This window comes from Callithrix jacchus, chromosome 6, assembly GCF_049354715.1.
Source record: "Callithrix jacchus isolate 240 chromosome 6, calJac240_pri, whole genome shotgun sequence".
NCBI classification, from domain to species: domain Eukaryota; kingdom Metazoa; phylum Chordata; class Mammalia; order Primates; family Cebidae; genus Callithrix; species Callithrix jacchus.
The window spans coordinates 29989594-30133772 of record NC_133507.1 but is presented as its reverse complement, the minus strand read 5'-3'; the positions used below and the strand labels follow the sequence as shown (position 1 = coordinate 30133772).

Sequence of the window (144179 nt, the reverse complement as noted above, 5' to 3'; positions counted from 1 at the left end):
GGCTGGTCTTGAAATCCTGACCTCCCAACGTGCTGGGATTACAGGTGTGAGTAACTGTGTCCAGCCCTATTTACCTATTTGTCTTAATTGAGACAGTGTCTCACTCTGTCACCCAGACTGGAGTGTAATAGTGTAATCTTGGCTCACGGCAGCCTCAACCTCCCAGGCTCAAGTGATCCTCTAACCTCAGCTCCCCAAGTACCTGGAACTGCAGGTGTGCATCACCATGCCTGACTCATTTTTGTAGTTTTTGTAGAGATAGGGCCTCACTATGTTGCCAAGGATGGTCCCAAACTCCTGGGCTCAAGCAATCCTCCAGCCTCAGCCTCTCAAAATGTTGGGATGACAGACATGAGCCACCACACACCCCCACCAAGACACATATGTTTACCGCTGGCGATATTTAATACAGTCACAATGTTGTACACTCAAACCATGTTTACTCCAGAACATTCCATTACCCCAAAAGGAAACCCTGTCCCCCTCAGCCATCATGCCCCATCCCCTCCCCAGCCCCCAGCACCCATGCATCCCCTTCCTGTCTCTGTGAATGGGCCTGTCCTGGGCACTTCATAGAAATGGGATCACTGGCAGGTCTCTGTGGCTCATCTTGTAATCTCAGCACTTTGGGAGGCTGAGGCAGGAGGATCACCTGAGTTCAGGAGTTCAAGACCAGCCTGACCAATGTGGAGAAACCCCACTCTACTAAAAAAATACAAAAATTAGCCAGGTAGTTGTGGCACATGCCTGTAATTCTACCTACTTGGGAGGCTAAGGCAGGAGAATCACTTGAACCTGAGAGTTGGAGGTTGTGGTGGGTTGAGATCACACCACTGCACTCCAGCCTGGATGACAGTGAGACTTTTCTCAAAAAAAAAAAGAAAGAAAGAAATGGGATCACACATTGCAGGACCTTCTATGTCTAGCATCTGCTCACTGAGTGTGAGGTCCTTAAGATGCATCCACATTGTGGCCTATGTCAGAGCTGGGCTCCTTTTCATGACTGAGTAATATACCAGGGTGTGCCTGGGCCACACTGTTTGCCCACGCCCCTGTCCACGGGCTCCTGGGCTGTTTCTGCCTGCAGCTGTTGGGGATGGTGCTGCTGGGAGCCCCGGTGTGCCAGCCTCTTCTTTTTACCTCTCTCTCCTCCTTGTGCCCAAACACAGGTCTCTAAAGTGGCATCTGACCTCCTGAGCTACTGTGAGCAACACACCAGGAATGTCCTCTTGCTGGTCAGAGTCCTTGAAGGCATGGTGGCTTTCACCTGTAATCCCAGCTACTCAGGAGGCTGAGGCAGGAGGACCACTTGAACTCAGGAGGAAAGGCTGTAGTAAGTCAAGATCATGCCACTGCACCCCAGCCTGGGCAACAGATTGAGACTCCATCTCAAACAAAAAAAAAAAAGAAAGAAAGAAAGAAAAGGAAATCTAGGAGGAAGGCTGGGCACAGTGGCTCATGCCTGTAATCCCAGTACTTTGGGAGGTCAAGGCAGGAGGATCACTTGAGCCCAGGAGTTGGAGACCAGCCTGGGCAACACATTGAGGGCTTACTTCTACAAAACACACACACACACATACACACACACACACACGCACACACAAATTAGCCGGGCATGGTGGCACCTACTATAGTCCTAACTACCAGGGGGCTGAGGCAAAAGGATTGTGTGAGCCTGGGAGGTGCTTGAGCTTGGGAGGCTGAAGCTTCAATGAGCTATGATCCCACCACTGCACTCTCTCCTGGGCAATAGAGCAAGACCCTGTCTCAAAAAAAGGCTGGGCACAGTGGTTCACACCTGTATTCCCAGCACTTTGGGAGGCTGAGGCAGGTTGATTTCTTGAGGCCAGGAGTTGGAGACCAGCCTGGGTAACATGACAAAACCCCATCTCTACAAAAAATGCTGCACCTGGGATATGCACAGGGAATATAGGAAAAAGTGTTTACTGATCATTTATTTTGATGGCAAAATTTTTCTTTTGTCTCATTAAGATTAAGAAAAGAGAATAGAAGTTGAAGATGGTGCTGTGAGAACAACCCAGGATTGGAGCCCACGTTGAATTCGCAAACGGTGAGTCAGTGCTGCATTTCCAGACTGATCTTTGTTGCCCACAGAACGGGGAAACTCCCAAGTATAAAAAGACACGGGACGCCAGGCAGTAGGTCTGCCTGGCGAAGCCGGCAGCCGGGGCGGCGGCGGCCGGCCCTACCCAGCAATCCCCACAGGGCGCGCTTGTCCGGGTGCCTTGTTGAACCGGCAATCTGAGACTTGAGAGGGCTGGACTTGAGACTGAACGAGACTTGCACAGTAGCCCAGCCCAGGGGATTGCAGGGACAGATCGGTTGGGATACCCAGTGGGACGAACAAAACCGCGATTTCAAACTATCCTGGGCAGACGGTCCGAGACACTCTGTGGGGGAGGGGCATCCACCACTACGGAGGCAACCTGCCCCAACTGATATACACGCCCACTGCTGAGGCAGCCAGCCGTTGCCGAGGCAACCCGCCCCAACTGAGATACACGCCCACTGCTGACGCAGCCAGCCGTTGCCGAGGCAACCCGTCCCTACTGAGATACACGCCCACTGCTGACACAGCCTGCCGTTGCTGAGGCAACATGCTACAACGAAGAGACTCCGCCGCAGGGCGTGGCGGAGACCACAGCAGAGCCGGCAGGAACAGCGCGAATCACACAACAGCAGGGCGGAGCCTCGGCAGCCGAACAGTGGCTAGTCTGCCTTTGAGCTGGGCAGGACACCTGATCGGACATCCAAAAATAAAGCCCAAACCCCTCAACACAGAGCATTTGAGAAAAAAAAAAGGGGTTGTTTAATGAGCTGTGTTGCAGCAGAATCAAACATAGCAGCCTAACAGCCCTGAATGAACAACAGAGTGCACAGCTCAGCAATTAAACCCCTATAAAGTACAAACTGTCTCCTCAAGCAGCTCCCTGACCCCTCTATATCCAAAAGACTGTCATTAGGCAGGCATCATCCTGGGACAAAGAGAGCAGAAAAAGAAACTGGTAGCATCCCTCGCTGTGCCACGGCTACTAGAGGTGCACCCCAGACAAGCAGGGTCTGGAGCGGACCTCAACAGTCTACAGCGAAGGGGCTAGACTGGTAGAAGGAAAACCAAGCAACAGAAATACTTCATCATCAACATTCTGGGTGTCCACTCAGAGACCCAAACGAAAAGTCAGCAACTACGCAGACGACCAGCGGACAAATCCACAAAGATGGGAAGAAACCAGCGCAAAAAGGAGGAAAACACCCGAAACCAGAACACATCGCCTCCTAGAAAGGACCAAAACTCCTCAGCAGCAAGGGAACAAAGCTGGACGGAGAATGACTGTGACGAAATGACGGAACTAGACTTCAGAAGATGGATAATGAGAAACTTTTGTGAGCTAAAAGATCATGTATTAAATCAATGCAAAGAAACTAAGAACCTTGAAAAAAGATTTGAAAAAAGATTCGAGGAAATGATAACAAGAATGGATACCTTAGAGAGGAATATGAATGAATTAAAGGAGCTGAAAAACACAATACGAGAACTTCGCGAAGCAAACGCAAGTTTCAATAGCCGAATTGACCAAGCAGAAGAAAGAATATCTGAAGTCGAAGACCAACTCAATGAAATAAAACGAGAAACCAAGATCAGAGAAAAAAGCGCAAAAAGGAATGAACAAAGTCTCCAAGAAATGTGGGACTATGTGAAAAGACCTAACCTACGTTTGATAGGTGTACCAGAAGGGGACGAAGAGAATGAATCCCAGCTGGAAAATACTCTTCAGGACATCATCCAGGAAAATTTCCCCCACCTAGCAAGACAAGCCAACACTCAATTGCAGGAAATACAGAGAACACCACAAAGATATTCCGCAAGAAGAGCAACCCCAAGGCACATAATCGTCAGAGTCAACAGGGTTGAAATAAAGGAGAGAATACTAAGGGCAGCCAGAGAGAAAGGTCGGGTCACCCACAAAGGGAAGCCCATCAGACTCACAGCAGCTCTCTCGGCAGAAACACTACAAGCCAGAAGAGAGTGGGGGCCAATATTCAACATTCTTAAAGAAAAGAACTTTCAACCCAGAATTTCATATCCAGCCAAACTGAGCTTCAGAAGTGAAGGAAGAATAAAATCCTTTGCGAACAAGCAAGTACTCAGAGATTTTGTCACCATCAGGCCTGCTTTACAAGAGCTCCTAAAAGAGGCACTACACATAGAAAGGATCAATCAGTACCAGCCATTCCAAAATCACACTGAATGCTAAAGAGCTTCAACATAATGAAGAATCTACAACAACTAACAGGCAAAACAGCCACTTAGCATCAAAATGGCAGTATCAAATTCACACATAACAATATTAACCCTAAATGGAAATGGACTAAATGCACCAATCAAAAGACACAGACTGGCAAATTGGATAAAAATCCAAAACCCATCAGTGTGCTGTATCCAGGAAACCCATCTCACATGCAAGGATACACAAAGGCTCAAAATAAAGGGATGGAGGAAGATTTACCAAGCTAATGGAAAGCAAAAAAAAGCAGGAGTTGCAATTCTCATCTCTGATAAAATAGACTTTAAAGCAACAAAGATCAAAAGAGACAAAGAAGGCCATTACATAATGGTAAAAGGATCGATACAACAAGAAGAGCTAACGATCCTAAACATATATGGACCCAACACAGGAGCACCCAGATACATAAGGCAAGTTCTTAATGACTTACAGAAGGACTTAGACTCCCACACAGTAATAGTGGGAGACTTTAACCCTCCACTGTCAATACTAGACAGATCAACCAGACAGAAAATCAACAAGGATACCCAGGGCTTGAACTCAGACCTGGAGCAAGCAAACCTGGTGGACATTTACAGAACTCTCCACCCCAAATCCACAGAATACACATTCTTCTCAGCACCACATCACACCTACTCTAAAATTGACCACATAATTGGAAGTAAAGCACTGCTCAACAAATGCAAAACAACTGAAATCATAACAAACAGCCTCTCAGACCATAGTGCAATCAAGTTCGAACTCAGAATTCAGAAACCGACCCAGAACCGCACAGCTTCATGGAAACTGAACAACTGGCTCTTGAATGTTGACTGGGTAAACAACAAAATGAAGGCAGAAATAAAGAAGTTCTTCGAAACCAATGAGAACGAAGACACAACGTGCCAGAACCTCTGGGACACATTTAAAGCAGTCTCTAGAGGAAAGTATATAGCAATAAGTGCCCATATGAGGAGAATGGAGAGATCCAAAATTGACACCCTATCGTCAAAATTGAAAGAGCTAGAGGAGCAAGATCAAAATAACTCAAAACCCAGCGGAAGACAAGAAATTACTAAGATCAGAGCTGAGCTGAAGGAGATTGAGACACGAAAAACCCTTCAAAAAATCAATAAATCCAAGAGCTGGTTTTTTGAAAAGATCAACAAAATAGACAGACCACTAGCCAGATTGATTAAAAAGAAAAGAGAGAACAACCAAATAGATGCAATAAAAAATGATAAAGGGGAAATCACCACAGATTCCACAGAAATTCAAGCCATCATAAGAGAATATTACAAACAACTCTATGCACATAAACTAGTAAACCTGGAAGAAATGGATAAATTCCTGGACTCCTGTGTCCTCCCAAGCCTAAACCAGGAGGAAGCTGAAACTATGAATAGACCAATAACAAGGTCTGAAGTTGAGGCAGCAATTAAGAGCCTACCTCACAAAAAAAGCCCAGGTCCAGATGGGTTCACAGCCGAATTCTACCAGACACACAAGGAGGAGCTGGTACCATTCCTTCTAAAACTATTTCAAACAATCCAAAAAGAGGGAATCCTTCCCAAATCATTTTATGAGACCAACATCATCCTGATACCAAAACCCGGCAGAGACCCAACGAGAAAAGAAAACTTCAGGCCAATATCCATGATGAACATAGATGCAAAAATCTTCAATAAAATATTGGCAAGCCGATTGCAACAGCAAATCAAAAAACTTATTCATCATGATCAAGTAGGATTCATCCCGGGGATGCAAGGCTGGTTCAACATACGCAAGTCTATCAACGTAATTCACCACATAAACAGAACCAAAAACAAAAACCACATGATTATCTCAATTGACGCAGAGAAGGCGTTGAATTTGACAAAATTCAACAGCCCTTTATGCTAAAAACCCTCAATAATCTCGGTATCGATGGAACGTATCTCAAAGTAATAAAAGCTATTTATGACAAACCAACAGCCAATATCATACTGAATGGGCAAAAACTGGAAGCATTCCCTTTGAAATCTGGTACTAGACAAGGATGCCCTCTTTCACCACTCCTATTCAATATAGTTCTGGAAGTCCTAGCCAGAGCAATCAGGCAAGAAAAAGAAATAAAGGGTATTCAAATAGGAAAGGTGGAAGCCAAATTGTCTCTATTTGCAGACGACATGATAGTATACCTAGAAGACCCCATCGCCTCAGCCCAAAAACTCCTGAAACTGATAAACAACTTCAGCAAAGTCTCAGGATATAAAATCAATGTGCAAAAATCACAAGCATTCGTCTACACCAATAACAGACTTAAAGAAAGCCAAATCAAGAGCGAACTGCCATTCACAATCGCTACAAAAAGAATAAAATACCTTGGAATACAACTCACAAGGAACGTAAGGGACCTCTTCAAGGAGAACTACAAACCACTGCTCAACGAAATCAGAGAGGACACAAACAAATGGAGAAACATCCCATGTTCATGGTTAGGAAGAATTAATATTGTGAAAATGGCTATACTGCCCAAAGTAATTTACAGAATCAACGCTATCCCCATCAAGCTACCATTGACTTTCTTCACAGAACTGGAAAAAACCACCATGAACTTCATATGGAACCAAAAGAGAGCCCGCATAGCCAAGTCAATTCTAAGCAAAAAGAACACAGCGGGGGGCATCACACTACCAGATTTCAAACTATACTACAAGGCTACAGTAATCAAAACAGCATGGTAGTGGTACCAAAACAGAGATATAGACCAATGGAACAAAACAGAGGCACCGGAGGCAACACAACATACATACAACTATACAATCTTTGATAAACCTGACAAAAACAAGCAATGGGGCAAGGATTCCATGTTTAACAAATGGTGTTGGGAAAACTGGCTAGCCATGTGCAGAAAGCAGAAACTGGACCCCTTCCTGACACCTTACACTAAAATTAACTCCAGATGGATTAAAGACTTAAACATAAGACCTGGCACCATAAAAACCCTAGAAGGAAATCTAGGCAAAACTATCCAGGACATAGGAGTAGGCAAGGACTTCATGAACAAAACACCAAGAGCATTGGCAACAAAAGCCAAAATAGACAAATGGGACCTAATGAAACTCCACAGCTTCTGCACGGCAAAAGAAACAGTCACTAGAGTGGATCGGCAACCAACAGAATGGGAAAAAATTTTCGCAGTCTACCCATCTGACAAAGGGCTGATATCCAGAATTTACAAACAACTCAAGCAGATTTACAGGAAAAAAACAAACAAGCCCATTCAAAAGTGGGCAAAGGATATGAACAGATACTTTACGAAAGAAGACATATATGAGGCCAACAATCATATGAAAAAATGCTCATCGTCACTGGTCATCAGAGAGATGCAAATCAAAACCACATTGAGATACCATCTCACGCCAGTTAGAATGGCGATCATTAAAAAATCTGGAGACAACAGATGCTGGAGAGGATGTGGAGAAAAAGGAACACTTTTACACTGTTGGTGGGAGTGTAAATTAGTTCAACCATTGTGGAAGACAGTGTGGCGATTCCTCAAGTCCTTAGAAATAGAAATTCCATTTGACCCAGCAATCCCATTACTGGGTATATATCCAAAAGACTATAAATCGTTCTACTATAAGGACACATGTACACGAATGTTCATTGCAGCACTGTTTACAATAGCAAAGACCTGGAATCAACCCAAATGCCCATTGATAATAGACTGGATTGGAAAAATGTGGCACATATACACCATGGAATATTATGCAGCAATCAGAAATGATGAGTTCGTGTCGTTTGTAGGGACATGGATGAACCTGGAAAACATCATCCTCAGCAAACTGACACAAGAACAGAAAATGAAACACCGCATATTCTCACTCATAGGTGGGTGATGAAAAATGAGAACACATGGACACAGAAAGGGGAGTACTAAACACTGGGGTCTATTGGGGGGAAAAGGGGAGGGCCAGTGGGAGGGGGAGGTGGGGAGGGATAGCCTGGGGAGAAATGCCAAATGTGGGTGAAGGGGAGAAGCAAAGCAAAGCACACTGCCATGTGTGTACCTACGCAACTGTCTTGCATGCTCTGCTCATGTACCCCAAAACCTATAATCCAATAAAAAATTAAAAAAAAAAAAAAAAGATTAAGAAAAGCTGGTTAGGTGTGGTGGATCATGCCTGTAATCCCAGCACTTTGGGAGGCCAATGAGGATGGATCACCTGAGGTCAACAGCTAGAGACAAGCCTGACCAACATGGAAAACCCCCATCTCTATTAAAAATGCAAAAATTAGTCAGGTGTGGTCATGGCCTTCCAGCTACTTGGGAGGCTGAGGCAGAAGAATTGCTTGAACCCTGGAGGTGGAAATTGCAGTGAGCTGAGATTGCACCGCTGCACTCCAGCCTGGGTGACAAGAGTGAAACTCTATCTCAAAAACAAAATGAAACAAAAAGAACGATTAAGAAAAGCTTTTGGGCTCTATGCTGGCCAAAACACAGAGGATACAAGCTGTCACATGCTGCCAGAGGACCTCTAAGTGGTACAACCTTCCTAGAAAGTGCTTTGGTAGCTGGGTGTGGTGGCTCATGCCAGCTATCCCAGCACATTGGAAGGCCAAGACAAGAGGATTGCTTGGACCCAGGAGTTTGAGATAAGCCTGGGAACACAGCGAGACCCTGTCTCTACAAAAATTTTAAAATTAGCCAGGCATATTAGTGAGCACCCGTAGTCCCATCTACTGGCAAGACTGAGGTGAGATGATTGCTTGGGCCCAGGTGTTGAAGGCTGCAGTTAGCTGTGATCACACCATTGCTCTCCAGTGTGGCCAAGAGAGCAAGACTCTGTCTCTATTTAAAAAACAACAACAAAAAAGAAAGGCCAGGCAAGGTGGCTCACACCTGTAATCCCAGCACTTTGAGAGGATGAGGCAGGTGGATCACAAGGTCAGGAGTTTGAGACCAGCCTGGACAGCATGGTGAAACCCCAACTCTACTAAAAACACAAAAATTTGCCAGGCATGGTGATGCACACCTGTAATCCCAGCTACTTGGGAGGCTGAGGCAGGAGAATTGCTTGAACCCGGGAGGCGGAGTTTGCAGTGAGCCAAGATTGCGCCACTGCACTCCAGCCTGGGTGACAGAGTGAGACTGTCGAAAGAAAGAAAGAAGGAAGGAAGGAAGGAAGGAAGGAAGGAAGGAAGGAAGGAAGGAAGGAAGGAAGGAAGGGAGGGAGGGAGGGAGGGAGGGAGGGAGGGAGGGAGGGAGGGAGGGAGGGAGGGAGGGAGGGAGGGAGGGAGGGAGGGAAAAAGAGAGAGAGAAAAAGAAAGAAAGAAAGAAAGAAAGAAAGAAAGAAAGAAAGAAAGAAAGAAAGAAAGAAAGAAAGAGAAAGAAAGAAAAAAAAAGAAAAGAAAATGCTTTGGCAATGTTTCCCAAGGGTACATTCATTTTGGAGAATCTACACGAGTAATCTGAAATGCAGGTAATATCTAACCACAGTGGTTAATTCCTTGTTATGATACAGTCACACACATATATTTGTAGGCTTCACAACATTTACAATTTTTAAAGGTGAGGAGAAATTCACCTACCATAAAAATTGCCCTTTAGAATGTAAAATTTAGGTCAGGTGCAGTGGCTCACACCTGAAGTCCCAGCACTGGGAGGTTGAGGCGGCAGATCACAAGGTCAGGAGTTTGATACCAGCTTGGCCGACATGGTGAAACCCCATCTCTACTAAAAATACAAAAATTAGCCAGGCATGGTTGTGAACACCTGTAATTCTAGCTACTCAGGAGGCTGAGGCAGGAGAATTGCTTGAAACTGGGAGGTGAAGTTGCAGTAAGCTGCGATCACACCTCTGCACTCCAGCCTGGGCAACAGAGACTCTGTCTCTAAATGAATGAAATGTAAAATTTAGGTCGGGAACAGTGGCTCATGCTTGTAATCCCAGCACTTTGGGAGGCTGAGGCAGGCAGATCACTTGAGGTCAGGAATTCAAGACCAGCCTAGCCAACATGGTGAAACCCTGTCTCTACAAAAAATATAAAAATTAGCTTGGCATGGTGTCATGTTCCTGTAATCCCAGCTACTCAGGAGGTTGAGGCAGAAGAATCACTTGAACCTGGGAGGCAGAGTGAGCCAAGATCATGCCACTGTACTCCAGCCTGGGTGACAGAGCGAGACTCCATCTCAGAATAAAATAAAATAACATGTAAATTTTAGGAGTTGTGCAACCATCCCCTCTATGTAATTCCAGAACAATCATCACCACAAAGAAGTCCCATCCCCATCAGCAGTCACTCCGCACCCCTCCCTGGTCACAAGCCACCATCAATCCCTTTCCTGTCTCTGTGGACTAGCTTGTCCTTTGCAGTTCACATAAATGGGATCATGCACAGTGTGGTCTTTTATATCTGGTGTCTCTCCCTGGCCGTGAGGTCCTCAGGGTTCATGCAGGTTGTTGCCTATGTCAGACCCTCATTCCTTTTCATGGCTGAGCAATATTCCTTTTCCTGGACAGACCACCTTGTATTTATCCATCATGACTGGTTTTTAAGGACATGGAAAATGTTGAAATATGAGGTTGGTGCAAAAGTAACTGTGGTTTTCACTTTTTAATAGCAAAACCACAACTGCTTTTGCACCAGCCTAATCATGTAGTCATTGAAAAACCTACATGCAAAATCATATACATTACTAGCACTTGGTTGGTTTTCATTTTTACACTTTTTTGTTTTTTTGAGATGGAGTCTTGCTGTGTTGCCCAAGCTGGAGTGCAGTGGTGCAATCTTGACTTACTGCAACCTCTGCCTCCTGGGTTCAAGCAATTCCTGCCTCAGCCTCCTGAGTAGCTGAGATTACAGGCATGTGCCACCACACTAGGCTAATTGTTTTGTATTTTGTATTTTAGTAGAGACAGAGTTTCACCATATTGGCCAGGCTGGTCTTGAACTCCTGACCTTGTGATCCACCCACCTCAGCCTCCCAAAGTGCTGAGATTACAGGCATGAACCACCGTGCCTGGCCTACACTTTTTTTTTGTCTTTTTTTCCCCTTTATGTGGGGAATGGGGTCTTGCTGTATTGCCCAGGGAGGTCTTGAACTCCTGGGGTCAAGCTATCTTCCTGTCTCTGCCTCCCTATGAGCTGGGATTACAGGCATGAGCCACCATGCCTGGCTGATTTTTTGTTTTTGTTTTTAATGCACAGAACAAAAAGACATGGGAAATAAGCCAAAAGGGTTTACCACTCCTTTTCCTGGTCCCCAAAACAAAATATAATAACTACAGAAGTTACATAAAATAATGCAGTATTTAAAAGTCATCCTAAGGCCAGGTGCAGTGGCTCACGTCTGTAATCCCAGCACTTCGGGAGGCTGAGGCGGGTGGATTACATGGTCAGGAGTTTGAGACCAGCCTGGCCAATATGATAAAACCCCACCTCTGCTAAAAATATAAAAATTATCCAGGCATGGTGGCACAGGCCTGTAATCCCAGCTACTCGGGAGGCTGAGGCAGGAGAATTGCTTGAACCAGGGAGGCTGAGATCGTGCCACTACACTCCAGCCTGGGTGACAAGCCAGCAAGTTTGTCTCAAAAAAAAAAAAAAAGTCATCCTTATTTTCACCTCTTTTTACTTTGCAAGTAAAAAACAAAAATGAATATCTCTAACCATGCCTCATGGATCATGCCTATAATCCCAGCACTTTGGAAGGCCAACGCAGGTGGATCACTTGAGGTCAGGAGTTCAAGACCAGCCTGGCCAACATGGGGAAACCTTCTCTCTACTAAAAATACAAAAATCAGCTGGGCGTGGTGGTGCACACCTGTAATCCCAGCTACTCGGGAGGCTGACGCAGGAGAATTGCTTGAACCCGGGAGATGGAGGTTGCACTGAGCTGAGATCACACCATAGCACTCCAGCCTGGGTGACAAGAGTGAAACTCCATCTCAAAAAAAGAAAAGAAAACATCCCTCCATGCTCCTTCCTCAGACCCATTCTTGGCACCTGTAGCCGCCATTCATTCACAGCTGAGGCAAATCCTTCAAACTTCTAGGCATATGCAAATGTGATGGCATCAGAAGAAAGCAGTGACAGTAAGTAGTATTAATAGTTCATTTCCTTGGATTGTGTCATCTGAGCCCCCTGGAAACGCTGTGAGGTAAGTGCTATGGTCATACGCACTGAGTGTGCAGATGGATAATCACGGGTTGAGAGAAGGTGATTCCTTCAAGCCCACAGCTAGAGAGTGGTGCAGCCAGAACTGGCCAGAATTTTCAGCCAGACCTTAGGAGATCCCTAATGGAGATCAGCACTACTTTGTATTCACACCTGCAATTTGTTTTCCAAAACAGGACTCACTCCACACAGACTGTGCTGATACTGGCTTAGCTTTTTTTTTTTTTTTTTTTTTTCACTTAAGCTCCTATGACCCACAGCTTGCTAAATCAATGCATTTTTATGAAGAAAAACAAAAAAGATATAAAAACAGTATACTTCTTTTTAAAATCAGTGCATTTTAACAACTCCAGAGTAATTTTTTTTTAAGACAGAAGAAGCTCACTCAACTTAAACATATGCTGCCTCCCAAATCCAAAGAGATGCATTCAGTGCTGTGCCTCCTCTTAGGTGATGGGAAGGAAAGGGCCGGAGGCAACAATGTATCCTTCTCTTGAGTCAAGCCAGAGGATAATGAGCACCAACAACCCGCCTTCAGGGCTCACACATTTCATTCATAACAATTAGAAAGTGTCTTTCCATGCTAAAGAAAGGGTAAAAGAGACGTTTATAAGCAGTAGACACAGTGCTTATCTAAGCAGAGACTTATTTATTTATTTATTTTTGAGACAGTATCACTCTGTCACCCTGGCTGTAGGGTAGTGGTGGGATCTCAGCTCACTAACCTCCACCTCCCCGGGTTCAAGCAGTTGTCCTGCCTCAGCCTCCCGAGTAGCTGGGATTACAGGCATGCGCCACCACACCCAGGCTAAATTTTTTTTTTTGAGATGGCATTTCTCTCTTGTTGACCAGGCTGGAGTGCAATGGCACAATCTCCGCTCACCTCAACCTCCACCTTCCAGGTTCAAGCAATTCTCCTGCCTCAGCCTCCCAAGTAGCTGGGATTACAGGCATGTGCCACCACACCCAGCTAATTTTATATTTTTAGTAGAGGCAGGGTTTCTGCTTGTTGGTCAAGCTGGTCTTGAACTTCCGGCCTCAGGTAATCCACCTGCCTCGACTTCCCAAAGTGCTGGGATTACAGGTGTGAGCCACCGTGCCCCACTGAGTAATTTAATTTATATAGTTACTGGGGCACGGTGGCTCACACTTGTAATCTCAGCACTTCGGGTGGCAGAGGCAGGAGAATCACCTGAAATCAGGAGTACTAGACCAGCCTGGCCAACATAGTGAAACCCTGTATCTATTAAAAATACAAAAATTAGCCATGCTTGGTGGCATGCAACTATAATCCCAGCTAATGGAGGGACTGAGGCATGAGAATTGCTTGAGCATGGGAGGCAGAGATTGCAGTGAGCCAAGATAGCACCACTGCACTCCAGCCTGGGCAACAGAGTGAGACTTGTTCTCCAAGAAAAAAAAAATTAGCCAGGTATGGTGGCCGGCACCTGTAATCTCAGCTACTCAGGATACTGAGGCAGGAGAATGGCTTGAACCTGGGAGGCTGAGGTTGCTGTGAGCCAAGATCGTGCCAATGCACTCCAGCCTGGATGACAGTGTGAGACTGCATCTCAAAAAAGAAAAAAGTGTATACTATTGATGGACATTTAGATTATTTCTGAGTTTCACTACTTTTGCACACTGTCTTTCAATAAAGTGCCTTCTGAACACGCATGTTTTTAAAGACACACTTGTATGTGTGTGTGCATTCAAGCTTATGTGTGTGTACCTGTCCCTAAAATTATCACACATTTGTATTTCCTCACATGGAAAATGCTTATTCATACTTTTTGTTTCTTTTCTTTTCTTCTTTTCTTTGAGACAGGGTCTGGCTCTGTCACCTGGGCTGGAGTGCAATGGTGCTATCAGAGCTCACTACAGCCTCGATCTCCCAAGTTCAAGCAATGCTCCCACCTCTGCCTCCCAAGTAGCTGGGACTATAGGGAAACATCATCAGACTCAGCTAATTTTAAAAATGTTTTGTAGACATGGTATCTCACTGCATTGCCCAGGCTGGGCTCTAACTCCTGGGCTCAAGTGATTCTCCCACCTTAGCCTCCCAAATTGCTGGGATTACAGGCATGAGCAACCATGCCTAGCAACATGTGGGTAATACCTAGGTGATGGGTTGATAAGTGCGGCAAACCACCATGGCACACGTTTGCCTATGTAACAAACCTGCACATCCTGCATGTGTATCCTGGGCTTAATCAAATTAATTTAAACTAATTTAATTTAATTTTTTGGAACGGAGTTTTGCTCTTCTTGCCCAGGCTGGAGTGCAATGGTGTGTTCTCACCTCACTGCAACTTTTGCCTCCTAGGTTCAAGTGATTCTCTTGCCTCAGCCTCCTGACTAGCTGGGATTACAGGCCTATGCCACCACGCCCAGCTCATTTTTGTATCTTTAGTAGAGATGGGGTTTCTCCATGTTGGCCAGGCTTGTCTTAAACTCCTTACCTCAGGTGATCCCCCAGCCTCAGCCTCCCAAAGTGCTGGGATTATGGGCGTGAACCACCGGTGGTCTTTATTTTAATTAAAAAACAAAACAAAACAAAAAGAATCCAGCTCCTCGTTTTTCCCAGAGTCGAGGCACCCACATTCCTTGGCTCGGGGCCTCTTCCCCACCTTCACAGCCAGTCAGCGCAGACTCTTCTGGTCTCTCTTATGAGAGATGCTGTGAGGACACTGGACCCCCAGATCATCCAGGACACCCTGCCATTTCAGAGTCCCTCACTCAATCATGCCTGCAGAGTCTCCTTTGACATGGAAGGTGACATATTCCTGTATTTGGAGGATTAGAACAAGGACATCTTTGGGGGCCATTCTTCAGCCCACGACCACTTGGGTTCCCCAGAGGCAGAGCCTGGGACAGAAGGTTCATATGCTGTTGTGTTCTGGGGGAGTGCAGTCTGATCCTCTGCACAAGAGGAAGGGATAAGGACACTGAAGCAAGGCTGAGCACTGTGGCTCACACCCATCATACCAGCACTTTGGGAGGCCGAGGCAGGTGGATCACCTGAGGTAAGGAGTTCAAGACCAGCCTGGCCAACATGGGGAAATGCCATCTCTACTAAAAATAAAATAAATGAGCAAATAAAAATTAGCTGGGTGTGGTGGTGGTCTCCTGTAATCCTAGCTACTAGGGAGGCTGAAATGACAATCCCTTGAACCTGGGAGTCGGAGCTTGCAGTGAGCTGAGATCGTGCCATTGCACTCTAGCCTAAGTGACAGCAGGACTCCACCTCAAAAAAAAAAAAAGCAACAGTGAAGCAGGGAGTGATTGCAGGCCCATAAGAGGGTGTGTCCCTACCTGCCTCAGCCTTGGCTTCATACAGGTGCCCTTGTCCTGGCATGCCCACAGAGGTGGTGTCTCAGGGCTCAGTAGTCAGGAGGAGGCTGACTCACTGGCTCCTCACTGGCCAGAGGCTCACCTCTGCACTTCCTGGTTGTGGCTACCCCTGCAAAGGGGGAAGCCAGGTGCAGAGCTCATACCTGTGTGACATCTGTCCACACCCAACAGAGCTAGCCTGAGAGTGGGTGAGGTCAAGAGGCTCTGCCAGGGTTCATAAGAGGGTCTCATACTAGGACCAGCCACGTAATTGCAGGACTCAGTAGGAATGAAATCACTGGCCGAGTGTGGTGGCTCACACCTGTAATCTCAGCACTTTGGGAATCCAAGGCAGGTGGATCACCTTAGGCCAGAAGTTCGAGACCAGTCTGGCCAACATGGAAAAACCCCATCTCTACTAAAAATACAAAAAATTGCCAGGAGTAGTGGTGGACACCTGTAGTCCCAGTTACTTAGGAGGCTGAGGCTGGAGAATCACTTGAACCTGGGAGGCAGAGGTTGCAATGAACCGAGATCATACCACTGCACTTCAGCATGAGTAAAAGAGTGAGACCACATCTCAAAAAATACTAATAGTGAAAAAAAAAGAGAGAAATCACAGGGCCTTTTTTCAAAAATGTTTAAGGATTTCAAGATAGTGACCCAGCAATAAACCAAATGTGGGGCCCTTGGACCACAGGGTTCTTCCAATCACCAGGTCCCAGGTGACTCACAAGTCACACACTTATGAGGCTTGCCTGGTCTCACACACCTGTCAAAATATTTTTCAGATATTCTAAAGGAGTTTGCTTATAAGCTCTTGGGAAAGAAAAAAAGTCACAACAGATTGACGTCATTAAACGTTTAAAACTTACTTGTCTGGGTGTGGTGGCTCATGCCTGAAATCTCAAGCACTTTGGAAGGCCGAGGAGGGCAGATTACCTGAGGTCAGGAGTTGAAGACCAGCCTGGCCAACATGGTGAAACCCTGTCTCTACTAGAAATTCAAAATCAGCTGGGTGTGGTGTCATATTCCCATAATCCCAGCTACTCAAGAGGCTGAGGCATGGGAATCACTTGAACCCAGGCGGGGGAGGTTGCAGTGAGCCACGACTGTACCACTGCACTCCAGCCTGGGTGACAAAGTAAGATTCCATCTCAAAAAAAAAAAGAAATGTTCAGAGAAGCTCTTCCCATCTTCTCATCAGAATTAAAAGTAAAAAGCTGGAAACATCTTAGGCATTCCACCACCGGTGAGTGGATAAACAAACCGTGATCCATTCATACCACGGATTACCACTCAGCAAGGAAAAGGAACTGCTAAGTGCCATCATGGAGGACTCCCAGAAACTACTCCAAGTGAAATAAGCCTTCCACGAGATGACGGGCGGTGTGATTTCATTTACATGAAACCCTAGAACAGGCAAGCCCTGTACACAGGCTGTGTGGTTGGAAGAGTCACAGCCCCCAGAGATTCCTGTGTCCTAATCCCAGAACCTGTGAATTTTTTTTTTTTCTTTTTCTTTGAGATGGAGTCTTGCTCTGTTGCCCAGGCTGGAGTTCAGTGGTGAAATCTCAGTTCACTGGAGCCTCCTCCTTCCAGGTTCAAGCAATTTACCTGCCTCAGCCTCCCTAGTAGTTGGGACCACAGGGGCACACCACCATGTCCAGCTAACTTTTGCATTTTAGTAGAGAGGGGGTTTCACCATGTTGGCCAGGATGGTCTTGAGTTCTTGACCTCGTGATCTGCCCACCTCAGCCTCCCAAAGTGCTGGGATGACAGGTGTGAGCCACCATGCCAGGCCTAATATGTTTTCTTACACGGGATAACAGGGACTTGGCAGATGTGTCTACATTAAAGATCTTGTGGCTGGGTGCAGTGGATCATGCCTGTCATCCCAGCACTTTGGTACTTTGGAAGACCAAGGTGGGCAGATCACCTGAGGTCGGGAGTTCGAGACCAGCCTGGCCAACATGGAGAAGCCCCATCTCCACTAAAAATACAAAATTAGCCTGTGTGGTGGCACACACATGAAGTACCAGCTACTCGTGAGGCTGAGAATTGCTTAAACCCAGGAGGCCGACATTGCAGTGAGCCGAGATGGAGCCACTGCACTCCAGCCTGGAAAACAGGAGTGACATTGTGTCTCAAAAAAATAGATAAATAATCAGTGGTTACCTGGGTTGAAAGAAGAAAGAATAAGGATGAAAAGGTGGTGCACAGAGGATTGGGGGGCAGTGAAACTACTCTGTCTGACACTGTCATGGTGGATATGTAACCACATGCATTGGGTAAAACCCACAGAAGTTATACCATGATGTGGACTGTGGATGGGGCTGTGAACAGCACGGAATGCAAACATCCTGCCCAACTGTTTCTTGGGCTGTGAAATGTGGAGGCTGCAGTCTCTGACCTTTAAGGTCCCTTTCAGCTGTAAGTTCTAGGGCCTGTGAATACCACGGTGTCATTAAACTAGCTGGGTGGCGGTTAGGATCTCCAGTTTTGGTCTCACTGTGCTGCAAGCCAGCAGTACACTCCTCCACATGTGTGTGTTAAGAACTCTTGGCCCAGGCTGGCCGTGGTGGCTCATGCCTGTAATCCATCAGGACACTCAGAGGAAGCATCATCCTAGGGCTTCCTCTGAGTGTCCAAATCCTTAGATGAAGGCAGAGATCAAATCAGTGAGGGAGTGAGGGTTCATTGAGAGAGAGAGCAATACAGGGAGCCCAGAAGCAGGCAACAACCACAGTCCCTTACATACCCTAACACGTAACAAAACAGCAAGTTCACTCACATGCTTTCACTGAGTCTTCATAATGCAGCACTCTAATGATGTCAGCAAGCCAGGAGTTCTGAGCTTCCTGTGCCAGGTAAGGGCACTAAGAACAGAGAGAAAGAGGCCAAGGCTGGGGTTTGTGGACAGGTGGAACCTGGGTTCACCAAGGCCATGGAGTTTTGCTTGGAGCAGAAATGAGCAGGATTCAGTCAGAATGGCAATAATTAAAAAGTCAAAAAACAACAGATGCTAGCAAGGCTGTGGAGAAATAGGAACACTTTTACACTGTTGGTGGGACTGTAAATTAGTTCAACCATTGTGGAAGACAGTGTGGCAATTCCTCAAGGATCTACAGCCAGAAATACCATTTGACCCAGCAATCCCATCACTGGCTATACACCCAAAGGAATAGAAATCGTTCTATTATAAAGATAAATGCACATGTATGTTCATTGCAGCACTATTCACAATAGCAAAGACATGGAACCAACCCAAATACCCATCAGTGATAGACTAGATAAAGAAACTGTGGTACATATGCACCATGGAATACTATGCAGCCATATACAAAGGAACAAGATCATGTAATTTGCAGGGACATGGATGGAGCTGAAAGCCATCATGCTCAGGAAACTAACGCAGAAAACCAAACATCACATGTTCTTTCTCATAAGTGGGAGCTGAACAATGTGAGCACACGGACACGGGGGATGGGGGGAACAATGCACACCGGGGCTTGTTGGCGAGGGAAAGGAGAACACCAGAACAAATAGCTAATGCATGTGGGGCTTAATACCTAGGTGAGGGGTTGATAGGTGCAGCAAACCACCGTCGCACACGTTTACCTATGTAACGAACCTGCACATCCTGCACGTGTATCCTGGAATTTAAAGTAAAATAACATTTCTTTTTTTCTTTTCTTTTCTTTTTTTTTTTTTTTTTTTTTTTTTTTTTTTGAGACAGAGTTTTGCTGTTGTTACCCAGACTGGAGTGCAATGGCACGATCTCGGCTCACCACAACCTCCGCCTTCTGGGTTCAAGCAATTCTCCTCCCTCAGCCTCCTGAGTAGCTGGGACTACAGGCACGCACCACCATGCCCAGCTAATCTTTGTATTTTCAGTAGAGACAGGGTTTCATCTGGTTGACCAGGATGGTCTTGATCTCTTGACCTTGTGATCCACCCGCCTCAGCCTCCCAAAGTGCTGGGATTATAGGCGTGAGCCACCACGCCCGGTGTAAAATAACATTTCTAAAAAAGAAAAGAAGTAGGCAGAATGATATTTCTAGGGCAGTTACAGTGGGCAGTGTGAGATGCTGGAGGGCATGGTCCTGTCCTTGGTACAGACAGGTGTGAGGGCACAAAGGCAAATTCTGCGAAGCTGGCTATGGCAGAGGCTAGCCAAGGTCACCTTTCCCTTTTTAAATTTCATTTTATTTTATTTTAGACTCAGGGGCTATATGTGCAGGTTCGTTACCTGGATGTTTTGTATCGTGGTGAGGGGCAAAGGTCACCTTTCTTTGCTTTTGGCTGCAAAGTTATTAAAGCAGTTCCCTGTAGCCATACCTGCTGCCTCAGCCGACCTCGCTCTACCTAGAATTCTGATTTTTTATTAAAGGAAGTGTTAGATGTGATTTTATTAAATACAGGAGATAAGGCTTTTCACAGCACAACGTCCAAGGAAGTGCAAGACAACAGAAAAAGGCAATGGCCGCAGCAGCACAGTGATGGGCTGAGACTTGTCCCGGGTGGCGGAGAAGCTGGCTTCCCCGCTGTGGCTCTTAAGCGCTGGACCTGGCGGCCCGGGCTCTGGACAGGCAGGTGAGGGGAGCCGGCGAGTCGGAGAGCGCTTTGCCGCTAGAGGGCGCTCGGTGCCCGGCGGGAGAACGTGCGCCCCTGCACCGGCTCCTAGCTCTGCACCTGCTCCGGTCTCTGCACCTGCTCCCGGCTCTGCATCTGCTATCCGGCTCTGCATCTGCTCCCGGGCTCTGCATCTGCTCCCGGCTCTGCCTGCTCTCAGCCCTCCGCCGCCTCCTGCTCTGCCTGCTCCCCAGCTCTGGCCACTGCGCTTACACCAATAGGAGCGGCGGTGCCCAGGCCGCTCCGAACCTAGGTCACCTGCTGAAGGAGGGAGAGGTCGCCTACTGCTCTGCAGGAGGGCTTCTGTCCGCAGGGTGAGCTGTACATTACATTTTATGAAGGGAAACAGAGTTAATTACAAGATGCAAAAAGATAAGAAAGAGACAAACTATAGCGTATTGTTCAGAGGTAGTAAGTGAGCACTCTAAGCTCCAGAACATGTTGAAATTCTACTGGTTTGTATGAGTTCGCATGAGGTAATAAAGCTGTGTTTTGATTGGTGGGATGTATAAACACTCTTTTGCTACACTATATGCAGCACTCCAGAGAGCAGGGCCTTCTGTGGATGCCCAGAGAACATAGCAAACCTTGACAAGTCTGTGCGGCACACCGTAAAACCCCAGATGGATCGATCTCGTTTTCACCTCTATTAGCAGCAAGTATCTTCATCTCTCAGAACAACCTATTGCCGACACCCACTGCTGCCTCTATTCGCAGAGCGTGGACAGCTTCAACGAGGTGCTGGAGGAGTACCCCATGATGTGGCACGACCGCCTGGACCGCATCGGCAAGAACTCCATCCTCCAGCACAAGGTGCAGCATGACCTCAACTCGGGCGTGTTCAACAACCAGGAGAACGCCATCATCCAGGAGATTGTCAAGTACGACCAGGAGATGGTGCAGCAGGCTGAGCTGGGCCAGCATGTGGGCCTCTTCCCGCCGCCGCCTCCGCCGCAGGTCACGTCCGCCGTCGCCAGGCTGCAGCAGGCCGTGGCCATGAGCTTCTGCCCGCAGGTGGCTCGGCCGCTCGTGGGGCCGCTAGCGCTTGGCTCTCCGCGCCTGGTACGCCATCCGCCCCCAAGGCCTGCACCTGCCGCCTCTTCGCCGGAGCCCCCGCACCCCGCCAGCTCCCCAGGCGCGCCCGGCAGCCCCCGGGCACCGCGGACTTCGCCCTATGGCGGCCCACCTGCCTCCCCCCTCGCCGGGCCTGCCCTGACTGCGAGCCGTCTGAGCCGCGCATCGCGCCCACTGTCCGCCTCGCAGCCCTCGCTGCCCCACGGATCGCCGGGCACTGCGGCCTCTGCGCGCCCGGCCAGCAGCTCCACGCCGCGCCTGGGGCCCACGTCCGCCGCCAGGGCCGCCGCACTCAGCCCGGACCTAGGGACTCGGCCTCGCCCGGCCCCGCTGGTGGCCTGGACCCCAAGGACTCCGCGCGCTCGCGCCTCTGGTCCAACTTGTGACCCTTGCCCACCGCCGGGGGCGGGGCCGTCATCCAGACCAAAGCCATGCCATGGCGCTGCCCGGCCGCCAGCCTGCCCAGAAGCCATAGGCAGGCGTAGGAAGCCGAAGTCAGACGGACGGGCCGGTGGGGCAGCCCCCTCTGCGCCTCCGGCCGTCTCGCCTCATTGCCCTGCGCCCACCCCCAACGCCCTGCCCCCAGCGGCGGCCTCGCGTGCGAGGAGGCTCCCTTCACCTCGGTGCCTCAGTTTCCCCAGCTTTAAAATGGACGGGGCAGCCCTGTGGCGGAGAAGAGCCGGCTGTGGAGTCCCCCCGCCCCCCAACTCATCTCCCCAAGGTGGCCCGCTGTCCGATGAGGATTGTTTTCTAAGTGCAATACTTGGCCCTCTGGCTTCCTGCTGCCCCCATCGCACTCACGCAATAACCACATGGAGGCAGAGGACCTGTCCTTCCATTTCATGTCCCAGCGAGCTTATGGGTTGCTGGTGGCTACAACTTCCAGATACTCTGCTGATACCCTGTGTCTGGAGCTGGACTGGGGGCGTGTCAAGCTCATGGTTAACTTAGGTATCGTATGAAGTACCCTCTGCCACTCTGTTTGGGCTTGTCTTCCCTTTCTTTTCTGATTTTCGTTGGTTTGGTTGAATTTTTTGTTTGTTTCTTGAAAGTTAGCTGCTCACTAACTTGGTTTAATAGACCAAGGATAAAACCCAACAGCAACAAACACCTTCTTCCTTGTTTCTGCATGAGGTTTTGATGTCAATTTCTGGTTTCTAACAATGGTGATTTATTTATTAGATTATTTGTTTTCTAAGTTTCCTTTCTTGTTTTTTGGAATAATTTAGCTTTGTGTAAAACATGCTACTTTGGTCCATCTTTTGATCAATCATATACCCATAAGTCCAACTGCTCGGTTACCACTCAAAACAGTAAAAAAAAAAAAAAAAAAGTGCACTTTCCTCCCTCTTCACCATCTCAGGATCTGTGTGTGCTGCCTTCCTCCTGTGTGCTTTCTGTCCCCCCATCTCTGCCTTATTATTATTTATTGTTTTTATTTATTTTCCATTGGTGGTCAATGGGAACTCCCCTTCCATAGGGGGTTCACTGCATGTGAGTATATGGTGGGCTTGATTCCTGCCCCCTAGCCCCTGCCAGATACCCCATGCCCACTTCATTAAGAGAATGAGGCCACACAGACACACCCAGGCCGTTATGGTGAGGGGGTGGCTGGGGCCCTACTTGCCCACCCTTCATTGCTGGTTCAGGGTCAACTGTCCGACCACATTCATGTCGCCTGAGATGATACATTGGGGACATCGTCCACTGGGGTCACTGACCACTTACATAGTTTCAGAAACAGAGGCCCAGCTGGTCCCCTGGAAGTTCAGTACATGGGATTAGCCAAGGCTTGCCTTCAGAAACAGGTTTCGCATGAATTAGCTGCCCAAGGCCCAGGCCAGCCCCAAGTTTGCATGAAGCCTGCCTGCCATGTCCACAGCCCATGCTAACCCCTCCAGGAGCCACTGGACTGCTTGCTCCTGGGATGTGAGAGGCCCAAGACAGCTGCAGTCTTGCAGGGCCACTATGTCCATCTGGAAGCAGTACCCAGAGGGCCTATAGAAAGAAGCTGGAGGTGCTATGAAAGTGCTTTATTAGGCCAAACTACTTACTATGAAAATGCTTTAAAATGCAGCAGGAGGAGATGTAAAGACTCAAAGAAGCGCATAGTGACAATGGCTATCAGAACACACTAAAGAATCCACACTGCTTCCCCCTTCACCTAGAAAAGAAAGGTAAATTTAAAAAACCACCCCTAGAAAAAATCAGACATGGCACAGCAGCCATCTGAAGAGCAAAGTAAATCTCTTGAAAAACCAAAACAAAAAAGAATCGCTGTTTCATGTGCGGGAAGAAAGTGGGACTTACTGGATTTGAATGCCTGTGTGGAAATGTTTCCTGTGGTGTACACCGTTACTCAGATTTACACAATTGCTCTTACAACTACAAAGCTGATGCTGCAGAGAAAATCAGAAAAGAAAATCCAGTAGTTGTTGGTGAAAAGATCCAGAAGATTTGAACTCCTGCTGGAATACAAAATCCTTTGAGCATCTGCAAACTAAAAATTGACTTGAGGTTTTTTTTTCCTAGTCATTGGGAATGTAGAGCAGTGTATCTTGCATAGACCTTTTAATCATGCATGTCATCAAAAGAATAGATTTTTGTTTTTGTTTTGAAAATGACTCTGAACATTTATTTCCATTGCAATTTCTGTGGCTGAGAAGACTTAAACTTTACAAGTATTATCCTTTTAAGATCATTTTAATTTTAGTTGAGTGCAGAGGGCTTTTATAACAAACGTGCAGAAATTTTGGAGGGCTGTGATTTTTCCAGTATTAAACATGCATGCATTAATCTTGCAGTTTATTTTCTCATTATGTGTGTATATATCACTTTTCTCTGTAGCACGATTTCTCTTTTGATAATGCCATTTAGGGCACAACTAGTTATCGGTAACTGAATGTATCTTAATCATTATGGCTGCTTCTGTTTTTTCATTAACAAAGGTTATTCATATGTTAGTATATAGTTTCTTTGCACCCACTATTTACGTCTGAATCGTTTGTCACAAGAGAATGTGTGCCGATGAGATTCTAAGTTTGTGTGTTAAATCTTTTTTTTTGAGCGAGGGAAGAAAAAGCTGTATGCATTTCATTGCTGTCTACAGCTTTCTTTCAGATTACATTCATGGGTTTGTGTGTATACAATATGAAGAATGATCTGAAGTAATTGTGCTGTATTTATGTTTATCCACCAGTCTTTGATTAAATAAAAAGGAAACTGGAAAAAAAACGGATCAATGTATGAGCCCTACTGAAAATGGTAAGGCAGCTGTTCCTCGTCTACTTACAGAGGGGTTTGGTCCTCAGTTCTCTTCAAAGGTAAAGACACTTGGCCCAGTCCTGAAGGAATTTCAGGCCAGAGAATGGACTGGGTACCAGCCCCACAGTGTGGGAAGCCTGCCATGAGTAGTTCTGAAAGTAGACAATTTCTAGAACTGCTGCTGAGAAGTTTACTGGCTCCCAGTTGTGTGATCATTCCAGAAGGATGGAACCAATTGAAGAAAAGAATTGTCAGGATAGAACCTGAGGAAGCACCTGTCAGTGCAGAACTGCTCACTGGACACTGGGCAACCCTCATTAGGGGCTCCATAGGAGGCTCCACCAATCTCTTAGCCCCAGACCTCACCGGGACCTTAAGAGATCCCAACTTGTGTGACCACAGGTAATTAAAGTGATAGGATACTTTAACATCCAATGTATTTGATTTATATGAAGGGAACAGACTGTTTTATCAACATTTCCTTAGTGTGTACAATCAGGCAGAGTTCCTGCTGTCAAGATAGACATTCAACAACCCAATAGCACAGGAAACAAATTGGACACAGTGCAGGCAGGCTATCGTCTGGTCAGACTCAGTGGTTATCTTATAGAAATACAATCCATCGTAATTACAGCCTTACGTGGCAATGCACGAGAGCATCCTCTCATAATGCCTCACATGAGGGATTTGTGGGAGCCAGTAAGAGCTGTGGCGCACATGCTCTGCAGTGGGGCAGCCTTCAGTGGGATGTGCTCCATGAGAGGCCCTGCTATCAGTCAACCTCAGGGCAAATTGTGGTCAGATCAGAAGTTCTGCAAACCTTGGAGCACTCAAAGAAGATGCAGCTATGACCTAGATTATTAAAATCATTGTTTTATTAATTGCTTGTGTGCCTATTGCCTGTTCAGTTGTAGAAGGAAAGGCACAGTAAATAAAAAATGTTTGCATTTCAGTCACTCAAACATCTCCTTCTAAGAGGCTCCTCTTACCAGGGTGGAAGGTAGTTACAACTTCAGGCATTTGAGTTCAAGGTTATCTCTGTGCCTGTCCCTTGTGGTTCAAACACCTGTGTGTCCTCATTCTCAGAACACAAAATCAATGGGAGATAAATAAAAAAGGGCAATAACCACTATTTTTCAAATGGATTTTTATGTTACCTCTGTTAAACCAATTTTGTTCATTTTCATTTGTGGCAAACGTTTATATCAGTGAGTTTTAATATAAGTTCATATCTATACTGTATTTCAATCAACTATGGGTTTATATAAATGCCAAGCTTAGTACAACAAATGTAGGTTATCAGTGAATGCAAGTATGTTTTTAATTTTTTATTGCATTTTAGGTTTGGGGGTACATGTGCAGAACATGCAAGACAGTTGCATAGGTACACACATGGCAGAGTGTTTTGCTTTCTTTCTCCCCTTCACCCACATTTGGCATTTCTCCCCAAGCTATCCCTCCCCACCTCCCCCTCCCACTGGCCCTCCCCATTTCCCCCCAATAGACCCCAGTGTTTAGTACTCTTCTCTCTGTGTCCATGCATTCTCATTTTTCATCACCCACCTATGAGTGAGAATATGCGGTGTTTCGTTTTCTGTTCTTGTGTCAGTTTGCTGAGGATGACGTTCTCCAGATTCATCCATGTCCCCACAAATGACACAAACTCATCATTTCTGATTGCTGCATAATATTCCATGGTGTATATGTGCCACATTTTTCCAATCCAGTCTATCATCAATGGGCATTTGGGTTGATTCCAAGTCTTTGCTATTGTAAACAGTGCTGCAATGAACATTCGTGTACATGTGTCCTTATAGTAGAATGACTTATAGCCTTTTGGATATATACCCAGTAATGGGATTGCTGGGTCAAATGGAATTTCTATTTCTAAGGCCTTGAGGAATCGCCACACTGACTTCCACAGTAGTTTAACTAATTTACACTCCCACCAACAGTGTAAAAGTGTTCCTTTTCCTCCACATCCTCTCCAGCATCTGTTGTCTCCAGATTTTTTAATGATCGCCATTCTAACTGGCGTGAGATGGTATCTCAATGTGGTTTTGATTTACATCTCTCTAATGACCAGTGACGATGAGCATTTTTTCATATGATTGTTGGCCTCATATATGTCTTCTTTCGTAAAGTGTCTGTTCATATCCTTTGCCCACGTTTGAATGGACTTGTTTGTTTTTTTCCTGTAAATCTGTTTGAGTTCTTTGTAAATTCTGGATATCAGCCCTTTGTCAGATGGGTAAACTGCAAACATTTTTTCCCATTCTGTTGGTTGCCGATTCACTCTAGTGACTGTTTCTTTTGCCGTGCAGAAACTGTGGAGTTTCATTAGGTCCCATTTGTCTATCTTGGCCTTTGTTGCCAATGCTTTTGGTGTTTTGTTCATGAAGTCCTTGCCTACTCCTATGTCCTGGATAGTTTTGCCTAGATTTCCTTCTAGGGTTTTTATTGTGCCGGGTCTTATGTTTAAGTCTTTAATCCATCTGGAGTTAATTTTGGTGTAAGGTGTCAGGAAGGGGTCCAGTTTCTGCTTTCTGCACATGGCTAGCCAGTTTTCCCAACACCATTTGTTGAACAGGGAATCCTTTCCCCATTGCTTGTTTTTGACAAGTTTATCAAAGATTGTGTGGTTGTAGATATGTTGTGTTGCCTCTGTTGCCTCTGTTCTGTTCCATTGGTCTATATCTCTGTTTTGGTACCGGTACCATGCTGTTTTGATTACTGTAGCCTTGTAGTATAGTTTGAAATCCGGTAGTGTGATGCCCCCCGCTGTGTTCTTTTTGCTTAGAATTGACTTGGCTATGCGGGCTCTCTTTTGGTTCCATATGAAGTTCCTGGTGGTTTTCTCCAGTTCTGTGAAGAAAGTCGATGGTAGCTTGATGGGTATAGCATTGATTCTGTAAATTACTTTGGACAGTATAGCCATTTTCACGATATCAATTCTTCCTAACCACGAACACGGAATGTTTCTCCATCTGTTTGTGTCCTCTCTGACTTCGTTGAGCAGTGGTTTGTAGTTCTCCTTGAAGAGGTCCCTTACGTTCCTTGTGAGTTGTATTCCAAGGTATTTTATTCTTTTTGTAGCAATTGTGAATGGCAGTTCGTTCTTGATTTGGCTTTCTTTAAGTCTGTTATTGGTGTAGAGGAAGGCTTGTGATTTTTGCACATTGATTTTATATCCTGAGACTTTGCTGAAGTTGTTTATCAGTTTCAGGAGTTTTTGGGCTGAGGCGATGGGGTCTTCTAGGTATACTATCATGTTGTCTGCGAATACAGACAATTTGGCTTCCTCCTTTCCTATTTGAATACCCTTTTTTTTTTTTCTTGCCTGATTGCTCTGGCTAGAACTTCCAGAACTATATTGAATAGGAGTGGTGAGAGAGGGCATCCTTGTCTAGTGCCGGATTTCAAAGGGAATGCTTCCATTTTTTGCCCATTCAGTATGATATAGGCTGTTGGTTTGTCATAAATAGCTTTTATTACTTTGAAATATGTTCCATCAATACCGAGTTTATTGAGGGTTTTTAGCATAAAGGGCTGTTGAATTTTGTCAAATGCCTTCTCTGCATCAATTGAGATAATCATGTGGTTTTTGTTTATGGTTCTGTTTATGTGGTGAATTACGTTTATAGACTTGCGTATGTTGAACCAGCCTTGCATCCCCGGGTTGAATCCTACTTGATCATGATGGATAAGTTTCTTGATTTGCTGTTGCAATCGGCTTGCCAATATTTTATTGAAGATTTTCGCATCTATGTTCATCATGGATATTGGCCTGAAGTTTTCTTTTCTTGTTGGGTCTCTGCTGGGTTTTGGTATCAGAATGATTTTGGTCTCATAGAATGATTTGGGAAGGATTCCCTCTTTTTGGATTATTTGGAATAGTTTCAGAAGGAATGGTACCAGCTCCTCTTTGTGTGTCTGGTAGAATTCGGCTGTGAACCCATCTGGACCTGGGCTTTTTTTGTGTGGTAGGCTCTTAATTGCTGCCTCGACTTCTGCCCTTGTTATTGGTCTATTCATAGTTTCAGCTTCCCCCTGGTTTAGGCTTGGGAGGACACAGGAGTCCAGGAATTTATCCATTTCTTCCAGGTTTGCTAGCTTATGTGCGTAGAATTGTTGGCAATATTCTCTTATGATGGCTTGAATTTCTGTGGAATCTGTGGTGATTTCCCCTTTATCATTTTTTATTGCATCTATTTGGTTGTTCTCTCTTTTCTTTTTAATCAGTCTAGCTAGTGGTCTGTCTATTTTGTTGATCTTTTCAAAGAACCAGCTCTTGGATTTATTGATTTTTTTGAAGGGTTTTTCGTGTCTCAATCTCCTTCAGTTCAGCTCTGATCTTAGTTATTTCTTGTCTTCTGCTGGGTTTTGAGTTTTTTTGATCTTGCTCCTCTAGCTATTTCAATTTTGATGATAGGGTGTCAATTTTGGATCTCTCCATTCTTCTTATATGGGCACTTATTGCTATATACTTTCCTCTAGAGACTGCTTTAAATGTGTCCCAGAGATTCTGGCATGTTGTATCTTCGTTCTTGTTGGTTTCGAAGAACTTCTTTATTTCTGACTTCATTTCATTGTTTATCCAGTCAACATTCAAGAGCCAGTTGTTCAGTTTCCATGAAGCTGTGCGGTTCTGGGTTGGTTTCTTAATTCTGAGTTCGAACTTGATTGCACTATGGTCTGAGAGGCTGTTTGTTATGATTTCAGTTGTTTTGCATTTGCTGTGCAGTGCTTTACTTCCAATTATGTGGTCAATTTTACAGTAGGTGTGATGTGATGCTGAGAAGAATGTGTATTCTGTGGATTTGGGGTGGAGAGTTCTGTAAATGTCTATCAGGTTTGCTCGCTCCAGGTCTGAGTTCAAGCCCTGGATATCCTTGTTGATTTTCTGTCTGGTTGATCTGTCTAATATTGACAGTGGGGTGTTAAAGTCTCCCACTATAATTGTGTGGGAGTCTAAGTCTCTTTTTAAGTCTTTAAGAACTTGCCTTATGTATCTGGGTGCTCCTGTGTTGGGTCCATATATGTTTAGGATCGTTAGCTCTTCTTGTTGTATCGATCCTTTTACCATTATGTAATGGCCTTCTTTGTCTCTTTTGATCTTTGTTGCTTTAAAGTCTATTTTATCAGAGATGAGAATTGCAACTCCTGCTTTTTTTTGCTCTCCATTTGCTTAGTAAATCTTCCTCCATCCCTTTATTTTGAGCCTTTGTGTATCCTTGCATGTGAGATGGGTTTCCTGGATACAGCACACTGATGGGTTTTGGATTTTTATCCAGTTTGCCAGTCTGTGTCTTTTGATGGGTGCATTTAGTCCATTTACATTTAGGGTTAGTATTGTTATGTGTGAATTTGATACTGCCATTTTGATGCTAGCTGGCTGTTTTGCCTGTTAGTTGTTGTAGATTCTTCATTATGTTGATGCTCTTTAGCAATTAGTGTGATTTTGGAATGGCTGGTACTGGTTGTTCCTTTCTATGTGTAGTGCCTCTTTCAGGAGCTCTTGTAAAGCAGGCCTGGTGGTGACAAAATCTCTGAGTACTTGCTTGTTCACAAAGGATTTTATTTTTCCTTCACTTATGAAGCTCAGTTTGGCTGGATATGAAATTCTGGGTTGAAAGTTCTTTTCTTTAAGGATGTTGAATATTGGCCCCCACTCTCTTCTGGCTTGCAGAGTTTCTGCCGAGAGATCTGCTGTGAGTCTGATGGGCTTTCCTTTGTGGGTGACCCGACCTTTCTCTCTGGCTGCCCTTAGTATTTTCTCCTTTATTTCAACCTTGTTGAATCTGACGATTATGTGCCTTGGGGTTGCTCTTCTTGCGGAATATCTTTGTGGTTTTCTCTGTATTTCCTGCAGTTGAGTGTTGGCCTGTCTTGCTAGGTGGGGGAAATTTTCCTGGATAATGTCCTGAAGAGTATTTTCCAACTTGGATTCATTCTCTTCGTCACATTCTGGTACACCTATCAAACGTAGGTTAGGTCTCTTCACATAGTCCCACATTTCTTGGAGTCTTTGTTCATTCCTTTTTGCGCTTTTTTCTCTGATCTTGGTTTCTTGTTTTATTTCATTGAGTTGATCTTCGACTTCTGAAATTGTTTCTTCTGTTTGGTCAATTCGGCTATTGAAACTTGTGCATGCTTCGTGAAGTTCTCGTATTGTGTTTTTCATCTCCTTTAATTCATTCATATTCCTCTCTAAGTTATCCATTCTTGTTATCATTTCCTCGAATCTTTTTTCAAGGTTCTTAGTTTCTTTGCATTGATTTGAAACATGTTCTTTTAGCTCACAAAAGTTTCTCACTATCCACCTTCTGAAGTCTAATTCCATCATTTCGTCACAGTCATTCTCCATCCAGCTTTGTTCCCTTGCTGGTGAGGAGTTTTGGTCCTTTCTAGGAGGCGAGGTGTTCTGGTTTCGGGTGTTTTCCTCCTTTTTGCGCTGGTTTCTTCCCGTCTTTGTGGGTTTATCCACCTGTCGTCTGTGTAGTTGCTGACTTTTCGATTGGGTCTCTGGGTGGACCCCCAGATTGTTGATGATGAAGTATTTCTGTTACTTGGTTTTCCTTCTACCAGCCTAGCCCCTTTGCTGTATGACTGCAGAGGTCCACTCCAGGCCCTGCTTGTCTGGGGTACACCTATAGCAGCTGTGGAACAGTAGGGATGCTACCAGTTTCTTTTTCTGCTATCTTTGTTCCAGAATGATGTCTGCCAAATGTCAGTCTTTTGGATATAGAGGGGTCAGGGAGCTGCTTGAGGAGACAGTCTGTTCTTTATAGGAGCTCAAGTGCTGAGCTGTGAGCTCTGATGTTCATTCAGGGCTCTTAGGCTGCTATGTTTAGTTCTGCTGCAACAGAACTCAAAAAAAGCCCTTTTTTTCTCAGCTGCTCTTTCTGAAGGGGTTGGTGCTTTATTTTTGAGTGTCTGCCGGGTTGTCCTGCCCAGCTAGGAGGCAGTCTTGCCCTGCTGGTGTGAGGTTTACCCTGTTTCTGCGGTCTCCGCCCTGCAGCCACGGGCTCCGCCCTGCGGAGGAGTCTCTCTGTTGTACCGGGTTGCCTCAGCAACGGCAGGCTGCGTCAGCAATGGGCGTGTACCTCAGTAGGGGCTGATTGCCTCGGTAATGGCGGACGCCCCTCCCGCACGGAGCTGCGCCTTAAGGTAACCTCCTAACAGCGAGTGTTTGGAATCCCGTTTTGTTTGTCGCACTGCGCTACCCCTAACGCTTTGTCCTGGGCTGGCTCACTGTTCAAGTCCCATTCAGTCTCAAGTTCAGCCCTCTCAGGTCTCAGGTTGCCAGTTCAACAGGGCACCCGGAACAGTGCACTTTTGTGTGGACCTCTGTGGAGCGCCTCTGCGCTCCGGCATGGGCCGCAGCCACACCGGCTGCTGGCTACACCAGTCAAGATCTCTGGCTGGCATCCCGCGTTTGTTTTATATCTGGGAATTTCCCCGTTCTGTGGGCAACAAAGGTCCGTCTGGAAATGCGTCCCTGACTCACCTACTCTGCACATCCAGCGAGAGCCTCAATCCTGGGTTGTTCTCACAGCGCCATCTTGAGTCCAAGTATGTTTTGTTTTACATGAAACATATTTTATTATAGAGAAAAGATTAATGAGGCAAGGCATGGTGGCTCATGCCTGTAATCCCAGGACTTTGGGAGGCCAAGGTGGACAAATCAGAAGCAACCTGGCCAATAGTGTGAAACACCATCTCTACTAAACATACAAAAAATTAGCTGGGTGTGTTGGTGGGCACCTGTAGTCCTAGCCACTTGGGAGGCTGAGGCAGGAGAATCACTTGAATGAAGGAGGCAGAGGTTGCAGTGAGCCCAGATCGCACCACTGCTGCACTCCAGCCTGGGCGACAGAGCAAGATTCTGTCTCAAAAGAAAAAAGATTAATGAGAAAATCACATTGGTTACAAATATTTTTAACCCTGCTCATGATCATTGATTCTTCTCTTCAGTGTTACACTGTGTGAATCAAGCACTATGTCAAAACAGAGCATTTCCCTGTTAAAAACTACAAACCGAAGTGATAGAGGCATGTCAGAATTGAGAAAACACTTTGAAGCAAAAGCAATGTGATGTACTCTATTTTGTTTTGTTTGTATATAAATACTATTGTAAATTGTTCAGAGTGACAACATTTGACAAACTCTTAACACTACAATCAGTTTTTCTAAATTACATAAAGCTAATTTTATTTATAAAAAAATAACAGGCACAGACAAAGGTTTGGGGTGGTATTTGGGGACAACCACCTCAAAGGCTTATGGGTCCCTTGAAACCCTCTGCAGCCCAAGGTAGACAATGGGCATTAGAAGGAGAAGAGAGGGGCTTGACTCTCTCTCTCTCTCTCTCCCCCAACCACCCACCTCTATGCCCCTTACTTTGACTACTTCCTGCCTGCTTCTCACCTCCCCTTCACCCTCTCCTCCCAATCCAGCAGTTTCTAGCATCTGAAATGGCTTTTCTGCCTCAGCCTTTCTCCCTAGTTTCTATGTTCTCTTTCGTTCTCTCTCTTTGAGACAGGATCTCACTCTGTCGCCCAGGCTGAAGTGCAGTGGTGCAATCTCAGCTCACTGCAACCTCTGCCTCCTGGCCTCAAACAATCCTCCCACCTCAGCCTCTCATGTGGCTGGGACTACAGGCATGCACCACCATGCCCAGATAATTTTTTGTATTTTTAGTAGAGACTAGGTTTCACCATGTTGCTGAATCTGGTCTTGAACTCCTGAGCTCAAATAATCTGCCAGCCTCAACCTCCCAAATTGCTGGGATTACAGGCATGAGCTACCATGCCCCGCAAGTTCTGTGTTCTCTCGAGACCCTTCCTTCTCCAGGATAAGTTCCTTCTTCTCTCTCTCAATCCACAGCCTGAAGTGGCAACCAGAACCCTGCAGCTAAGCCCTGTGGGGTGATGAGTCCCAGAGAGGGGAGAATACCTCACGAGGACATTCCAGGGCCCATGCATGGAGCAAACACATCAGTATCTTCATCACCTGGGTTGGAGCTGGACTCAGACTAATTCTGGGAACTATGAGATGCTGTGGCTGTCTGGACGCCAAGAGGGGAATCTGTGTGCTGTGGGGGAGAGGCAGGTGCTAAGCCAGGGCTTGGAGACCCAGTTCCTGACCCAGTTCTGCCAGCTCAGCTCCCGGAAGGCGATGAGGGCCCACAGATTACTCTGAGTTGGGAACGGTCCCTGCTGGACAGTTCCATGCTCTTAATCCTTTGTCGCGGACAGTCCCTGGTTATTGATGTTTGCCGTGTGTCCTGAAAGAGACAGCTTCCGGGTTATTTACTTATGTACTTATTATCTTTATCAACATAATTTTTTGGTGGCTGCCGTGAAGATGCCAAACCCATCAAGGCTGCGCTGCCCCACCTCTCGGAGGCTGCGGTGGGAGTGCTGGTGACCCGCGGGCTCCAGAATCTTCCCTGAAGGTGGAGCCACAGCGCCACCTCGCGATCCTCCAGCCTCCCTTCCCTCATGGCCACGGAAGGCTGAGCCTTCCTGGTCCAAGCCCCCAAGGTCCCACACTTAGTGGTTTTCCATACACTTTCATTATTTCTTTTCTCTCGCTTCAACGTTTCCCTATCCCAAGTCTTGAGGTCCCCAAATACGCCTTTCCACCCCTTATTTGGATATAGCTGGAATGCCTACCTCCTTCTCCATCCGGTGAAGCACTACTTTCCCTATAATCACCAACTGGAAGGTCACGTCTATGAAACCCTTTTAGACTTTTCTAAGGCGGTCGTTCGTGCCTTTCTCTGGTTTCGCTCCTGCTCACATCATATTGGATGGGAAATGCTGTTTAAACTTTTCTCTTCTCTCCCTAATCAGGGAGCTCCTCTGAGAGGAGCCATGACTAACCTTTCTTATTCAACAATAAAACCTAGTATATACCAAGTGCATACTACGGAGTATTTAACGTGCTCTACTATGCAAAATCATATTGTATTATTTCATTTTCCTAGCAAAACTGTGAAGAAAGCACCAACATTGTTTCCCATTTTGCAGATGAAGAAACTGAGGTTCGAGAAAATAAGTACCCACACAAGGTAGCATTGCAGAGCCTCACCCAGGTTGACCTGTCTGATGCCAGAGCCCACTTTTCTTAACCTCTGTGTCTTGCAGACTTATTCAGCTCTATATCCGCAGGCTTTGGGATAGGAAAAGACACAGAATGAGTACTTGTGTGTTTATGAATAAACGTACCACTTAAATTCTTTCTTTTCCTAGGGAGCTGGGTGTGGGAAAGCACTGCAATTATCAGATACTTTGATTGAAACGTCACCACAATGATTTATTTTTAAAGAGCATTCCTCTGCTAACTAGCTAGGCAAACTTGGTCAAGTCACTTCATCCTCAGTTTCCTAAGTTCTAAAAGTAGGTTTACTGTGGAGGACTAAATGAGGAAAAAATGTGAATTACTTGATATATAGCACTCTAGTCAATACTCAGTAATTATAATAACTCAAAAATACTGAAACACAAAAGGTTTTAAAAAAACTAAACACAAAATTGGCTTGCCTTAGTCACACAGAATTCACTGTACCTCTGTAAGAAATTATCTTACTGTTATATCTTCATTTTCATCTTAGGCATTAATTATAAATATTTTTAGTTTATGATGGTTAGAGTGTTAATGTTAACCCTGCTCTGTCGCATGTATTTAAGGGAGAGATATAATATAATTAAACGGTAAATCGGCAAACTTTGCCTCTTGTCATTTCCTCCTGCTTTGCAGATCTTTACCAAGAAAGATTTAAAGAAAGACTATAAAAGAGCTTATTATCTGGATGCAGTGGCTCACACCTGTAATCCCAGCACTTTGGGAGGCCAAGGCGGGAGATCAGCTGAGGTCAGGAGTTTGAGTCCAACCTGGCCAATATGGTGAAACCCCATCTCAATTAAAAACACAAAAAATCCCAAAGTGCTGGGATTACAGAGGAGAATCTCTTAAACCCAGGAGGCAGAGGTTGCAGTGAGCTGAGATCATGCCATTGCACTCCAGCCTGGGTAACAAGAATGAAACTCCACCAGAAAGAAAGAAAGAAAGAAGAAAGAAAGAAGGAAGGAAGGAAGGAAGGAAGGAAGGAAGGAAGGAAGGAAGAAAGAAAGAAAGAAAGAAAGAAAGAAAGAAAGAAAGAAAGAAAGAAAAGAAAGAAAGAAGAAGAAGAAAGAAAGAAGAAAAAGAGGAAGAGGAAGAGGAGAGGAGGAAAGGAGGAGAGGAGAAGGAAGAAGAAAGAAGGAAGGAACAAGAAGAAGAAAGAATAAAAGTGCTTAATCTGGAAAGTACAAAACTCTATTTTTTAATTTAGGGGAGATTCTGAGCTAGCTTAAGTGTGTCCCTACTTGAAAACTTTGTTGCCACCAATACATTAAAAGTTTAAAAATACGTGTCTAAGCAAATGATTGTACCCAAGTAAAAGAAAAGCCAAATAAAATAATGTATTGCTACTAATATATTAAAAGTTTAAAAATACATGTCTAAGCAAATGATTGTATCCAAAGAAAAGAAACAAATGAGGATTATCTGATCATATTCTAGACCTTAAGACATTTCCCAAAAAGATTAAGTTTAAAAGGTTTAACATATCTTTCTAGAGTGACCCATTAAACAAATACTCCTATTGGCAATTTAGGTGAAAATGAACTTTTCTCCCTGTTACAGCTATAACTTTCCTACCGTCCAATTATTTTGGAAAGACTGTTGACGAGTATTGCCATGTTATAAACACGTAATTTTCTTCTTGGAGAAATGAGGCTAGCAAAATCCACAAAAGGTGTAAAAGTGTCTCCGCATTTTGCTGGCCCACAATCCATTTCTGGAAACCTCACCCCAACCCCAATTTAATTTGGTTTATTGTACTTACTTCCCATTCTATGCAATTCTCTTGTATAGAGATGAAGAAATGGATTCAGGGAACCCTACCTGCATCAGATTATTGTGTTAAGATATTTTATTGTACAGCTGATGGATATTTGGGAATTTGATTCATATTGATGGTGTGAGACGCTGGCATTTTGATAAAGTTGGAGTGTGTTCTGTTTTCCTTTTTTATTCCTAGTGTGGTAGCCATTAGGGATGTTCACCAAAATGTTGGGTTTTCTTCTTCCAGGTACATAAAAGGATGGATGTATTCTGACCCCTCTGCATTTAGCTGTTACCCTGTGATTTGCCCTGGCAAATGACCAATTAGCAGTAGTGACATGTGTCACTTACAGGCAGAAGCATGAAGAGCCAGTGTGCAATTTACCAAATCCCCCTCCCGGTGGTACAGCTATTGCTGCCCCCCAGATGGAGTTTCCATCAGCATGCCACCTCTGGCACAGACGTGTAGAGTAGAGACTTTCTGATACACATAGACATTTAGCAAGTATGGGAAATAATTCTTTGTTACTGCAAATTCCAGAGATTTTTCTGTACTACAGTATAACTTAGCCTCTCCTGACTAATACACTTAAAAAGGTGACTCATCTTTTCTTTTCTTTGTTGGGACAGTTGGAGAATTCTTTTCCTAGGGTGAAAAGTAGACTTCCACATCTAATTAAATAAAATAATCGGATAATAAAATCATTCAACTAGAAATCTGAATCTCATTTTCTTAGTCTATTCATACATTTCACCAGGGTAAAAACATCTGGAAGCCTCTGAAATAAGGAAAACAACTAAACTTTGCAAATACTTAAAAGCAAACTCAGAATTATTGCTAGACCTTGACAAGAATATTCAATGTGTCCTTAGTCTACTTGCAGATACATCATGAAGTAAGTTACATAGAGTTCGATTAGAAAAGACTTTATTAGCAATTGGCCAGGCATGATGGCTTACACCTGTAATCCCAGCACTTTGGGAAGCCTAGGCAGGCAGAGGGTAGATACTACTGACGGTAAGTCCATCAGGAGTTGGAGACCAGCCAGGCCATCATGACAAAAACCTATCTCTACTAAAAATACAGAAATTAGCCAGGTGTGGTGGCACACCCCTGTAGTCCCAGCTACTTGGTAGGCTGAAGTTCAATTGCTTGAACCCAGGAGGTGAGCCAAGATCGCACCACTACACTCCAGTCTGGGTGACGGAGAGAGACCCGTCTCAGAAAAGAAAAGGCTTTATTAGAAATTGTTTGCAGAAGTAAAAGAACTTTTTTCTCTGCATCATATTCAATTCTATAATTTCAGATTGGTGAAAAGGAAAAATATTTGACTAATCAACTTGTATTTAATAACATGATCTTGGGCAAGTCGTTTAAGTTTTCCAGACCTTTCCTCATATGGTATTGTGGACTGAATGTTTGCACTCTGCCCCCTCCTCTGCCCTGCCAAATTCATAGAAACCCAAATGCACAACGTGATGGTATTACTTCCCAACGATCATTAGGAGGTAATTAGGTTAAGATGAGGTCACGAGGGTGGGATTAGTGTCCTTAAAAGAAGAGGAAGAGACTAGAGCTAGCATGCTCTCTTTCTCTCTCTCTCCACCTGCCCACCCAACCCCACCACCATAAGAGGACAAAATAAGAAGGCAGCTTTCTGCAAGCTAGGAAGAGAGCCCTCACCAGAACCTCACCATTTTGGCATCCTGATCTCGCACTTCCCAATTTCCAGAATGGTGAGAAATAAATGTCAGTTGCTTAAGTCACCCAGTTTGTGGTATTTTGTTATAGCTGTCTGAGCTGACTGAGACACCTAGAAAATAGGAGGAGACAACATGATCTTCAGGGTACTACCCAGTTCTACTAAGCTAGAATCCCGAGGTATTCGGGTGATAGCAGTTTCAGAGTTGATGCTACGGTGTAAAAGTCTTTCTGTGTCTCCATTCCCAACACTCTTTTGTGAATCACTTTTCTTTTTTTCATACTGATCTCAACTTAAAACAACTGCTTCCTAGGCAGACTAGATAGTACTTCTTTTCTTAAACTTCAAATCTTTTAAACGTGGGAACCTGCTAGAAAAGTGTGCCATATAGATTTGGGTCCATGTAAAATGCTTTGTCATTTTCTAGCCAAGAGGAGAAATTTGCTTCTGTATTGAAGAGCTATTCTCTACAGGTTTCATTTTCTGATAACTTAAAGAGATTGTCTGTGGATTTTCAGGAAACTTTTCTGAGAAAATATTGATTGTGTGATGAGTGCCTTAGGGTGAATTTGTTACTGTCTATTCTTTACCCTTGGTGTGGCACGATTGGCTGCCAAGAATAATACTGTTATACTTTCATTTGGATAATAATTTACATTTGACAAAGAAGTTTCACATGAGTTACAGCCTTGACTTCTCTCGACAACCATGCAACTCATATTTCTGCCCTGTTCCACAGAGGAACATGTTTAAGTTTGTCCATCCCATGTGGCTAGGAAGCAGCAGATTTGGGGCATAACTCAAAAGCCACAGCTGCCTATGAAATTTACAAAACTGTCGGAAGCTTTAGCAGGAAATAGAAAGTGTCAGAACAATGCCATGGAGCACTTTTACATAAAAAGATGCTGGATGCTTTCTGTTGCAGACATTATTGCTGGTAACAGATGCTGGTTCACTCTTATCCTGGCCGTACCTGAGGACTGTGCTCCTCTTCTAGAAGTTCGGTACAGGCATCTGACTTAATTCATCCACATTTACCTGCAGGTGAGAGAACCAATGGAGCACTCATTCTCCTCAACCAGACATATTACTGAGGGTAGATCCATCAGTTTGGATCCTGCTATGATGATCAATTCGGGTCCTGATATCCATACAGATATTCAGCCCTGAAAAGCAAAAGCCAACTTCTTTTCTGAGTAGTTTATCTTGTACTGTTTACTTTTAGTGAACAGAAGATTTTAACACTAAGACACTGTTATAGGCAGGCATTTAGAAGAAGCTAGCAGAGGTTTCTTAAACCCGTTTGTGCCTACAGAGCCACATGGTTACCCAGCCCTGAAAAATATTAACAAGCTTTTATTCCTGAACACTTCATTATGTACTGTTTTTGCTTGAGGAATGGAAGATTTTATCACAAAAAGAAGTTTGTAGACAGACATTTAGAAGGAACTGGCAGAAGAAGTTTCTTGGACCATGTATGCCTATATGGCCATACGGATGTCCAACCCTGAGAAGTAAAAACAAGTTTCTTTTCTAAACAGTTTATTATGTGCTGTTTTTGTTCAGTGAATGGAAGATTTTAACACCAAGAGAAGTTTGTAGGCAGTTAGAAGAAGCACCATGAGTTCTTTATCAACATACAATGAACTTAATGTAAGCAAGTGGTTTAAGCCACTGTGACTTCTGGCTTGCTTGTTTGTTTGTTTGTTTGTTTGTTTGTTTGTTTGTTTGTTTGTTTGTTTGTTTTTGAGGTGGAGTTTCGCTCTTGTTACCCAGGCTGGAGTGCAATGGCGCAATCTCGGCTCACCACAACCTCTGCTTCCTGGGTTCAGGCAATTCTCCTGCCTCAGCCTCCTGAGTAGCTGGGATTACAGGCATGCGCCACCATGCCCAGCTAATTTTTTGTATTTTTACATTTTGTATTTTACGACAGGGTTTCACCATGTTGACCAGGATGGTCTCGATCTCTTGACCTCGTGATCCACCCGCCTCGGCCTCCCCAGTGCTGGGATTACAGGCTTGAGCCACCGCGCCCAGCCCCTGGCTTGCTTGTTATTGCAGCTGAACTTAGCTTGACTTCACTGGTACAGTTTCCTAATTCAAATTTCAATCTTTGGTAAAAGAGAACTATTTCTGTAGGGTAGACACTCTTATGCTTCAGTCATAGACACAAAACCTTTCAAGGAGAAAGTATTCTTCTGGACCTGTCATGTTTTTGTTTAAATTAATTTTATTAAGTAATTTAAATATGTGCAAGCATAAAACTAGCGATGAATTCTTCATGCATAACAATGCTTAAACAACTGTGAAACTAAATTACAAACTAAATGAAAAAGAAAAAAGCCACAAAACCAAAGATTTACAAGTAAACAATAATAAAATATACTGGATAACATTGTTTCGTGCAAACTGAATTGCCTCTCAAATATCAACATTGTTTTGAATTCAGTGGAGTAGACCCTTTTGGGTATGGCATGCCTATATAGTTATGTCATTCATAATGGCTTAATTCTTCTATCACTTTTCTCTTTTTGTAAACTACCACAAAACATTCCTTAGTTCATAGTGTATAGGAAAAGCTTAAAGAAATAATTTCAGTATCAAATCCATTTCAGTCCCTTCTTACCAGCCTATGACAATTCAGAATTACCATTGGCACCAATAAACATAAACTAAAATGTAAGCTCAGAAATTTCATGTCAGTCTTCAGTTTAAGGTATTGCCCAGTTGAATCTGTTTAACTTTTGAAGATTATCACTGAAATGAAAACTCTAAGTTTTGAGTTCCTTGTTAACAACTAGCAAACTTCCCACTCTCAAGAACACATTTCAGATGCTACTGAAGTGTACACTTTAAAAATAATTGGAGAAGTTCATGTCATGTTAAGTATTAATATATTTTACCACAATTACAAATATTTTTCAGAAAGAATAGCACAAATATGATGAGGATCTTATCACTACTATAACTTTTTTAATGCTGGGTGACCTTGAGGCAAGTTGCTTAACCTCTCTGAACCTCAGCTATCTCATTTGCAAAGCAATTCTGTCTTTGATTTTTGTTTGCTTGATTGTTTTTTAGAGATGTGGTCTATGTTGCCCAAGCTAGAGTGCAGTGGCTGTGTGATCAAAGATCATAGCAGCCTCAAACTCCTGGGCTCAAGTGATCCTCCTGCCTCAGCCTCCCAAGTAGCTAGGACTATAGGCTCAGGCCACCATGCCCAGCTTAAAGGGTTATTTTGATAAACAAAAAGAATAGAGTGAATGGAAGAGTCTAGCACAGTACCAGTCTATGGAGAACTGCTTTGCATTTTCCTTCTTGGTAATAGCAAGGCTGCATTTCCTGGCTTCCATTGAAATCAGGTTGAGGTGGGATTGAAGAAAGCTATGTCCAGACATAGTTCATAAATCCTCTTGCATAATCTTCCACTCTTTTTCTCCTCATTCTGTGGGCTGAATCAGAGAATCTAACATTGGATTCCAGTGCCTTGTGGCAAGACTTAGCAAATTGTCTCTGAAAAGGGACAGAATGTAAATATTTTAACCTTCATGGGCCATACAGTCTCTGTCACAACCACTTCACTCTACCATTGCAACGTGAGACCAGCTGCAAAGCACAGATGAAAGGGAAATGAGTAGGTGTGGCTGTGTTCCAATAAAACTTTATTTACAAAAAAATGTTTGAAAACAGTAGGTTGGAATTGACCTGTGAGCCACAGTTTGCTGACTCCCACTCTAGGGTATCTCAGAGTCACAAAATTGAAGGAATCTGAGTCCATAAACTACTACATGAGGAAACAGACTTTGTATGAGCAAGACCTAAACATCTATTGTGTGAAGTCACTGAAATTTTAGAGCTGCTTGACAATAGCCTACTCTGATATTATACACAAACACATAGATGGCTTTCTATAAATACCATGCTTCCCTTTTTTCCCTATAGTTCCTTTAAAGATGGGGGCTGTGGATTTTCATCTGTTTACCCTCTCACAGAGCCTTCCCAATACCCCTCAATGAAATAAATATAACTTCCATCAGAAAAATAATCAGATGTATGAAGAAATTAATGAGTGCAGCATCTATAACATTCTAAGCTGTCACTGCCTCCCCCTTTTTTATTCCACTGCCTTATTCCTAGACACATACCTGGGTTGTTTTGTGCCCCATCCAAGAAAACCAGACATGTATCTGTGAGATGATTCTCTTGCTTTCTCTTTCTTTTGTTTTTTTTTTTTCTTTCTTTTTTTTTTTCAGAGTCTCACTCTTGTCACCCAGGCTGGAGTGCAATGGCACAATCTCAGCTCACTGCAATTTCCGCCACCTGGGTTCAAGCGATTATCCTGCCTCAGCCTTTCATCTAGCTGGAATTACAGGCACCCACAACTACGCCCAGCTAATCTTTGTATTTTTAGTAGAGATGGGGTTTTGTCACATTGGTCAGGCTGGTCTTGAACTCCTGACTTCAGGTGATCTGCTTATCTCGGCCTCCCAAATTGCTGGGATTAGAGGCGTAAGCCATGGCATGAGATAATTTTCTTAGATAGAATGAAAGAAGCTAGGAGGCTGAGGCGGGTGGATCACGAGATCAAGAGATAGAGACCATCCTGGTCAACATGGTGAAACCCTGTCTCTACTAAAAATACAAAAAACTAGCTGGGCTTGGTGGCACATGCCTGTAATCCCAGCTACTCAGGAGGCTGAGGCAGGAGAATTGCCTGAACCCAGGAGGCAGAGGTTGTGGTGAGCCGAGATCGTGCCATTGCACTCCAGCCTGGGTAACAAGAGCGAAACTCTGTCTCAAAAAAAGGAAAAAAGAAAAAGAACGAAAGAAGCTTGGCTACTGGGCCCATTTTATGCGAACACTTTGCTCCCTGTTATAGTCAGTCACTGGAACCCATTGTAAAGTTGGTTCTGGGTTTTTGCTCAGCTATCATGTAATAACCGTCACAGCTTGTCTCCTGCACCCTAACACCATCACCATTGCAGGTGGATATTTTTACCTCTAGTTTATAGTTAGGAAGCCTGAGACTCAGAGGGATTGAAGAGCTTTTCCAAAATCATACGGCTGGCAACACCAGGAACCTGGGCTGCCTGAGTCCTAACCATCATTCTACCCCAGCATTGAATTCCAAGGCTTCTAGAATCTCACCCTCCTTCCCTGTTCGAAATGTATTTTTTGGAGAACAATTGACCTCAGAATGAGTAATTTGTCACTACTCTAAGAAAGTTTCACATTTTCCCATTACGAAAGGAAAATGAGAAAACTATGTCCTAGATACTACAGACAAAAATGTTTCATTGTCTTAATTGACTTTCTATTTCAATCAAGGAAGGCATTTAATTATTTCTGAACTACCTTCAAAACTCTCTCTCAAGAATATTACTCTCCCAAGGTGAGTTAACCAAAGCTGTGCACAACATATCTCAAGTCTGAATAATAACATCAAAAATTTATTGAGCACTTTTTATATGCCAAACTAGTCTTAATTCTTTCTGTTTACGACCTCAATTATTCCTCATGGCAAGTCTATGAAGTGGAAGCAATCATTCTCTTCTAACAAATTAACAACAAAAGTCAGCCGTGCTCCCCTACTGTTGCATTTCTTTGGTGCAGAAATAGTGTACATTTGTGTATAAGTTCATTGCTGTTGATGGGGCTTGGACCTGTGTTCATGTTTTCTTTTCTTAAATTTGCCTAACTTTTAAAAAGCAAAACCAGTGGCTTTCAACACTGCAGGTTGAGAAGCTGGTACTTTAAGAGGGGTAGGGCATCTTCCTTACTGCCCGCTTGTCTAGTAGTGTTTCAGGGGAACCCACAGCCTGGCATTCTTCCTGGACAGGAGGACACAGCCCTTCTGCTACAGGAGTAAATTCTTGGATGCTAAGTCCTGCTTCCCTATGAGGCCTGAGGCCAATGCCTGGGGCCTCTCTAGTTCTGATATTGTTGGAGTTTCACCTGTATCAGGTCAGCCCTTCTGTTCAGATCTGTGAAAACCTGCCCGCCACTATATGGAGCCAGCGGGGATTATGTAATGTGTTCACATGTTGCTCAGACTCTTGATCTCAAGACATTTTTCTTTAGAAGCATCTACAGGGGACCTTTTACTTTTAGGCCTGAGAGATAGGGAATAAGGTGGGGATTATTTGGCTTAATCCAGCACATATGTATTGCATCCCCACCATATATGTGGCTTCAAAAAGATTCAAGATGAGCAAACCTTCTGTTCCCTGCCTCCCCCAGATGAAACACTACATAACAACAACAAAAGTTCTTCTCTCCCTCCATGCAGAAATTAAATAATAATATCAGAAATAAGGGGGAAAAGGTATATGGCTTCCCAGAACTAAAAGAAACCCTTCTTAGGTAATCATGAGAGCAGAAAACCTGTAGGCGAGATGTGTAAGCCCCCTGCTCTGACCGCAGACTTCATGGTGCTTACCTTCCTCTTCCAATGAGTGATCTATACGATTCTTTTCTATATGCTGTAATGAGATGAAGCGCCTTCCTGTTCTGAGTGGAGTACTTCCAGCGTAGACTCTATTGCCAATGGAGAAATGACTGATGGGCCACGATAAGCCCGCTTTGTCTCTGTATCTGTCACATCTCTCTCTGCACACCATGTCAGCTTCCCTGAAGTAGGTGATCTCTGATTCTCAAACCAGTCCCCCTGGCTCTACATCCTCTTCCTCCCACCCCCTTCATGATTGTTTTCATCAGATTCAGCATCAGCCGTTAGCATGTTGAGTGCATGGATGCCAAGGCTGCACCCAGAACCATGGGATGCTTTCCTGCCTCTGATCTCAGTGTCTATTTTCTTCTGAGCCCATACATATGGTTCTCAGCCATTGAATGCTGCACAGTGGAAAAGGAGAAGTGTTGTTTCATATTTTGATAAGTCCCTGGAGAGTCCTTTCAAATTGATGATGCTATATGGAATAGATGGAATACATTAATTAAGTGACAGGTGAGAGTGAAACTTCTAAATTGGGGTTTCTCAGCAGCAGCACTATTGGCACTTGTGGCTGAAGAATTCTTTGTCATGGGGCCTGTTTTATGCATGATAGGATGTTGAAGAGCATCTCTGGACTCTACCTACCAGATGTCAGTAGCACCCCCAGCTGTGGCAACCAAAAATGCCTTCAGATATTACCAGATGTTCCCCGGAGGCAAAATCACCTCCAAATAAGGACCATTGCTCTATCCAGGCATTCTTCTCTTTCTTCATTCTGTTTGTTTGTTTATTTATTTATTTTCAAGACAGTCTCACTCTGTCACCCAGGCTGGAAGTGCAGTGGTATGATCTTGGCTCACTGCAACCTCCGCCTCCTGGGTTCAAGTGATTCTCCTGCCTCAGCCTCCTGAGTAGCTGGAAATATAGGTGCACACCACCACGCCTGGCTAATTTGTGTATTTTTAGTAGAGATGGGGTTTCACCATGTTGGCCAGGCTGGCCTCAAACTCCTGACCTCAGGTGATCCACCTGCCTTGGCCTCCCGAAGTACTGGGATTACACGTGTGAGCCACCATGCTCGTTTCAGTACTTTTAGATATGTTTTCGGACACTTTTGTTTATTTCCTTAATTCATTTTTCAAGTGGTGATTAGATTTTCTGCTTATACCAGGCTTTATGTGAGTTACCAAGAATATAAAGATGAACCAGACATCTCTTTCTTCATGTTCATGTACATATGAATAGGTATGTGAATATATGGATATGTATGAATATATATATGTATATAAATATATATGAATATATATCCATATATTGAGTCAAGTTTAAATGTATCTGAAAGTTCCCTTTTCTGAGTATTGTTTCCAGGCTGTCTCTCTGGCTGGCATTTGAGTCATTATGACTTCTTTAATGAATGTTGTGTTTCTATTTTTATAGCCTGTGTCTTTGGGTAAAGTTCCTTATAGCATGGATGAGTATCCTTAGTTTTTGGCCCAGCTTTTAACCTTATGAAATGATAATGCTCTATTAATCTATCAATTTCATCCATGAATGCTTCAATCATTTCAGCTATAGCTTCTCACCTGTCACTTTAGATTTACTGTTTTCTTCTTTTGTGATTTCTTTTGTTCTCTTTAACCAGCCACCTGAGGCTTCATTTAACCTAAGGGCATTTTAAGTTTTATTTAAGGAAACTTCTGTTTGGAAACCAAGGTCCAGCATAGTAGAGGGGTGTCCGTGGCATGGCTTCCTGGTAAACTTTAAGTTAGCCTGTTCCCATTAACGTTTTTAGAAACTGCGATACAAAAATTGGCTCATGGGAAATGAAATGTGGGGCAGTTTTCTTTCCAGGGGGAAGGAAAGAGGGGTGTATTTCATCGCGGAAAAGGGTTGCAGATAGTTTCCACTGCGTTAGTAATTTTAATATTTTATGCTTTATGGTGGGCACTTGGGTGTTCATTACTTTCTTTTCAAATATATGGTGTGTGTGTGTGTGTGTGTGTGTGTGTTATTATTATTTTTGAGACGGAATCTCTCTCTGTCGCCCAGGTGCGATCTCGGCTCACTGCAACCTCTGCCTCCCGGGTTCAAGCAATTCTCCTGCCTCAGCCTTCAGAGTAGCTGGGATTACAGGCACGCATCACCATACGGGCTAATTTTTGTATTTTTAGTAGAAATGGAGTGTCACCATGTTGGTTAGGCGGGTCGCCTCGTGATCCGCCCACCTTAGCCTCCAAAGTGCTGGGATTACAGGCGTGAGCCATCACACCCGGATGTATATTTGAAATGCTTTCTAGTACATATTAAAGAAAAGGCAGCCAACTGAAAGTTTGGTTTCTATTTTTCTGCCCTTCACTGGTTTTCAGTAGATATTTGGGAGTCAGGTCTCCACTTGATGAACTACCCACGTTTCTGCCCTTGAAGGACGCGTGGGGGATGCTTATGTAACATTCCTGGACTTTAGAGGCGCTGCTTCTTGCCATGTGCTATAGAAAAATATTAGATAGTCACTTGTGCTTTGTGCAGGGTGACCAGGTTCATCCGTAAAATGCTTAAGACCTGTTCGAAATACATTGCTCCCAAGGATGCGGTGGGCAGGGTGCTGGGATTCTGGGTGACAGCCGGAAAGAAGTAAATTGGAGAGGGAGGCGGAGAGGAGGGAGGTGATGGTGGGAGGAGGAAGGGAGTAGCGACCAACCCTCTCCAACACACCCAAGTGACCAGATTCATCATAGCACGAAACTTCACAAGTTACACCCACTGCCTCCGCAAGCAGCCGGGGAAGGCTGCCGCTTCCTCATTTCTGTGACTGGAAGTTTGAGAGATGTGAAGCCAGACGGGAGAAAAGTGCGCGCCTTGTTGAGCAGGAGCGAGCTTGAATTTTGAAACCGATTCTTTCCACCGGCGAATCTCTGTGTCGGGTGGTCGGGGGCGGGCAGCCAATTGTGGCTCTGGGCGAGGATAGGTGAGAGCCCGGAGCTGAGCAGTGCAGCTGGGGCGGGTGAACCGTGAGCCCCGGAGCCCCTTCCCAGAACGAGCAAGCGCGTCTCAAAGCTGCTCGGCGCGCGTTGCCGTCTGAGCTCCGGGGACTCCAGCGACGTTGGTTCTGGCTCCAGAGTACAGAGATTCCGGCTTTGAAAGCTTCATCTTTCCTCCTTGACTTCTATAAGCGAGGATCATTGTATGGGATACGGTGTTGGGGAGGAGACCGCGGGATCCTACCACCCACCCAGGATGCGTCCTGCCCGGGGCTGTCCCGCTGAGAGTTGGGTAATTGCAGTTCAGTGCCATTGAAAATGAACCCCATGGCACACTTGGAAATCAAGTGGAAAAAAGGTTCCGAAGAAATACTAAGAAGCTGTGGCTCGTGACCGCACCTGGATGGGAGTTCTGGAGTGAGACATGGGAAGTCTCTGGCTTCTCATTAATTTTACATCTGATTAGATTAGTTTGGTTCTAGGTTCCTGACTGTGGAGGTGTGATTTGTTTATCTGGAACATTTTTTTTTTTAATGTCTGTCTTTATGTGACAGCTAGGCTTACCTTTGGATTGATTGCCTAAGTCAATTTTGGGTGGAGTATGAGAGGAAGTTTGGGTGAAGGGTGGCACTGTGGGCTGGGATCATTGCAAGGGACAGTATGTTCCAGCAAAGGATAAACCTGGTCCAAATGAGGCTTCTCACAGACAGGCTTTAGGTTTTATTTCAAGCCTGGAGCTGGTCAGTGGGCTTCCATTTAGCCTGGGTCTGTAGGGGTCAGATGGAGGCTATAGGGTTAACTGTTAACGGTTGCAGTTATTTTCTACCTGATCATCAACTTAGTAATATACCAGCAGTTGGAGCTGGTTTTTGTTTTTTCAGATCCTTCATGAGAATGTTTACAGAATCGTCTTACTTTAAGGGGAAGAAATGAAGGTGAAAAATGTATAGCTCCTATTGTATTTATAGCAAGCCAAATGCTATTTCCCAGGTCTGGGGTGGGTCCAGTCAGGAAAATGTCAGTAGCTGATTTTATCATTTTTCTAATATCAAAGTGGAATTGCCTGACTTTCTTAGCATACCTTTCCTTGAACTTTGAAGGTCAGGAGGCAGGCTGCTGGGCCACGGTTCACTTAGCTTGCTCTGACTCGTGCTTCCTTGAAGTTAAAGATATGGATGGAAAGGAAATTACTTTTAAACCATATTAGACGTGGCCTAGGGAAGGACAACAGGTTGCATGATTCAGGGCTAGAGACCTGAGTTCTAGCTGGTTTTGGGCTCAAGAAAGGACCCAGTGGCAGGTAGATATGAAATTGATGTTGACAAGAGGCTTGTGACGCACTCCCTCAGGCCCCCACACCCCAAGGAACCTTTAATAACTCATTTGACACTAAAGACAACCAAATTGAATCTCATGATAATGCTGGTGAAACAGACTAATAGAGTTTTATGGAACAATAATTCTTAGTTAGAGAAAGGGGAAATGTATTATTCATAGAGCAAAGGTTTTTAGATATCGTCACATGGGACTGTTAGAAGGTACCATTATGCGGACATTTGAAATTGGGGTTAATGCTGTTATATGACCATGTAGATGTGAGAGAAAGTGACAATTTCTGCATCATTATCTTTTCATATTGTCTCCCCACCTCTCTCTAAATAAGCTGGTTTGTCTCTGGTTGGTTATACTTTAAATTTTATTCACTTATTTCTTCTTTTTAGAGGTGGGGTATTGCCCGGGCTAGACTCGAACTCCTGGACTCAAGTGATCCTCCCACCCCAACCTCCTGTGTAGCTAGGACTATAGGCTTGTGCCACCATGTCTGACTGTTTGTTAACTGTTAATTTGTTTAATAGATACCAGACCATTTACAGACGTTTTCCCATTTTATATACAGTTTCAGATTTATTGGTATAATATTGAACATGGTATCCCCATAACATTTTTAAAGACTATAGCATCTGTAGCTATGTTTCCTTTTTCATTCATGGCATCGTTTGTACCTTTTCTCCTTCAGTCTTGCTAACATATTATCAATTTTGTTGATCTTTCAGAAGAATCAACTTTGGCTTTTGATGGTATCTTAATTGGAATACAAACAAAGGCCAACTCCTTTCTTTTTTTTTTTTTTTCTGAGATGGAGTTTCGCTGTTGTTACCCAGGCTGGAGTGCAATGGCGCGATCTCAGCTCACCGCAACCTTTGCCTCCTGGGTTCAAGCAATTCTCCTACCTCAGCCTCCCGAGTAGCTAAGACTACAGGCTGCACCACCATGCCCAGCTAAGTTTTTGCATTTTTAGTAGAGACGGGGTTTCACCATGTTGACCAGGATGGTCTCGATCTCTTGACCTCGTGATCTACCCGCCTCAGCCTCCCAAAGTGCTGGGATTACAGGCTTGAGCCACTGCACCCAGCCCCACCTCCTTTCTTTTCTTCTTGAGATGGAGTTTTGCTCTTGTTGCCCAGGCTGGAGTCCAATACCATGGTCTTGGCCCACTGCAACCTCCACCTCCTGGGTTCAAGTGATTCTCCTGCCTCAGCCTCCCAAGTATAGCTGGGATTACAGGCACCACCACAACCAACTAATTTTTTTTTTGTATTTTTAGTAGAGATGGGGTTTCACTGTGTTGATCAGGCTGCTCTTGAACTCCTGACCTCAAGTGATCTGCCCGCCTCAGCCTCTCAAAGTGCTGGGAGGGATTATGTGAACCACCACGCGTGGCCTGCCACCTCCTTTCTTGAGTTTATATTCATTTTTGAAATTCTGCCCCATGGAACTCTGTCAAAAAAGGCCTGAAAACAGCCTTTGAAAATAAACAGTGGGGGGAGGACTCAAGATGGCACTGTGAGAACAACCCAGGATTGGAGCTCTCGTTGAATCCGCAAAGAGGTGAGTTGGAGTTGCATTTCCAGACTGATCTTTGTTGCCCACAGAACGGGGAAACTCCCAAGTGTAAGGGAGACACGGGACGCCAGGCAGTAAGTCTGCCTGGCGAAGCCGGCAGCCGGGGCGGCAGTGGCCGGCCCTACCCAGCAATCCCCACAGGGCGCGCTTGTCCGGGTGCCCTGTTGAACGGACACCCTGAGACTTGAGAGGGCTGGACTTGAGACTGAACGAGACTCGGACAGTAGGCCAGCCCAGGGGATTGCAGGGACAGAGCGTTCAGGGTACCCAGTGGGACGAACAAAACCGCGATTTCAACCTATCCTGAGCAGACGGTCCAAGACGCTCTGTGGGGGAGGGGCGTCCACCACTACAGAGGCAACCCGCCCCAACTGAGATACACACCCACTGCTGACGCAGCCAGCCGATGCCGACGCAACCCGTCCCTACTGAGATACACGCCCACTGCTGACGCAGCCTCCCGTTGCCAAGGCAACCCGTCCCTACTGAGATACACGCCCACTGCTGACGCAGCCTGCCGTTGCCGAGGCAACACGCTACAACGAAGAGACTCCGCCGCAGGGCGTGGCGGAGACCACAGCAGAGCCTGCAGGAACAGGGCGAATCACACAACAGCAGGGCGGAGCCTCGGCAGCCAAACAGTGGCTAGTCTGCCTCCTAGCTGGGCAGAACACCTCAACGGACATCGAAAAATAAAGCCTGAACCCCCCAACACAGAGCATTTGAGAAAAAAAAAAGTTTTTTTAATGAGCTCTGTTGCAGCAGAATCAAACATAGCAGCCTAACAGCCCTGAATGAACAACAGAGCTCACAGCTCAGAAATTGAGCTCCTAAAAAGAACAGACTGTCTCCTCAAGCAGCTCCCTGACCCCTCTATATCCAAAAGACTGACACTTGGCAGGCATCATCCTGGGACAAAGATAGCAGAAAAAGAAACTGGTAGCATCCCTCACTGTGCCACAGCTGCTAGAGGTGCACCCCAGACAAGCAGGGCCTGGAGTGGACCTCAGCAGTCGTACAGCGAAGGGGCTAGGCTGGTAGAAGGAAAACCAAGCAACAGAAATACTTCATCATCAACAATCTCGGTGTCCACTCAGAGACCCAATCGAAAAGTCAGCAACTACGCAGACGACAAGCGGATAAACCCACAAAGACGAGAAGAAACCAGCGAAAAAAGGAGGAAAACACCCGAAACCAGAACACCTCGCCTCCTAGAAAGGACCAAAACTCCTCACCAGCAAGGGAACAAAGCTGGACGGAGAATGACTGTGACGAAATGACGGAATTATACTTCAGAAGGTGGATAATGAGAAACTTTTGTGAGTGAAAAGAACATGTATTAAATCAATGCAAAGAAACTAACGAACTTAAAAAAAGATATGAGAAAATGATAACAAGAATGGATAACTTAGAGAGGAATATGAATGAATTAAAGGAGATGAAAAACACAATACGAGAACTTCGCGAAGCATGCACAAGTTTCAATAGCCGAATTGACCAAGCAGAAGAAAGAATATCTGAAGTCGAAGACCAACTCAATGAAATTAAATGAGAAACCAAGATTAGAGAAAAAAGCGCAAAAAGGAATGAACAAAGTCTCCAAGAAATGTGGGACTATGTGAAAAGACCTAACATACGTTTGATAGGTGTACCAGAAGGGGACAAAGAGAATGAATCCAAGCTGGAAAATACTCTTCAGGACATCATCCAGGAAAACTTCCCCCACCTAGCAAGACAGGCCAACACTCAAATGCAGGAAATACAGAGAACACCACAAAGATATTCTGCAAGAAGAGCAACCCCAAGGCACATAATCGTCAGATTCAACAAGGTTGAAATAAAGGAGAAAATACTAAGGGCAGCCAGAGAGAAAGGTCGAGTCACCCACAAAGGGAAGCCCATCAGACTCACAGCAGATCTCTCGGCAGAAACACTACAAGCCAGAAGAGAGTGGGGGCCAATATTCAACATTCTTAAAGAAAAGAACTTTCAACCCAGAATTTCATATCCAGCCAAACTGAGCTTCAGAAGTGAAGGAAAAACAAAATCCTTTGCGAACAAGCAAGTACTCAGAGATTTTGTCACCACCAGGCCTGCTTTACAAGAGCTCCTGAAAGAGGCACTACACATAGAAAGGAAAAACCAGTACCAGCCATTCCAAAATCACACTAAATGCTAAAGAGCATCAACATAATGAAGAATCTACAACAACTAACAGGCAAAACAGCCACTTAGCATCAAAATGGCAGTATCAAATTCACACATAACAATATTAACCCTAAATGTAAATGGACTAAATGCACCAATCAAAAGACACAGACTGGCAAATTGGATAAAAATCCAAAACCCATCAGTGTGCTGTATCCAGGAAACCCATCTCACATGCAAGGATACACAAAGGCTCAAAATAAAGGGATGGAGGAAGATTTACCAAGCAAATGGAGAGCAAAAAAAAGCAGGAGTTGCAATTCTCATCTCTGATAAAATAGACTTTAAAGCAACAAAGATCAAAAGAGACAAAGAAGGCCATTACATACTGGTAAAAGGATCAATAAAACAAGAAGAGCTAACCATCCTAAACATATATGGACCCAATGCAGGAGCACCCAGATACATAAGGCAAGTTCTTAATGACTTACAAAGAGACTTAGACTCCCACACAATAATAGTGGGAGACTTTAACACTCCACTGTCAATATTAGACAGATCAACCAGACAGAAAATCAACAAGGATATCCAGGGCTTGAACTCAGACCTGGAGCAAGCAAACCTGATAGACATTTACAGAACTCTCCACCCCAAATCCACAGAATATGCATTATTCTCAGCACCACATCACACCTACTCTAAAATTGACCACATAATTGGAAGTAAAGCACTGCTCAACAAATGCAAAACAACTGAAATCATAACAAACAGCATCTCAGACCATAGTGCAATCAACTTAGAACTCAGAATACAGAAACCAACCCAGAACCGCACAGCTTCATGGAAACTGAACAACTGGCTCTTGAATGTTGACTGGGTAAACAATGAAATGAAGTCAGAAATAAAGAAGTTCTTCGAAACCAATGAGAACGAAGACACAACATGCCAGAACCTCTGGGACACATTTAAAGCAGTCTCTAGAGGAAAGTATATAGCAATAAGTGCCCATATGAGGAGAATGGAGAGATCCAAAATTGACACCCTATCGTCAAAATTGAAAGAGCTAGAGGAGCAAGATCAAAAAAACTCAAAACCCAGCAGAAGACAAGAAATAACTAAGATCAGAGCTGAACTGAAGGAGATTGAGACACGAAAAACCCTTCAAAAAATCAATAAATCCAAGAGCTGGTTTTTTGAAAAGATCAACAAAATAGACAGACCACTAGCCAGATTGATTAAAAAGAAAAGAGAGAACAACCAAATAGATGCAATAAAAAATGATAAAGGGGAAATCACCACAGATTCCACAGAAATTCAAACCATCATCAGAGAATATTACAAACAACTCTATGCACATAAACTAGTAAACCTGGAAGAAATGGATAAATTCCTGGACTCCTGCATCCTCCCAAGCCTAAACCAGGAGGAAGCTGAAACTATGAATAGACCAATAACAAGGTCAGAAGTCGAGGCAGCAATTAAGAGCCTACCACACAAAAAAAGCCCAGGTCCAGGTGGGTTCACAGCCGAATTCTACCAGACACACAAAGAGAAGCTGGTACCATTCCTTCTAAAACTATTTCAAACAATCCAAAAAGAGGGAATACTTCCCAAATCATTTTACGAGACCAACATCATCCTGATACCAAAACCCGGCAGAGACCCAACAAGAAAAGAGAACTTCAGGCCAATATCCATGATGAACATAGATGCCAAAATCTTCAATAAAATATTGGCAAGCCAAATGCAACAGCAAATCAAAAAACTTATTGACCATGATCAAGTAGGATTCATCCCAGGGATGCAAGGCTGGTTCAACATATGCAAGTCTATAAATGTAATTCACCACATAAACAGAACCAAAAACAAAAACCACATGATTATCTCAATTGACTCAGAGAAGGCATTTGACAAAATTCAACAGCCCTTTATGCTAAAAACCCTCAATAAACTCGGTATCGATGGAACGTATCTCAAAGTAATAAAGGCTATTATGACAAACCAACAGCCAATATTATACTGAATGGGCAAAAACTGGAAGCATTCCCTTTGAAATCCGGCACTAGACAAGGATGCCCTCTGTCACCACTCCTATTCAATATAGTTCTGGAAGTTCTAGCCAGAGCAATCAGGCAAGAAAAAGAAATAAAGGGTATTCAAATAGGAAAGGAGGAAGCCAAATTGTCTCTATTTGCAGATGACATGATAGTATACCTAGAAGACCCCATCACCTCAGCCCAAAAACTCATGAAACTGATAAGCAACTTCAGCAAAGTCTCAGGATATAAAATCAATGTGCAAAAATCACAAGCATTCGTCTACACCAATAACAGACTTAAAGAAAGCCGAATCAAGAACGAACTGCCATTCACAATTGCTACAAAAAGAATAAAATACCTTGGAATACAACTCACAAGGAACGTAAGGGACCTCTTCAAGGAGAACTACAAACCACTGCTCAACGAAATCAGAGAGGACACAAACAAATGGAGAAACATCCCATGTTCATGGTTAGGAAGAATTAACATCGCGAAAATGGCTATACTGCCCAAAGTAATTTACAAAATCAACGCTATCCCCATCAAGCTACCATTGACTTTCTTCACAGAACTGGAAAAAACCACCATGAACTTCATATGGAACCAAAAGAGAGCCCGCATAGCCAAGTCAATTCTAAGCAAAAAGAACACAGCGGGGGGCATCACACTACTGGATTTCAAACTATACTACAAGGCTACAGTAATCAAAACAGCATGGTACTGGTACCAAAACAGAGATATAGACCAATGGAACAAAACAGAGGCACCGGAGGCAACACAACATATCTACAACTATACAATCTTTGATAAACCTGACAAAAACAAGCAAGGGGGAAAGGATTCCCTGTTTAACAAATGGTGGTGGGAAAACTGGCTAGCCATGTGCAGAAAGCAGAAACTGGACCCCTTCCTGACACCTTACACTAAAATTAACTCCAGATGGATTAAAGACTTAAACATAAGACCTGGCACCATAAAAACCCTAGAATGAAATCTAGGCAAAACTATCCAGGACATAGGAATAGGCAAGGACTTCATGAACAAAACACCAAAAGCATTGGCAACAGGAGCCAAAATAGACAAATGGGACCTAATCAAACTCCACAGCTTCTGCACGGCAAAAGAAACAGTCACTAGAGTGGATCGGCAACCAACAGAATGGGAAAAAATGTTTGCAGTTTACCCATCTGACAAAGGGCTGATATCCAGAATTTACAAAGAACTCAAACGGATTTACAGGAAAAAAACAAACAAGCCCATTCAAAAGTGGGCAAAGGATATGAACAGACACTTTACGAAAGAAGACATATATGAGGCCAACAATCATATGAAAAAATGCTCATCCTCACTGGTCATCAGAGAGATGCAAATCAAAACCACATTTAGATACCATCTCACGCCAGTTAGAATGGCGATCATTAAAAAATCTAGAGACAACAGATGCTGGAGAGGATGTGGAGAAAAAGGAACACTTTTACACTGTTGGTGGGAGTGTAAATTGGTTCAACCATTGTGGAAGACAGTGTGGCGATTCCTCAAGGCCTTAGAAATAGAAATTCCATTTGACCCAGCAATCCCATTACTGGGTATATATCCAAAAGACTATAAATCGTTCTACTATAAGGACACATGTACACGAATGTTCATTGCAGCACTGTTTACAATAGCAAAGACCTGGAATCAACCCAAATGCCCATTGATAATAGACTGGATTGGAAAAATGTGGCACATATACACCATGGAATATTATGCAGCAATCAGAAATGATGAGTTTGTGTCATTTGTAGGGACATGGATGAATCTGGAGAACGTCATCCTCAGCAAACTGACACAAGAACAGAAAATGAAACACCGCATATTCTCACTCATAGGCGGGTGATGAAAAATGAGAACACATGGACACAGAAAGGGGAGTACTAAACACTGGGGTCTGTTGGGGGGAAAAGGGGAGGGCCAGTGGGAGGGGGTGGTGGGGAGGGATAGCCTGGGGAGAAATGCCAAATGTGGGTGAAGGGGAGAAGGAAAGAAAAGCACACCGCCATGTGTGTTTCTACGCAACTGTCTTGCATGCTCTGCTCATGTACCCCAAAACCTAAAATCCAATAAAAAATTTAAAAAAAAGAAAATAAGCAGCTGAGTTCCTTGGCTGTAAGTAGGAGGACACCATGTATTTATCTTTGTATCTTTGACATAGATTATGTTTTTTCAGTTTCATTAAAATATACCTTCTGTTCGTGAACGCCATACATAGTGAACCAAATTGTTCCAAGGTGGGTTTTGTGTTTTCATGGAGGCACACCCTGTGATATTGTTCTGGGAAAATGTAACTAGAATTTACATGAGACTTGCTGGTAATTTAATGTGAATTGTAGGTACTTGCAACACACTTGACAATACAGATTTACCTATACGACAGCAGAACAAATGTGCTGTAATGACTCGAGAAGACACTTCATTTTGGTTCATATTTAATGCATGAGTCTGAGCATTTTAAAGTCCTCAGAACAAATTCTTTCTGCATATATCAGAAAGGATGCTGATATCAGAAAGGCCTGGCTTTGAATTCCTCTTCTACCACTTTAGGCTGTGTGGCCTCAGGAAAATTGCCTACCCTCTCTGAACTTGTATTTCCCCAAATGTGAAATGGAAACGGATTGTGAAATTCCACTATGAATTAAGTGAATAATGAGATTTCATTATGAATATTCATGTAAGGTTTCTATCCCTGCTTTGACACAAAGTAGGCATTTAACAGTGACACTGAGTGTTTTCAACGTAATGATGAATGTTTTCTGCTTCCGACCCTTTCCTGTCCAGTCTCCAACCTTCCCACCTCTCTTAATGCCTTTCTTCCAGTAAGGCAAAGTTACTGCAGTAGAATAAAACAAAACCATTTTCCCCGTTTGTTCTCTCCTCCTCATGGGCAAGTGCATTATCAGAGTCACCGTCTATATTTTCAGTATTTGCATTGTATTTACTTAGTTGGTTATCCTACCATTTCTTCCCTCCAATTTTTATCTTACTTTCCCAGGGTTTTTTTTCTCTCCCAGTTTATCTCATCTCCTTGAGGATCTTACCCACTGCTCTGTTTTCACTTTCTTTCCTCTTTTTTTTTTTTTTTTTTTTTTTGCCTGCCTTTAATGTAAAAATGAAATTGAGTACAAAGCCCAGATCTTGGCAGTGACTGGGATGTAAGTTAGTGGATTGCTTCTATGAAGGAAACGTTTGCTTAATTTACTCAAGAATTTAACTTGGAAGCCGGTCATGGTGGTATATGCCTGTAGTCCCAGCTACCCAGGAGGCTGAGACAGGAAGGTTCCTTGAGCCCAAGAGTTTGAGGCTGTCCTGGGCAATATAGTGAGACCCCATCTCTAAGAATTAAATTAAATTAAATTAAAACAAGAAAAGAATTAAAGTTGGAATTAGATGATGCTGGTGAGTGCCATAGCAGTTTGGTATTGCCATTGCATTTTCTGAGAATACTTTTTCAGACCTTGGAGTTTATAAGTACTTTTGGGGAAGCGTTGATTGTTTGGTGTTAAGGTTGATGTTGTAGCCAAAAAGGGACAATTAGAGCATAGGACAGAGGAACTTGACAGGTTAATATTCCCCACCAAGGGAATATAGCATTACCGAGTTTGCCCAACCCTGAGCCATTGGTTCTTCCAAGGGTGTCTCATTTGACAAGCTCCTGGGGTATTAGGACCTTGTCCTATGTAATGGCATAATGAGTTAGCGTTTATTTATGCATCTAATATTGCAAGGGACTGGACTGGGGATGGGAAGGGATTGTGAGCTGGGAAAGGCCTTCATTTGCTTTCTGCTAAAGTCATTCTGCTTTGCCCAAGGAGTGAGTCTTGGTTTACATTTTGGATAGTAAATCAGCTTCAAGTGTGGAGTTATTTTCCATAAAGGCAGATTGACTAGCTGTGCCTGGTCTGCCTGCCCGCTATGACCTGGTGGTGCTATTTTGTTCTAGCTGATGCTTTCTTGAGAATAGAGAATGAGGATGCAACACCCGCTTCTTCGGTATTCGTATTTCGCAGCACCCGCTTCTCCGGTTCATTTTGGTGCCGTTGCTTGAAAACAAGTGCTAGCGTGGCTTTCATTGGTAAAGCTTTTAGGAAAGAGATCATCACTTTTGGAAAGTTTTGTTTCCTTAATGGTTCAGGGTGGATTGATTTGTGAGCTCTCGTGAAGCTGCTTCCAGTACCTGTAGTCACATGCTTTAGTATTTCCATAAACCATGAGATTTTGGTGGGCAAGAATCACCACAGTCCAGGTGCTTTCTACAAAACTATAGATAACTAAGCCTGGTAAATGCTTCTTTTGTTTATTTGTTTATTTGTTTATTTAGAGACTAAGTTTTGCTCTTGTTGCCCAGGCTGGAGTGCAATGGCACAATCTTGGCTTACCACAACCTCCGCCTCCTGGGTTCAAGCAATTCTCCTGCCTCAGCCTCCCGAGCAGCTGGGATTACAGGCATGCACCACCACACCTGGTTAATTTTGTATTTTTAGTAGAGGCTGGGTTTCTCCATGTTAGTCAGGCTGGTCTGGAACTCCTGACTTCAGGTGATCCACCTGCTTCGGCCTCCCAAAGTGCTGGGATTACAGGCATGAGCCACTACACCCAGCCAGTGCTTCCTTATTAAAATATGAATTGCTTATGAAAATAGAAATACTAAATACTAATGTAGTGAGTGTCTACAACATATGAGGTAATTTTCCTGTGTTATCACATTTAATGTTTCCGAAGATAATCTTGCAGTCTCTCGAGGTATATAAAAAAGAAGCACAAATCCCATTATTTTCTTATGTTGCTCTTATAGGTGGAGTCACTGTGGACTGAGGCCCACGTTTCTAGACTTGAAGCCCAGGAAGGAGGAAGAGGAGGCTGGTTGCTACCATGTGGTATGATGCTCTGAATCCTAGTCTCTCACCTAGGATGTGAGCAGTCCCTACAGATGGCACATTTGGAGATCTTGACAAAGCTTCTTCTGTCTCCAATGGGGTAAGTGTGGCATTTGCAGAAGGCCAGAGAATGAGGATTGAAGCTTTTAAAGTCTTTATTATCTTGATCCTGCCCAAATCCACCTTTTTTGGGGGACAATGGAAAGTTCATTATTTGTGATGATGGTTTTGGTGGTTAAAGGGTTGCTGAGTTTCCCCAGTTGCAATCTGAGGCTTTGAAACGGGTTTCCTGGGAACCTTTCCCATTCTTCCTGGGTGGTTCCCATGGTTATTTTGTTTTGGGGTTGGCCATGGGTAATCCTCTGTCTTCCTGACTTTTCTTTTGCCTGCCTCCATGATAGTGGGAAAGGCGAAGAAGAAATTGATTTGGATGCCGCTGGGGAAACTTGGTATCAACATGCTGGTTTTGAGACTGATGGGCATGGGTTCACCTCACTTTTAATGAGACAGGGTAAGTATTGATGTAAACTGCTAAGTGGTTTTGTTCAAGTGGAATATTTCACGTGAGCCTCCCTGCTGTGGTGAAACTGGACGTCTTTATTGCATGACAGGCTTGGGGCTTTCACAGAACGGAGCAAGTGGTCCCTGTGCAATTCTTGCAGTTACTCCAAGAGAAGAAATATGCTGTGGGGGCCGGGCACGGTGGCTCATGTCTGTAATCCCAGCACTTTGGGAGGCCAAGGCGGGCAAATCATGAGATCAGGAGATCGAAACAATCCCGGCCAATGTGGTGAAACCCTGTCTCTACTAAAAATACAAAAACTAGCCAGGTATGGTGGCGAGCACCTGTAGTCCCAGCTACTCAGGAGGCTGAGGCAGGGGAATCGCTTGAACCTGAGAGGCAGGTGGAGGTTGCAGTGAGCCAACATCGGACTGCTGCACTCCAGCCTGGCAACAGAGTGAGACTCCATCTCAAAAAAAAAAAAAAAAAGAAAAGAAATATGCTGCAAAGATATCCTCCCTACTTCCTGTATGTGGCACAGACCCCTTCTAGGGAATTCCAGCAGAAAGGGCTGTTGTACTTCAGTTTTCCTCTGCTAAGTGGGAGTGGTGATGTCTGCCCATGCAGTCCCCGCGTACTTCCTAAGAGGAGAATGACATCGACCAAAAGGGGCTTTCTAGCTATTCGAAGTTGCTCTTGTTCTTTTCAACTTTACCTTCCTCTCGTGGACAAACCCACCTCGACCTTGTTAGCAGGTGACATTGGGATGCATTATTTTACCTTCACCAGGTTTGGCTCCTATGTTGGTTGGTCCAGAATGTGAACACAGCAGGAGACGTGGACTTGAGAGAGAGCAAGAATCACAAATGCTTCCTGAGGCGTGATTTTTGTAACTTTTAGCGTTTCCCACCCAGCATTCCGGGTCCTGCATTGTGGATCTTGCTGGGACTTGTTCCTCCAGTCTTACCTGCTGCTCCGCTCTGCCTGCATCCAGAAGCACAGCGGTGTAGCCACTCCTTTCTCTGAATGTACGTAGTGGCTTGGAGCAAACTTCCTTTCAAGGGCTCTCTGGACAGAGGGCAGATAAGACCTCTGTGTGTGCACTCTCTTCAGGGTTAACCCTTGCTAGGGATGCCCTGCAGGTACAGGAACTCCCAGGTAGGTGGTGAAAGGGAATCCAGCCCCTACGGGCACCCTCCAACAGAGAGCGGAGCCAAAGCTCTCACTTTTCCTGTGATAATACAGACTCATTGTATTATCACAATCAGGTTTCATGCCCTTTTCAAGTGGTAAAAATAATCATATAAATAATAATAGGCCAGATGTGGTGGCTCACACCTGTAATCTCAGCACTTTGGGAAGCTGAGATGGTTGGATTACTTGAGGTCAGGAGTTTGAGCTGGCCTGGCCAATGTGGTAAAACGCCATCTCTACAAAAATTAGCCAGGCATAGTGGCCCACGTCTGTAATCCCAGCTACTGGGGAGGCTGAGGCTGGAGAATCGCTTGAACCCGGGAGGTGGAGGTTGCAGTGAGCTGAGATCATGCCACTGCACTCCAGCCTGGGCAACACAGTGATATTCTGTCTCAAAATAATAACAACAATAACAACCCTTTGGAAACCCAGCTGTCCTTGTTCAGCCCCATCCTTTGGGTTCCCTTCACCTGTCTATTAAATTTCCTTTCCCTGAGTGCTTTTGTCCCTGCCCTCTTTGTTGGAGGGTGCCCACAAGGACTGGATTCCCTTTGACTAACTATCTGGTAGTGTCTGTACCCACAGGGCATCCTGAGGAAGGGCTAACCCTGAAGGTGCACGTATTCCAGGCCAAGCTGAGGTCTTGTCTGCCCTGGGTCTAGAGTACCCCATGACTTCTTTCCCTTCAAGAACTCCTCAGCCTATTTTCTGTTTTTCTCTGAAAACACTTCCTTTTTTTTAAAAAAAAAAATGGAGTCTCACTCTGTCTCCCAGGCTGGAGTACAATGGGGCAGTCTTGGCTCACTGCAACCTCCACCTCCTGTGTTCAAGCCATTCTCCTGCCTCAGGTTTCGGAGTAGCTGGGATTACAGGCGCACACCACCATGCCTGGCTCATTTTTGTATTGTAGTAGAGACGGGATTTCGCTATGTTGGTCAGGGTGGTCTTAAACTCCTGATCTCGTGATCCACCCGCCTCTGCCTCCCCAAGTGCTGGGATTACAGGCGTGAACCACTGCGCCTGGCCAACACTTCTTAATCAAAAATATATACATGACTTTTTACCTCTGGCCCAAGTAACCTATCCAAAGCCATAGCATTGGGAAATGAGGTACCAGGATTTGAACCCAGGCAGCCTAGCCCCAGAGTCTGGTCTCTTGACCACCTGTGCTATTGTGTTCCTCTGAGGTGGTCTGCTTGGACTTCTCTTTATACTTGGCCCAGCATGGCTCTAGTGACTGCCATGGTCTGCTTAGTAAATGTTACCTGAGTGAGTGGCCACACAACGCACTGGAGTCAGCCTTCCTGAGTCCTGTCTCAGGACACCTGTCCTTGTCAGTTACCCCCCGTGGCCTCCCACCTGCTCTGTGCCAATTCAGATTTTACCTCTCCTTCAGGGTCAGCTCACATCCACCTCCTCCTGGCTGCCTTTCTGAGCTGCCTGGCCACTGTGATTTTTGCCCCTTGGAACCAGCGTTCCTTCTCAAATGATGTTACCCTTCCGCTCTCTCCCTGAAGTAGGATCATGCATCCCTGAGAGCTGTGACTGTGCCCTGTACCACCTGTGCCACTGTGTTAAGGGATTCTTTTGGGATTAAAACCTGGTCAGAGCTGTCCAAAGAAATGGCAGCATTGCATGCAGGTTCTGCAAGCAAAGAAACATAATGAGGTTAAAGAGCAAAACTAAAAAACAAAAAAAGCAAGGGACAAATCTGAAAATTGTCAGCCCATTTCTGTGTGAGCCTGTGTGTGTATTTTCATGCTGCAGCGGCTCAAGTTGAGTCATAGAGTGGATGTGTCATCTCTTGGCTTCAGGGACAGTGGCTAGCCCATATTCCCCCTGGAGGGAGTTTAAGCACATTTATGTGATGAATAACGTGGTTTCACCCCCAATACTTGGGATGCATTTCAACAGATTTCATGCAGATGGTAGGTGAAGCATGTCAGGCATCTTTTGTCCCCCATTCGAAAGATCACAGAAATACCCCCAGCAGAGTCAGTGCGCTGAGTTTTAGCTGATGGGCGGCCAAATGCTGCCCATGGGCGTCTCTTCTCACTTGAGCTGTGTTGGACATGGTGGGTGCGCCCCGCCATCATAAGGCAGTGGAAGGAGGGCTAGGACTGGAAAGGAAGATGCAAACATTGAGCACTACTGTGTGCCCCGCGTTCTTCTGCTTTGTGATCTCTAATAGAATACATGATTGCACTCACAACCCCTCTGCCTGAGCATATTCTTATTTCCAAGTCTACCTGGTGGAACCAGGAAATCTGCTTGGAAATCTCGCTACTGTGGTGGTGACCCCGGACTCAAATTGTGTTTTATCTGACTTCTAAACTTGTGACTGTTCCCACACATCTTGACCTCTGGTTCTGAATATAAACAGAGGTATTTAGATGAGGATGTCTAATGGTCATATTAACTCTAGAATTTGGAGACTCTTGAGTTTCTTTGTATGTGTGTGATGGTGTCTCCCTCTGTTACCCAGGCTGGAGTGCAGTGGTGCTATCTTGGCTCACTGCAACCTCTGCCTCCTGGGTTCAAGCATTCTCTCACCTCAGCCTCCCAAATAGCTGGAATTACAGATCTGTGCCACCACACCCAGCTAATTTTTCTATTTTTAGTAGAGATGAGGTTTCACTATTTTGGCCAGGCTGATCTCAAACTCCTGACCTCAGGTGATTTGCCCTCGTCAGCCTCCCAGAGTGCTGGGGTTACAGACGTGAGCCACCACACCTGGCTGGAGTTTATTTCTAATCTGAACCTTTTCTACGTTATCCAGTTCCTCTTAGCACTTCACTATGAACTTGTTAAAGTCTTTATTGTCAGAAATATCATGTTTAGGTTTAACTTTGGTGCGGGGGCAGTCAGGTAATATTTTAAAAACTGCAAAAATAGGGATCTCATTTTATTTTTAGATGCTCGATGCTCATCTGCAGGAGAAACATCTGTATCAGGCTGGTTCTTTGAACACCCTCAGGGAAGTTAAAGAGCTTGATCTTTCTCTTTAGGAACCAGGAGCCTCTCCGGTTAGATGGGGGACTATTCTCTCACTGTCTTGTTTTCTGGCACAAACGGCCTGGGATGGCAATGCCTTGGGTCTGATGCAAGATACCCTGGAGTCTTCCCTGGCCTGTCCGTCTCCTGCCCACATGGCGTAAACTTTGGCATGGCAGGGACAGATGGCCACTCCAGGGACTCTTCGGATGTCACATTTGGTTTCCTGGGTCAGGGGTAGGGTGGTTGCAGCCAGTCTCTACTGCAGGGAGGAGAGGCCGCCTGGGAAATACCCCTTGACAGTAGGTAAACACAAGCTCACCTCCGGAAAGGCCAGGCACCCCAGGACATGTGCAGGCTGGATGGTAATGGAGTCAGATGCACATAAGTGTGTTTGGCTTGGGAAGAAGCCAGTCTGCTCAAAGCACAGCCTTTTCTCTCTGCTCCTAATTGATGCTCAGCAGAATTTGGTTTGCTTATCAGAATGGGAATGAACCGTGTGGGGACTGTGGAGGAAGGGATGGGCTGCAGATACCTACTTTCAGAACTAGAAAAAAATTCTTTCCAGAGGTCTGGGTTAGCTTTACAGGAGGTGCAGGTGAGGGAATCTGAAATCTGCAGAGAGTCAGGAAAGCGCAGTTAGCTGCCCTCATCAGTGGGGTTTTTTTTTTCTTTCCTGATCAAACAGCACCAAACTGTGTAATGAGGAGTGAAGCATTGATGAAGAATAGCCGAGTGCAGCGTCTCCTGCATAAAATCCCATTGATTTAGGAGGCTGATTGAGGGAAGAATCCCTTAAACCAAGGAGTTTGAGGCTGTAGTAAGTCAGAACCATGCTATGGCACTCCAGCCTGGGCAACAGAGTGAGATCCTGAGTCAAGAAAAGGGGGAAGATAAAGAAACAGCACCCAGGCAGGGAAGGGCTGGAGGCAGCAGAATCCCTCGTCAGAGAAAGCGCAGGAGTTGACATTAGGTGAAAATAAAATGGGGTTTTCGTGGTTTCAGCTTGAGAAGAAACAGTGGGCATTGTTGCAATTGCCTGCATGCAAACCAAGCCTGGGGTTGAATCGAAGTGGAAAAGCCTATAGCCATAAGCGTTGATTGAAAGCATTTCCGATTCTCACCTCTGTGTTGTAACTATCGCTATTTATCTAATGTATTTGCAGAAATCCCAACAAGCCAAGGTAAGGTAATGTATTCAAGTTAGCAGAGTGACACCTAGTTACTAGGCCTCGTATTAATTTTTTGTGTGTGTGAGGGAGGGTGGTGTGGTTATTTATTCATTCTTTCAACAAATCATTTGTTGGGTAGCTATATCATCTTTGGGGTACCATGTAGAATATCATCTTTGGGGTACAGTGTAGCTCGCAATGTAGAAGGGAAGAAAAGATATACCATCAAGAGTTCATAAGTGTTCAGGCCAGGCGTGATGGCCTGTGCCCATAGTCCCAGCACTTTGGGAGGTTGAGGTGGGAAGATCACTTGAGCCTAGGGGTTCGAGACCAGCCTGGGTGATAAAGTCAGGCCTCGTCTCCATAAGAAAATAAAAAAGCCAGGGTGTGGTGGTGCATGCCTGTGGTCCCAGCTACACAGGCAGCTGAGGCAGGAGGATTTATCTGAGTCTTGAAGGTTGAGGCTGCAGTGAGCCATGTTTAGGCCACTGCACTCCAGCCTGGGTGACAGAGCCAGACCCTGTGTCAAAAAAAAACAAAAACAGAGAGTTCATATAAGGATTCAAATGAGGGATATAAACTAAAAGTTTGATAAATTTGAAGCATCAGGACATTTAACCTTCAAAGTAATCTAATGAGCTGTTATTCCAGTTTTGCAGCTGAAAAAAAAAAAAAAACAGGTGCAGAGAAGTAGAATACCTCAGCGAGGCTCAGCGGGCTGCCAGGTGGACAAGCCATGCCTGCCCAGATCCCTCAGCCCTCTGGGCAGCCGAGAAGCCCCAGCCTCTGTGGTCCTGATTTCCCTGTTGGTAGCTCAGTCAGCGATCAGTGCATCTACAATATTTAATTCTTTTATTTATTTAAAATACAAGTTTGTTTGAGAGATGGCGTCTTGTCATGTTGCCCAGGTTGGCCTTGAACTCCTGGCCTCAAGGAATCCTCCTGCCTCCACTTCCTGAGTGGCTGGGACTGCAGTCACACATCACCATGCCTGGCTTATTTACTTCTTTTTAAGAGTTGGGACAGAAAACCAATATGGACTGTTAGTATTTCTACTTCACCTTTCTCAATATTGAGAGGAATCTAGTTAGTGCAGATGTCTGATGAGCCATTTAGTCATGAAGAGATCTAACCAACAGAGTCTGTTTTGTAGATCATTGGAGGGTGATTTTAATGATCACATAAACACTGTGAATGTGAGTGTGGGAGTTTTATCGCCAGTTGCCTGGTGGTGGTTTGAGCATTTCCTCTGGGTGGTTCCAGTGGCAGTGTTGACACTGCTAGAAGCTGTTCCTGCTTAGGGCGCCTGCTCCAGCCTAACCTGCTTGAAGTGCCGTTGCTGTTGGAACCACAAGATTGCATTTCTCTCCCCATTTAAGGGTTAGCTCCTGGGGAGCAGACAGCTGTCCTCACTGACCCAGAGGAGGATCGCTCAGTAAATGCTTGCTGAACGAATAAATGACTAGATAAGGTACAGTTTAAATTGTGACTGTGTAAGTTTCTCAAAACCAGTAAGATATCCAGGGATAATTTTTTTTGTCAACGTTAAATACCGAATTCAGTAAGCTAATACTGTGTTTATCATGGTGTATGTACTCACACGAAACCTTTTCTTTGCATTTATTACAAGCAATTCTGTGAGGTAGGTTCAAACAGCACCGCCCCCTCCTCCCTTTGAAAACTGAAAAAAATGTGGTTGGACTCGGGTTAATTGGCTAAGGTCACAAGGCACCGCGAGGTGTTGGTAACCTGTGCAGAGCACTGCCTCCCACGTGCTCTTCTGCGTTCCACTGTGGGGTGGGGGGCAGAGCACTGTGTGCGGAGTTGGGGGGACCTGATTTCAGCCCTCTGCCCCTCTCTGTCTAGCTGTATGATTGTGTAAGAGTTACTTTCTCTGGGAATCTCCTCTAAAACAGGACAATTTTGGTTCCCAAGATTACATGAGATAAAGTGCCAGATGCTGGGAAGCTGCGGGACGGGGTGGGAGTGTCGGAGGCGCCCGGATCCTAGTCTAGTGCCTAAAGGGCAGGCCACTTTGTACCCACTTTGTGGCATGCTGAGCTTAAGCCAAAAGGGAGGACAGGGAAATGCCCCACTGGATATTTGAGAATCTTTGTAAATTCTGTAGGGCATTAGCTAAGGCGCCCGCTCAGCGAAACTTCGAGGCACGGACATCGTCTGCCTTTGTAGTCAGGAGAATGACAGTTTCCCCATTTTACAGATAAGGCAGCTCCAGCCCCTGGAAGGCCAGAGACTAGCCCGCGTGCTACTAGCGGGCCCGCCACAACCAGGTGGCGGCCAGCAGAAGGCGCTGCCGGGACATGGCGGAGGAGCCGCGCGGGGGCCTGGTTCGGCTTCGGTTTCTGCGGCTTCGGGAAGGTGCCGGGCTCCGGACGCGGGCGCCAGGTGCACAGCCCCGAGCCGCTGCAGGAGGGCGTCGACATCCGCCGCGTGAGCGCGAGCTGGAGCTACACCGCCTTCGTGACCCGTGAGCACTCCCCGCCCCGTCCCTGCTTACTCCAGCCAAGCTCCCGGACCCCTCTCTGCACCACTGCGGCCAGTCCAGGGTGTTTCTCCAGTTCAGGCCGCCAGCCCCACATTCTGGTTTGGTCCCCATTCCCACCTCCATTCTGCACTAGACCCTTTTCCAATCTAGACCAGCCCCCCAGCGCCGCCCCCAGTTTTAGGTCCCTGGGACATAGCCCTTCCCCTCCCCAGCCCGCTCTTTGGTCCGCAGGTGGAGGCCGCCTGGAGCTGTGGGCTCAGCTAGCGGCGCAGCGGGAAGCTGCAGGGACGCCTGGGCCTCGGAGGAGCTCCTCGTGGTGCCCGGGTCGGGGGCGTTACTGCAGGCCTGGGCGCCGGGCTCGGCCCTGCAGTGGGGAGCCCTTGTGGGCCCAGGATATGGTGCCGGAAGCCGAAGGGGAAGGCGATCCGGGCGGTGAGGCCCAGGCTGGGAGGTTGCCCCTGCTGCCCAGCGCCCGTGCCTATGTGAGCCCGCGGCCCCCTTCTACCGGCCTCTGGCTCCGGAGCTGCGGGTGCGCCAGCTGGAGCTGGGCGCGGAGCACGCATTGCTGCTGGATGCGGTGGGCCAGGTGTTCTCCTGGGGCGGGGGCAGGTGAGTGGCGGTGGGGGTAGGTGAGGGTTGGTGACTGGAGAAGCAAGCACAGGGGGACCCCGTAGTGTGACTGTAGCTGACACGGGTCTCCCTTGCTCAGGCATGGACAACTGGGCCATGGGACCCTGGAGGCAGAGCTGGAGCCAAGGCCCTTGGAGGCGTTGCAGGGCCTAGCCATGGCTGAGGTGGCCGCAAGGGGCTGGCATTCTGTGTGAGTGGTGATTGACGGTGCTTCTCCAGAGGAGCTGGTGATTTTGTGCAAACCTTCCTCCTGTTTTCCAGTTTGAGTGGGTGGCCTGCCCAGGTCTCCTTCCACACTCATCGGTCCATCGCCCAGACAGTTCTGACTCTTTAGTACCCCTCACCCTCAGCCTCCTCCGCCTCCACCATCGTTCACTCACACCTGTGCTCTGGCATGTGTTCCTAGCTTCTCTGATACTGGTCTCACCGCCCCACTCATCCCCACCTGCTCCCAGCCAGGACTCTACAGTGCTGCCAAGAGAGTATGGGGTTGAGGTGGCAGCCGAGCCAAGGAGAGCTAAGACAGCCTGCAGTTGCCTTTGGGGCTATGATGTGTGGCACAGAGTAGATGCTGGGTGCCCATCAGACCCCAGGATGCTGCTGGGTGTGGTCCTGTGATAGTGCCACTCTGGCCAGAGTGAGGAGGTCCGATTAGTGGTCCAGGTGCAGCTCCCTCCTAGGCTGTTAGAGCGCATGCAGAGAGGGCGAGCCTGAGAGCAGGTGAGCTGTGTCTGTGTCTAGGGCTTTCCTTTTGGCTGCTACTTAGATCACCGGGAGGCTTTAAGACAGTACCAGTGCTGGCTGGGCACAGTGCATCACACCTGGAATCCCAACACTTCAGGAGGCTGGGGCGGGTGGATCCACGAGGTCAGGAGATTGAGACCATCCTGGCCAACGTGATGTAACCCTGTCTCTACTAAAAATACAAAAATTAGTCGTGGTGGCAGGTGCCTGTAATACCAGCTACTCAGGAGACTGAGGCAGGAGAATTGCTTGAACCTGGGAGGCGGAGGTTGCAGTGAGCCAAGATCGCACCACTGGACTTCAACCTGGGTGACAGACTCCGTCCCAAACAAAACAAAACAAACTTAGCAATGCCTTCCCTCCCACCATATTCTCATAGAATGGCCTGGGCTGGTTGCCAACCCTGAGCTGAGCCAACCTGGTGAAATTTTGTCTCAACAAAAAATAAAAAAATGAGCTGGGCATGGTGGCTGGTGGCTGAGGTTGGAGGATCGCTTGAGCTGGGAAGCAGAGGTTACAGTGAGCCAAAGTCATGCCACTGCACTCCAGCCTAGGTGACAGAGCGAGACTCTGTCTCAAAAAAAAGGAAAAAAAAAAAAAAAAAAAACCTGGGCTGGAGAGAAGAGACCAGAGGGCTGGAAATAGCCCAGTGGGATGCCTCACACTCAAGGTCTAGAAGGAATTCGAGGCCTTAAGGTTGGTGTAGAGGTTGAGGCATGGGCGTCCAGCCAGGCTTCTTAGTTCCAGATCCTTGCTCAGGCCCTGGGACCTTGGGCCTGGTACATAACCACTCTGTGCCTCAGCTGTCTCATGAATAAAATAGGGATGCTGTGTAAGTGGCGATACCGTGTAGGGATGTTGTGCAAATTAAGTGATTCTATTTGGAAAAGCACATAAAACATCAGCATGGATTAAGTGCTTCATAAAATCAGCTGCTGCTGTTAGAGATGTTTAGTGTTAAGCGGCTGTTCCAACCAAAAAGCTATAGTGTATGCAGCTGGGAAGGCGCGAGCTGCACGTGGCTTTCTACAGGACCCGCTGTGGGTGAGAGAAAAAGGGCAAAAGCCAGCCCAGGGGTGGTTTTGTTTATTTATTTAGAGACAGGGATTTCACCATGTTGCTGAAGCTAGCCTCGAACTCCTGAGCTCAAGTGATTCACTCACCTCAGCCTCCCAAAGTGCTAGGATTAGAGGCATGAGCCACCGCACCTGGTCCAGCCCAGTGGTTTTGAAAGGGAGACCATTGGGGCACTTCAAGGGACACCTCTCTGAAATGAGGGGCAATTTAGCAGCATAGGAATGAAAGTGGAAGGTTCAGTGAGGGACTTAAAGGGTGACCTGAAGCCATTGAGGGGATGGGAACCTAAGACAAGCGCTTGGGGCCAGAGGGGAAGCACCTTGGCCTGGAGCACTACCCTCGTCAGGCTGGCTTTGGTTGTCCCCAGGAGCGGATGGGGAGGGGTGTTTGGATGAATGCAGGGGGTTCCCAGTCTGTTAATGTGTCCCTTTGATCTCTTTCAGAGACTGGGGATATCTATATCTGGGGCTGGAATGAATCAGGGCAGCTGGCACTACCTACCAGGAGCCTGGCAGAGGATGGGGAGACAGTTGCAAGGGAAGGTGAGGGTCAACTCGACTCCCACAGCCATGGCCCCAGGATGTGGCTGTCATTCCTGACTCCTGGCTGAATGGTGGCCTGAGAGCTACATTCTCAGATGGAGCATGCAAACCCTTACGAGCATCGGCAAGGCTGATGCCAGCCTTGGCACCACACTTGTGCAGGAGTGCCAGACCTGCCTGCAAAACGTTGGGGTTGGGAGCACCAGCTTTGGAGCCAGGCAGTCATGTGCCTCAGCTGTTGTGGTAATAAGTGACTGCGTGAATAAGGCTTAGCTCAGGGTTCGGTGTTCACATCATTATCATTTTAAAGCCACAGGACTGAATGCAGATGGCTCCCAGGTGAAGAGAATGGCGGGGGCTGAGGATGGAGCCCCTGCCCCCTTCATAGCTGTCCAGCCCTTCCCAGCTCTACTGGATCTCCCCCTGGGCTCAGATGCAATCAAGGCCAGCTGTGGATCCAGGCACACAGCTGTGGTGACACGTGAGTGTGACTGGAGGGTGGTTCAGGATGGAGCAGGAAGGCACTCTGCTCACTTGATCTGGTGTCTGCAGAAAGGGGTGTGGTCACAGAAAAAAATGAATGTCTTAAGGCTTCTGTGGCTCCTACAGAGCAGCTGCCTTGCTCAGTGGAAAAGCCCCAACCCCTGTGTGATTTCGCAGTAGCTCCCCAGCCTGTCAGACCCAGAGGATTCTTCCTTCTGGAGGGAGGCTGATGCTCTCTTTCCTCCATGCACCGCCGCCTCTGACAGCACAGCCTGCCCAGTCTGGCATGCGCTCGGTACCTTGGCACAGGAGTTTCCTCCGGGATTCTCTACCATGCTGCATGTGATCAGCCAGTTGTTAAGAGAATATGTTATCCACACCAGTTGTATCTCATGAGGATTGCAATGTGCTAGCTGTGGGCTGTGCCAAGCCAGGCTGGACAAATGCCAGCTACTGACTGTCCTTTTGCTTTCAGGAACAGGGGACCTGTACACCTGGGGCTGGGGTAAGTAAAAGGATTGTTTTTGTGACCCTGAAACCAAGGGGAGGAAAGACCTGGGAGTACAGGGCAGGTGACAAAGCCACCAAGACTAGAGGAAGCAGGGGCCTTGGCCAGGTCACTGGGAAGACCAGGACCACCCCGTCCCTGGGGTTGGAACAGATGTAGGCATACTCTGAGACCAGACAATGGGATCATGGAGTATATGTCAGTGCCACCCAGCTAGCTCTCTGAAACACTGAAGGAAGTGTCCAACCAGCATTTACTAAGCATCGTTTTGCGGATCTGACACTGGATAGAGAAAAAGATACAATGGAAATGTGTGCTCTGAACATCTTAACTTGGGTAGTAGGGAAGCCTGGAGTGGCTGGTTGCTACTGGCCTTTTGGGGATCCCCAGGGTTACCTGGCTCTGGATCTCCTGGAGTCACAGAGCAATGGGGCATAATCCCAGTGTCTCATTGGATAGTCTGGGTTCCTTCCTGGAGGGAAAGCAGCAAGACCCAGTGGAGACGATGCAAAGGGGCTGGTTTTGCTTTAGGTAAATATGGACAGCTAGGCCGTGAGGACACCAGCAGCTGGGATCGGCCCCGCCGAGTAGAATACTTCGTACATAAGCAACTCCAAGTAAAGGCCATAACCTGTGGGCCCTGGAACACCTACGTGTATGCTGTGGAGAAAGGGAAGAGCTGACTTGTGTATGTATATGTAAAACACCTGTGAAACTCCCATCTGGGTCAAGGAAAACTATTGCCTGCACCCCAAGGGCCCTGTATTTGCCCCTCTCCATCACAGTCTTTGCCTTCACCTTCAAGCATGGTCCTAAACTTGTCTGCTTTAGAAACAGCTGGAGAGCATCGAAAACTGCTGCCCAAGGTCAGCATCCTGACAGTGAAAGCAGAGCCTCTGGGGGTGTGGCTTAGATAGTGGTAGAGTCCAAGCTCCGCCCACCTCACCCAGGGAAATTTGATGTGCAGCTGAGATGGGAGCACATTCCAGGTCATCTTCCTTTTCAGTCCCTTCCGGGTTTTCGTTTGAACTTTGCCATCCTTGTGAGATATAGCTAGCCTAGAGTTAGAACCTGAACACTGCCATCTTATAAAGGACAAAACTGTTTCCATTCTCCTCACAAGGACTGCTAACCTTGGTTTCTGCAAACTGCTACATTACTTTGCAAAAAGGTAAAGCTGCATAGTTTCTCCGTAACTAACAGAATTGCTGGCCTTTGATCATCAGTAATGGCCAAGAGTAAGCAGCCCCGAATAGTTCCAACTTGGCGCCAAGTAACTCCCACCCAGACGATGTGTAAGCAAATGATTATCTTAAGTTCTGCAAATCTCTCTCCTAGCCCTTGGAGTGTCCAGAACCCATCACCCTCCTCTCCTACCCAGGAGGTGATTTACAGCCCACCAAGATATCTCGGTGGGATGAAGGTTTTCTTTCATCTCTGCTCCTTCCCCCCACTCCCAAAAGTAGTTTGGTGGGTATAAAAAGGTCTTGTCTCTCTTCTTTCAGGGCCACAGGTTGGAGAGACATGAGTCCTCCATGGTCGCCGGCAATAAACCCTGCAATTTGGCATACTTTTGTTCTGGTGTTGACTTTCTGTGCTAAGTTGGATATAACATTTGGAGGTTCCACCGAGATTTCTTTATTTTTCATCACCAGACAAAAGCCATTTCAGAGTCTCACCAGGGCGGCCGCTCCCTCCTCAGGAGCCTCTAGGGGGGCGCCCCCTGATCTGTCTCAGGGCCCCGGAGAGCCACTGCGGAAGAGCGCCCACCTGGCTGACATTCACCCAAAATTCTTCAGGGTCCTAAAAGCCTCCAGAGGTAGGTTAGTTTGGAATCTGGGAACTGGTTCAAGGGAAAGGGCCTGTGTCGGGGGACTGATGAGTCACTGCAACTCTGACCTGGCAAGCCTCACCGAGATGTCACTTGAGGCTTCTGGTGGCTGGCTTAGTGGGTGCCAGCCTTCTGGTAGCTGGTATAGTGGATATCAGCATTGAGTGGCTGGCATAGTGGGTGCCACCCTTCTGGTGGCTGTCATAGTGGGTGACAGCCTTCTGGTAGCTGGCATAGTGGGTGTCAGCATTTGATTGTTTTCCATAGCCTCTGTGTGAGTGAGAGAGTGTGTGTGTATGTATGTAGTCCCATGGCTAAAAGCCACAGGACTTGAGTGGGCCTCCACCCGCGGTTCCACTGGAGTGTCATAGGGCATAACGGTGATTCACCTCAGAGCTGTCCTATTCAGACTTCCATCCTGAGGTGACCAGGCCCAGGGATTATACGGGTACACCTTAGCCAAGACGCACCTGAAAGACACCTCCGGGGCGTGGCCGGGCAGGCAACTGAGTGGTCTCCTCTGGGAGGCTCCCACCCTTTGTTTGTCACTCTTGTATGTGGTTCTGTCTCATCTGTAAATTTGTCAGTTTTTATTAGACTCCTGCTAGCAGGCATACACTGGATGCAGGGAACTTTCATTGATTATACCCCTGCAGAGATTACTCCCTTCTCCTTCTTTCTCATCTTTTTCTTCTATCACTGAGGCCTCATTCTTTCTTTCTCTGCCATGTGGCAGATAGTCTTAACTTTAGTTGTTTTTATTTTCTTCCTTGTCATGATCATTGTAGCCTGTAAATTCTCCCAGCCACCTCCACCAGGAAAAGAGTATTTTTGCCTGTGCTGGGTCTGAGTCCATGTTGGGAAGGCAGTTGTGCCCCTGGCACCTCAGAAGTAGTTTCTTTGGGGTTGTAGGAAGCAAAGTCCTAGATCAGGATCTACGAGAGCTCTTTGTCTGGTTGGGATGGAAAACTGGAACAGCCTATTCCATCAGAAAAGTGTCCAATATTGTTATGAGCAGTGCCTGGTGGTGTATCACAGGGAGGCTCTACTAAAACCTGTTTTAGAGAGGGCAAAATTTGAATTTGAGGCTTTTCAAAATTGGCTATACCATAGAAAGAGAAAGACACGAGTAGTAAGCAAGAGTCCCAAGACAAAGAAAAGAAAGCAAGAGAGAGGAAATAGGAAAAGAGAGAGGAGAGAGGAAATAGGGAGAGAGAGAGGAAACAGAGAAGAGAATGGAGAGAAAAAAAAAAAAAAAGGAGACAAGAATTAAATGGTTTTCAGGGTCCCTGTGTCAAGGTGACCAGAAGCTGTAGGGGTGGGGAACTCACAGCCAGCCCAGCGGCTTGGAGCTCAGTTTTAAACTGACACAAAAAGCGTTTTTTTTCTTGTCTCTGCCGGCTGCCAGCCCCACCCAGCTTTCAGGCATACCACACTGCCTCAGAGTATGTAACATTTGCATCTAAAATCAGCTTTATAAATCTTTGTAGTGCAAATTATTTATTAGCACAGCAATTAAGGTGGGGAGAGGGCCCCTGAAGGCCGCAAGATTGTTAGTTCAAGTCCTCAATAAAGCCGGCCTTAAACTAGTAAAATCTCTCAAACGAAGATTTAAAACCAAAAGAAAACAACCAAATGGGCTCGTCACAATCCCGACCATGCACCCTCCTCCGATGCATGATGGAAAACTTTAAATTAGGGTTCTCTGGCCAGTATGGTGTTAAGCTAACCCCAAAGAGGCTTTGGACCCTTTGTGAGCTAGAGTGGCCAGCCTTTGGGGTAGGCTGGCCACATACAGGGACATATGACCCTAAGATAACTCAGGCTGTCTGGAACATAGCGTCAGGGTCCCCAGGCCACCCTAATCAATTTCCATACATAGATGAATGGCTGAGGCTAAACCAGCACCCCCCTCCTTGGCTTGAAAAATGCATAAAGCGTGCTGGACTTCAGGTTATGCTAGCAGGCCCTAAGAAGAGCCCCTCAGCGCTGGCTGTTCTTCCAGACCCTGCCAAGGACCAAGAGTTACCTCCACCATATCCTCAGCCCTCAGGGGCGGGGTCCCAGCACCCCTCCCTGGACAATACTAATGACCAGCCCTTGTCTCCTCTCCACACCCAGAGTAGGGCCCCACACCTGCCAAAGCTGTTGCCCCTCCCACAGATGGCAGTAGCCGGGGCTGCCCCTTCTTTATTCATATCCCCTTTTCTTCTAGTGACTTGTATAACTGGAAGGCGCAACACCCTCCATTTTCTGAAAAGCCCCAGGCACTCACAGGACTCCTGGAGTCAGTTTTACAAACCCACCGTCCAACCTGGGATGACTGTCAGCAGCTGCTTCTGGTGTTGTTTACCATGGAGGAGAGAAGTAGGATTAGGCAAGAAGCCTATAAAGCAATACTTGGGACGGGTGGAGGGTCAGTACAAGACCATCAGGAACAAATAAATGAACTTTTCCCTTCCACCAGGCCCCAGTGGGTCCCAAACACCTCAGCGGGCATGCAGGCTTTGAACAGTTTTCACCGGTACTTATTAGAGGGTGTTACGGGTGCAGCCCGAAAACCCACCAACCTCGCCAAGGTAGGGACTGTGACCCAGGGTCCACAGGAACCTCCAGCCACTTTCCTTGAGCGCCTACAGGACACCTACCGCACCTACACCCCTATTGACCCTGAGGCCCCAGAGAATCAGTGGGCCATAAATCTGGCTTTTGTTTCCCAGTCTGCCCCAGACATCAAAAGAAAGTTGCAGAAATTAGAGGGGTTCCAGGGAATGCATCTAACTCAGTTGTTGGAGATCGCCCTAAAAGTTTTTAACAATAGAGACACTTTAGAAACCAAACAAGGTAAGAGACTTTCTAAGGCAGTAATAGCAGCTCTCCAGGAAGCTTATGGAGATCAGGAAACCTGAGTTATCCCAAGGGGACCAGAGATCCAGCGGAGAGGCCCTAGGAGACACAGACCCCGGCTAGGGCCTAACCAATGTGCATTCTGCCAAAGAGAGGGACACTGGAGGCAGGAATGTCCAGAAAGAAAGAGTCGAGGGGTGATACAGGAGAGACAGCCAAGGGCCGTTCTCAGCTTAGAAACCCGGGACTGACAGACCCTGGGATCTTATCAATTAAGCCCCCAGGAGCCCAGGGTCACTTTGAAAGTTGGGGGCACACCTGTCAGTTTCTTGGTCAACACCGGAGCGGCCCACTCAGTTCTTACTCAGCCATTGGGACCACTGTCCAACAGGAAAACAATTATTCAGGAAGCTACAGGAAAAACCACATCAAGCCCTTGGACCACCAACAGATTCGTTGATCTGGGAAACGGTACTGTCACCCACTCCTTTTTAGTTATTCCAGAGTGTCCATACCCACTCCTAAGATGGGATTTACTCCACAAACTTCAAGCAAATATTTCTTTTTGTGAAAGTCAGGTCTCCCTCTCAATTCCTCTTCCCTTGACATCAGGACCACCTCAGAAAATCGTCACCACCTGTGCCCTGTCAGACGAGTATCTCTTGCAGGAAGCTTTATCCTCAGAGGCAGATCAACCACCAACACCAGACCTCCTCCTCCAGTTTCAAGAAAAGGTACCTGGGGTATGGGCTGAGACAAATCCCCCGGGCCTGGCAAGTCACCGTACCCCAGTCATGGTCCAGCTATTGGCAATGGCAACTCCAGTCCAGGTACGACAATATCCCATGAGCCAGGAAGCTAGACAGGGAATTGCTCCACATATAACCAGACTTCTAAGAGGAGGAATCCTTACTACCTGTAAGTACTCCTGGAATACTCCCTTACTCCCCGTCTTAAAACCAGGCACAAGGGACTATCGACCTGTACAGGACTTGAGGGAGGTAAACAAACAAGTGGAAACTGTTCATCCTACAGTTCCGAACCCATACACCCTCCTGAGTCTATTGCCCCCAGACCACCTCCACTATACGGTCCTGGACCTAAAAGACGCATTCTTCTGTATACCGCTGGCCCCAGTCAGCCAGCCCATATTTGCTTTTGAATGGACTGACCCGGACACGGGGGTTTCTGGGCAAGTCACTTGGAGGAGACTGCCGCAGGGTTTCAAAAATTCCCCTACACTGTTTGATGAGGCATTGAGCCAAGACCTTGCAGCTTTCCGAGCTGAGTTCCCAGAATGTACCCTGCTCCAATACATGGATGACTTACTCTTGGCTACAAAAACTCAGGAGGCCTGTAAAGAGACCACTCCATCATTATTAAAAACCCTGCAGACTTTGGGGTACCGGGTCTCAGCTAAAAAAGCCCAACTCTGCCAGCCAAGAGTTACTTACCTGGGCTATATTATAGAGAAGGGCAACCAGGCACTGGCACCCAGCCGAATCCAGGCAGTGCTGCAAATACCCACCCCAACCACAAAACTCCAAGTTCAAGCATTCCTTGGGGCAGTAGGATACTGAAGACTGTGGATTTTGGGATTTGCTGAGATAGCCAAGCCCCTGTATGCCTGCACAGGAGGAAATCAGCCCTTGACATGGACAGAGGTAGAGCAACGGGCTTTTGACAAACTCAAGACTGCCCTGACTGAGGCCCCAGCCTTGGCCTTGCCAGACATCTCTAAACTTTTCCAGTTGTTTGTGCATGAAAAATGGAGTCGCTAAGGTGGTGCTCACCCAAACTCTGGGACCCTGGTCCCGACCAGTCGCCTACCTCTCAAAAAACTTGACCCCGTAGCCTCTGGATGGCCAGCTTGCCTAAGAGCGGTGGCAGCCACAGCCTTATTTATTAGTCAAGGAGGCGGACAAGCTGACTTTGGGGCAGGAATTAAATTTAGTAGCACCCCACACGGTGGAGTCACTACTCCATGGAGCCCCGAGAAAATGGATGTCAAATGCCCACATAGTTCAATATCAGGCCTTACTTTTGGATCAGCCCCGCATAAAGTTCTTAAAGACCACAGTTTTAAATCCTGCTACATTGCTACCTGACAGCAAGCCAGAGGAGCCCATACATGACTGCCAACAGACAATAGATGTCCTCTACGCTGCGAGACCAGATCTCACCGACATCCCCCTGCGAAACCCAGAAGAGGTACTTTATACAGATGGAAGCAGCTTCATGGTCAACGGAGTCAGGTATGCCGGGGCAGCTGTGGTCACCCTAGAGCGGGTCGTTTGGGCCCAGGCTCTCCCACACGGGACCTCAGCCCAGAAGGCAGAACTCATAGCTCTGATAAAGGCCTGGGCAGAGGAAAAACTGTCAATGTTTATACGGATAGTCGATATGCCTTTGCTACGGCCCATGTACATGGAGCCATTTATAAAGAAAGAGGGCTGCTTACCTCAGAGGGAAAAATTATCAAAAACAAAGAGGAAATCCAAGCCTTGCTAGAAGCTATATGGAAGCCTAAGGCAGTGGCATTAATACACTGCAAAGGACACCAGAAGGGAGATTCACCAGAGGCAAGGGGAAACAAGTCAGCTGACCTGCAAGCCAGACAGGCAGCCTTGGTGCCGATAAAACCTCTGGCTCTTCTTGTAACTCTGCCAGCCCCAAACTTGCCTCCTACCCCAACGAACTCGCCTGAGGAAGAAAACTTTGCCAAAGAACAGGGGGAAGGGCAAGATTCCCACAGGATGGTGGATTCTACCAGACACAAGGATTGTGCTCCCCGAGGCTCTAGGAAGATCTCTAGTTAAGGACATACATCAAGCTACCCACTTAGGGCAAACAAAACTAACTGAGCTGCTGAGGGCCAGATACTACATTCCACATTTATATGAGATTCTTAAGGAAACTTCTACTCATTGTGACGTCTGTGCCAGAGTAAATCCAGGGGCCAGTAGGGCTAGTCAGGCAGGGATAAGACTTAGGGGTGCTAGCCCAGGGGAACACCGGGAGGTAGATTTTACCGAAATAAAGCCCCCAGCATGTGGCTATAAATACCTCCTTGTGTTTGTAGACACTTTCTCTGGATGGGTCGAGGTTTTTCCTACTAGGTCAGAGACCGCACTGGTAGTAACAAAGAGATTGCTACAGGACCTGGTTCCTCAGTTCGGCTTGCCCCTGACACTGGGATCAGATAATGGCCCTGCCTTTATGGCACATATTTCTCAGGGCCTGGCGAAGGCCCTGGGCATATCCTGGAAGCTACACTGTGCCTATCGCCCCCAGAGTTCAACCTTGAAAGGATGAACCGGACCATAAAGTAAACTTTAACAAAATTTATCCTAGAGACCGGTGAAAACTGGGTCAACCTGCTTCCTTTTGCTCTCCTCTGTACCCAATGTACTCTATAAGAAAGGCTTTACTCCTTTTGAAATTATGTTTGGGAGGCCCCCTCCCTTACTCCCCAAACTTGCAGACACCATACATGTGGAAATCCATAACCATACACTCCTTACGTCCTTGCAGGCACTCCAGTCTGTTCAGTCCCAGGTGTACCCGCTCATCAGGGGAGCTCACTGACCAGCCGGTACACCCCTTCCAGCCGGGTGACGAAGTTTTGATAAAGAGATTCACCACCACGGCTGTCAAGGTGGACAAACTAACTGCCTGGATTCACTACTCACATGTCAAGACTGCTCCCCCGGATGCACAATAGAGAGTGACTTCAGCTTCAGCAGACCACCTAAGGTTAAGACTTTTGTGCTCCTCACAGTAACCTTCCTTGACCCCTGACTCCTGATGTAGCCCTTCGGAGGGGATGCCCCTTGACACCCACCTATTACCAATGGATCCTTACTGAAGGGGCCACTGGTGGATATATTAGTTCTAAAACTGAAAGGGGATCCACCCTTATCAATGTAACCCTGGAATACATTCCCAGAGGCCCCATGACCTTTCCCCTGGACCTTTGCGCCCTCTTGGGAGCTACTCTCAACCAGGGGGGAACAGGTGTCAGAAGAAAAAGGGCAGGCTTCACTTGGGGAGGCAGAGTAACAACCCAGATGTAACAAAACCCGGGTGTGGAAATGTGGGGGCCGAAAAACAGCTTCAGAGAATGGGGCTATATCTATGCCCAGGGTCCACACCAGATAAGAGATGGAATTGTGGAAACTTAGAGGAGTTCTTCTGTCCCCATTGGGGCTGTGAGTCTATTTCCACTATAACTGGATACACTACAAACAGAGACACTTTCATCTCGTTCACCCGAGACTCTTCCCCCGAGCCCTTGCCACACTGGTTCTTGTAACCCACTTAAAATAACGGTTCTGCACCCAGATGAGAAATGGGTGACAGGGCGGACCTGGGGTCTTAGGGTATATATGAATGGATGGGATAAGGGAAACATCTTTACCATCCAGTGTATATCATTGCCTAGAACTGACCTCCCAGTGGGACCTGCAGCTGAGGTCCTAAGGCCCCCAGAAATCATCCCCAAGGAGCAGACAGCCCCCAGTCCTAGCCCTGTTGCTCCCAATCTATCCTCCACTCCTAGCTCTGCTATCTCCACTCCGAACCTTTTCACAGAAGCCCCCCCAGACATAGAAGGCTTGAACCTTCTAAACATGTTGTCCTCCACGCACCACCTGCTCAACCAGACAAACCCAAACCTAGGAAAAGATTTCTGGCTATGCTTAAATCCACAGCCACCTTTTTACATAGGCCTAGCAGCCCAACATGACATAGCCCCCTCAAACACCTCATGTACTGAAAGGCAGGTCCACATAACTCTAGGTGATCTAGAGGGAGAAGGCAGATGTTTCCACTCCCCTAATTATAATCCCACCAACTCCCCTTACCGACAGTTTTGCAAAAATACCCTTATTTTGAGTTATAGCCAGACAAGTGTTTATTACACTGCCCCTGACTCTGTTTGGTTCACCTGTACTTTTGGCCTCACAAGCTGTATTTCCACCTACCAGTTCAGAAACTCCTCAAAACCCATTCTTTGTACCCCTGTGTATATACTGCCCCGGATAAATGTTTATAATGGACCCTAAGGTGAAATTCTCATAGCACCCAATACAGACAGACGTTGGAAACGGGCCCCCATAATTGTACCTTTATTAGTAGGACTTGGGATAGCAGGGCCCACCGCTATAGGAATATCTGCCTTAGTCACTGGGGACCAAAATTTCCAAACTCTTTCACATCAAATAGATGCAGATATTGCCCATCTGGAGAGTTCCATCACCAAATTAGCTGAACAAGTAGACTCCTTGGCTGAAATGGTATTGCAAAATAGAAGGGAGTTAGACTTGTTCTTGAAGGAAGGAGGGCTGTGTGCGGCTCTCGGTGAGCAATGTTGCTTCTATGCAAATAATTCTGGAATTATCCAAGACAGTCTTACTATGGTTAGGAAAAACTTAGAAATGAGGAAACACCTCAGAGAAGCCTCAGGAAATTGGTACCAAAAACTGTTCTTTTGGTCCCCCTGGCTGACATCCCTGCTCACTGGGTTGGCAGGATCCGTGGTGCTAGTGGTTCTATGGTTAACATTTGGACCATGCCTTTTGAACATGATCTGCAAATTTATCCAGGAAAGAATAGATTCGGTAAAATTAATGGTCCTAAGATCCAACTATGGGCCCCTGAGTCAAAAAGAGGACACCTATTGAAGATTCAATACATGTTATAAGAAACAGGGGGGAATGAGATATAGCTAGCCTAGAGTTAGAACCTGTACACTGCCATCTTATAAAGGACAAAACTGTTTCCATTCTCCTCACAAGGACTGCTAACCTTGGTTTCTGTAAACTGCTAAATTACTTTGCAAAAAAGGTAAAGCTGTATAGTTTCTCTGTAACTACCAGAATTGCTGGCCTTTGATCATCAGTAATGGCCAAGAGTAAGCACCCCCAAATAGTTCCAACCTGGCGCCAAGTAACTCCCACCCAGACGATGTATAAGCAAATGGTTATCTTAAGTTCTGCAAATCTCTCCTAGCCCTTGAAATGTCTGGAACTCATCACCCTCCTCTCCTACCCAGGAGGTGATTTACAGCCCACTGAGATATCTCGGTGGGATGAAGCTTTTCTCTCTCTGCTCCTTCCCCCCGCTCCCAAAAGTAGGTTAGTGGATATAAAAAGGTCTTGTCTCTCTTCTTTCGGGGCCACGGGTTGGAGAGACGTGAGTCCTCCGTGGTTGCCAGCAATAAACCCTGTAATTTGGCATACTTTTGTTCTGGTGTTGACTTTCTGTGCTCAGTTCGATATAACACTTAGAAATGAATTAAAATTAGTGATAAATCCATTATAATGTGCTTTTTATTGTTCACAGAAGACTTATAGGAGAGAGACTCTTTCATAGTAAAGAAAGTCATCAACATGTAGAAGTTTTGATACAGGTTCCAGATGACATGTGGAGGAAGAAAACTCCTCCTGGAGTAAAATCATGAAAACGGTGTGTGTGGAGAAATCAGCATGGGTCTTTCTTCCCTTAATAGGCACCTCAGAGCCTTCAATTATTCCAGTAGCCTTGCAATATATGGAAGAACTCACACTGGGCAAAAGCCTTATGAATGTAAGGAATGTGGAAAAGCATTCTGGTTTCCCAGTTCTGTTCATAGACATGAAAAAATCCACTCTGCAAAAAAACCCTTTGAATGTAAGCAATGTGGGAAAGCATTATCTTATCTAGTAAGCTTTCAAACACACATGAGAATGCACACTGGAGAGAGGCCTCATAAATGTAACATATGTGGGAAAGCCTTTTTTTCTTCGAGTTCATTAAAAACACACGAGAAAACTCACACTGCAGAGAAACCCTACAAATGTAAACAATGTGGAAAAGCTTTCATTTCTTCCAACTCTTTTCTCTATCATGAAAGGATTCACACTGGAGAGAAACCCTATGAGTGTAAGCAATGTGGTAAAGCCTTTAGATCTGCCTCAATCCTTCAAAAGCATGTAAGGACTCACACTGGTTAGAAACTCTATGGATATAAGCAATATGGTAGGATTCTTTGAAAGTAAACAGTCTTTACATGGGACTCAAAACTTCAAATGCATGGAAGGACTTACTTTAGAGACACCTGTAAGTAATCACAGCATTTTGGAAAGCCAAGGCAGGAGGATTGCTTAAGCTGAACAGGTCGAGACCAGCTTGAGTAACATGGTGAGACTGTATCTCTATTACATAATAAAATAAATGAAATATATATATTTACATTTTGTATATAAATATGCATACGTATTTTGAAACATATAACATTTAAAATGCAAAACTAAAATATATGGGATATTTATATACATATATGTATTTGTGTGTGTGTGTGTGTGTGTGTGTGTGTGTGTGTGTGTCTGTTTGGGAGACAGGGTGTCCCTCTGTTACCCAGGTTGAAGTGCAGTGGTGCAATCAGTTTGCTATAGCCTTGAACTCTAGGGCTCAAATTACCCTCCTACCTTAGTCTTCTGAGTAGCTAGGACTACAAACAGGTATCACCATTCTCAGCTTATTTTTTATTCATTTCATAGAGACACGGTCTCATTCCATTGCTCAGTCTGGTCTTGAACACCTAGCCTTGAACAGTCCTTCCACCTTATTTTCTAAAATGCTAACATTACAGCTGTGAGACACTCTACCTGGCTGAAAAATTAACTTTATGCTATCTGTGAAGGTATATATCCTTATGATAAACAGTTTTGATTTTAAAAAAGGAAACTACTTCTTTCCTCCATGAAAGTGAGAAAGACGTGGGAGAAGGCCTATTTCCAGCCAACCAGAGCCCCAGGACTATGATCCAGTTGCCTTGTGCTGGAAAGCCAGGCATTCACACTGGGGTTCGAAGTGATGTGGGAAAAGGCTTTTATTGCAGGAACCCAATCAATGAGGGCCACACAGGTATCAAGTCTTAAATCCTGACCTCCCCCACTAGATTTCAGGCAGCGATTTTTAGAAGCTGGGGTAAATTTTAGGAATGCAGATGCTACAGACAAAATTAAAAATCAAGACATGGAGTTTCCTCATTGGTTTCGGCTTGGAAGAGTGGGATATTTTAAAGCTGGGGCTTAAAGATTTTATGATTTGCAATTGGTTAGGGAAGAAAAGCTTTGCTTAAAATTTGGGGGTCAAGAATTAGCTGGGCATGGTGGTGCGCGCCTGTAGTCCCAACTACTCGGGAGGCTGAGGCAGGAGAATTGCTTGAACCCAGAAGGCGGAGGTTGCGGTGAGATCGTGCCATTGCACTCCAGTCTGGGTAACAACAGGGAAACTCCATCTCAAAAAAAAAAAAAAAAAAAAAAAAAGGCGGCTCACGCCTGTAATCCCAGCATTTGGGAGACTGAGGCGGGCAGATCACAAGGTCAGGAGTGCAAGACCAACCTTGCACACGGTGAAACCCCGTCTCTACTAAAACTGCAAAATTTAGCCAGGCGTGTTGGTGGCCACCTGTAATCCCGGCTATTCAGGAGGCTGAATTCAGGAGGTGGGAGAATTGCTCGAACCCAGGAAGCAGAGGTTGCAGTGAGCTGAGATCACTCCACTGGCACGCCAGCCTGGGTGAAAAAGTGAGGCTCTTGTCTCAAAAAAACAAAACCAAAAAAAAAACTGCAACCAATTAAATTGTATAATTAATATAGTTGTGCCAATTAGTTGTATTAAATTGTATAATTAATTAGGTTTGTACTAATTGTTGCACTAATTAAATTCTTTTTTTGCCTATATAAGAAGGAACTTAACTTTCTTTTTTGATATAGCATCCCATTCTTTCACCATGGCTGGACTGCAGTAGGGTATTCACTCACTGTAGACTCCAACTCCTAGGCTCAAGCGATCCTCCTACCTCAGCCTCCCAGTAGCTGGGACTACAGCCAGGTGCTACAATGCCTGGCTAATTTTTTTAAAGTTTTCTTTTCTAGAGACAGCATGTTGCTGTTATCAAAGCTGGTCTCCAACTCCTGGCCTCAAGGGATACTCCTGCCTCAGCCAAAGTGCTGAAATTACAGGCATGAGGAACTGCACATAGCCAAGAATTTAACTGCAGGAAAACTGAGCCCATGACTTTTTTTTTTTTTTTTCCTTTTTTGAGATGGAGTTTCACTCTTGTAGCTCAGGCTGGAGTGCAATGGTGAGATTTTGGCTTGCTGCAACCTCCCCGTCCTGGGTCCAAGCAATTCTCCTGCCCCTGCCTCCCAGTAGCTGGGATTACAGGTACTATCTCAAAAAAAAAAAAAAAAAAGATTAATAAGGCCGGGCGTGGTGGCTCACGCCTGTAATCCAAGCACTTTGGAGGCCTGGGCGGGTGGATCGCCTGAGGTCGGGAGTTCAAGACCAGCCTGACCAACATGGTGAAACCCCATCTTAATAATAATAATAAGGCCGGGCGTGGTGGCTCATGCCTATAATCCCAGCACTTTGGGAGGCCGAGGCGGGTGGATCACGAGGTCAAGAGGTCGAGACCATCCTGGTCAACAAGGTGAAACCCCGTCTCTACTAAAAATACAAAACTTAGCTGGGCATGGTGGTGCGCACGTGTAGTCCCAGCTAATCAGGAGGCTGAGACAGGAGAATTGTTTGAACCCAGGAGGTGGAGGTTGCGGTGAGCCGAGATCGTGCCATTGCACTCCAGTCTGGGTAACAACAGCGAAACTCCGTCTCAAAAAAAAAAAAAAAAAAAAAAAAAATCTCTGTTTTCTAAAATAAACTCTAATTTAAAAAAAAAAATTTTTTTTGTCATAGTTCGCTCTGTCGCCCAGGCTGGAGTGCAGTGGCACAATCTTGGCTCACTGAAACCTCTGCCTCCAGGGTTCGAGCGATTCTCCTGCCTCAGCCTCCAGAGTAGCTGGGATTAAAGGCATATGCTACCACGCCCAGCTAATTTTTGGTATTTTTAGTAGAGATGGGGTTTCACTATGTTGGGCAGACTGGTCTCGAACTCCTGACCTCAGGCGATCCACCGCCTCGGTCTCCCAAAATGCTGGGATTACAGGCGTGAGCCACCGCGCCCGGCCCTAATAAACTCTAATTTTTAACTGTGCCTCAGTTTAATTTTTACCTGAAACAAAAAACGAAGCGGGGACCCCACAGCACACCGCTCCTCCCACACGAAACCCACACCCGAGGCAGGATCCCTCCATGACCCTCCCGTGGTCCCCGCAACACTCTGGGGAGACGCGGGGCTGCGGGCGCGGAGCTGCCCAGAGAAGGCTCCGGGGCTGGGACGGGGACCAGTAGTCGCCGCGCAGGGACGGGACAGGACGTTCGGGGTCCCGGCTGCCGGCCCAGCCCCACCCAGCGGCTGAAGGGACCGAGTGCGGAGCTGCGCCAGAGGGACTGTATCCAGACCCCAGAGTCGCCGCAGGGAGGCCCGGGTCCCGCCACAGCGGTTTCCACTCGGTTGCACCCAGCCCCTGCTTTCGCCTTGGGACCCCCAGCCCTGCCTACTCACCATTTCCTGGCTTGCAGGTATCCCGGTGTCCTCTCTAAAGGTCCCGCGAACTGTGCAGGTCACAATGCAGTCGACAGAGCGACAACAGCTATGCGTGAAGTAACTGGTCCCTCTCGGAGCAGTAAAACCCCAGACCTCAACTGGCGCGAGCAACCCCGGGAGTGAAGAGAGGAGGAATGCAACCTCCCCTTCCCCGGAGGACAGTTGGCAGGGCCCCGCCCCAGTGCCGCTGATTGGATAAGGGTCTAGACCTCCCTGCCTTCGCTGAGTGACAGCAGAAGCCCTGGGTGACCTGCACCTGCAGAGCCGAATTAGCTGCTTCTGGCCACACCTTCCAAGGTCATCTCTCTTCCTGCCTCCTTGTCTTTGAATATTTGCTTTCCGCCTAACTTGCTCCGAATTGGTAGACGGGGCATTGTCGTCTTCCTCACTCCGTGGACTGTCCCTGCTCCTTCTTCCTGCACAGGACATAACGGTACAGGGAATTCCAGACTCAACGTCCGGAAAAGGTGAAAGACATTAAAATATTTTGCCCCAAAATACTGCCCTGCCAAAATATATTTCTTTGACAATTTTGAAATAGCTGCTGCTTGACCAGCAAACAAAAGGTGGCCTTGCAAAACTGTCTTTTGAGAGGGAAATTTGCATCTGTACAGAATCTCCGTTAATGAAGCACTACCCTCCGCCCCTTCTTTTCCTTTCCCTTATCTAAAAGCTATTGAGAGTTTGTCATATTTTAGGTGGGCGCAGTGGCTCACGCCTATAATCCTAGCACTTTGGGAGGCCGAGGTGGGTGGATCCCCTGAGGTCAGACCAGCCTGGACATCATGGTGAAACCACATCTTTAAAAAATAAATAAATAAATAGCCCAGCACGGTGGCTCAAGCCTGTAATCCCAGCACTTTGGGAGGCCAAGGCGGGTGGATCACGAGGTCAAGAGATCGAGACCATCCTGGTCAACATGGTGAAACCCATCTCTACTAAAAATACAAAAAATTAGCTGGGCATGGTGGTGCGTGCCTGTAATCCCAGCTACTCAGGAGGCTGAGGCAGGAGAATTGCCTGAACCCAGGAGACGGAGGTTACGGTGAGCGGAGATAGTGCCATTGCACTCCAGCCTGGGTAACGAGCGAAACTCCGTCTCAAAATAAATAAATAAATAAATAATGAGCCAGGTGTGGTAGTACATGCCTGTAATCCCAGCTACTCAGGAGGTTGAGGCAGGAAAATCGCTTGAACCTGGGAGGTGGAGGTTGCAGTGAGCCGAGATCTCACCATTGCATTCCAACCTGGGCAACAGAGCAAGATTCCATCTCAAAAAAAAAAAAAGGAAAAAAGTCTGTGGGGAGACATCATCTACATAACAGTCCACCTTTGCTAGCTCAGCCTCTTCCTTTCTCACTCTACTAAGCTGTCTTGCTACTAAACCTAATTTACTGACCTCAGGTTGCTATTTAAGCTTCTCTGTTTTATTGCTGGTGGGTCTTAATTCTGAAGGCTCCCATATATACATGTTAAATAAATTTGCATGCCTTCTTTTCTATTAATCAATCTGCCTTGGATCAATTAGTTTTCAGCAAACCTTTAGGACACCAAGAGTCTATCATCCCCACAAAGCCATCCCGTTTTCTTAGAGCAGGAGGGGAACCAGGCCAGGCATGACTCCTCCAGGAGGGAGAGACAGATACCATGCAGTGGGGCAGGAATTGAGATGAGACATGGCCAAGACTTTGTCACATGTACCATCTTCTCCTCACAGTGTGGAAATGCTTCCTCCTCCAGACCTTCATTTTCATTAGCAGGAAACTCTCACCTGAGGTCGGTTTAATCTTATTAGCAGAAAGGGGTACCAATCCAGACCCCAAAAGAGAGTTCTTGGATCTCATGCAAGAGTGAATTCAGGGTGAGTCCATAAATTAAAAGCAAGTTTATTAGAGAAATAAAGAAACAAAGGAATGGCTACTCCATAGAGCAGCAGCATGGTCTGCTCGACAGAGTATACTTTTTTTTTTTGAGACGAAGTTTTGCTCTTGTTACCCAGGCTGGAGTGCAATGGCTCGATCTCGGCTCACCGCAACCTGCGCCTCCTGGGTTCAGGCAATTCTCTTGCCTCAGCCTCCTGAGTAGCTGGGATTACAGGCACCCATCACCATGCCCAGCTAATTTTTTGTATTTTTAATAGAGACAGGGTTTCACCTTGTTGACCAGGATGGTCTCGATCTCTTGACCTCGTGATCCACCCGCCTCGGCCTCCCAAAGTACTGGGATTACAGGTGTGAGCCGCCGCGCCCGGCGACAGAGTATACTTACAGTTATTTTTTGTTATATGCTAAACGAGGGGTGGATTATTCATGAGTGTTCTGGGAAAGGGGCAGGCAGTTCTCACAACTGAGGTTTCTACCCCTTGTTATATATACCACATAGGGTAATTTCTGGACATTGCCATGGCATTTATAAACTGTCACTGTGATGGTGGGAGTGTCTGTTAGCATGCTAATGCATTATAATTATTGTATAATAAGCAGTGAAGGTGGGGCACAGTGGCTCACACCTGTAATCCCAGCACTTTGGGAGGCCAAGATGGGCAAATCATGAGGTCAAGAGATCGAGAGCATCCTGACCAACCTGGTGAAACCCTATCTCTACTAAAAATACAAAAATTAGCTGGGGGTGGTGGCACATGCCTGTAGTCCCAGCTATCGGGAGGCCAATGCAGGAGAATCACTTGAACCCAGGTGGCAGAGGTTGCAGTGAGCCGAGATTGCGCCATTGCACTCTAGCCTGGTGACAGAGCCAGACTCTGTCCCAAAAAATAATAATAATAAGCAATGAAGACTACATGAGGTCACTTTCTTTTCCTTTTTTTCTTTTTATTTGTGACAAAGTCTCACTCCCTTCCCTAGGCTGGAGTGCAGCAGCGCAGTCATAGCTTACTCCTGCCTCTCTGCCTTCCTGCAGCCTCTGCCTCCCGGGCTCAAGCAACCCTCCCAGCTCAGCTTCCAGAGTAGCCGAGACTGCAGGCACAGGCCACTACAACCGGCTAATTTTTTGTAGAGATGGGGTATCACTCTGTTGCCCAGGGAGGCAGAGGTCACTTTCGTCACCATCTTGGTTTTGGTGGGCTTTGGCTGGTTTCTTTACTGCATTTTATCAGTGGGATCTTTATGACCTGTATCTTGTTATACCAGTCCTGCGACCTGTCTCATCTTGTGACTAAGAATGCCTAAACCCCTGGAATGTGGCCCAGTAGGTCTCACCCTTATTTTACCCAGCCCGTATTCAGGATGGATTCACTCTGGTTCAAATACCTCTGACATTCTAACTTAAAGTCAACTTCATAAACCCTTTGTTCATAACACAACCCAAACAATTTGTTCTCTGAGCCTAACGTTCACAGATTTTCTTCATATATACAAATTACAGTCTGTCCGCAGAGACCCTATGCATGCCAAAACCAAAACACTGCCCAGAAAATGGCTCCAGGCTTCCGAGGTAAAACCCCAGATAGGACAGAACGCCCAAGCCATCTGCACGTGGGTCTCCTGCCTTCCAGGACTCTGCAACTTCCTAGAATCCACACTCCTTCTGGACCAATTCTGAGCAGCTGGAGGCTACCTGCAGGGGTGGGCGTACCTGCCCAGGAAGCACCCTTTCTTTCTCTGCAAGCTCCAGACTGGCCTTAGCAGAGAGTCACCGCGTCTGGCTCTGCTGCCCCCTGCAGGTTATTCAGCTGCTTCTCACCCCATTGATCAGTTGCTAGAGACAAACACCCTCAATCCCAGTTGTGAATAAGACATCAGCAGAGTCCCTGCTTTCCTCCTGTGTGTATGTATGACCTAAGGAAAAACAGGCAGGGTGCGGTGGCTCAGGCCTGTAATCCTAGGACTTTGGGAGGCCGAGGCTGGCGGATCACTTGAGGTCACGAGCTGGAGACCAGCCTGGGCAAAATGGTGAAACCCCATATCTATTAAATATACTAAAAAATTGCCGGGCCCGGTGGCTCACACCTGTAATCCCAGTACTTTGGGAGACCGAGGAGGGTGAATCATGAGGTCAAGAGATCAAGACCATCCTGGTCAACATGGTGAAACCCCGTCTCTACTAAAAATACAAAAAATAAAAATTAGCTGGGCATGGTGGCGCGTGCCTGTAATCCCAGCTACTTAGAAAGCTGAGGTAGGAGAATTGCCTGAACCTGGGAGGGGAAGGTTGCGGTGAGCCGAGATCGCGCCATTGCACGCCAGCCTGGGTAACAACAGCGAAACTCCGTCTCAAAAAAAAAAAAAAAAAAAAAAAACACTAAAAAATTAGCTGGGCAAATAGCTTGAACCTGGAAGGCCCAGGTTGCAGTGAGCCAAGATAGCACCACTGTACTCCATCCTCCATCCTGGGTGACAGAATGAGACTCCATCAGAAAGAAATGAAAGGAAGGAAAAAAGGAAAGGGAGAGGAGAGAGGCAGGGAGGGAAGGGGAGAAACAATTCTAAAAAAATTTAAATTCGCCGGGCGCGGTGGCTTAGTAATCCCAGCACTTTGGGAGGCCTAGGCGGGTGGATCACGAGGTCAAGAGATCGAGACCATCCTGGTCAACATAGTGAAACCCCGTCTCTACTAAAAATACAAAAAATTAGCTGGGCATGGTGGCGCGTGCCTGTAATCCCAGCTACTCAGGAGGCTGAGGCAGGAGAATTGCCTGAACCCAGGAGGCGGAGGTTGCGGTGAGCCAAGATCGCGCCATTCCACGCCAGCCTGGGTAACAACAGCGAAACTCCGTCGAAAAACAAAATGCAAAATTTAGGCGGGCGCGGTGAAGGGCATCTGTAATCCCAGCTACTCCAGAGGCTGAGGCAGGAGAATCGCTTGAACCCGGGAGGTGGAGGTTGCAGTGAGCCAAGATCGCACCACTGCACTCTAGCCTGGGCCACAGAGCGAGATTCTGTCCCCACCCCCGCCCCCCACCAAAAAAAAAAAAAAAAAAAAGGAGAAGAAGGAAAATACTCAGATCACGACCTCTCCGTGGCAGCTGAGGAATCTGCAGCCTGAAAACAATTGCAACTGCCAGGCAGGTCCGAGAGTGGGTGCAGAAGGGGAACGAAGTGGAAGAGGCCGCCGGAAGGGATGGCGGCCTGGGCTCCCACAGCAACTGTGGCTCTAAAGCCTGGAGCCTGGGAGGAAGGGATGGGGGCTCCCGGGACGCGACTCCTGAAGTAAAGAGAGTCGGTAGCACCCAGGGAGCCAGGGGGTGGGGGAGCTGATTCCGGCCAGGGCTGATTCCTGAAGGAGAAAGTGTGGGGTTTTGGGTGGGAGCAGCAAAAGGATGGTGTTGCAGGGAGGAACATTCTTTTTTTTTTTTTTTTTTTTTTTTGATGGGACGATCTCGGCTCACCGCAACCTCCACCTCCCGGGTTCAAGTGATTCTCTTGCCTCAACTTCCCGAGTATCTAGGATTACAGGCACGCGCCACCATGCCCAGCTAATTTTTATTTTCAGTAGATACTGGGTATCTCCATTTTGTCAGGCTGGTCTCGAACTCCCGACATCAGGTGATCCGCCCACCTCTGCCTCCCAAAGCGCTGGGATTACAGGCATGAGCCACCATGCCAGGCCTAAGAAAGAGGGGTATTCTTGTGTGGATTGGGCAGGGATCCTGGAGTGGTGCGGGGTGAGGTTAAAGCTTGGTGAAGGTGGGTTCATGCCTAGGATATGAGTGTCTTGAAGGGGATGAGAGTGTGGCCAGGTTTTGGAGGCTGGCCAGGGTTTCTGGGTATGTCGAATGGTCCCAGGGAGACTGTGACTACTCAGGGAGTTGGGTGGGGGGCAGGTTACAGAGAAGGTTTGAAAGCAGGAGGTGTGCAAAGCCCACGAAGAGGGACTAAGGGGGCAGGGAGGCTTAGTCAGTGGGCGGTGGGTATGTGCCCTGTCCGCCTGACGTCGTTCAAAGGATCAGAACCTAGTTATGAGGAGTTTATTTATTTATTTATTTATTTTTGAGACAGAGTTTCACCCTTGTTGCCCAGGCTGGAGTGCAATGGCATGATCTCGGCTCACCACAACCTCTGCCTCTGGGTTCAAGTAATTCTCCCACCTCAGCCTCCCAAGTAACTGGGATTACAGGCATGTGCCACCACGCCTGGCTAATTTTATATTTTTAGTAAAGAAGGGGTTTCTCCATTTTGGTCAGTCTGGTCTCAAACTCCTGACCTCAGGTGATCTGCCTGCCTCTCAGCCTCCCAAAGTGATTGGATTACAAGCATGAGCCATTGTGCCAGGCTAGTGAGTTTATTAAATTGAAAAGCAGGGGGGCCGGGCGCGGTGGCTCACGCCTGTAATCCCAGCACTTTGGGAGGCCGAGGCAGGTGGATCACGAGGTCAAGAGATCAAGACCATCTTGGTCAACATGGTGAAACCTTGTCTCTACTAAAAACACAAAAAGTTAGCTGGGCATGGTGATGTGTGCCTGTAATCCCAGCTACTCGGGAGGCTGAAGCCAGAGAATTGCCTGAACCCAGGAGGCAGAGGTTGTGGTGAGCCGAGATCGTGCCATTGCACTCCAGCCTGGGTAACAAGAGCGAAACTCCGTTGCAAAAAAAAAAAGAAATAATTCAGGCCAAATCCATAAAGTGGAAGCAAGTTTATTAAGAAAAGTAAAGGAATATGGAATGGCTACTCCATACACAGAGCGGCCGGAGAGCTGACTGTTTAAAAGAGCATGACACCTCCTCTGTCCCTTGCTCCCTCTTTTGCACATGTGACTGTGGCTCCTCTTGCCTTCCATCATGAGGAGGAACTTCCTGAGGCCTCCACCAGAAAGAAGATTCCAATACCATGCTTCTTGTACAGCCTGTAGGACCATAAGCCACAAAAACATTTTTTCTGTATGAATTCTGTGTTTCTGCCTTGGCTTACACACCTGTATGTGCAGTGACAAAGTCTGTGTGTCTCTCTGTCAGGGGTGCTGAGTATACATGTCCTGTAAATCTGGAAGGCTTGTATTTTCTGACCTGGTTGGACTAGTAGTACCTCTTTGTCTTGTGGGAATTGGTAACAAGCAGTTAGTTTTATTTTTCTGTTTGTGTTTTGTGGACCTCTGGAACGAAAGGTGGGAGGTGGTGCCTCCCCCCCCCACCCCCCGCACCGCCCCCTCACTGCCAAACGAGGTGCACAGGTAAGCAGTTAGTTTTTTACCATGAAGAATGAGAGTAGTTTTGCATTTTCATGCCTATCTTATGGTAGGTTTTTCTTTGTTCTTAGTGCATCTCTTTTTTTTTTTTTTTTTTTGTGACAGAGTTTCGCTCTTGTTACCCAGGCTGGAGTGCAATGGCGCAATCTCGGCTCACCGCAACCTCCGCCTCCTGGGTTCAGGCAATTCTCCTGCCTCAGCCTCCTGAGTAGCTGGGATTACAGGCATGTGCCACCATGCCCAGCTAATTTTTATATTTTTAGTAGAGATGGTGTTTTACCTTGTTGACCAGAATGGTCTCGATCTCTTGACCTTGTGATCCATCCGCCTCGGCCTCCCAAAGTGCTGGGATTACAGACATGAGCCACTGCGCCCAGCCATCTCTTGTTATTTTATAGAATATTCTCTGGTATTTCTTGTTTGAGTGTTTTTATTCATGAGGTGATGTTGAGGTTTGTCATATGACTTTTTTGCATCTATTAGGACATTCCTTTGGTTTTTGATGTTGAGTCTATTATTATGGTGTATTGACTGAATTGAAATTCAGAGATAAAAGCGACCTTGTTTTCCTGGATTAAGTCCCACCTGATCATGAAGTTTATATGTTGTCATATAGTGCTAAATTTTCTTTGCAAATATGTTGCTGAAGCTTGTCAGAATTTAAGAGAGTTTGTTTACTACAGTATTATATCTGGTATGGTGTATCTTGTGTATATACATGCATATATACACAACATATATATATGTTATATATGTGCACACATATATGTGTATTGTATGTGATTTAGTTATGGTAGGTAATTGGTAAATATATATAACCTGCACATTATATATAACTACCATACTATACTATATTATAGTATATAGGGTTGAACTATTATAGCATAAATTTATATCGTTTTCTCCTCCATAGCATAGTGCATTTTATTTCCATTATCAGCATGCAGAATTATTCAAATACATCAGTCTTATCTTCTCATGGGAACAAAGGAGAATCTCACTCTCTTGATGCTACGAAAAGTGAGAAAGTGCCACCCAAAAATCTTCATAATCTTGGATTTAAGGAGAAGTTCTTTTTTTTTTCAGATGGAGTTTCACTCTTGTTTACCCAGGCTGGAGTGCAATGGCGCGATCTCGGCTCACCGCAACCTCCGCCTCCTGAGTTCAGGCAATTCTCCTGTCTCAGCCTCCTGAGTAGCTGGGATTACAGGCACGTGCTACTATGCCCAGCTAATTTTCTGTACTTTTAGTAGAGACGGGGTTTCACCATGTTGGCCAGGATGGTCTCAATCTCTTGACCTTGTGATCCACCCGCCTTGGCCTCCCAAAGTGCTGGGATTAAAGGCGAGAACCACAGTGCCTGGCCCGATTCAAAATATTATCAATTGTTTTCTATTATATGTTCTTAAAAATTTATCCTTTGTTTATTTATTTATAGTAGTTGAGCCTGGATTTCACCACATTGGCCAGGCTGGTCTTGAACTCCTGGCCTTAGGTGATCCCAAAGTGATGGGATTACAGGCCTGAGCCCCTATGCCTGGCCTGCCTGGCTAATTTTTTGTTGTTGTTGTGTTTTTTTTGAGACTGAGTTTTGCTCTTGTTACCCAGGCTGGAGTGCAATGGCGTGATCTCGGCTCACCGCAACCTCAGCCTCCTGGGTTCAGGCAATTCTCCTGCCTCGGCCTCCTGAGTAGCTGGGATTACAGGCACGCACCACCGTGCCCAGCTAATTTTTTGTATTTTTAGTAGAGACGGGGTTTCACCATGTTGACCAGGATGGTCTCGATCGATCTCTTGACCTAGTGATCCACCCGCCTCGGCCTCCCAAAGTGCTGGGATTACAGGCGTGAGCCACCGCGCCCAGCCTATTTATTTCTTATTTCTTTATTTACTTTTTTTTTTTTTTGAGATGGAATCTCACTCTGTCGCCCAGGCTAGAGTGCAGTGGCATGATCTGGGCTCACTGCAACCTCCGCCTCTTGGGTTCAAGCGATTCTCCTGCCTCAGCATCCTGAGTTGCTGGGATTACAGGGCCCCGCCACTATGCCTGGCTAAATTATTTTTATTTTTAGTAGAGATGGGCTTTCACCATGTTGGCCAGGCTGGTCTCAAACTCCTCACCTTAGGCAATCCACCTGCCTCAGCCTTCCAAAGAGGCCTGGAATTACAGGTGTGAGCCACTGTAACCGGCCCAATTTAGATTTTTCTATCCAAATACAGTTTCCCAGAAAGGTTTCCTTCATGAGTTTTTGTTTTAGTTATGACTGTCTTATCAATTTGGTTTTTGTGTTTTGTTTTAAAGATCGAGTCTCCCTCTGTTACCCAGGCTGGAGTGCAGTGTCATGTTTTTGGCTCACTGCAACCTCTGCCTCTTGGGTTCAAGTGATTCTCCTGCTTCAGCCTCCCAAGTAGCTAAGATTACAGGCACCCGCCACTACACCTGGCTAATTTTTGTATTTTTAGTAGAGGTGGGGTTTCACCTTGTTGGCCAGGTTGGTCTCAAACTCCTGACCTCATGATCCGGGATAATATTTTGAATCAAAGAAGGGGAATTGGTGTTTTGAAATGTGGGAAAGGAACTGAAAATGTAGGATTTTACTGCAAGCCCTCAAAGAGGCAGGCAAGACTAACAGGGTGGAGGATTTAAGATCCTGCTTCCCATATATTTGGAAAATGCAGAGAAAAAAACATTTCCCCAGGAAGTGTTAAAAATTTAAATAAGAAGCAATTAATCTGAACTGGCTATAGAACACCAAGACCCTCCACAAGCATACAGAAGTCAAATTCAAATGTGATTCACATAAATTTCGAATTTATGTGACACTAGGTGGCCTAAGGAAACAATAACACTAATGACTTATTCATTTATAGGGAAATGAAATTTAGGTTTAACCAGGCACAATAGGTCAGTTAATCTCTGACTACATAACCAAAAATTTTCACCTGTACAGACTGTGAAAACAGGTAATTCAAAAATTTAAGATGCTGGAACTCTTTTTTTCTTAATGGGAGCGGGACTACGCGCTGACGCTCCTGGTGCTAGCCCCGCCCCCGATGCTGGAACTTTATCTTCGGGTTTAAAGCAATGTGATTCTGGGGTTTAGTCATCTGACAGGCAGTGGTAACAAAGGCAGCTGGAACCTTCATTTCCCTGATTACAGATTAGCCTTCTTCCTTATCTGTATTGTTCTGTAAAATACTTTAAATGACTGAAGCAAATCATCAAAGACCCTTTCCCTCCTACGGATTGAGGATTGAATTCATTAAAAACTAACTTCCCTTTCACAGAAACTGAATTTAAGAAAAAAAACTAACTTCCCTCTTACTTTTCTCACACAAAGACTTTACTGCCATCACATCTTCTGAAGCTAGAAATGTTAAATTCACTTTTTTAAATAAGAAAAGAAATTAAAACCTCTTGCAAAGAAAAAGTACTAACTACAAAACAAAACAAAACAAAAAAAAGGGCGGGCCGGGCGCAGTGGCTCACGCCTATAATCCCAGCACTTTGGGCTGCCGAGGCAGGGGGATCACAAGGTCAAGAGATCCAGACCATCCTGGTCAACACGGTTGTGCGACCCCCTTGTAGACCCCTGCCCGGTACCCGATCCCAAGTAACAGCTCGACAGTTGGAAGCCGAGTTCAGGTTTATTGGGACCAGCGGGCAGGCCAGGAAAGGAAGGAGATCGGGGCTGGCTGCGACTGCGTAGCTGGGGTTGGAGGGTTTTATAGGGGGGTGGATGGGGCGTGGACACAGGGCTGGCGGAGTGTCCTAGGAGCTTAGGATAGGCTGTCCGTCTCTGGGCAGACTGCTGAGGTAGCTCAGAGGGTTATGTGTGGGTTCAGGATAGGCCGAGGCTTGGCGGGCTTTTCTGCTGCGATGATTGGCTGCTTGTTGTTGTCGGGCAGAACAGAGCAGCGCCTGAGGGTTTTCCTCCTGACGGCAGGAAGCCTGGGGGGAGGGTGGCGGGACTTTCTACCGAACAATGGTGAAACCCCATCTCTACTAAAAATACAAAAAATTAGCTGGGCATGGTGGTGCGTGCCTGTAATCCCAGCTACTCAGGAGGCTGAGGCAGGAGAATTGCCTGAATCCGGGAGGCGGAGGTTGCGGTGAGCCGAGATCGCGCCATTGCACTCCAGCCTGGGTAACAAGAGCAAAAACTCCACCTCAAAAAAAAAAATTCAATAAAAATAAAACAAAATAAAATTTGGGGGTCAGTAGAAAAATGTTCCTGGATAGAGGAAGTGATTTTTTACAAGCCCTTCAGAAGAAACATAGAACAAAGGAGGAAAATTAGAGTGCAGTCTTCACTTCTGCTTTACTGTCTCAGCACTAGGGAATTCCTTCAGTGGGGGTCCAAGGCTTTGAATGACAACTTAGGGACAAATTCAAGGGTGCTATCCTTAGTTTTTTTGCTTAGTTTGTTTTGTTTGAGACAGTCTCCATCTGTCACTTAGGCTGGAGTGCAGTGGCTTGATCACTGCTCACTGCAGCCTACATCTCCCAGGTCCATGGGACTACAAGTATGAGCCACCACACCCATCTAATTTTTTTTTTTTTTTTTTTTTTTTTTTTTGAGACATACTCTTGCTCTGCCTCCCAAGTTGGAGTGCAATGGTGAGATCTTGGCTCACTACAACCTCCGCCTCCTGGGTTCAAGAGATTCTCTGCCTCCCGAGTAGCTGGGATTAGTAGAGACAGGGTCTCAACATCTTGTCCAGGCTGGTCTTGAACTCCTAACCTTGTGATTCTCCCCGCCTTGGCCTCCCAAGGGCTGAGATTACAGGCATAAACCACCATTCCCGGCCCCACATCTATCTAATTTCTTAATTTTTTGTAGAGACCTGGTCTCCCTATGTTGTCCACAGTGCTCTGGAACTCCTGGGTTCAAACAGTCCTCCTGCCTTGGCCTCCCAAAGTGGTGGAATTATAGGCAAGAGCCACCATGCCTGGCTATCCTTAGTTTTCATAGGGAAATTTCTGAATTTTTAACTTTTTTGGCTATTGTGTTAAGCTATTATTTTATTGTTTAGTAAGTTGCATATTTATTTCTGGGACTAGTTTGGTATGTGAAATTTCTTTTTTTTTTTTTTTTTTTTTGAGACAGAGTCTCACCTAGGCTGGAGAGTGCAGTGGCGCAATCTTGGCTGACTGCAACCTCTGCCTCCCTGGTTCAAGCAATTCTCTGCCTCAGCCTCCTGAGTAGCTAGGATTACAGGCGCCCGCCACCATACATGCCTGGCTAACTTTTGTGTTTTTAGTACAGACAGGGCTTCACCATTTTGGCCAGGTTGGTCTTGAACTCCTGACCTTGTGATTCACCCGCCTTGGCCTCTCAATGTGTTGGGATTACAGGCCTGAGCCACTGTACCTGGCTGGTATGTGGAATTTCTTATTAAGAAATTTTATAAGTTGTTAAAGTTTTAAGGTTTGGCATCCACGGGCCTATATATCTTTTTTAAGACAGAGTTTCGCTCTTATTGCCCAGTCTGGAGCGCAGTGGTGTGATCTCAGCTCACTGTAACCTCCACCTCCCGGATTAAAGCGATTCTCTTGCCTTGGCCTCCTGAATAGCTGGGATTACAGGATTCCCACCACCACACCCAGCTAATGTTTTGTATTTTAAGTAGAGACAGGATTTCACTATGTTGGTCAGGCTGGTCTCGAACTCCTGATTATAGGTGTGAGCCAACACACCTGGCCTCCCCTGGCCTTTAAATTGAAGGTCACAGCTTTATCTTAAGGAGAGCCCTCAAGCCCCCAGTGGCCTCGCTTCTGTAGGGGGCTTTGCTCTGCAGCCTTGAGTTAATTTCACCTCTGCTGCTTTGTCTTGTGGGAGGTAGAGCTGCTTTAGGCTTTCATAAAATTACTCTTCTACTGCCACACATCTGGAGTGGCACTCTAGGGCTAATAACTGCTCCAGCAGAGGTAAACCCATCCCTCTGCCCCATGTGTTGAGTACTCAGTGAGGTCATAGCATCATTCTTGCTGCAGCTCCCAGGCTGCTGAGTGCCACTGTATTCCTTTTCTAGACTGGTGCTTGCCTTTGGAGGGGTCCAGTGAGAAAGGCTCTACTTTTTTGAGTTAGAAACAATGTTTTACTCAAGATGGCACACTCATCTCATGATTTGTGTTGGGGAATATCATTAAAATCCTGTGCAGCACACTGCTTAGGTGGAAAAGAAAAAGAAAAAACTGTGCAAGGATAAGACAGAAATTCAAAGGCCAAATACCACTTTAATGGTGATGTCCAGGTCAAAAATTACTGCAAGACAAAAAAGCTTCAGAATTTGCCTGTCCAGGCAAGGGCTGTGGGACACTCTAAAGAAAGGACATGACTTGTTCATTTTGCAGAAACCTCGTATCTACCTCTGTATTAGAAATTTCTGGGAAAGCCAGGCATAGTAGCTCACGCCTATAATCCTAGCACTTTGGGAGGCCGAGGTGGGTGGATCACCTGAGGTCAGGAGTTCAAGACCAGCCTGGCCATCATGGTGAAACCCCATCTTTGGAAAAAAAAAAGAAAGAATTTTCTAGGAAAGATGAATTTTTTTTATTTTTTTATATTTTTTTAGAACATCCGGCCTGGCATGGCGGCTCACGCCTGTAATCCCAGAACTTTGGGAGGCTGAGGTGGGCAGATCACGAGGTCAAGAGCTCGAGACCATCCTGGCCAACATGGTGAAACCCCGTTTCAACTAAAAAATATTAAGGCCAGGTGCAGTGGCTCACGCCTATAATCCCAGCACTTTGGGAGGCCGAGGCAGGTGGATCACGAGATCAAGAAATCGAGACCATCCTGGTCAACAAGGTGAAACCCCGTCTCTACTAAAAATACAAAAATTAGCTGGGCGTGGTGGTGCGCGCCTGTAGTCCCAGCTACTCGGGAGGTTGAGGCAGGAGAATTGCTTGAACCCAGGAGGCGGAGGTTGCAGTGAGCCGAGATCGTGCCATTGCACTCCAGTCTGGATAACAACAGCGAAACTCCGTCTCAAAAATATATATATATATAAATTAGCTGGACGTGGTGGCGTGCTCCTGTAGTCCCAGCTACTCGGGAGGCTGAGGCAGGAGAATTGCTTGAACCCACTAGGAAGAGATTGCAGTGAGCCAAGATGGCGCCACTGCACTCCAGACTGGCGCCTGGCGACAAAACAAGACTCTTCCTTAAAAAAAAAAAAAAAAAGTGGGTTTTGGAATTATTAAAAAATGAGAACAAACGAGAATTTGTATTATATAGATGTGGTAGAAAGTCTCAAATCACATTTACGTAACAATTTTTTTTTAGACCGTGTCTTGCTCTGTTACCAAGTCTAGAGTGAAGTGACGGGATCTCCGCTAACTGCAACCTTTGCCTCCCGGAATCAAGTGATTCTCCTGCCTCAGCCTCATAAGTAGCTGGATTAGTGGCTCACGCCTGTAATACCAGCACTTCAGGAGGCCAAGGTGGGTGGATTTCCTGAGTTCAGGGGTTTTTGAGACCAGCCTGGGCAACACGGTTGAAACCCTGTCTCCAATAAACAAACAAAATTTTAAAATAATCAAAAACTAGAAATGAGGGCCAGGCATAGTAGCTCATGCCTGTAATCAATCCCAGCACTTTGTGGGAGGTCAAGGTAAGCGGATCCCTGGAGCCCAGGAGTTTAAGACCAGCCTGGGTAACATAGTGAAAATTTGTCTCTACAAAATAACAAAAATTAGTCAGGCATGGTGGCATGCGCCTGTGGTCCCAGCAACTCAAGAGGCTGAGGTGGGAGGATTGCTTGAACCCAGGAGGTGGAGGTTGCAATGAGCTGAGATCACACTAGTGCACTCCAGCCTGGATGACAGAGTGAGACCTTGTCTCCCAAAAAAAAAAAAAAAAAAAAATTGAAGTGAAAATTAAGCTACTGAAAGGAAAACATGCTGTATAACATTTGTTTACTCTGAATGACCCCATTGGCCTAACTATGTTCCAATTTATACTCAGTTTTCCATAAGGGAAATAGCAATTGCTCAGTTACCTTTGCAGGAGGAAAAAGTATCAGTGGAAGTACTAATGTACTTGGCAGAACATTACCAGAGGGAAGCAGCAGAGAACAAAGTTTTTTATGTTTTTTTGAGACAGTCTCACTGTTGTTGCCCAGGCTGGATGGCAGTGGTGCAATCTCAGCTCACTGCAGCCTCCGCCTTCTAGGTTCAAGCGACTCTCCTGCCTCACCCTCCTGAGTAGCTGGGATTACAGGACGGCACCACCACGCTCAGCTAATTTTTATATTTTTAGTAGACATGGAGTTTTGCCATGTTGGCCATCCTGGTCTTGAACTCTTGACCTCAAGTGATCCACCTGCCTTGGGCTCCTAAAGTGCTGTGATTACAGGCATGAGCCACCACACACCTGGGCCTCAGAGTGAATAGTTCTTTTTTTTATTTTATTTTATTTTTTTTGAGACGGAGTTTCACTGTTGTTACCCAGACTGTAGCACAATGGCAAGATCTCGGCTCACCGCAACCTTTGCCTTCTGGGTTCAAGCAATTCTCCTGTTCTCCTTCCTCAGCCTCCCGAGTAGCTGGAATTAAAGGCGCGCACCACCATGCCCAGCTAATTTTCGTATTTTTAGTAGAGACGGGGTTTCACCTTGTTGATCAGGATGGTCTCGATCTCTTGACCTCGTGATCCACCCGCCTCGGCCTCCCAAAGTGCTGGGATTATAGGCGTGAGCCACCGCACCCAGCCCAGAGTGAATAGTTCTTTAGATAACATATTGCTGTACTTAGTCTCCATGGCTGAGGAAATAGTGCTGTCAATTAAATCAATAGGGCAAGACTTTTCCACTTGAAGGAACAATTAATAAACCTTCAACCAATTGTCCTTTTTGAGTCATTTAGTGTCTTATATGAATTCCAACATAATTGCTTCCAGCAGCTAAAATTTGATTCCATATCTGAACTCACCTTTGCAAAAAGTATAACTAGGTCTGCTTTCTCTCAGAGTGGCCCCCATGTGCCTAGCCATGTTCCCATCTTTGCAGTTTTCCCTAAGGAAAATAATTGCTTAGCCACATTTGGAGGAGGAAAAAGTGGCAGTGGAAGTAGTATGCTGCCTGGCAGGACATCACTAGAGAGAAGCAGAGTGGGAACTTCTTTGGATCACATATTGCTATACTCAGTGTCCACAGCTTAGGAAATAGTGCTTTTAGTTAAATCAATAAGGAGTGGCACTTCTTTTTTTTTTTTTTTTTACTTTTTAAGGAATTTTTATTAAAGCAAGAATTTTATAATCCAAATTACGTTTCCTTGCTCAGTTTTCAATTCTGTTACTTAAAACAGTACTGACATTTTCAGCTGTTCCACAGTAAAGAATTACAAAATTAAAGAAAGGAATGCTTTAAATTTTTGTACTTTGCTGAAAATTCTTTTTCCCAGGGTCTATAAAACATTAATTTGTTTTTATATTTTACTATTTTTTTTTTGTTTGTTTTTAAATCAATAAGTAATCTAGGACTAGCATTATGTTTGCTAGACCTGGCATTTGCTCGGTACATAAGGTTCAAAGTTTCCTTTCCTTTTTTTATTTATTTTATATTTTGCAATTTTTTCCCCATAATATTTAAGTTATTTGATGTTTAGATATTTTTCTTCGGTGAAGCACAAGTTTCTTTTCATGGTCCCTGATCAATTTTAAACAGTTGGAACACCGGTGGCACTGTTAGCGGCTTTCTGGGCAGCCTCTTTAGCTTGGCGGGCTTGTAGTACAGCTACAGCTTCATCAACCTTAGAATGGAGTGACTCTGGAGACTCAAGCATATGAAGAAGTTCTGAATTATCAATCTGCAACAACATACCAGTGATTTTACCAGCAAGAGAAGGGTGCATGGCTTGAATAAGAGGAAACAGCCATTCACCCTACATTTGCTTTTGCTCTTGAGGAGGGGCAGATGCCAACATGGAAGCAGTCAAAGGTTCTTGACCTTGTACATGAACAGCAGGCTGTTGCATTGTAACTGTGGCTGTGCATTAAGATGTTGCTGAGGACTGCGAACTCCCACAGCATATTTATACTGTGGAACGGTGCAGACAGCAGGAGTAGCTGCAGCAGCTGCAGCTGCAGAACGTGGACCCATTGTCTGTGTTGATGTGTTAGCAACACGCTGTGTTGACATGACTTGTGGAACCTGTGAAGAAGCTGGTCTCATAGTACTAAATGGTGGTCTAGGAGCAGCTGGGTGGATAGCACCGGGCGTATTTTGGAATGGATGAGGTCTGGCACCCTGAGCAGTCTAGCAAGGACTTAGTCTTTAGTTGAGCAATTTGGCTAGGAGGATAGTATGCAGCACGGTTCGGAGTCTGTGGGATAGCAAGGAGTGTCACTTCTACGTGATGGAGCAGTTAGTAAATCCTTCAACCAATTATCCTGCTCTACTGAATTAGTTGCTGTATATGAATTCCCACATAATTGCTGCCAGGACCTAAAATTATGACTCCACATCTAAAAACCCATTTGCAAGAATTGTAACAGTGAGAAAATTATGACAGTGAAAGAGAACCTAAGAGACCCCATTTTGCCTTTAGCCTCCAAGATACCTTTGTTCATTCCTGGACATAGGTCTTAGTAACATGGGGAGGTGTTTAGTTTAGCTTTAAAACAAAAGTGATAACTGCCGCTTCCCAAAACAAATTGTCTGCTTGCTTGGTTCCGAACCACACTGCCTTTATAAAACTAACGAATTGCCTGGCAAGGTGGCTCACGCCTATAATCCCAGCACTTTGGAGGCAGAGGCAGGTGGATCATGAGGTCAGGAGTTAAAGACCAGCCTGATCAACATGGTGAAACCCTGTATCTACTAAAAATACAAAAATTAGCCAGGCGTGGTGGCAGGCACCTGTAATCTTAGCTAGTCAGGAGGCTGAGGCAGGAGAATCACTTGAACCCAGGAAGTGGAGGTTGCAGTGAGCTGAGATCACACCATTGCACTCCAGCCTGGGCAACAAGAGCAAGACTCCATCTCAGGAAAAAAAAAAAAAAACCTAACAAATTAGCCACATATGAGAAATTATGGTTTAGGAAATATGCAGCCAGAGGACACAAGATTCCTAACTTTCCCACTTGCTCCTGTGGGTAATATTATTGTTCTAAGACCTAAGATTGGTGTTTGAGGTATTATTGAGACCCTTCATTCTGATGATATTATCCTATTCAAAACCAGTCAGCATTTTCCATTTTCCAGCCTCTTGCTCACCAATTTATCTTTAAAAACCCTAGTCTCCCAATTTGTAGGGAGGCAGAATTGAGTAAAAATAAAAATCTGGTCTTTCATTTAGCCGGCTCTATGTATATTAAACTCTATTGCAATTGCCTACAGTTTTGTTCTTCCCCCCCCCGCCAAGACAGGGTCTCATTCTGACACCCAGGCTGGTGCAATCACAGCTCACTGTGGCCTCGACCTTCCAGGGCTCAGGCAATCCTCTCAGCTCAGTCTTCCAAATAGCTGAGACTATTAGCATGCACCACCACACCAGGCTATTTTTTTTTTCTTTTTTTTTTTTTGAGAAGGAATCTCACTCTGTAGCCAGGCTGGAGTGCAATGGTGCTATCTTGGCTCATTGCAACTTGCACCTCTTGGGTTCAAGCGATTCTCCTGTCTCAACCTCCCGAGCACACCGCCACACTCAGCTAATTTTTCTGTATTTTTAGTAGAGACGGGGTTTCACCGTGTTTGCCAGGCTGGTCTTGATCTCTTGAGCTAAGGCAATCCACCCACCTCGGCCTCCCAAAGTACTAGGATTACAGGCGAGAGCCACCTCGCCCGCCCTGCTAGGCTAATTTTTGTATCTTTTGTAGAGATGGGGTTTTGCTATGTTGCCCAGGCTATTCTCAAGTTCCTGAGCTCAAGCAATCTGCCTGCCTTGGCTTCTCAAAGTGGTAGGGTTACAGGCATGAGCTACAAGCCGGACAAGAAAAAGTTTCAACAGTACCCTACAGCAGGGGTTCCCAACCCCGGCTATGCCTCCTGTCAGAGCAACAGAGGCATTAGTGTGTCATAGGAGCCCGAACCCTATTGTGAGCTCCGCATGCGAGGGATCTAGGTTGGGCTTTCCTTAAGATAATCAAATGTCTGATGATCTAAGGTGGAACAGTTTCATTCCGAAACCACCTGCCCCCTAGAAAAATTGTCTTCCAAAGAAACCGGTCTCTGGTGCTAAAAAGGTTAGAGACCCCGCTGGGTGCGGTAATCCCAGCACTTTGGGAGGCCGAGGCGAGTGGATCACGAGGTCAAGAGATCGAGACCATCCTGGTCAACATGGTGAAACCCCGTCTCGACTAAAAGTACAAAAAATTAGCTGGGCATGGTGGCGGGTGCCTGTAATACCAGCAACTCAGGAGGCTGAGGCAGGAGAATTGCCTGAACCCAGGTGGCAGAGGTTGCAGTGAGCCGAGATCGCACCATTGCACTCCAGCCTGGGTAACAATAGCGAAACTCCGTCTGAAAAAAAAAAAAAAAAAAAAAGGTTAGAGACCTCTGGCTTAAAGAATCTGTCGCTGGATCCGGTCACACCGGTTCTGCAAAACCCCGTTACCAAGGGCTCCTGCTGTCACTCAGGGCTGACGGGGCGGGGCCGGGCACTTCATCCAATCAGGGCTGCTGGGGCAGGGCCTTACCAACTGTCCATCAGGGAGTGAGGAGTCTCCGCTGTTTTGAAAAACAGGGAGTGAACTCCCTGTCTCCGGGCGGCTCTCTGAGGTTGGGAGTCCGGCTTTTCCCTCCCAGAGGCTCCAAGGTGCCTCTGCCATAGCTTCTGTCACTCTGTCGCCTATGCCGTGACTTGCACTGGTTGTGGGAGCCACCTGAAAGGCAAGAAAGGTAAGCGTGCGGGCCAGGGGTCTGGAGACGGGGGAGGGGCTGGTTGGAACCGGACGGAACCGGCTGTGGCAGGGCCCCCCGCTGCGACTCGGTGGTGTGGGACCCGAGTCCCCCTGGCACGGCTCGGCCCTCGGTCCCCAGGGCGTCCTGTTCCGCCCCTGCGCGGCGACTGCGACCCGGTCCCCGGAGCCCTTTCTGGGCAGCTCCGCGCCCGCTGCCCTGAGTCTCCCCAGATTGTGCGGGGACCACCGAGGGGTCATGGTGGGATCCTGCCTCGGATGTGGGGTTTGTGTAGGAGGAGCAATAGGCTGTGGGGTCCCCAGTACCTCCTTTCTCTTATCAAAAATTAAACTGAGACAGGCCGGGCGCGGTGGCTCACGCCTATAATCCCAGCACTTTGGGAGGCCGAGGCGGGTGGATCACTAGGTCAAAAGATCGAGACCATCCTGGTCAACATGGTGAAACCCCGTCTCTACTACAAATACAAAAAATTAGCTGGGCATGGTGGTGCACGCCTGTAGTCCCAGCTACTCAGGAGGCTGAGGCAGGAGAATTGCTTGAACCCAGGAGGCGGAGGTTGCGGTGAGCCGAGATCGTTCCATTGCACTCCAGTCTGGGTAACAACAGCGAAACTCCGTCTCAAAAAAAAAAAAATTAATTAAACTGAGACACGTTAACAAGTAGTTTTGCTTCTCAGAATATGGTTTTAAAAAAATGTATTAATAGAGAGTTCCTTTGAGAGTCCTGAATAATAAACACCCAGTCATTGTAATTTGTAATTACAGATTACTCGAAATTTGTTAACGGAAAAAGCTAAACTGTGTAAAATAACTTAAAGTTTATTCATCTGGGCACGGTGGCTCATATCTGTAATCCCAGCACTTTGGGAGGCTGAGGCGGGTGGAACACGAGGTCAGGTGTTCAAGACCAGCCTGACCAACATAGTGAAACCCCGTCTCTACTAAAAATACAAAAATTAGCCGGGCGTGGTGACGGGCGCCTGTAATCTTAGCTACTCAGGAGGCTGGGGCAGAAGAATTGCTTGAACCCGGGAGGCAGAGTTGCCTGAGCGTAGATCAGGCCACTGCACTCCAGCCTAGGTGACAGAGCTGAATACGGGAGACTGCAGCTGAGGAAAAACACAACCCCAGAAAGCCTGGAGTAAGTGGTTAGGACGTGGCTTATGACAGTTTGGTTTTGTTCATTTCAGAGAGACAGGAATTGCAGGGAAAATCATGAATCAACGCCTGGAAGGTGTAAGTTCCTTTGGTGGAAAGGGCAGGACTTGTGGAAGAGGGATTAGGAGGTACAGGTGGTAGAGGGATTCTATAGGTGTACGTTGGTTGAGAGTGTGAAGCTTTGTCTAAAATTTCAAGGTGGTAGGAAGGAATGCTTAAGTGAAGCGCCCGGCCAAAAATTTTATATTCTGTTTCTGAACATTTCACAGGAGGGGAAAGCCAAGAATCACCACTAGATACTTCACTGAAATAAACCTTTATGTCTCCTTTTATCTTTCCTAGGCACAGACACTTTAGCAGCATTTCTTGATTCTGAGGTTCCCCCTTGGAGATTTTACAAGGTTATGTGAAAAATGACTCTGGATGCTCTCAGACTAGTGAGGGGAGAAAACTATTCTTAAGGACTGGTAAATCCACTCCAAACAAAATGTAGCAATAACCTGTAAATGAAAACTGGCCAGGTGCGGTGGCTCACGCCTACAATCCCAGCACTTTGGGATCACTTGAGGCCAGGAGTTTGAGACCAGCCTGGCCAACATGGTGAAACCCTGGCTCTACTAGAAATACAAAAGAAATTAGCAAGATATGGTGGCACACACCTGTAGTCCCGGCTACTCCGGAGGCTGAGGCACAAGAATTGCTTGAACTTGGGAGGTGGATTCTGCAATGAGCAGAGATCACACCACTGTACTCCAGCCTGGGCAACTGAGCAAGACTCTGCCTCAAGAAAAGAAAAAAACAAAACAAAACAGAAAATGCACTTGGGGCACATGGAGGCACAGTGCAGTGTTGTTGGAAAATAGTTATTCAGCACTTTCAGTGAGCAGGATGGGCACAGAGAAATGTCCCATGTGATAGGGTGGCCTGTGCTGACACTGGAGTCACCCATCACTGTGTTCCAGTCAGCACTGCCCCTCTGTAGGTTTCTCTTTGTGGGTTTGTCTTTTTATAAAGAATTGTTCATTTATTGCAGTTTCAGGTTTTTTATTAATTGAAAATTGCATTTTTTTCACTAGCGCTTACAATGTTAGAAAATTTTATGCACAGGCTAGAAGGAGGTAGATTTCAGAAAAAAAGATGGCTAGTCACAGTGGCTCATGCCTATAATCACAACACTTGGGGAGGCTAAGGAACTTAGGGAGTTCAAGACCAACCTGGCCAACAAGGTGAAATCTTGTGGGATTTCCAATGGAGTTATAGGGACTAATTTTAAGAATGCTACTGGAGAAAAATAGGGAAAGTTTACTATTGTAACTGGAGAAAAATGAAATAATTTCCACAAGATAGTATGGTAGATATATAGATTATATAGATTGGTGAAATACAGAGAGTACCCAAAATAACATTTCTTCTCCTTTGCAGGATGGAGGACTTTTTTCTTCTTCTTCTTTTTTTTTTTTTTTTTTTTTTGAGACAGAGTCTCACTTTGTTGCCCAGGCTGGAGTGCAGTGGCATGACCTAGGCTCACAGCCTTCACCTCCTCTGTTGAAGTGATTCTCCTGCCCCCACCTCCTGAGTAGCTGGGACTACAGGCATGCGCCACCATGCCCGGCTAATTTTTATATTTTTAGTAGAGACAGGGTTTCACTATGTTGGCCAGGCTGGTCTCGAACTTCTGACCTCGTGATCCACCTGCCTCAGCCTCCTGGAGTGCTAGGATTACAGGCATGAGCCACTGCTCCCAGCCTGAAGGACTTTTTTTTTCCAAAAAGGGTCTTGCTGTCACCCAGGCTGTCGTGTAGTAGTGTGATTACAGCTGACTGTAGCCGTGACCTCCTGGGCTCAAGCAGTTATCCTACCTGAGCCTCCCAAGTAGCTGGGACTACAGGTACATGCCACTGTTTTGTCAGTCTTCTGGTATCTGTTTTATTTTTATTTTTTGAGACAGAGTCTCACTCTGTTGCCCAGGTTGGAGTACAGTGGCACGATCTTGGCTCCCCGCAACCTTTACCTCCTTGGTTCAAGTGATTCTTGTGCCTCAGCCTCCCAAGTAGCTGGGGATACAGGCGCCTGCCATCATATCCAGCTAATTTTGTTTTGTTTTGTTTTTTTAGTAGATAAGGGGTTTTACCATGTTGGCTAGGCTGATCTCGAACTCCTGACCTCAGGTGATCTCCCTGCATTGGCACCCTGAAGTTCTGGTATTACAGGTGTGAGCCACTGCACCCAGCTGAGACAGAGTGTTGTTCTTTCACCCATGCAGAAGTGCACTGGCACAAACACAGCTCACTGTAACCTTGACTTCCTGAGCTCAAGTGATTCTCTGTCTCAGACTCCTGAGTAGCTGAGACTCCTTGGATACACCACTATGCAGGGCTGATTTTTATTATTTATATATTTTTTTCTGCCCTAGCCCCATGTTGATTTTTTTTTTTTTTTGAGATGAGTCTCCCTGTGTCGCCTAGGCTGGAGTGCAGTGGCGCAATCTTGGCTCACTGCAACGTCTGCCTCCTGGGTTCAAGCCATTCTGCTTCAGCCTCCTGAGGAGCTGGGATTACAGGTGCCCGCCATGCCCGGCTAATTTTTGTATTTTTAGGAGAGACAGGGTTTCACCATGATACCCAGGAGGGGAGGGCTGATTTTTTTTAGAGATGGGTTCTCACTGTGTTATCCAGGCTGGTCTTGGATGCCCGCACTCAAGTGATCTTTCTACCTTGGTCTCCCACTGTGCTTGGATTATCAGAGGGAGCCACTTTACCCAGCCCAGATGCAGTATTAATTGTTTAGCATTTTTTCACGGAGAAAGGGATTCCTCTTTAAAAATATTTACATATTGGCCAGGTGCGGTGGCTCACGCCTATAATCCCAGCACTGTGGGAGGCCGAGGCGGGTGGATCATAAGGTCTAGAGATCGAGACCATCCTGGTCAACATGGTGAAACCCCATCTCTACTAAAAATACAAAAATTAGCTGGGCATGGTGGTGTGCACCTGTAGTCCTAGCTATTCGGGAGGCTGAGGCAGAAGAACTGCCTGAACCCAGGAGGTGGAGGTTGCAGTGAGCCAAGATTGCGCTATTGCACTCCAGCCTGGGTAACAAGAGTGAAACTCCATCTCAAAAAAAAAAAAAAAAAGATAATGGGATTATTTTTTTAAAAATTACATATTGGCTGGGCCCGGTGGCTCCTACCTGTAATCCTAGCACTTTGGGAGGACAAGGCAGGCGGATCACCTGAGGTCAGGAGTTCGAGACCAGCCTGACCAACATGGAGAAACCTCATCTCTACTAAAAATACAAAATAAGCTGGGCAGGAGAATCACTTGAACCCAGGAGGCAGAGGTTGTGGTGAGCCGAGATTGTGCCATTGCACTCCAGCCTGGGCAACAAGAGTGGAACTCTGTCTCAAAAAACAATAAATAAATAAATTAAATTAAAATACTTACATTTTGTTCCTGAAGCATCAGAGGAAAGGAAAGGATAACCATGGGCCACTCCACTGAAAAATCCTTTGTGCTTCTACTCTGTTTATCTGACCTGAACACAGAGATCTTATCAGAATGTTTCTTGGCTTAAGGTTCCCCTCAGGAAACTTTATGGAGTGATGTGTCTGTCCTCAGTGCACCCTTTTATCTTTTCCTGGTCCTGGGTTTCAGAACTAGGGCTGGCCCAGTATGCCTACACTACCATGTCTTTGGGAGGATCTAGTGTGCATTAGCTGACTGGTAACTCCTCACAGAGGACCACACAAGACAGGGAAATGGTGCCTCCCCACGAAGCAGCTCAATGCTGTGATTGGGAGGAGACTCCTGCTATATTCTTCATCTAGATAGCCAACTCCTTGGGGTGCTCAGCTTTTTTCCCCCAACCTCAGTTTTCTTTTCTTTTTGAGACGGAGTCTTGCTCTGTCACCCAGACTGGAGTGCAGTGGCACTGTCTTGGCTCACTGCAACCTCCCATCTCCTGGGTTCAAGCGATTCTCCTGCTTCAGCTTCCGAGTAGCTGGGATTACAGGCACGCGCCACCATGCCCAGCTAATTTTTGTATTTTTAGTAGAGCTGGGGTTTCACCATCTTGGCCAAGCTGGTCTTGAACTCCTGACCTTGTGATCTACCTGCCTCGGCCTCCCAAAGTGCTGGGATTACAGGCGTGAGCTACCGCGCCTGGCTTTTTTTTGTTGTTGTTAATCAATGAGAGCTTGTTATGTTGCTCAGGTTGGCCTTGAACTCATGGCCTCGCCTCCTCAAGCACCAGGACAACTGACTGGAGCCACCGCGGCCCCCTTTTTTGTTTTTGAGACAAAGTTTAGCTCTGTTGCCCAGGTTGGAGTGCAATGGTTCGATCTTGGCTCACCGCAGCCTCTGCCCCCCAGGTTCAAGTGATTTACCTGCCTCAGCCTCCCAAGTAGCTGGGACTATAGGTGCCCACCACCACACCTGGCTAATTTTCATATTTTTAGAAGAGACAAGGTTTCGCCATGTTGGGCAGACTGGTTTTGAACTCCTGTCCTAGGTGATCCACCTGTCTTGGTCTCCCAAAGTGCTAGGATTACAGGCATGACCCATCACACCCGGCCTAAATTGCATTTTTCTTTTTCCTTGAGATGGAATCTCAGATGCCCAGACTGGAGTGTAGTGGCACAATCTGGGCTCACCGCAACCTCCACCTCCTGGGTTCAAGCAGTTCTCTGTCTCAGCCTCCCAAGTAGGTGGGATTGTAGGCACCCACCACCATGCCCGGCTAATTTTTATATTTTCAGTAGAGACGGGGTTTCACCATCCTGGCCAAGGTGGTCTCGAACTCCTGACCTTGTGATCCACCCGCCTCGGCCTCCCAAAGTGCTGGGATTACAGGCTTGAGCCACTGTGCCCGGCCCTAATTGCATGTTTCATTAGAGCCAACTCCAGGAATGAATTATGTTTCAGTGTGTGTGTCAGGTGAGACACAGAAGAGACAACACAGTAAAACCCATTAGATAAGTGCATTACTCACTAATCCCAGAGAGATGAGGGCAGCACACCTTGTGGAGGAACATCCGGGATGCACATTGAACCAGCAGGTGGGGAGTAAGACAGGCAGGGACCTTCAGGCCAAAGTATTCCTTGGGATCCAGGGCATTGCCCAAGGAGGTTTCCTTTGGGTGTTGTTTTTGGTGGCTTTAGAGCAAGCAGGTGCTAGTTCTGTGATGTCATGTTGTGTGATTAAGAGGTGATCCCTGCAGCCTGTCTGTGACATCCATATGGCATGTAGAGGTCGATGGGGTGAGTCAAGTTGGTTGTATCTAGTTAACTCATGTGGTGGTGGTAACCAGAAGGCAGTTGTGTAAGTCACATAGGTGGGTTGAACACATGGAGGAACTGGAAGGAAGTGGAGAACTACGAACTTTTCTAAGGTTGAGTAAGCATTTCCTCTGTTCTGAAAAAGTATCTTCTGTAACGAAAATGTATGCTAAGGCAACATGTAATTATTATAAGAACTCATAAAGGACAGGCACTGTGGCTCATGCCTGTAATCCCAGCTCTTAGGGAGGCAGAGTCGGGAGGATAGCTTCAGCCCAGGAGTTTGAGACCTGCCTGGGCAGTATAGTGAGACCCGGTTCTCCACAAAAAGGAAAAAAACGAGAGAGAGAGAGAGAACTCATTATAATAGGCAATTCTACAATTAATTCATTATTGCAGATGGAGATGGGTAGTGATTGGTAGATGACTGATTATTCTGCTGTATATAACCATTTGTTCCTGCTCCTTCTGTTAAGTGTTCACCACTGTATCATTGCTGGCAATACTTCTAACTTCATGGTTTCACCGTTTTCAGAATTTGCCATTTTTCATTGATGTATTTTTCATTTTGAATTTTTGTGGGTTCATTGTAGGAGTGTGTGTGTGTGTGTGTGTATGTATATGTGTGTGTGTGTGTGACATTATATATATATATTTTTTAGACAGTCTCACTCTGTCACCCAGGCTGTACTACAGTGACACGATCTTGGCTCACTGCAACCTCTGCCTCTTGGTTTCAAGTGAGTCTTTTGTCTCAGCCTCCTGAGTAGCTGGGATTACAGGCACATGCCACCACGGCCAGCTAATTTTTGTATTTTTAGTAGAGACGGGGTTTCACCATGTTGGCCAGGATGGACTCAATCTCATGATCTGCCTGGCTCAACCTCCCAAAGTGCTAAATAATTTTTGTATGTTTTTAGTAGAGACAGGGTTTCACACCATGTTGGCCAGGCTGGTGTTGAACTCCTGACCTAAGGTGATCTGCCCACCTCAGCCTCCCAAAGTGCTGGGATTATAGGCATGAACCACTGTGCCTAGCCCGGGATATCTTTTGAAACAGGCATGCAATGCATAACAATCACATCAGGATAGGCTGGGCATGGTGGCTCATCCCTGTAATTCCAGAACTTTGGGAGGCCAAGGTGGGTGGATAATGAGGTCGGGAGTTCGAGACCAACATAGTGAAACCCCAACTCTACTAAAAATACAAAGATTAGCTGGGTATGATGGTGCGCCTGTAATCCCAGCTACTAGGGAGGCTGAGGAAGGAGAATTGCTGGAACTGGGAACAGGAAGCAGAGGTTGCAGTGAGCCAAGATCGTACCACTGCACTCCAGCCTGGGCTACAGAGCAAGATTCCATCTCAAAGAATAAATAAATAAAATAATAATCACATCAGGGTAAATGGGGTATCTGTCACCCCATACATTTATCATTTGTGTTACAGGCAATCCAATTATACTTTTTTTTTTTTTTTTCTTGAGACAGAGTTTCGCTCTTGTTACCCAGGCTGGAGTGCAATAGCGCGATCTCGGCTCACGGCAACCTCCACCTACTGTGTTTAAGCAATTGTCTTGCCTCAGCATCCCTAGTAGCTGGGACTACAGGCGAGTGCCACCATGCCCAGGTAAGTTTTGTAGTTTTTTTTGTGAGACTGAGTTTTGCCTTGTAACCTAGACTGGAGTGCAATGGCGCAATCTCGGCTCACCGCAACCCCAGTCTCCTGGGTTCAAGCAATTCTCTTGCCTCAGCCTCCTGAGTAGCTGGGACTACAGGTGCGGGCCACCAGGCCCAGCTAATTTTTGTATTTTGTATTTTTTTTTTGAGATGGAGTTTTGCTCTGGTTACCCAAGCTGGAGTGCAATGGCGTAATCTCGGCTCACGACAACCTCCACCTCCTGGGTTCAAGCAATTCTCTTGCCTGAGCCTCCGGAGTAGCTGGGACTAGAGGTGCGCACCACCATGCCCAGCTACTTTTTGTATTTTTCATTTTTTTTCAGACGGAGTTTTGCTCTTGTTACCCAGGCTGGAGTACAATGGCGCGATCTCGGCTCCCCGCAACCTTCACCTCCTGGGTTCAAGCAATTCTCTTGCCTCAGCCTCCCGAGTAGCTGGGACTAGAGGCGCGGGCCACCAGGCCCAGCTAATTTTTGTATTTTTTATTTTTTTGAGATGGAGATTTGCTCCTGTTACTCAGGCTGGAGTGCAATGGTGCGATCTCGACTCATGGAAACCTCCGCTTCCTGGGTTCAAGCAATTCTCTTGCCTCAGCCTCCCGAGTAGCCGGGACTACAGGCGCGTGCCACCATGCCCTGCTAATTTGTGTTTTTTTTTTTTTTTTTTTTTTTTCCGAGACGGAGTTTCGCTCTTGTTACCCAGACTGGAGTGCAATGGTGCGATCTTGGCTCTCCGCAACCTCGGCCTCCTGGGTTCAAGCAATTCTCTTGCCTCAGCCTCCCAAGTACCTCGGACTACACATGCGCGCCACCATGCCCAGGTATTTTTGTTTTTTTTTTTTTTTTTTGTATTTTTATTTTTAGATGGAGTTTCTTTCTTTTTGCCCAGGCTGGAGTGCAATGGCGCGATCTCGGCTCACAGCAACCTCCACCTGCTGTGTTCAAGCAATTGTCTTGCCTCAGCCTGCTGAGTAGCTGGGACTACAGGCAAGTGCCACTATGCCCAGCTAAGTTTTGTAGTTTTTTTTTGAGACTGAGTTTCGCTCTTGTAACCCAGGCTGGAGTGCCATGGCGCAATCTCGGCTCACCGCAACCTCCGTCTCCTGGGTTCAAGCAATTCTCTTGCCTCAGCCTACCGAGTAGCTGGGACTACAGGTGCGCACCACCATGCCCAGCTAATTTGTGTGTGTGTGTGTGTCTGTTTGTTTTTTTTTGAGACGGAGTTTCGCTCTTTTTACCCAGGCTGGAGTGCAATGGTGCGATCTCGGCTCACTGCAACCTCCGCCTCCTGGGTTCAAGCAATTCTCTTGCCTCAGCCTCCCGAGTACCTGGGACTGCAGGCGCGCGCCACCATGCCCAGCTACTTTTTGTATTTTTCATTTTTTTTCAAACGGAGTTTTGCTCCTGTTACCCAGGCTGGAGTGCAATGGTGCAATCTCGGCTCCCCGCAACCTTCGCCTCCTGGGTTCAAGCAATTCTCTTCCCTCAGCCTCCCAAGTAGCTGGGACTAGAGGCACGCACCACCATGCCCAGCTAATTTTTGTAGTATTTATTTAATTAGAGACCAAGTTTCGCCCTTGTTACCCAGGCTGGAGTGCTATGGCGCAATCTCGGCTCACCACAACCCTCTCCTCCTGGGTTCAAGCAGTTCTCTTGCCTCAGCCTCCAGAGTCGCTGGGACTACAGGTGCACACCACCATGCCCAGCTAATTTGTATGTGTGTGTGTCTGTGTGTAGTTTCGCTCTTGTTACCCAGGCTGGAGTGCAATGGTGCGATCTCGGCTTACTGCAACCTCTGCCTCCTGGGTTCAAATGGTTCTCCTGCTTTGGCCTCCCGAGTAGCTAGGATTACTGGCTTTTTTTTTTTTTTTGATACAGTTACTGTCCCCAGTTAACTTTTGTATTTTTTTAATATTTATTTATTTATTTATTTTTATTTTTATTTTGAGACAGTTTCACTCTTGCTACCCAGGCTGGAGTGCAATGGCGCAATCTCGGCTCACCGCAACCTCTGCCTCCTGAGTTCAGGCAATTCTCCTGCCTCAGCCTCCTGAGTAGCTGGGATTACAGGCACGCGCCACCGTGCCCAGCTAATGTTTTGTATTTTTAGTAGAAACGGGGTTTCACCATGTTGACCAGGATGGTCTCGATCTTTTGACCTCGTGATCCACCCGCCTCGGCCTCCCAAAGTGCTGGGATTACTAACTTTTGTATTTTTAGTAAAGATGGGATTTCAACATATTGGCTAGGCTGGTCTCGAACTCCTGACCTCATGATCCGCCCACCTCAGCCTCCCAAAAGTGCTGGGATTACAGGCATGAGCCACCACACCCAGCCTCCATTCTTTTTCTGTTTGTGTGATGACACATTTGAAGGGGTTGCAAGATGCCAAAGCTCATAGGTGCTTTGTTTTATTTTATTTTGTTTTATCCAAATAGCAATAATTGTACCGCCTGTAAACCTCATTGGCTATGATAATGCCACTGCACAAAACTCGGTGCTTAGTTTTTTTGTTTGTTTGTTTTGAGACAGAGTCTTGCCTTGTCACCTAGGCTGGAGTGCAATGGCACAATCTTGACTCACTGCAGCCTCCACTGCCTGGGTTCAAGCAATTCTCCTGCCTCATCCTCCTGAGTAGCTGAGATTATAGGCACCCACCACCACACCCAACTAATTTTTTGTATCTTTAGTAGAGATGGGGTTTCACCATTTGGCCAGGCTAGTCTCATCCACCTCAGCCTCCCACATGCTGGGATTACAGGTGTGAGCCACTGTGCCCAGCCCTCAGTGCTTTGTATTTAATTGATGTTTAGACTTGCATGGCATATTTACTTTTAGGTGAAGAAAATCTACCTAATGACAGATAGTTAATTTTTAGTGATTTTTGCTTTGCTTGTATATAACGCTCAAATGGGCTGGACAGAGGCTGTAAGAACTATTTATTGCACTTGTACTCAGGCCTCATTTAACTTCCTGCATTGGGACAGGAACTTTCTTTCTTTCTTTTTTTTTTATGAGATGGAGTTTCGCTCTTGTTACCCAAGCTGGAGTGCAATGGCGCCATCTCAGCTCACCGCAACCTCTGCCTCCTGGGTTCAGGCAGTTCTCCTGCCTCAGCCTCCTGAGTAGCTGGGATTACAGGCACGTGCCACCATGCCCAGCTAATTTTTGTGTGTGTGTTTTCAGTAGAGACGGGGTATCACCATGTTGACCAGGATGGTCTCGATCTCTTGACCTCATGATCCACCCACCTCGGCCTCCCAAAGTGCTAGGATTACAGGCGTGAGCCACCGTGCCTGGCCGGGGACAGGAACTTTCAACAAAAGCTGAATTAAAGATAGAAATGAGGGAAAGGGCCAGGCACAGTGGCTCAAGCCTGTAATTCCAGCACTTTGGGAGGCCGAGGTGGGTGGATCACGAGGTCAAGAGATTGAGACCATTCTGGTCAACATGGCAAAACCCCATCTCTACTAAAAATACACACAAAAAAATTAGCTGGGCATGGTGGCACGTGCCTGTAATCCCAGCTACTCAGGAGGCTGAGGCAGCAGAACTGCCTGAACCCAGGAGGCAGAGGTTGGGGTGAGCCGAGATCGCCCCATTGCACTCCAGCCTCCATAACAAGAGTGAAACTTCGTCTCAAAAAAAAAAAAAAAAAAGAAAAGAAAAGAAAAGAAATGAGGGAAAGTGGTTGAGCCCCAGTCCCCAAAATAAAAAATACTGACAGAATTATTTAGGTCTTTCATGTACTCACCCAGAATAAAACCATAGTCCTGGAATTACTTCTGCAAGAGGTTTTTTGTTTTTTTTTTTCTTTTTTGGATCCCATTATTCTAAGTGATCCTGTAAGAACTTCAACTTCTCCACATTTGTGTTAGTTATTATCTGCCCTCCATAATAATTAGTTGTAAGCCCTCCCCCTCTTTTTTTTTTTTTTTTTTTTTTGAGACGGAGTGTCACTCTGTTGCCAGGCTGGAGTGCAGTGGCTTAATCTTGGCTCACTGCACCTCTTCCTCCTGGGTTCAAGAGATTCTCCTGCTTCAGCCTCCAGAGTAGCTGGGACTACAGGCATGTGCCACCACACCCAGCTAATTTTTGTATTTTTTTGTGGTAGGGATGGGGTTTCACCATGTTGGCCAGGATGGTCTCAATCTCTTGATCCGCCTGCCTCGGCCCCCAAAAGTGCTGGGATTACAGGCATAAGCCACTGTGCCTGGCTTTTTTTAAGAGTAGATGTTTGTCTTGGGGTTGATCAAAACGGGGGATCTAGGAGACAGGAAGCAAAGCACTCTGAAGCCAAGCTAGGGTAGCAGGAAGGAAACGAGTTCCAAAGGATTTAGAATCAGAGTTGACGCAGCTACTAGGAAAGTGGAAAGTAGGCATCAGTCAAGGAAAAAGAAGAACACAAGGAACCATTCTGTCTTTGAAAAAGAGACCTTCCTCTTGTAGTTCCTCAAAAATTATAAAATGGAATTTTTATAAAGCCTGAATGCAAAACAGTGTTGTATATTGTGAGTTTGGATTTTAACTGCCTATTGACCAAAAAACAATCTATTGATTTGGGTAGTAAGGTGAAGCAGGCATGATGTATGATGGGAAAATAGACTTAAGACTTATGTGAAAGGTAGAGTGATCTAATTTCATGATTCGATTTAGGGAGAAGAATTCCAGGTTAATCCTAGATTTCTGGCATGGGAAGTAAGGTATATGACATTGCCATTTACAAAAAAAGGGAATATCTGTAAAGCAGGTTTGTGGGGGGTAATAAAAGAATATCATTTTACTGAGGCAAGAGGATTGCTTGAGACCAGAGTTCAAACCCTTTGAGTTTGAGGGACCTGTGGGGATTCAACATTCAATTGGAGATATTTAATAGAGAATTGGGTATATGGGCCACAGTTTAGGAATGCAAGGGAATAGCAGCCCATAGGTGATAGTCGAATACGAGGCTGTGATCATAGGCCAGGCACGGCGGCTCACACCCATCATTCCAGCACTTTGGGAAGCTGAGATGAGAGGATCACTTGAGCCCAGGAGATCAAGATCAGCCTGGACAACATGGTAAGACCCCTTCTCTACAAAAAAAAAGAAATTAGGTGGGCATGGTGGCATATGCCTGTGGTCCCAGCTACTCAGGAGACTAAGGTGGGAGAATTGCTTGATCCCAGAATGGCGAGGCTGCAGTGAACTGATATAATACCACTGCCTGGGTGACAGAATGAGATCTTTTCTCAAAAAAAAAAAGACTTGATTTTTTGTTTATTTGTGACAGTCTCTGTTGCCCAGGCTGGAGTGCAGTGGTGCAACCTCCGCCTCACGAGTTCAAGTGATTCTCTTGCCTCAACCTTCTGAGTAGCTGGGATCACAGGCATGCACCACCACACCTGGCTAATTTTTAAAATATTTTTAGTAGAGATGGGGTTTCACCCTGTTGGCCAGGCTGGTCTCAAACTCCTAACCGCAGGTCATCTACCACCTCTGACTCCCAAAGTGCTGGGATTACAGGCATGAGCTACTGCACCTGGCCAACAGGTTCTTTTTTTTTTTTTTCTTTTTTTTTGAGACAGAGTCTTGTTCTGTTGCCCAGGCTGGAGTGCAGTGGTATCATCTTGGCCCACTGCAACCTCAGCCTCCCAGGTTCAAGCGATTCTTCTCTCACACCCTACTAAGTAGCTGGGATTACAGGCTCGTACCAACACACCTGGCTAATTTTTCGTATTTTTAGTAGAGACAGGGTTTCAGCATGTTGACCAGGCTGGTTTTGAACTTCTGACCTCAGGTGATGCACCCGCTTCCGCCTCCCAAAGTGCTGGGATTACAAACATGTGCCACTGTGCCTGGCCAACTGGGTTATTTTTTTAAAGCCAGGAGTTCAAGATCATAGAGCAGGCGAGAAGAGTATTGAGGAATTGTGCTTTTGAGGAACAAACATTTTAAAAGCAGGTAAAATAAGTATATGTGAAAAAGACTGGGAAAAAGGTAAAATGAGAAATAGGAGATCTTAGAGCAAGAAAAATCAAAGGAATTTCAAGAATGAGGAAAGGGGAGATGCAAAGGGGTGGTCAGAGAGGGTGGATAGCTTTAGATTCTAGAATGTTTTTAAATGCTTATGTCCTGGAACCAATAGGAGGGGAAGAGGAATTAAGCAAATGAGAAGGATAACTGGAGGGCAGGGAGGAATAGTGAGGATAGATTGAGTTAACCTCGGATAGAAAGCTTTACATTTTCTTTCTTTTTGTTTGTTGAGACACAGTCTCACTCTGTCACCCAGGCTGGAGTGCAGTTCACTCTGTTCACTGCAACCTCCATCTCCCAGGTTCAAGTGATTCTCATGCCTTGGCCTCCTGAGTAGCTGGGATTACAGGCATGTGTCACCATGCCCAGCTAATTTTTATATTTTTAGTAAAGATGGGCTTTTGCCATGTTGGCCAGACTGGTCTCAAACTCCTGACCTCAAGTGATCCACCTGCCTTGGCCTTTCAAAGTGCTGGGATTATAGGTGTGAGCAACCATACCCCAACCAAAAACTTTACATTTTCTACTATTGAAAAGTTAAAAATAAACTTGTAAGTTTTGGTGGTTTTGTACTGTATTCAGGGGCTTGGGGGAACAGAAATGGAGACTATTTCCAGAAGAAAGCACAGAGTTGATAGTAACTACCAGAGAAGAGTAGAACAAAACTATATTGAAAAATGGATGACAGGAAAGAAGCCAGTATTTTTACAGTGAAGGAACCTTGATTTGAAGCTGTCTAAAGACCCTTTTGTGGTACTAGAAAATTACCATATTTAGAAAGACTAATTTTAAAATCAAACTCTATCAATCTTTTATTTTAGGAATCTGGAAACTGTTTTTCAGGAATAAATCCATTAGTTTGGAACTGGAGGATTCCTTTGCATCAGATACTGAAATGAAAGAACCATTGTTAGATGGTGAATGTGACAAGGCAGAGGCATCACAGCCAGGGCTGCTAGATGAAATTAAGGCAGAAGCCGACAATGTTGAAGTAAATATTTTTTGTTATTTCCATTATTTCCATAGAGCAGCATTTAACTATAACTTTTAGTTACAAAGGAGCTGAAATTATTAATTGAAAAACTCAGATCCTTATCTCCTACGAAGCAGTTAATTAAATAATACAAAGTATACGGTGTTAAGTGCCATTACAAGTATATATAAGAAAATGATTTCAGGAAAGAATGGACTGTTTGGAATTGGGTTTTTGTGTGAGTAAAAGGATTGTTTAGGGTTTTATGAGCCTAGCTAAGGTTAACACTTTTTTTTTATAGAGTCTATTTCCAGAGAAGGCTAACACATTTTTATTTCTGTTTTTCTTAACTTGAAACAATACAAATTATAATTTTTTAATCTGAATTAATTTTATATGTAAATTTTTAAAAACTTTTTTAGACATAGCACTTACCAAATAACCTATGAAGGATGAACTGACTTGAGCTGTGAATATAGTTTAAGTAGGGAAAACATTCCTTAGAATGTTTGTATATATGGCTGGGCACAGTGGCTCACACCTGTAATCCCAGAACTTTGGGAGGCCAAGGCGGGAGGATCACTCGAACCAAGGAATTTGAGACCAACCGGATGATAAGACCCTGTCTCTATAAAAAAAATACAAAAATTGGTCAGGCATGGTGGTTCATGCCTGTAATCCCAGCACTTTTGGAGGCCAAGGCTGGTTGATTACAAGGTCACGAGTTCAACACCAGCCTGTCCAAAATGGTGAGACCTCATCTCTACTAAAAATAAAAAATTAGCCAGGTATGGTGGCAGGCAGCTGTAATGCCAGCTACTCTGGAGGCTGAGGCACAGAATTGCTTGAACCTGAGAGGCAGAGGTTGCAGTGAGCCGAGATTGTGCCACTGCACTCCAGCCTGAGTGACAGAGCAAGACTTTATCTCAAAAAAAAAAAAAAAAAAATTAGCCAGGCATAGTGGCACATGACTGTAGTCTCAGCTACATGGGAGGCTAAGGTGGGAGGATTGCTTGAGCCCAGGAATTCAAGGAAGCAGTGCGTTATCATCATGCCATTGCACTCCAGCCTGGATGACGAAGTGAGACCCTTTCTCTTAAAAAGAAAAAAGAATGTTTCTGTATGAACAACCAGCTGAAATTTCGAATGAAAGAAAAAGTAGATCACTAAAACGAATAATTTATTTGTAGAAGTATATTTAGAAGTAGCCTAAAGTAGATTAATATTAAATAAGGGTGTGCTTACCATTGAGTTGATTACCATTGAGTTTACTGGGGAACGTTACTCATGTAGGAACTATCTACTGCTTCTTCATTCCACGGACATTCAGGCATAGATCAAGTTTGGATATGGTGGCTATGAAATTGCCTGCTGCTCTGAAAAAATTGTCTCTTGTAAAAATCATTCTGCCCAATAGACAATTTCTGGGTTTAAGGTCTTTATGAAGACGATTAGCTGTTAATTACTAGAATAAGCAGGGAAGGCCAGGCACAGTGGCTCATGCCTGTAATCCCAGCACTTTGGGAGGCCAAGACAGGCTTATCACTTGAGGCCAGTTCAAGATTGTGGGCAACATGGTGAAACTCCGTCTTTACTAAATATTCAAAAATTATCCAGGCATGGCAGAATGCACTTATAATCCCAGCTATTTGGGAGGCTGAGGCATGAGAATCACTTGAACCTGAAAGTAGGAGGTTGGAGTGAGCTGAGATCGCGTCACTACACTCCTGGGTGACAGTGAGATCAGTCCCAAAAAAAAAAAAGTAAAACAGTTAGTGAAAATAGTTGCAATTCAATATGTCTGCTTACTATTGGTAGTGAATTAAGGGATTTTGTTGACAAAGATTCTGAAGTCATACCTGGATACCATAGAAAACCATGTATTGGGTGATTGGTGTTGTCAGCTAAAGAGCACCAAAATGGTAGTGCATACCTTTATGTATTTTGGTTCAGTTCAGTTATACAATTCATTGACCAGACCTGACCACAATTTATCATTTTCTGTTGAATGACTGGTTGTCTTAAATTAACTGTATTCATTTTTTTAATTCTTTTTTTTTTTTTCTTTTCAGGAGTTTTGTCACACCCAACAGTCCAGAACTCAGGAGAATGAACTGAAAATAAACTCTGTGTTTTCAGAGAATGGTAATAGAATTATTTAAGTTAGTCATGTTTATTCAGACCAGTATGATAGCTAATTCATTCTTTTGTAATGACTTTGAATATTGCTCTCTGTTGGATTTCAAGTCCAGGAGAAGTAACCTGTAAGAAAATGAAAGAGAGGCTGGGCATGGTGGCTCATGCCTGTAATCCCAAACACTTTGGGAGGCCAAGGCAGGTGGATCACAAGATCAGGAGGTCGAGACCAGCCTGGCCAACATAATGAAACCCCATCTCTACTAAAAATCCAAAGAAAAATTAGCCGAGCATGGTGGCATGAGCCTGTAGTCCAGCTACTTGGGAGGCAAAGGCAGGAGAATCACTTGAACCCAGGACGCGGAGGTTGTGGTGAGCCGAGATTGCACCACTTCACTTTCAAAAAAGAAAGAAAGAAAATGAAAGTGGCTGGGCATGGTGGCTCACACCTGTAATCCTAACATTTTGGGAGACCAAGGTGGGAGGATTGCTTGAGGGTAGGCATTTGAGACCAGCCTGGGCAACATAGTGGATTTTCTACAGAAAATTTAAAAATTAACCAGGTGTGTGCAGTGAGGCATGCCTATAGTCCTAGCTACTTGAGAGGCTGAGGCAGGAGGATCTCTTTTTTTTTTTTAGACAGTGTCTCGCTCCGTTGCCCAGGCTGGAATGCAGTGGCACAGTCTTGGCTCACTGCAACCTCCACCTCCAGGGTTCAAGTGATTCTCTTGCCTCAGCCTCCCAAGCAGCTGGGATCACAGGCACGCGCCACAACACCCAGCTAATTTTGTATTTTTAATAGAGATGGAGTTTCACCACATTGGCCAGGCTGGTTTTGATCTCTTGGCCTCAGGTAATCCACTCGCCTCAGCCTCCCAAAGTGCTGGGATTACAGGCATGAACCACCGCACAGGGTGGCGGGAAGATCTCTTGAGTACGGGGTGTCAAGGCTGCAGCGAGCCATGATCATAGCACTACACTCCTTAGAGTGCAAAAGAGGGCAACAGAGCAAGACCCTGTCTCTAAAAAAAGAAAGAAAATAAAAGAATGCCTACTTAATTTTGTGTAATACCAATATTTATTTCTCCCTCTTCTGTTTTTATAGCTTCACAGTTGACTGCAGATGTTCAGCTTTCCCTGGCATCATCTGGCATGAATGAAATGCTGCCTTCAGTTTCAACCACAGCTATTCAGGTTTCCTGTTCCGGTTGTAAAAAAGAGTCTCCAGAAGGGGGAAACTGCTTATCAGAGAAAAGGATCTACTCAACTTTTCTGCTCCATACCATGGATCACTGAATACATTTTATCTGCCAGTTCACCAGTTCCTTCTAAGAGAACTTGTTCAAACTGCTCAAAGTATATAATTCTAAATTATGCCCCCTTTTACATCCCTACCTAGTTGTTGATCATAGTCTTAGTTGTAATTTTCTACGTTTTCTTTTTTTTTTTTTTTTGAGACTCAGCTTCGCTCTTGTTGCCCAGGCTGGAGTGCAGTGGCGCCATCCCAGCTCACTGCAACCTCCACTTCCTGGGTTGAAGCAATTCTCCTGCCTCAGCCTCCTGAGTAGCTGGGATTACAGGTGCCTGCCACCTCACAGACTAATTTTTGTATTTTTAGCGGAGATAGGGTTTCATCATCTTGGCCAGGCTGGTCTTGAACTCCTGACCTCATGATCCACCTACCTCAGTGTCCCAAGGTGCTGGGATTACAGGCATGAGCCACCTCACCTGGCCTGTTTCTCTTCAACTTTATGTAATGTGACTTCTAAAACTTATTTTCCTACTCTTTTCATTTGAAATTCTCTGTAAGTGAGATTATTGTACATGCATTCTGTTCTATTGTTTAACTGTATAGGGAACAATCTACTAAAAAATTAATCCTGTCGACAGTTACTGTAGATTTTCTAAGATGTAGATAATATATTTCTCTTGTAAATGAAGTGATTCTTTTGAAAAAATTCATGGCCATAGATAAACCTACATGTTTCTTTGTAATTTTTTATTGTTGTTGTTTTTTGAGCCAGAGTCTCGTTCTGTCTCCCAAGCTAGAGGATAGTGGCACGATCTTGGCTCACTGCAACCTCCGCTTCCCCAGTTAAAGCAATTCCCCTGCCTCAACCTCTCGAGTAGCTGGGATTACAGGTGCCCGCCATCACTCCTGGCTAATTTTTTGTATTTTTAGTAGAGATAGGATTTCACCATGTTGGCCAGGCTGATCTCGAACTCCTGACCTCAGGTGATCTGCCTGCCTCGGCCTCCCAAAGTGCTGGGATTACAGGTATGAGCCACCTCGCCTGGCCTCTCTATGTAATCTTTTAAAAATTTTTGTGAGAATTTGTGAAGAATCAGTGTCCTTTTGGCTTTGAGAGTCCTAAGGCAATATAATTATGGTCATTAGTACCTAGGATATGCTAACTTTTATATGTTCAGAACAAGAAAATTGGCAGGCAATGACAGCGCTTCTAAATCTAACAAATTCCTTTCAAATAATACCTGTTTTAGACTTGGGTTGCCATAATTTGAGTTTTGGTTCTTGCTTTTAGTTATATTTTACTACTCCAAGTTTCATCCCTTAGTTGCTAGATGAGCATCACCTAAGAATTTGTTAGAAATGTACTTTCTCAGGCTGGGCATGGTGGCTCATGCTTGTAATCTCATAATCCTAGCACTTCCGGGAGGCCAAAAGGTGGGTGGATTGCCTAAGCTCGGGAGTTTGAGACCAGCCTGGGCAACATGGTGAAACCCAATCTCTACTAAAATACAAAAAATTAGCCAGACATGGTGGCATGTACTTGTAGTCCCAGCTACTCCAGAGGCTGAGGCAAGATAATTGCTTGAACCTGAGAGGCGGAGGTTGCAGTAAGCTGAGATCATGCCACTTCACTCCAGCCCAGTCAACAGAGTGAGACTCTGTCTCCAAAAAAAAAAAGAAAAAAAGAAATACACTTTCTCAGGTCTCACTGATTCAGAACTGCATTTATCCCTATGTGATTTCTATACATGACAAAGTTGGAGCAGTATTGAGAACTTCCTTGCTACTTAGCAGTCATATCTGTTTTTGATAAATGTACAAAAGAATTATGAGCATTAAATAGTATATTTAAATGGTCAGAACAATACTAGCATGTAATAAGAACTCAGTAAATGTTAAGTATTATTATTCTCTTAACAAACTCATAAACCCTTTTGATGGGTTGCTTCAGCTCCTCTGGCTGCTGCTTCAGTTATCTTTTGCTTCAGGTGTTATTCCATGGAACTTTACTTACTATTATCTTTTGCTTTTCAACCCTTCAATACTATACTAGTCTTCTGTCTTTTTACTTTCTTTCTATGGGCGATATGGTATTCTCTTCAGTCTGCTTTCTCTCCCTGCAGAATCATAAAACTGGAAGGGACCTTAGAGACTCACTACATATCTTCAGCAGATGTCCCAAACAGATTGAAAAAGGCTGAAGCAGGAAAGATTTAGAGTGTAATTTCTCTTAGGCATGGAAATCCAATATGAGTAAAAATTTGATATAAGTTTTACTTCCTTTAGAATAAAATTTTTTTATAAAACATATTATTTTGTAGTTGGTAGAAAGATGGTAGTAAATTTTAGGCTGGGAAAGGCCATCCATGATTCAGAGTAGTAGGTGCTTTTTTTAAAACTTAAAAATTCCAAATTAATTACCCTTTTATATAAATTTTAGCTAATCTTCTGGGGTTTGTTTTCTTCTAGTGAAGCTATCTTTCAAAATAATTTTTAGTTATTTCTTTGTTTTATTTATTTTTTTCAGAGACAGAGTCTCATTATGTTGCCCAGGCTGGTCTCAAACTCCTGAGCCCAAGTGATCTTCCCACCTTGGTCTCCCAAACAGCTGGGATTACAGGTGTGAGCCACTCTGTTGATTTTCAGTTTTTTTGTTTGTTTGTTTGTTTTGAGGTGGAGTTTCACTTTGTTGCCCAAGCTGGAATGCAGTGGTGCAATCTTGGCTCACTGTATCCTCCACCTCCTGGGTTCTAGCAGTTCTCCTCCCTCAGCCTCCTAAATAGCTGGGATTACAGGTACATGCCAGTGTGCCCAGCTGATTTTTTAATTTTTAGTAGAGATGCAGTTTTGCCTTTATGGCCAGGCTGGTCTCCAACTCCTGACCTCAGGTGATCTGCCTACCTTGTCCTCCCAAAGTGCTAGGATTGCAGGGGTAAGCCACTGCACCCTGCCTGATTTTTAGTTATTTTTGAGATTTCCTTTATAGGAATGATTTAATACCTGTTTTGCGTCAATGCAGTTTTAATTCTATTTCATGGACCAAATGGAAGATGACTTTGATGATATTTTAAATCTTATTAGAAAGATGTGTCTTGTGGGCCAATTGAGGTGGTTCACAGCTGTAATCTCAGCACTGGGTGGCCAAGGCAGGAGAATCACTTAGGAGTTGGAGACCAGCCTAGCCAACATGGCGAATCCCTGCCTCTACTAAAAATAACAAAATTCACCGGGTGTGGTGGTGTGCACCTGGAATCTCAGCTACTCTGGTGGCTGAGGCAGGATAATTGAACCTGGGAGGCAGCGGTTGCAGTGAGCTGAGATTGTGTGACTGCACTCCAGCCTGGGTGACAGATTGAGACCCTGTCTCAAAAAAAAAAAAAGAAAAATGTGACTTGTTCTTGGGTACTGTGTGTTTAAGAAGTGTCATTTCTTTAGTTTCTCAGTTGGAACCAACTAGAAATCCTGAATGCAATTAATAAAGTCCAAAATAGGCCCCTGCACTAATGTTTGATTTATTTATAGGAAAGTTGTTCCTAAGTTGTTGGCTTTTCTTTTTTTGAGACAAGGTCTCTGTCAACCAGGTTGGAGTGCAGTGGCACCATTTTGGCTTGCTGCAGCCTTGACCACCTTTTAAGCAATCCTCCCACCTTTACCCTCCCAAGTACCTGGGACTATAGGCACATGCCACACCACCTGGCCAGTTTTTGTATTTTTTTTTTTGTACAGATGGTTTCACCTTGTCCAGGCTGGTCTTGAACTCCTGGGCTCAAGTGATCTTCCTGCCTTTTCCTTCCACAGTGCTGGGTTTGAGCCACTGTACCCAGCATTTTTTTTTTTTTTTTTAGGTAGAGTCTCACTCTGTCACCCAAGCTGGAGTGCAGTGGCAGATCTCTGCTCACTGCAACATCCACCTCCCAGGTTCAAGTGATTCTCCTGCCTCAGCCTCCTGAGTAGTTGGGATTATAGGTGCCTACCACCAGGCCCAGCTAATTTTTGTATTTTCAGTAGAGACATGGTTTCATCATGTTGGCCAGGCTGGTCTTAAACTCCTGACCTCAGGCAATCCACGTGCCTTGGCCTCCCAAATTGCTAGGATCACAGGTGTGAGCCTCCGTACCCAGCCAACATTCATTTTTTAATTTTTTTGTTTTTGTTCTATTTCCAACTCCTGCAGATAATTTTTAAATTTTTTATAAAGCTTTAGTAGATTCTTTAAAGCCAGCAATCTAGTATGCTGATAGCAATGAAAACTTGGAAGCATTTTCAGATTTCCATGAGTCTGCTGATGTAGTTTCTTCTGCCTCCCTTCCCACCTGGCTGATGTCTCATCATTCTGTCTGAAAGGTATGCCTTAAATATTTTTACCTTTTGTCTATTCCCACACCATTCTTCACCCTCCTCTTAGATCTGTCCACCCCCCAAATTAATTCTGTGGTCTGTGTTTTTAGTGTTGTGTTCATAACTCCCAAAACATTGATCATAAAATATTAAAGTCATTAGTAATTGATACTGTCCTGGTTAGATTGCGACTAGAGTCTTGACATTAAGGACCAGAATATCATCCCTTATATCTAACATTCCTTGGCACACAGTGAATTCTAGAAGAATTTTAATCAAATGAACTATAAGGATAGCACTGTGGATAAGCTATATTTTAAATCACTAAAATGATGAATGTAATAATGAAGTAAGCTTGTTATTTTTGGTTCTGTCTGTTTAAAATATGGAAAGTTCATAATACATTAAATTTTGAATTTTTTTTTCTTTTTGAGACAGAGTGTTACTCTGTCGTCCAGGCTGCAGTGCAGTGGCACAATCTTGGCTCACTGCAATTTCCACCTCCCAGGTTCAAGCAGTTCTCATGTCTTAACCTCTGGAGTAGCTGGAATTACTACAAGCATGTGCCACCACACCCAGCTGATTTTTGTTTTTAGTAGAGACAGGGTTTCGCCATATTGTCCAGGCTGGTCTAGAACTTCTGACCTCAAATGATCCGCCTACCTCAGCCTCTCAGGTGCTGGGATTACAGGCGTAAACCACTGTGCCCAGCTGAAAATATTAAAGTGTTAATGTTAATTTCAGGGTTAGTTCATCTTGAAAACTATCCTCAGATATAGATATACTGAGGATTCTAGGTAACCAGCTATAGTGATTTTTTTTTTTTTTTTGAGATGGTGTCTCACTCTGTCTCCTAGGCTAGAGTGCAGTGGCATGACCTCAGCTCACTACAACCTCTGCCTCCCAGATTCAAGCAATTTTACTGCCTCAGCCTCCTGAGTAGCTGGAATTACAGACACCCACTACCATGCTCGGCTAATTTTTGTATTTTTGGTACAGACTGAGTTTCACCATGTTAGCCAGGCTTGTCTCAAACTCCTGACAGGTGATCTGCCCACCTTGGCATCCCAAAGTTCTGGAATTAAAAGCATGAGCCACCACACCCAGCTACTAGGTATATTGATATTTTCTACAGTGGCAGTTCTCAAACTTTCTGGTCTGAGGACTTCTTATACACTTAAAAATTATTGAAGACCTGGCCGGGCATGGTGGCTCATGCCTGTAATCCCAGCACATTGGGAGGCCGAGGCAGGTGGATCACGAATTTGAATCCATCCTGGCCAACATGGTGAAACCCTGTTTCTACTAATAATACAAAAATCAGCCAGGTATGGTGGCACATGCCTCTAATCCCAGCTACTCGGGAGGCTGAAGCACTAGAATTGCTTGAACCCAGGAGGTGGAGGTTGCAGTGAGCTGAGATCCTGCCACTGTAGTCCAGCCTGGCGACAGAGCAAGACTCTGTCTCAAAAAAAAAAAAAAAATTTATTGAAGACCCGAAGCTTTAGTTATATCTATGAATATTATAGATATATAGATTATATCTATGAATATTAACTATATAAAAAATTAAATGACATTTTAAATGAAAAATAGCCATATTTTTAAAAATTGATCGGTAATAGTGTCATTGTTTTATCACTTTTGCAAATCACTTTTTACATCTAGCTGGATTTTTATATCTGCTTCTGCCTTCATTTTATTGCAAAATATGTTGTTTGAAGAAAATCTGGCCTCACAAATACATGATTAGAGAAGGGGAGAGTGTTTAGCCTTTCAGATAAGTGTGGATGTTCTTTGATACTACAACCAAAAATCAAGTGGTAGTTTCTTAAAGGCTAGCTGCAATGTGGAATCAAACATTTTGTACAATGTGGCTCATTTAACTTTTTGCACTCTTAATGTTAAAATTTGTTAATCTGTCTTGTACTTTGAATGGATCTTTTACCCATGAATGATTTCTGTGATATGCTATTGTCATTTGGAAAATATTGGTTCATTTAGTACTGCAGATCTTTCAAATGTGGACATATTTTATCATGCAGTATTTTTTAAATTACCACTAATCTCAGAAAAGTTTTTAAGTTTTGGGAATCAATCAAGTTGAAGTTGGAAGATACAAGTTTTCCAAAATTCTAATTATCACTTGAAAGCCAAAATTTTATCGTTAGTGATAAATACTATCAGTCATTTTATTTGAAGTGACAGTCTCATTTTTTTCATTTTCAAGAAAATATCAGCAGATACCCACTTCGGGATAATAGTTTGTCTTTAAACTATTTATGGTAAACTATTTACAGTACTTTGAAGTAAAAATTTTCCATGAAAAAAGTGGCTAATTTATTATAACTCAACATTTCCATATGAGCTTTTCCTTGAGGCAACCCTCATCCTTTGGTGTCCAGAAGTATTTTATGCCTGTGTCCCAGTTTGTCACACAGAATTACTTTTTTCTGGCCCTACCACTTGGCCAAGACAGAATATTTTTTATACTTAAGGATGAAGTTTAAATAATTTAAAATATTTTGCTGTTTCAGTGAGTACATCCTTAAGTGAAACTGATATTTTTTTATTTTTAGCAGTGAATGTGTAGCAGGGAATAACATGAATATTAGTACATTTTGGTGCCACTGCCTTGATTTCTGCTAAGGCTCTGACAGTTTTAGACACTGTTGCCTTTTTTCTTTTCCAGATTCACTGAAGTGAAATTAGTATTTAAAAAAAAATTTCATTGGCATTTAGTATATTCATAATTTGTGTGACTATCACCTCTTTCTTTTTCCAGAGCATTTCCATCACTTCAAAGTAAAACACCTTATACATTAAGCAGTTTCTCCCGATTTCCCTCTCCCGACAGTGCCTGTCAACCACCAGTATGCATTGTATCTATAGATGTATCTATTCTGAATATCTCATATAAATGGAATCAAATGTGACTTTTTTGAGACTGGATATTATTACTCTGTTGCTCAGGCTATAGTGCAGTGACTTTTTATGTCTGGTTCTTTGCCTTAGCTTAATATTTTCAAGGTTTGTCCATGTTGTACCATGTATCAGTACTCAATTCTTTTTGTTAACAGATGAATAATATTCCACTGTATATATATAACACAATGTGCTTATCCAGTCATTCATTTACTGATGAACATTTGGGCTGTTTTTATCTTTTGACTATTGTGGATAGTGCTATTATAAATATACAGGTACATGTGCTTGAGTACCCGTTTTCAAGTTTTTTGGGTGTATACCAAAGAGTGGGATTGCAGAGTCCTGCCATTAGCTTTGCAACATCAGTTGCAAAGTAATGTTGCATACATCAACACAGTGAAAAGGCAAATAACATTATTATGAAAATAGTTTTGATCTTGGGGAACCCCCCAGGGATTTGAAGACCATACCTTGAGATTCTCTGTCCTATAGATTTCCAGAGTTGCTCATATGAATATGTGATCTCTCATCATTACTTGGTTTTCACTAGCACTACATAATACAGGCTAGCTCGTCTTCAAAACTGCACTTTCAAAGTCAGGCATGGTGGGATTCCGTACCTGTAATCCTAGCTACTCGGGAGGCTGAGACAGGAGAATCTCTTGAGCCCAAGAGTTCGAGGCCAGCCTGGGCAACACAGCAAGATCCTGTCTCTTTAACAAACAAAAACAAAAAAACTGCACTATCAGATGTGCTTTATAATCTGTAAGGTATAGATGAGAACATTAACATTTAGGGAGTATAAATGTGAGAGAACTGGATACCAGTTCAGGTTTTCTCATTTCAAGGCTAATGTTCTTACTCTATTTTGAGAGGTCATTTCGTTTATAAAGATAAAGAAGTTATAATTTAAACTGCTTAATGGTGTCCTTGGTATTTATTCTTAGAGACATTTTAAATCCAAAGGATGTGATCAGTGTCTAGCTGGAAGATGCTGCCTCTTGCAAAACTTTTTGCAGCCTATCTTGTCTTTCATCATATGAAGAAAAAAGAAAACCATTTGTTACCATATGGACTAATAGCATTTTGACCAAGTGCAGCATGTGCCAGAAGACTGCTACTGTAAGTTGTAATTATAACTTTTGAAGGGGTTCTGATGATTCTGCTTAAATATCAGAATTTTTACTGAATCTTTTTATTAAATCCTAGATTCAGTATGAAGTAAAATACCAGAATGTGAATCATAATCTTTGCGGTAATGCCTGCCTTTCAAAGTTTCACTCTGCTAACAACTTCATCATGAACTGCTGTGAGAACTGTGGTGCCTACTGTTACACCAGCTCTAGTCTGTCCCACATGCTTCAGGTAGAAGGACAGTCTCATTACTTTAATAGTTCAAAGAGTATTACAGCATATAAGCAGGTATGAATAAAGACCTATTGTTTCTTCTATTAACTGGCCTATGAATGGTTCCACTCTAGGAAAATGTGGGAAGTAGTTTTTGGTACCCTTTGGAATAATGTCAGTTGGTAAGTTGATGAAGATGAAATAGAAGACTTTGACAGTTTCCTCTTGCATAAGAATTCATGATGGGGCAGGGTGTGATTAAAAAAAAGAATTCATTATAAATGCTATATGGAGATTTTCCTAAATAATCTCAGATTGATTATCTTACCTTAAGGAGAGGGCAAGCAGGTTGGAGCCAGTTTATAAACTACAAATAAGTATAGCAAAAACAACAATAGTCTACTGGTCAATAAAACCCAAACACAAAAGTATTTTTGTTTTGTTTTTAATTTATTTATTTTTTGAGATGGAGTCTCGCTCTCTTGCCCAAGCTGGAGTGCCGTGGCACAATCTTTGCTCCCTACAACCTCTGCCTAATGGGTTCGAGTGATTCTCCTGCCTCAGCCTCCTGAGGAGCTGGGATCACAGATGTGAACCACCATGCCCGGCTTTTTTTCTTTTGTGTGTGTGTGTGTGTGTGTGTGTGTGTGTGTGTGAGACAAGGTCTTGCTCTGTCAGCCAGCCTGGAGTGCAGTGGCAGTCATGGCTTACTGTAGCCTTGATCTCTTTAGCTCAAGTGATACTCCAACATCAGCGTCCCGAGTAGCTGGGACTATGGGCACATGCCACCACACCTGGCTAGTTTTTTAATTTTTTGTAGAGACAAGCTCTTACTGTGTTGTCCAAGCTTGTCTTAAAACTCCCAAACCCAGCTGATTCTGCCTTCGTCTCCCAAGGTGCTGGGATTACAGGTGTGAGCCTAGCCATGTTTTTGTTTTCAATTCCATGTGTTTAACTCTTATACTAAACAATGCAAAAATGAATCAAGAATGTCACATGTGGCTTGGCATGGTGGCTTACACCTGTTATCCTAGCAGTTTGGGAGACCAAGGTGGGAGGTTCAGTTGAGCCAGGAGTTCGGGACCAGCCTGGGAAACATAGAAAGAACCCATCTCTAAAAAATAAAAAAGAATATCACATGCTTTTTCTGAATCAGTCATAGGAGGAAATAATCCAATGAGATTTGGATTATTTGTCCCAACACTTCAGAAGGCCAAGGCAGGCGGATCACATGAGGTCAGGAGTTGCAGACCAGCCTGGCCAACATTGGCAAAACCCTGTCTCTACTAAGAATACAAAATTAGCCAGGTGTGGCGGGCATCTGTAATCCCAACTACTTGGGAGTCTGAGGTAGGAGAGTCGCTTGAACCCAGGAGGCGGAGGCTGCGGTGAACCAAGATGGCACCATTGTACTCCACCCTGGGCGACAGAGTGAAACTCTGCCTCAAGAAGAAAAAAAGAAAAAGCAGTTGAAGATGGGAGTCAAAACAAGCCATAATTCAAATAGATCATTTGTGACCCACATCTTTTCTATGGCAGAATGCCCCATCTTGAGAATATCCTGCCTTAAGACCAGAAATGGGAAAATGGAAAGCACAGACTTCTCCCAAAGGCAGGAAATAATATTCCTTTTTTAGATTTATTTATTTGTGACAATAAATAGGCCTTGTTCTGTTTTTAAGAGCTTGTATTGAGTACCCAGTTGTTCAGCTTATATGAAGGGACAGGACTGATTTGGGTAAACCAGCTAGTTAACAAGTACAGCCTAATACTTTGCCCTTGCATCTAAATGTAAGACATCATGTGACAGTGATAACGGAGTAAATCTATAATGTTAGTGAAATACAGTCCAGAATTAGAAAAATGTCCAAATATGTGAATCTAAAAAGGGGGTAGCTTTTAATTTTTAAAAAGTAGATTATTAGATGTAATTATTTTGGACACATGTTAATAGAGTGTATTGTTAGCCTTCCCTTATGAATAATAAACTAACTTAATTATAAATTATACCACTATTGGGCCTGGCCCCGTGGCCCACACCTCTAATTCCAGCACTTTGGGAGGCCAAACAGGAGGATCACTTGAGATCAGGAGTTCAAGACCAACCTGGCCAACATGATGAAACCCCATCTCTACTAAAAACACAAAACTTAGCCGGGCATGGTGGCATATGCCTGTAATTTCAGCTACTCAGGAGGCTGAGATATGAGAATTGCTTGAACCCCAGAGGTAAAGGTTGCAATAACCCAAGATCGCACCACTGCACTCCAGCCTAGACAACAAAGCAAGACTCTGTCTCAAAAATAAATAAATAAATATTATGCCACTATTGTTGCTTAATGTTAAAGATTAGTGAATTTTTAAGATTTCTCAAAATATAAAAGTTTTTCATATTAATAAAGGATAAAAATAGAAATTTGTTTTATTGTACCTTTGCCAATATCCTGTTCTCTCACAGAAAAATAAAACATAGGCCAGGCGCGGTGGCTCAAGCCTGTAATCCCAGCACTTTGGGAGGCCGAGGCGGGTGGATCACGAGGTCAACAGATCGAGACCATCTTGGTCAACATGGTGAAACCCCGTCTCTACTAAAATTACAAAAAATTAGCTGGGCACGGTGGTGCATGCCTGTAATCCCAGCTGCTTGGGAGGCTGAGGCAGGAGAATTGCCTGAACCCAGGAGGCGGAGATTGCGGTGAGCCGAGATCGCGCCATTGCACTCCAGCCTGGGTAGCAAGAGTGAAACTCCGTCTCAAAAAAAAAAAGAAAAGAAAAAGAAAACATATATGTAGTTTTTTGTCTTTGGACTTTGTTGTTATTGTTGTTGTTTTTGAGACAAAGTCTCTCTCTGTTGCCCAGGCTGGAGTGCAGTTGCATGATCTTGGCCCACTGCAACCTCCGCCTCCCAGGTTCCAGCTATTCTTCCGCCTCAGACTCCCAAAGTCCTGGGATTACAGGCATGAACCACCCCGCCTGGCCTGTTCTTTTTAATATTTCAACTAAAAGCAGTGGTAATAGATAAGTTCTTGTTTGTTAACAACATATGTCATATACCAGGAATATGAATATTCTTTTAATCTCTACACAGAAAGCTGCCAAACCACTTACATCTGTTCCTTGCAAACCATTGAAGCTCTCAGATGAAATGATTGAGACTACCAGTGATTTGGGGAAGACAGCGCTTTTCTGCTCTATTAATTGTTTCTCTGCATACAGTAAAGCTAAGATGGAATCTTCTTCAGGTAATGTTTGTTTAGCAATTTCATGGGTTTAGTAATTATTAATAAATAATGTTATTTTGCGTTAATTTGTAACCTTGATTAATTTTCAACTTAAACTGACTTTTAAAAGTCAAAACAATCTAAACTTGTTGCAAAGAACTATTCTTCAGTATTTTTGTATAAAAGTAAGGCTACTTAACCACCCAAGATTTAGTATTATTTGTAAGCCTGGCACAGTGGCTCACGCCTATAATCCCAGCACTTTGGGAGGCCAAGGCAGGTGGATCACCTGAGGTCAGGAGTTCAAGACTAGCCTGGTCAACATGGCGAAACCCATCCCTACTAAAAATACAAAATATTCTCTGAGTGTGGTGGTGGGTGCCTATAATCCCAGCTACTTAGGGGGCTGAGGAAGGAGAATCACTTGAACCTGGGTGGTGGAGGTTGTAGTGAGCCGAGATCACACGATTGGACTCCAGTTTGGGCAACAGAGGGAGACTCTGTCTCAAAAATAATAATAATAAAATAAAAATTTTAAGATACGTGTCTTTAGATTATTTGGATTCCTTAGTAAATGAACATACATACGTTTACATCAATATATATTGCGCATCAGCTGGGCATAGTGGTTCACACCTTTAATCCCAGCACTTTGGGAGGCCAAGGTGAGCGAATCATGAGGTCAGGAGTTCAAGACCAGCCTGGCCAATACGGTGAAACCCCGTCCCTACTAAAAATAAAAATATCAACTGGGCATGGTGGCGCATTCCTGTAATCCCAGCTACTCAGGAGGCTGAGGCAGGAGAATCACTTGAAACTGGAAGGTGGAAGCTGCAGTGAGCCAAGATTGGGCCACTGCATTCCAGCCTGAGCTACAGAGTGAGACTCATCTCAAAAAGAAAAAAAGTATATACATATATATATATGGAAAGAAAGAGCGTACCTATTGCAGAACATGGTACATAAGAGGCACTCGGTCAACATAGAGTTTAATTAATATATTTACAAGACTGCTTCTATTAAGACATAGAATGTTTTACTTAGCCCTGCTTTGTAAAAACAATATTTTTCATTACTTTTTTTTTTTTTTGAGACAGAGTTTCACTCTTGTTACCCAGGCTGGAGTGCAATGGCACGATCTCGGCTCACCGCAACCTCTGCCTCCTGGGTTCAAGCAATTCTCCGGCCTCAGCCTCCTGAGTAGCTGGGATTACAGGCATGCACCACCATGCCCAGCTAGTTTTCTGTATTTTTAGTAGACACGGGGTTTCACCATGTTGACCAAGATGATCTCGATCTCTTGACCTCGTGATCCACCCGCCTTGGCCTCCCAAAGTGCTGGGATTACAGGCTTGAGCCACCGCACCCGGCTACTTTTTTTTTTTTTTTACGTGAAATAGAGGTAATTGTAAATGCTTTAAGACTCACTAATAAAAAAGCACAAATAATCCAGCCAACTAAGTATTCCATCAGAAAGCCTCATGTAGAACTAGTGGTACTATTTACATAGACCATAGATTGACTGATGCCTCTGGGATTTGTAAATCATGCAAACTGACTTGTTACAGAAATGTCTGCAATAGTAGCTTGGACACCAGCCTAGCGCTCCATTGATGCTGAGGTTTATGAATCCTGGAAGAGTTTGAAATTGATGCCCATTAGGAGATTCTATAGGAATCTCTTGTCTTCATGAGTAATATCACAGTAAAAATTTGCTCATAATTTTAAACAAATTGTTTAAAAGGGCTAGGAAATTGTGCACAAAGGTTAAGACATAAAATGTTCGAGAAGTGTAAATTTCTAGTGTAGTATTGTAATTATAAATATGATACTAAAGAACCTGGCTATACCTAAGCCCTAATAAAAATTACTTCAGCATCTACCAATTTTTTACGCTGTTAAATGCCTGCATTATTTCTTGAAACAGTGTTATTAAACAGCACTATCTGATTGATTGATTTTTTTTTTCTACTTTTTAAGAAATCTTTTTGTTTTTGTTTTTGTCAGTAAATGTTTCCACGGCACATGATACTTCAACAGAGCTTCTTTCTCCAAAGAAAGATACAACTCCAGTTATAAGCAATATAGTGTCATTGGCAGACACTCATGTTACCTTGCCCATCATGAACACTGATGTCTTACAAGGTAAAAGTTGATGTTAAGATATTTGACATAAATATTGTTTTGTCACACATGATACATCTCTATATGCTAAATTTTCTTTTTCTTCTATGAAATAAGCAATTATAGTTTATGATGCTATTTTATAGGATATAGTATAATATCTTGAATTTATGCTCTATTTTAACAGATACAGTTTCTTCAGTAACAGCGGATGTCATTGTGGATGTAAGTTTTATTTTAACTTCTTTTTACCATTGTCTTTTTTTAATAAGCGGATTTTTTTTTTTTTATTGAGATGGGGTCTTGCTCTGCCACCCAGGCTGGAGTGCAGTGATGCAATCTTGGCTTATTGCAACTTCCGCCTCCCACGTTCAAGTAATTCTTCTGCCTCAGCCTTCCTAGTAGCTGGGGGGATTACAGGCGCCTGCCACCAGGCCCAGCTAATTTTTGTATTTTTAGTAGAGATGGGGTTTTTCCGTGTTGGTCAGTCAGGCTGGTCTTAAACTGCTGACCTCAGGTGGTCCACCCATCTTGGCCTCCCAAAATGCTGGGATTACAGGTGTGAGCGACCACACCCGGCCCAGATTTTATATATATACATATATAGTATACATGTGCTCGTGTGTGTGTGTGTGTGTGTGTGTGTGTAAACTGTTTAAACAAAAGTTATTTTTTTACTCTGGGTTCTTTTAAAAAATTACTTCCAATGCAAAGGAAAAAAAAAAAAAGGAAAGAAAATAAAAAGAAAAAAAATTACTAAGCAATTTGAGTCATCTGAGCAACAAAAATTATTTTTATGACAATTACATACCAAAAGGTCCTTCAGACATTTAATGCTGAATCTAGATTGCAAATAAATAAGTTAAACAGCATTGTTCATGTTTCCTTCTAGTGGAGCTCATACTGTAACTCAGTCATTTATTTTACTGTGTAATTAGAGTAAATATATTCGGTATTTTAATTTATTTTTGAAAACTGTTGTAACAAGTGTTCTTTACTCATTTTCTCCCAAAGCTTTCTAAGAGTTCACCTAGTAAATCCAGTAGTGGTACTGCTAGTAATTGTATGGAGCAGCCAAGTCTTTCACCATCTTCATCAGTATTCAGTCAGCATGCAAGTGGTTCCAGTGTAGAAGTACAAAAAGATAAAGTGTCAAACCAGGATCCTGCATGTAATATGAAATCTGTGAAAATAAGTGATGAACCGTGTAACCCAAAATGTACATCCAAAGTACAGAAAGTTAAAGGTAACTCACGAAGTATTAAAAAATCTTGTGCAGATTTTCAGTGTTTGGAAAACAGTAAAAAAGATGTGACATTCTGTTATTCATGCCAGTTGTTCTGCCAAAAATATTTTAGCTGTGAAAGAGAGTCATTTCCAACCCACGGAACTTCAAATTGGAAAAAAACTCTAGAAAAATTCAGAAAGCATGAAAAAAGTGAAATGCATTTGAAGTCATTGGAATTTTGGAGAGAATACCAGTTTTGTGATGGAGCTATCAGTGATGATTTATCTATTCATTCGAAACAGATTGAGGGAAATAAAAAGTACCTAAAGCTTATAATTGAAAATATTTTATTTCTTGGAAAGCAGTGTTTACCCTTAAGAGGAAATGATCTGTCTATTTCATCTGTGAATAAAGGCAATTTTTTATAATTGTTAGAAATCAGAGCAAAAGATAAAGAAGAAGAAATATTTTGACTTATGAATTCACAAGTTGACTTCTATAATAGCACACAAATTCAAAGTGATATTATTGAAATAATAAAGACTGAAATGTTGCAGGATATTGTGAATGAGATCAATGACTCCCCAGCATTTTCAGTAATATGTGATGAGACAACCAATAGTGCTATGAAAGAACAGCTTTTAATTTGTGTAAGATACCCACAAAAATCATCAAACGCTATCTTAATTAAGGAAAGATTCTTAGGTTTTGTTGATACCGAGGAGATAACTGGGACCCATTTATATAGGACTATCATAACTTATCTGCAGCAAATTGGGGTTGATATGGACAAAATACATGGCCAGGCCTATGATAGCACCACTAATTTGAGGATAAAATTTAATAAAATTGCAGCAGAATTCAAGAAAGGAGAACCAAGAACTTTATACATACACTGTTGTGCCCACTTTTTGGATTTAGCAATAATTAGATTTTGTAAAGAAGTAAAAGAACTCCAAGGTGCTCTAAAAACTCTCAGTTCTTTGTTCAACACTATTTGTATGTCTGGGGAAATGTTGGCAAATTTTCAAAACATTTGTAGGCTAAGTCAAAACAAAACATGCAAGAAACATATATCACAATCATGTTGGACAGTCCATGATCATATATTACTATCTGTGATTGACAGTCTTCCAGAGATTATTGAAACATTGGAAATGATAGCAAGCCATTCTTCAAATACAAGTTTCGCTGATGAATTGAGTGATTTGCTGACATTGGTTTCCAAATTTGAATTTGTCTTTTGTTTGAAATTTCTGTATCGAGTGCTAAGTGTTACAGGAATTCTTTCCAAAGAGCTTCAAAATAAAACCAGACATTTTTTCTTTGTCTTCAAAAATAGAAGCAATTTTGGAATGTTTATCATCTGAAAGAAATGATGTATATTTTAAAACAATCTGGGATGGAGCAGAGGAGATATGTCAAAAAATAACGTGTAAAGGTTTTAAAGTTGAAAACCTTCTCCAGAAAAGAAGAAAAATTCAGAAATCAGTAGATCTTGGCAATTCAGATAATATGTTTTTTCCTACTTCAACAGAAGAACAATATAAAATTAATATCTATTACCAAGGATTAGATTTAAAATTATGTTTTTCAGAGTTTGATTATTGCAAAATAAAGACAATTTCAGAACTGTTATTTAACTGGAATGAACCATTAAATGAAACAACAGCAAAACATATTCAGGAATTTTATAAACTTGATGAGGACATTATCCCAGAACTTAGATTTTATCGACATTATGCAAAACTCAACTTTGTCATAGATAATAATTGCATAAACTTCATCAGTCTTGGCTATTTGTTTATTCAGCATGGTCTTTACAATAATATTCCTTGCCTCTCAAAGCTATTATATATTGCTTTGTCTTGGCCAGTTACTTCAGCAAGTACTGAAAACTCATTTTCTACCCTGCCTCGTCTCAAAACATATTTATGTAATACCATGGGACAAGAGAAGCTTACTGGCCCAGCCCTAATGGCTGTTGAGCAGGAATTGGTAACTAAACTAATAGAGCCTGAAAAACTCGATGACATTGTGGAAAAGTTTATCAGTCAGAAGAAAGAAATATAATACTTGCTCATTTGAACTTAGACTTGTATTTCTGTTGGAATGTTTTTATTTCAAAATTGTTCAAAATTCAAAAACCATAGAACAATATACAGTGAAGTCTCCTTCCCTCCTTTAGAACTCATTTTCTCTTCCCGAAAAGTGTTATCTGTTCCCTAAATATTCCTCTAGAGATATTTTTCCTAAGTGGTATTACATAGTGTACACTGTTCTTCAGCATGTCTTTTCCGTGTAACATTTTTGAGATTGTCTCATGTCATTACATGAAGAGTTTCTTGATTCTTTGTCTATAACTGCAGATTTTGTATGAAAAATGTAGGGCCTACCATAATATATTTGAGTAGACCCTACTGACATTTTTTTTTCTAACCTTTGCTATTATAAATAATGATTCATGGGCCAGGCGCGGTGGCTCAAGCCTGTAATCCCAGCACTTTGGGAGGCCAAGGCAGGTGGATCACGAGGTCAAGAGATCGCGACCATCCTGGTCAACATGGTGAAACCCCGTCTCTCCTAAAAATACAAAAAATTAGCTGGGCATGGTGGCACATGCCTGTAATCCCAGCTACTCAGGAGGCTGAGGCAGGAGAATTGCCTGAACCCAGGAGGCAGAGATTGCAGTGAGCCGAGATCATGCCATTGCATTCAAGCCTGTGTAACAAGAGCAAAACTCCGTCTCAAAAAAATAAATAAATAAATAAATAATGATTCATTTTATAACCTTGTATGTGGGTCATATTGCACCTTGAGTAAGTTACTGTATGCTGGAAATCTAACATTAGAATTACTGGGTCAAGATATGTGCATTTTTACTTTTGATAGATATTGGCAAGTTGCCATCTATAAGGATTGTGCCAATTTGCAGCCCCACCCACAATGCATGAAAGTGCCTATTAAATCTTTATCAGTGTTATCAAATGTTTTGATCTTTCCCAATCTGTTAGTTTAAAAATGGCATTTTAATCCCAGTGGTATTTTTTATATTCACTTAAGAATAACGTTGGGGACTGAGTGTGGTGGCTCGCACTTATAACCTCAGCTCTTTGAGGGCCTACACAGAAAGGAAGGTCACTTGAGGCCACGAGTTCAAGATCAGACTGGCAACATATTAAGACCCCATCA

General features: G+C 44.9%; 1 long non-coding RNA gene and 3 pseudogenes across 3 annotated transcripts; 2 read left to right on the top strand and 2 right to left on the bottom strand.

The window, feature by feature from the left end:
• Nucleotides 1–66364: 66364 nt before the first annotated feature.
• Nucleotides 66365–87432, bottom strand: LOC144576610 (uncharacterized). The gene is made up of 3 exons (XR_013518809.1): nucleotides 87270–87432; nucleotides 83905–84012; nucleotides 66365–66654 (listed from the first exon to the last, which is right to left on the bottom strand). It is a non-coding gene; the product is annotated as an uncharacterized LOC144576610 (long non-coding RNA).
• LOC100397137 (RCC1 domain-containing protein 1-like) lies at nucleotides 66684–73706 on the top strand (annotated as a pseudogene). The gene is made up of 9 exons (XR_013519229.1): nucleotides 66684–66690; nucleotides 67870–68136; nucleotides 68386–68763; nucleotides 68864–68977; nucleotides 71041–71147; nucleotides 71458–71628; nucleotides 72106–72135; nucleotides 72670–72826; nucleotides 73644–73706. The product of XR_013519229.1 is annotated as an RCC1 domain-containing protein 1-like (transcript).
• Nucleotides 87433–103662: 16230 nt separating the features above from the next.
• On the bottom strand, nucleotides 103663–107555 carry LOC118154730 (polyadenylate-binding protein 1 pseudogene; annotated as a pseudogene).
• Nucleotides 107127–143774, top strand: LOC100413319 (zinc finger MYM-type protein 1 pseudogene; annotated as a pseudogene). The gene is made up of 11 exons (XR_013518808.1): nucleotides 107127–107295; nucleotides 115238–115376; nucleotides 124486–124558; nucleotides 125655–125905; nucleotides 129976–130145; nucleotides 134015–134189; nucleotides 134277–134432; nucleotides 137503–137656; nucleotides 139643–139780; nucleotides 139947–139984; nucleotides 140774–143774. The product of XR_013518808.1 is annotated as a zinc finger MYM-type protein 1 pseudogene (transcript).
• The last annotated feature ends 405 nt before the right edge of the window (nucleotides 143775–144179 follow it).